This window comes from Macaca mulatta, chromosome 17 (assembly GCF_049350105.2).
Source record: "Macaca mulatta isolate MMU2019108-1 chromosome 17, T2T-MMU8v2.0, whole genome shotgun sequence".
NCBI classification, from domain to species: Eukaryota; Metazoa; Chordata; class Mammalia; order Primates; family Cercopithecidae; genus Macaca; species Macaca mulatta.
Genome location: NC_133422.1, coordinates 30,430,622 through 30,548,569, shown reverse-complemented (window position 1 = coordinate 30,548,569; position 117,948 = coordinate 30,430,622). Strand labels below are relative to the sequence as shown.

The window sequence follows — 117,948 nt, the reverse complement described above, 5'->3', positions numbered from 1 at the left end:
TGCAAACATTGCTTTAACCATTCCATGATATTCTACAGCCACAATTTGATCCAACTTTTGCTGTCAGATTTGAAGCTACAATGGAAAGACTGAGACTCCGCCACGCAGATTCAGGCTCAGTCTGGACTTTGGCAGAGAATTCTCAGAACCAGAGTGGTGGACAGTCAATGAGGAAAGAACGCCGGGCAGATTTCTCATCTGAGAGGGGCTAGGGTTTAGGAAGGATATAAGATCACTAAAGGTAATAGTTTTCCTTCCATGCAACCTACAAAATAACATATTTATTAGCCCTTCCCCTAAGCTCAGGAAAACTGAATGTAAACTGCCTCGTGACTTCAAATCTAGAATTTCTCTAGAAAGTTAAATCAGGCTGGCAGCTCTGTAAATACCCAGGGCATCCACAGTCACTTTGCCAACCAGAATTTCACCTGTATTTTTAAAATCCTAGGGATAAGAATGCTCCCATTGGCCAGGCACAGTGGCTCATGTCTGTAATCCCAGCACTTTGGGAGGCTGAGGTAGGCAGATCACTTGAGGTCAGGAGTTCCAGACCAGCCTGGCCAACATGGTGAAACCCCCTCTCTACTAAAATTACAAAAATTAGCTGGGCGTGGTTGTGCACACCTGTAGTCCCAGCTACTTGTGTAGCGGAGGCACAAGAATTGCTTGACCTCAGAAAGTGGAGGTTGCAGTGAGCCAAGATCGTACCACTTGCACTCCAGCCTGGGTGACAAAGCAAGAGTCTATCTTAAAAAAACAAAACAAAACAAAACAAAACAAAAAACTCTCATTTATGAATTGAATGAGACAATATATTTTAAAATGCCCAGCAATACCTGACAGAGTAGATGCTCCACAAATATTATTTTCTGTCTTTCTTTGCAAAAAATGATAGCATTAATTTTTTTCCCTTTTACTCACATAATTTAACAGTTCTAAGATGGCGTATCAGTTTAAGTCCTTGGAGACATATATGCTAAGATGAAGTTAGATGTGCAAGAGATTCACTGGGGGAAGTATCTGAGAAGAACAAAGGAAAGAAGGAGCAGGAGGAGGTGCAGAGAGTCATCAGACTGTAGTACTGGCCTGACACCTGGGAGAGGAGAAAGGGAAGGAGAAAAGATTGGGTAGGAAGAACTTGAGAGTTTGCAACTGTGAGAAAGTCTAGGCTAGCAATGGGGAACCCCAGAGCAAAGACTGCCTGTTAGAGGATCCTGCATTGGGCAGGAATGTCCTAGCTCTAAAATCCCACTGTGCCCAGTCATTGTCTGGGAACAGCCCAGGGAGAGCATGGCCTTGTGTGAGTTGCCTTGCATCCTGAGGGGGCAGCAGCTGACAGCCAGCTATACTCCCTGCAACAAGTTCTCTCTGCAAGGGAGAGTTGAACCATGCGTTCCCGTAGTTGCCAGGAATATAAGGGGAACTTTTTTTCTCCAAATGCAAAGAAGAAGAACAACAACCTCTACTATAATTTTTTATTTTTTTGAGACAGAGTCCCACTCTGTCACCCAGGCTGGAATGCAGTGGTGCAATCTCAGCTCACTGCAACTTCCGCCTCCCTGGTTCAAGCGATTCTCCTGTCTTAGCCTCCTGAGTAGCTGGGATTACAGGCACATGCCACCATGCCGGGCTAATTTTTGTATTTTTAGTAGAGTTGGGGTTTCACCATATTGGTCAAGCTGGTCTCAAACTCCTGACCTCAGGTGATCCACCCGCCTCAGCCTCCCAAAGTGCTGGGATTACAGGCATGAGCCACTGCACCTGGCCAACCTCTGCTATTATTGTCTGTTGAGGTTTTCTTTCTTTCTTTCTTTCTTTTTTTTTTTTATTATACTTTAAGTTCTAGGGTACATGTGCATAACGTGCAGGTTTGTTACATATGTATACTTGTGCCATGTTGGTGTGCTGCACCCATCAACTCATCAGCACCCATCAACTCGTCATTTACATCAGGTATAACTCCCAATGCAATCCCTCCCCCCTCGTCTGTTGAAGTTTTCATATAGATTTTGGCTTACAGCTAAAAACAAAACTTTCAATAACTGAACAAAAAAAGTCTTGCTAGGACAGATTGGGTTTTGCGACATAGCCAGCAGGTGGAAAAGCCTCCCATGTAATGAAACCCAAAGCAGCACAGCAGCTGTGCAGCCTGAGAATTCAGGAGCTGTGTGGCACATGCTGGGTTAATTTCAAGCCCTCCAAATGAGACTGCAAAGTGTGTCACTCAGCAGAGGTTCCATCACTGAGTGAATGAAGTCTTATAATTAATTCTCCACTTTTAAGATGTAAAATGAGAAGTTCACTGAGGCCTTGAGCATGTTGGGAGAATGACAGCACTTGAGGATTAGCAGACTGAGGCTTAGGAAGATTTTGGGGAAAAACCTATTTTTGTTTTCCATTCCCCAAAGAGACAAAGGTTTAAAAGGGAGTTAATGGGGGATTTAGAGACAGGGCTTTGTTTCCAGAGTTTTCATTAGCTCAGGTTACTGGGCTGATCTGGATGTCAGTGTCCTTAGTGTAAAAAACCCTGTATACTATAAAAATCACCCTGCTCTACTAGTTCTAATCTTTATGTGGGAGATTGACAAGTTCAAATTTTAAATTGATAGTGAATACCTGGTATGGGTCCAAGTTTTGTGGGGCCTGAAGTTTAAATAATTTGGGGTGTACTTTATAGAAAAAAGAATAGAAAATATTAAAATAAATTAGATAAGAAAATAAATACTTAGAATAAGAAAAGAAATCACAACAAATTACAGATTGGAAATATCTGACAAGTAGCATAATATACAAAATCCAGGAAAACCTATGTTAATAAGCTAAGTACCTAACACGCTTCCCTAATACTTTTAGCTTCAATTTTTTGGCTGCATACTTGTTATCCATTTTAAATTTAAATTTTATTTTCTTTCTTTTCTTTTTTTTTTTTTTTTGAGATGGAGTCTTGCTCTGTCCCCCAGGCTGAAGTGTAATGGCACGATCTCGACTACTGCAACCTCTGCATCCTGGGTTCAAGTGATTCTCCTGCCTCAGCCTCCCTGAGTAGCTGGGACTACAGGTGTGAACCACCACACCTGGCTAATTGTTTTTTGTATTTTTGGTAGAGACGGGGTTTCGCTATTGGTCTCAAACTCCTGACCTCCAGTGATCCACCCACCTTGACCTCCCAAAGTGCTGGGAATACAGGTGTGAGCCACTGCACCCAGCCGTTATCCATTTTTTGTAATGATAATTTTGTAATATCCTTTTCTGTAGAGAGATTAGAAAGATAATTCAGACTTTCCTCTAGCAAGGTTGACCAAAAAAATTTTTAATTGACAGTCAGGATGTATAAACCATGTGACTTCATCTACTGAAGTACAAACTATTTGTATTATTAGCTATAGGTTTATGTGTTACAGACAAAGGAATTCTAATGAATTATCTTCCATGTAATTCCCATAGGAAAAAAAATGCATGGTACGTTTATATTTGTATATATTTTAATACTGAGTATATTCCTAATGAGAGAACTTCTATTTTACTCGGCATCTGTGGAGAACTGTCTAAAATAAAATCAGATTAAGTTAGAAAAAGTTTTAAAGTTTATTGTCATACAAAAAGTATAGATCTTGATCCGGGAGACTTCAAACCAAGTAGTAAGAAGTTTGCCGTGGTGGGACGCGGTGGCTCATGCCTGTAATCCTGGTGCTTTGGGAGGCCGAGGCAGGCGGATCACCTGAGGTCAGGAGTTCGAGACCAGCCTGGCCAACATGGTGAAACCTATCTCTAATAAATATACAAAAATTAGCCAGGTATGGTGGCACATGCCTGTAATCTCAGCCACTCAGGAGGCTGTGGCAGGAGAATCTCTTGAACCCAAGAAGCGGAGGTTTCAGCGAGCCGACATTGTGCCACTACACTCCAGCCTGGGCAACAGGGCAAGACTCTGTCTCAAAACAAACAAACAACAACAGCAAACAACAACAAAAAAGAAGCCTGCCTTACAACAGTTACATTACAGTTTGTAAAGCATAGGGAGGATGTATTTTGACCTTTTTTAAATGATTTGCTGTTATATATTACCTTTATTTAGGGCAAACAGAGCTGTTTAAACTGATTTGTCCATAGCTGTTTAGTTTAATTTCATTGAAACATATTGACAAGGATGTAAAACTTACATGGTGTGTTTATGATTAGAATTAGCGTTTCAAGGAAATCGGAATGACTTATGTTTTGGTTGTGTGGTTATGGGCCATTGGACTCGGGGTATATCTCAAATGTGGGCTTTTATTTTTCTTTAACAGAACTGAATCTGCTCACAGTTTTACATGTGTTAGGATTGGAAGGACTTTCCCCAGACAAGCTTCTGGTCTTAGACATTTCGAACCTTCTTTCTCTTCCACCACTCAAGTGTTTGCGATGCCCGGTAATGGTGCCAGAGGATACTCCCTGATGCCAGTGTGACTCTCCTGTGCTGCATCTTAACAGGGGAGGCTGAGTGCGAGGCCTGATGGGCTCTCCTGGAAGCCATTCTTAGCACTGTGACCCCCAACCACAATTTAACTCTGCATGGAAAAGACTACAAAAGGATGCAGAAGTGTGTCTCTTAGTCTCAAATTACGAGAAGCCTCAGCTTAACTCCCGCTTAGTGGGATCCCTAAAAGGCTTGCAGACTCACTGCATTCCAGTAAGGGGAAGGGAATGAAGGGGAATTAAAAGAGACATGAGTGTTAACAACTCATGGTTAAAATATCTTACCTTTGCAAATTTACCAAAGTACCTGACCACAAGAAAAAGTCTGTGCATGTGAGAGATCTTTCTCAGTAAATCCACCTCTAGTGAAGATCCACGGGAAATCGCTCCATGTAAGGGGGAGATGTCTGTATTTTGAAAAGAGACTAACGTCTGCAACACTGATGTGCAGGCTGTTCCCTCTTCATATAAAATGTTCCTGAAAACTTGCTAAAAGGTTGAGTGTGAGAAAATGAAAGAGCAGACTTAGAACTATGGGCAGAGGAGGTGCTCTGATTTTAGAGGGCTCAAAATAGCAAAATCCCAAATAGTTATTCTCTTTTAGGCGCAATTTAAAATTTATTTTTAGAAAAGGTATTCATAAGGTTGCAAAATTTGAAAGGCAGAAAGTAACATATATTGAAAAGACTCTCTGTCAAAGCTCTGTCCTCAACACCTAGTTCGAGTACCCCAAGGCAACCAAGAGTACTGGTTTCTTGTGTTTCAGTTCTCTTCATGCAAACAACTATGGATATACATGATTATATTCATATTACATTTAAATTTTTTACTATATATGCATGTGTGTTATGGGCTTTTTTCCCTTAAAAATGCAAGAAATTGTTTTTTTTACAGCTGCATATAGCTAGTAGCCTATTAATGGACATTTGGTCCATATGTGATTTTTCTTTGTGTAAATAATGCTTAAATGCATGCATTATTTCTCCTATGTACAAGTATGCCTGTGGAGTAAATTCTTTAAATTAGAATTGATACATAAAGGGTACTTGTGACTTCTACTAGGTATTGCTAAGCTGGCATCCACGGAGGTTGTACTAGTACATTTTGACCTGCAGTGTGTGACAGTGCTTCTTTCCTTACATCCTTACCAACAAAGTCTGTCTTAGAACTTTTGATCTCACCGCAACCTCTGCCTCTTGGGTTCGAGCGATTCTCCTGCCTCAGCCTCCCGAGTAGCTGGGATTACAGGCACCTGCCACCACGCCTGGCTAATTTTTTGTATTTTTAGTAGAGACGGGATTTCACCATGTTTGCCAGGCTGGCCTTGAATTCCTGACCTCAGGTGATCCACCTGTCTTGGCCTCCCAAAGTGTTAGGATTACAGGAGTGAGCCATGCAACCTGAACGAAACTCCATCTCAAAAAAAAAAAAAAAAAAAAAAAAAGCCCTTCTGATCTTTTCCAGTCTGAAAGATAAAAAATGGCATCTAAGTGTGGTTTTTCATGGGCACTGTTTTCATTATAAATGCATCTCTCTGACTCTGCTTTTGTTGCCACATCTCTCACTCTCTTCTCCCCGCTTCTGCCACTTTTAAGGACACTTCTGATCGCTCTGGGCAATTTTACGGTGAGCCGATTAGCAACATTCATTTCATCTGCAGTTGGGCACCTTTTCATGTTTCATTGTTTTGCTTATCCATGGACTGCCTATTTTTCTTTTGCTCTATCATTTTTTGTTATTGATTTGTAGGAGTTCTTTGTATATTAGAAAAATTACTTGTTTGTTTGAGATATGAATTACATGTGCTTGGGCCTGGGGGTATAGCTCGGGGTAGAGCATTTGATTGCAGATCAAGAATTACATGTGCTCCCCCATTGCCCCTCTCCCAAAGTTGTCATGTGGATTTGACTTTGCTTGTGATGATTCTTGTCTTGAAAATACTAAAATCTTAAATTTTATATCATAGAATTAATCTGCTTTTTCTTCTTGGTTTTGGGTTTTTGTGTCATACTTGGGCCTTCCTTGCCTTGGGTGAAAAGACTTCTCCTGTGATTTCTTCTGCCTTTATGGTTTCATTTAAAATTTTACATTTACATATTTGTGCCACTTGTAGTTTATTTTGGTGTAAGATATGATGTTTGGCTCTATTTTTTTTTTTTTCAGATGACCTCTCAGTTAATCCAACATTATCTTTTCCACATTGATTTAAAATTCTATCTTTATCATTATATAATAATTTCCTACATGTATCTGGTTTTATTTCAGTTCAGTGTCTTTGGTCTGTTGTTTATGTATTAGAATCATACTGTTTAGTAGCTTTATGTTTAAATACCTGGTAGGGACAGTTCCACTTCATTATTTTCCTGGCTATTCTTATTTGTTTTTCCATAGAAACTTTAGAATCAACTTGTTCACTTAAAAAGTTCCAACTGGTGGCTGGGCGCGGTGGCTCACACCTGTAATCCCAGCACTTTGGGAGGCTGAGGCAGGTGGATCATGAGGTCAGGAGATCGAGACAATCCTGGCTAACATGGTGAAACCCGTCTCTACTAAAAATACAAAAAATTAGCCGGGCGTGGTGGGGGATGCCTGTAGTCCGACCTACTCGGGAGGCTGAGGTGGGAGAATGACGTGAACCTGGGAGATGGAGCTTCCAGTGAGCCGAGATCGTGCCACTGCACTCCAGCCTGGGCGACAGAGCTAGACTCCGTCTCAAAAAAAAAAAAAAAAAAAAGAAAAAAAAAAAGAAAAGAAAAGAAAAGAAAAAAAAGTTCCAATTGGAATTTACTTGGAACCATGTTAAATGTGTTGACTAACTGAAGGAGAACTGATGATATCTTTATGACACAGAGACTTCCTATCAAGAACATAGTAGGCTTTTCATTTTCTCCAAGTTCTTTTTCCTGTCTTGAATTTTCCTATTATAAACAAGTCTTCAATGTAGGTGTTATTTCTCATATGTGACCGTGCCTATAGGATAAATTCTTTGAATTGTTGGTGATTTAAATGGCAATTTAAACATATCTTGTAAATTTTTGGTTAAGCTTATTCCTAGGGATTTTTTATTATTGCCATTGTAAATAGGGTCATTTCTTTTGTTTTTCCTTCTAATTATTGGTTGGTTGTATACATAAAGGCTATTAATTTCTATCTGTTAAAATTGTAGCCAACTCCCTTACTGAATTCTTTTTGTTTATAATAGTTTTTCACTTGGCTCTCTTAGTTTTTTCATGTGAACCAATCTTATAATTCAAAGAATTATAATTGTATCTTCTTCTGTTCAATTTTTATTCTTCAGTTTCTTTCCACCAGTTGATTGCATTGGCTAGTATCCCAGAATGATGTTAAATAATTGAAGGGGGCGGAGGTAGACAGTCTTGACATTTTGTTTCTGACCTACATGGGAATGTTCCTAGTATTTCCTCATTAAGCTGGCCTAGGGCTGAGCAGAGAGAGCGAGTCATTACATTTTCTTAAAGAAGTATACATCGCTTTCCTTAAGAGTTTATATCAATAATAAACATTGACAAAATACACAGCCTTGCTGTATATCTGATTAAGTGTTTAAGACATCTGATTTGAAGTGAATCTTCATTCACCAGTTTTGGCATGTCACATCTTTCAAGAACATGAAACTTACAATGCATGTGCTTCCTATGGCCACAGATCCACGAGAATGTCTTTGAAGCATTACTCCTTGCTCCCTGCTTACCTCCCCATCCAGTGGGTGAGAGGCACGCACATTGCTCAGGGAGAGGGATGTTATCACAGGGGAGGAGAGGGAAAAAAAATGGCTGAATGATGGCCAAGAAAATGCCCCCAGCATCAATATTGGTGAAGATCATTTGGAAGATCATTCTGTGGAAATGATCTTCCATAGAAGACTTTTTAATTCTTACTTTCCAGTAGTTTTCTTTTCTTTTCTTTTAAATAAAGGCAGAATGCAATAACATGTCAAATAATTGCATGATCACTAATGAGCTACGGTGACACTCTGGCTGAATCAAAGGGTGGTGGTTTGGAACTGCTGGTATGAGCAGTCCCACTATCATGTAATTGCTCAATCTGGAAATTTCTTTGGCCTTCTTATTGTCCTCCTGTTACAGGAAAGGGGCCTTGATCCAGACCCCCTTAGATCTCACCCAAGAAAGAATTCAGGGTGAGTCCATAGAGTCAAGTGAAAGCAAGTTTTTAAGAAAGTAAAAGGATAAAGAACGGCTCCTCCATAGGCAGAGCAGCCCCGAGGCCTACTGATTGCCCATTTTTATGGTTATTTCTTGGTGATATATTAAACAATGGGTGGATTATTCACACCTCCCACTTTTAGACCATATAGCGTAACTTCCGGATGTTGCCAAGGCATTTGTAAACTGTCATGGCACTGATGGGAGTGTAGTAGTGAGGATGACCAGAGGTCACTCTTGTGGCCATCTTGGTCTTGGTGGGTTTTAGCTGGATTCTTTACTGCAACCTGTTTTATCAGCAAGGTCTTTATGACCTGTATTTTGTGCCGACCTCCTGTCTCATCCTGTGACTTAGAATGACTTAACCATCTGGGAATGCAGCCCAGTAGGTTTCAGCCTCATTTTACCCAGCTCCTATTCAAGATGGAGTTGCTCTGGTTCATACACCTCTGACACTCCCTGCCCCAACACCAGAAGAGCAGGACCAGGGAAGGGCATGGGGAAGGGGGCCATGTCCCTCCATGCCCTCCACACGGTGCTGTTCTACTGTTATCAGCTGGCAGGAGCTCATTGTGCCCATCTCTTCCTTCCCAAATCTGTGTTGAGTGACATCGCCTTTGGAAACTCACCGTAGGGGTAAGATTTAACCACAAGAATCAGCAAAATATACCAGTTGGTGCTTTTTCCACTTGCTACCTCTAAGTTGAGATGGGTGGTGGGGAAGCGTGTGAGTCAAATAGGATTTAGATTTAAAAATGGATAAGACAGGGGGGCGGAGCAAGATGGCCGAATAGGAACAGCTCCAGTCTCCAACTCCCAGTGCGAGCGACAGAGAAGACCGGTGATTTCTGCATTTTCAACTGAGGTACTGGGTTCATCTCACTGGGGAGTGCCGGACAATCGGTGCTGGTCAGCTGCTGCAGCCCGACCAGCGAGAGCTGAAGCAGGGCGAGGCATTGCCTCACCTGGGAAGCGCAAGGGGGAAGGGAATCCCTTTTCCTAGCCAGGGGAACTGAGACACACAACACCTGGAAAATCGGGTAACTCCCACCCCAATACTGCGCCTTAAGCAAACAGGCACACCAGGAGATCATATCCCACTCCTGGCCGGGAGGGTCCCACACCCACGGAGCCTCCCTCATTGCTAGCACAGCAGTCTGTGATCTACCGGCAAGGCAGCAACGAGGCTGGGGGAGGGGCGCCCGCCATTGCTGAGGCTTAAGTAGGTAAACAAAGCCGCTGGGAAGCTCGAACTGGGTGGAGCTCACAGCAGCTCAAGGAAACCTGCCTGTCTCTGTAGACTCCACCTCTGGGGACAGGGCACAGTAAACTATAACAAACGCAGCAGAAAACTCTGCAGACGCAAACGACTCTGTCTGACAGCTTTGAAGAGAGCAGTGGATCTCCCAACACGGAGGCTGAGATCCGAGAAGGGACAGACTCCCTGCTCAAGTGGGTCCCTGACCCCTGAGCAGCCTAACTGGGAGACATCCCCCACTAGGGGCAGTCTGACATCCCACACCTCACAGGGTGGAGTACACCCCTGAGAGGAAGCTTCCAAAGCAAGAATCAGACAGGTACACTCGCTGTTCAGAAATATTCTATCTTCTGCAGCCTCTGCTGCTGACACCCAGGCAAACAGGGTCTGGAGTGGACCTCAAGCAATCTCCAACAGACCTACAGCTGAGGGTCCTGACTGTTAGAAGGAAAACTATCAAACAGGAAGGACACCTACACCAAAACCCCATCAGTACATCACCATCATCAAAGACCAGAGGCAGATAAAACCACAAAGATGGGGAAAAAGCAGGGCAGAAAAGCTGGAAATTCAGAAAATAAGAGCGCATCTCCCCCGGCAAAGGAGCGCAGCTCATCGCCAGCAACGGATCAAAGCTGGACGGAGAATGACTTTGACGAGATGAGAGAAGAAGGCTTCAGTCCATCAAATTTCTCAGAGCTAAAGGAGGAATTACGTACCCAGCGCAAAGAAACTAAAAATCTTGAAAAAAAAGTGGAAGAATTGATGGCTAGAGTAATTAATGCAGAGAAGGTCATAAACGAAATGAAAGAGATGAAAACCATGACACGAGAAATACTTGACAAATGCACAAGCTTCAGTAACCGACTTGATCAACTGGAAGAAAGAGTATCAGCGATTGAGGATCAAATGAATGAAATGAAGCGAGAAGAGAAACCAAAAGAAAAAAGAAGAAAAAGAAATGAACAAAGCCTGCAAGAAGTATGGGATTATGTAAAAAGACCAAATCTACGTCTGATTGGGGTGCCTGAAAGTGAGGGGGAAAATGGAACCAAGTTGGAAAACACTCTTCAGGATATCATCCAGGAGAACTTCCCCAACCTAGTAGGGCAGGCCAACATTCAAATCCAGGAAATACAGAGAACGCCACAAAGATACTCCTCGAGAAGAGCAACTCCAAGACACATAATTGCCAGATTCACCAAAGTTGAAATGAAGGAAAAAATCTTAAGGGCAGCCAGAGAGAAAGGTCGGGTTACCCACAAAGGGAAGCCCATCAGACTAACAGCAGATCTCTCGGCAGAAACTCTACAAGCCAGAAGAGAGTGGGGGCCAATACTCAACATTCTTAAAGAAAAGAATTTTAAACCCAGAATTTCATATCCAGCCAAACTAAGTTTCATAAGTGAAGGAGAAATAAAATCCTTTATAGATAAGCAAATGCTTAGAGATTTTGTCACCACTAGGCCTGCCTTACAAGACATCCTGAAGGAAGCACTAAACATGGAAAGGAACAACCGGTACCAGCCATTGCAAAAACATGCCAAAATGTAAAGACCATCGAGGCAAGGAAGAAACTGCATCAACTAACGAGCAAAATAACCAGTTAATATCATAATGGCAGGATCAAGTTCACACATAACAATCTTAACCTTAAATGTAAATGGACTAAATGCTCCAATTAAAAGACACAGACTGGCAAACTGGATAAAGAGTCAAGACCCATCAGTCTGCTGTATTCAGGAGACCCATCTCACACGCAGAGACATACATAGGCTCAAAATAAAGGGATGGAGGAAGATTTACCAAGCAAATGGAGAACAAAAAAAAGCGGGGGTTGCAATACTAGTCTCTGATAAAACAGACTTTAAACCATCAAAGTTCAAAAGAGACAAAGAAGGCCATTACATAATGGTAAAGGGATCAATTCAACAGGAAGAGCTAACTATCCTAAATATCTATGCACCCAATACAGGAGCACCCAGATTCATAAAGCAAGTCCTTAGAGACTTACAAAGAGACTTAGACTCCCATACAATAATAATGGGAGACTTCAACACTCCACTGTCAACATTAGACAGATCAACAAGACAGAAAGTTAACAAGGATATCCAGGAATTGAACTCATCTCTGCAGCAAGCAGACCTAATAGACATCTATAGAACTCTCCACCCCAAATCAACAGAATATACATTCTTCTCAGCACCACATCGTACTTACTCCAAAATTGACCACGTAATTGGAAGTAAAGCACTCCTCAGCAAATGTACAAGAACAGAAATTATAACAAACTGTCTCTCAGACCACAGTGCAATCAAACTAGAACTCAGGACTAAGAAACTCAATCAAAACCGCTCAACTACATGGAAACTGAACAACCTGCTCCTAAATGACTACTGGGTACATAACGAAATGAAGGCAGAAATAAAGATGTTCTTTGAAACCAATGAGAACAAAGATACAACATACCAGAATCTCTGGGACACATTTAAAGCAGTGTGTAGAGGGAAATTTATAGCACTAAATGCCCACAAGAGAAAGCAGGAAAGATCTAAAATTGACACTCTAACATCGCAATTAAAAGAACTAGAGAAGCAAGAGCAAACACATTCGAAAGCTAGCAGAAGGCAAGAAATAACTAAGATCAGAGCAGAACTGAAGGAGATAGAGACACAAAAAACCCTCCAAAAAATCAATGAATCCAGGAGTTGGTTTTTTGAAAAGATCAACAAAATTGACAGACCACTAGCAAGACTAATAAAGAAGAAAAGAGAGAAGAATCAAATCGACGCAATTAAAAATGATAAAGGGGATATCACCACCGACCCCACAGAAATACAAACTACCATCAGAGAATACTATAAACACCTCTACGCAAATAAACTGGAAAATCTAGAAGAAATGGATAATTTCCTGGACACTTACACTCTTCCAAGAGTAAACCAGGAAGAAGTTGAATCCCTGAATAGACCAATAGCAGGCTCTGAAATTGAGGCAATAATTAATATAGCCTACCAACCAAAAAGTCCAGGACCAGATGGATTCACAGCTGAATTCTACCAGAGGTACAAGGAGGAGTTGGTACCATTCCTTCTGAAACTATTCCAATCAATAGAAAAAGAGGGAATCCTCCCTAACTCATTTTATGAGGCCAACATCATCCTGATACCAAAGCCTGGCAGAAACACAACAAAAAAAGAGAATTTTAGACCAATATCCCTGATGAACATTGATGCAAAAATCCTCAATAAAGTACTGGCAACCGGATTCAGCAACACATCAAAAAGCTTATCCACCATGATCAAGTGGGATTCATCCCTGGGATGCAAGGCTGGTTCACCATTTGCAAATCAATAAACATAATCCAGCATATAAACAGAACCAAAGACAAGAACCACATGATTATCTCAATAGATGCAGAAAAGGCTTTTGACAAAATTCAACAGCCCTTCATGCTAAAAACGCTCAATAAATTCGGTATTGATGGAACGTACCTCAAAATAATAAGAGCTATCTATGACAAACCCACAGCCAATATCATACTGAATGGGCAAAAACTGGAAAAATTTCCTTTGAAAACTGGCACAAGACAGGGATGCCCTCTCTCACCACTCCTATTCAACATAGTGTTGGAAGTTCTGGCTAGGGCAATTAGGCAAGAGAAAGAAATCAAGGGTATTCAGTTAGGAAAAGAAGAAGTCAAATTGTCCCTGTTTGCAGATGACATGATTGTATATTTAGAAAACCCCATTGTCTCAGCCCAAAATCTCCTTAAGCTGATAAGCAACTTCAGCAAAGTCTCAGGATACAAAATTAATGTGCAAAAATCACAAGCATTCTTATACACCAGTAACAGACAAACACAGAGCCAAATCAGGAATGAACTTCCATTCACAATTGCTTCAAAGAGAATAAAATACCTAGGAATCCAACTTACAAGGGATGTAAAGGACCTCTTCAAGGAGAACTACAAACCACTGCTCAGTGAAATCAAAGAGGACACAAACAAATGGAAGAACATACCATGCTCATGGATAGGAAGAATCAATATCGTGAAAATGGCCATACTGCCCAAGGTAATTTATAGATTCAATGCCATCCCCATCAAGCTACCAACGAGTTTCTTCACAGAATTGGAAAAAACTGCTTTAAAGTTCATATGGAACCAAAAAAGAGCCCACATCTCCAAGACAATCCTAAGTCAAAAGAACAAAGCTGGAGGCATCACGCTACCTGACTTCAAACTATACTATAAGGCTACAGTAACCAAAACAGCATGGTACTGGTACCAAAACAGAGATATAGACCAATGCAACAGAACAGAGTCCTCAGAAATAATACCACACATCTACAGCCATCTGATCTTTGACAAACCTGAGAGAAACAAGAAATGGGGAAAGGATTCCCTATTTAATAAATGGTGCTGGGAAAATTGGCTAGCCGTAAGTAGAAAGCTGAAACTGGATCCTTTCCTTACTCCTTATACGAAAATTAATTCAAGATGGATTAGAGACTTAAATGTTAGACCTAATATCATAAAAACCCTAGAGGAAAACCTAGGTAGTACCATTCAGGACATAGGCATGGGCAAAGACTTCATGTCTAAAACACCAAAAGCAACAGCAGCAAAAGCCAAAATTGACAAATGGGATCTCATTAAACTAAAGAGCTTCTGCACAGCAAAAGAAACTACCATCAGAGTGAACAGGCAACCTACAGAATGGGAGAAAATTTTTGCAATCTACTCATCTGACAAAGGGCTAATATCCAGAACCTACAAAGAACTCAAACAAATTTACAAGAAAAAAACAAACAACCCCATCAAAAAGTGGGCAAAGGATATGAACAGACATTTCTCAAAAGAAGACATTCATACAGCCAACAGACACATGAAAAAATGCTCATCATCACTGGCCATCAGAGAAATGCAAATCAAAACCACAATGAGATACCATCTCACACCAGTTAGAATGGCGATCATTAAAAAGTCAGGAAACAACAGGTGCTGGAGAGGATGTGGAGAAATAGGAACACTTTTACACTGTTGGTGGGATTGTAAACTAGTTCAACCATTATGGAAAACAGTATGGCGATTCCTCAAGGATCTAGAACTAGATGTACCATATGACCCAGCCATCCCATTACTGGGTATATACCCAAAGGATTATAAATTATGCTGCTATAAAGACACATGCACACGTATGTTTATTGCGGCACTATTCACAATAGCAAAGTCTTGGAATCAACTGAAATGTCCATCAGTGACAGATTGGATTAAGAAAATGTGGCACATATACACCATGGAATACTATGCAGCGATAAAAAAGGATGAGTTTGTGTCCTTTGTAGGGACATGGATGCAGCTGGAAACCATCATTCTTAGCAAACTATCACAAGAACAGAAAACCAAACACCGCATGTTCTCACTCATAGGTGGGAACTGAACAATGAGATCACTTGGACTCAGGAAGGGGAACATCTCACACCGGGGCCTATCATGGGGAGGGGGGGGGGAGGGGGGAGGGATTGCATTGGGAGTTATACCTGATGTAAATGACGAGTTGATGGGTGCAGCACACCAACAAGGCACAAGTATACATATGTAACAAACCTGCACGTTATGCACATGTACCCTACAACTTAAAGTATAATAATAATAAATAAATTTTTTAAAAAATGGATAAGACAAAGACTTAATCTCACTCTCTCACTCTCTTTTTTTTTGTTTTTTTTTTTTGTTTGTTTGTTTGTTTGTTTTTGAGATAGGGTCTCACTGCATTGCCCAGGTTGGAGTACAGTTGTACAATCACAGCTCCCTACAGCCTCAACCTCCTGACCTCAAGTGATCCTCCTGCCTCAGCCTCCTGAGTAGCTTGGACTACAGGCATATCCCACCACACCCAACTAATTCTTTTTATTTCTAGTATTCTTTTTTGTAGAGACACAGGATCTTTCTCTTTTGCCCAGACTGGTCATGAATTCTTGGGCTCAAGTGGCCCTCCCACCTTGACCTCCTAAATTGTTGGGATTACAGAAATGAGCCAGTGTGCCCAGACAGTTATTTACTATCTAAATAACAGAAAATTATTGAAAAGCTATTAAATGGGACTGAAGTCTTCTTAAGGAAGCCTGGTACCCAGCAACAAAGTTGAACGTGGCAAAGCATGATGGCATAGTGGAAGAATAATCTGTTTCATGTCTATCTTCCTAAATTGAATCTCCTCAATCAAACTGCATACCTCAACGAAACTGAAGATGTTGAAAAGGGCCCTTTTTTTTCAAGAGCTGCTGCTGCTGAACACACTATGAAGTATTGGGGGTCCCAAAGAATTGTTTCCCAACATGATCCTTGAGCCCTTTCTCACCTTTGGATTTGAGCCACTGTGACCTCTTGACCACAGAGCAGCGCTGATGGGTTAAAAGCCTTGTTGTCTCCTGCCTCCCCAGGCTCCTGAGGGTCCTCCAAATGGCCTGGCAGGGAGGGCAGATTAACACATGGTGGCTGACAGCTCTTCCCACTCTGGAGGTGTAGGGGGACCCAAGGGCTTCTGCTTTGGCAGAGAGCTGGTGTTGGCTTTGGAAGCAGATTCCGTGGAAGTGGCAGGAGCCCCTCCCTCTGGTACTTAGGCCGTTTCTAAGGATGAGCAGCTGTGCAGAGAATTAGTTCTTTTGCAGAACAAAATCCTTCAAGGAGACTAATTGTTTTTATAATAGGACTTTCACAGGAAGGAGAAAAAAAAAACCTCTCTCATAAAAGCAAATGGATTCTCTGCTCGGAATGCACATCTTCTGCCCAGCAGGTACTGAAATGCAGATGGTGCTTTTACATTCCCAACTGGGGATTTAATGAGGGAGGAAGGGGTCTAGCTCTCAAACACTGGCAACGCATTTTCTCTTTTCTTTGAGATTCACTTGGGGAAGAGGGGATGTCTATTTTAAATGAAAGGCAAAAGATTCAAGATTCAGACGAATTCAAATCGAGAATTTAAAAAAGGGGGTACCTCCACAGTCATTCCTAGGTTGACAATATTTTAAGAACCAAGCCTGTTGCCCACAAGGTGCCAATGTGAAGTGATTTTAGGAACATCAAGAGGGTTTCCATACCAGTTAGGACTAAGCTTGGATGAGACAAAAACCAAACCACAGTAGCATAACCCAAAAGGAATCTGGTTTTTGAGTGTAACAAAAAGTCTGGTGCAGACAGTTTGAGGACTGGTGCAGTTGCTCAAGGAAGCCACCGTGGACCATGTCCTCTCTGACTTCCAGTTCCTCCTTCCTTAGCTTGGGGTGCCTCTGCCTGAGGTGGCAGGATGGCTTCTCCTCCTCTGGGCATTGCCCCCGAGTTGCAGGCAGGAGGAAGGGCAATAGGCAAAATGCACAAATGATGAACCACGATTCAGCAATTGCACTCCTTGGTGCTTACCCTATGAGATGAAGACTTCCGTCCACGCGGACACCGGTCACAGATATTTATAGCAGCTTAATTCATAATTGCTGATATGGTTTGGCTGTGTCCCCACCGAAATCTTACCTTGAATTGTAATAATCCCCACATGTTAAGGGTGGGGCCAGGTGGAGAAAATTGAATCATGAGGGCAGTTTCCACCATACTGTTCTCGTGGTAGCGAATAATTCTCACGAGATCTGGTGGTTTTATAAAGGGCAGTTCCCCTGCACAAGCTCTCTTGCCCGCTGCCATGTGAGGTGTGACTTTGCTTCTCCTTTGCCTTCTGCCATGATTGAGAGGCCTCCCCGGTCATGTGGAACTGTGAGTCCATTAAACTCCTTTCCTTTATAAATTACGCAGTTTTTGGTATGTCTTTATCAGCAGTGTGAGAACAGACTAATACAATCGCCAAAAGTTGGAAGCAACCAAGATGTCTATCAGTAAGTGAGTGGATAAACTGTGCTACAACCAGACTGTGGAATATTATTCAGTGCTAAAAAGGAATGAGATGTTAAGCCATGAAAAGGTGAAGGAAACAAGTGCATATTGCTACATGAAAGAAGCCGATCTGAAAAGGCTATGATTCCAATGGTATGATGACATTCCGAAAAAGGAGTAACTGTGGAGTCAGTAGAAACATCAGTGGTTACCAGGAGTTGGGGGAGAGAGAGATGGATGAATAGGCGGAACACAGAGGATTTTTCAGGCAGTGATATGGTTGGATGTTTGTCCCCTCTAAATCTCATGTTGAAATGTGATTACCAATGTTGGAGGTGAGGCCTGGTGGGAGTGATTGAATCATGGGGGTGCATCCCCTGTGAATGGTTTAGCAGCAGCCCCTTGGTGATAAGTGAGTTCTCGCTCAGTTCACAGAGATCTAGTTGTTTAAAGGAGTATGGGACCTCTCCCTTCTCTCCCTCTTGCTCATTCTCACCATGTTAACTCCCTCGCTCCCTTTCACTGTCCATCATGAGTGGAAGTTTCCTGAGGCCCTCACCAGAAGCAGAGGCCAGCTCTGTGCTTCCTGTACAGCCTGTGGAACTGTGAACCAAAGTAAACCTGTTTTCTTTATAAATTACCCAGCTTCAGGGATTCCTTTATAGCAAGGAAAACTGACTGATATAGGCAGTGAAACTCTTCTGTAAGGTACTACTGTGGTGCATATGTGTCACACATTTGTCCAAGCCCATGGAAAAAACAACACTGTGAGTGAACCCTAATGTAAATACCGTGGAATCTGGGTGATAATGACATGTCCATGTAGGTTCATTGACTGTGACAGACGTTCCACTGTGGTAGGGGATGCTGAGAGTGGAAGAGGTTGTATGTATGTGGGGACAGGGGATATAATGGAAGTCTCTGCACCTTCTGCTCAATTTTGCTATGAATCTAAAACTGCTCTAAAAAGTATTAAGTAATGGGCCAGTTGAGTCTGCCCCTTTTCATCAACAAAATAATAGCTTCCATAGAGATCCATTCCAGTAGACTTTTGCTTATACTCCAAAAGCCAAAACTGGGTCACCTGACCACCTGGGCTGCAAGGGAGTGACTATTTTTAAACAGTACATTGCTGTTCCCCTCCTACCAAATTGGAATACTGTCAATAGTGAAGCAAGGAAGACCAGGTGTTGGGCGGGCAATCTGAGGTGTTCGCCACAGCTTCTCCTCCCACCAACTAGCAAATATTTGTTCCACTGGCTGCCTGATACCCAAAATGGGCCAATTAGTAGTAACTTATTCCTTTTACTTAAAGCATTGTTTTCTATTGAATTGCAGTACCTCTGGGAAGGTAGCCTATAAGCACTATAAGCATGGTCTTTTTTTTTTTTTTTTTTTTTTTGAGATGGAGTCTCACTCTGTTGTCCTGGCTGGAGTGCAGTGGCGTGATCTTGGCTCAATGCAACCTCCACCTCTTGGGTTCAAGTGATTCTCATGTCTCCGCCTCCTGAGTAGCTGAGACTACAGACATGCGCCACCATACCTGGCTAATTTTTGTGTTTTTAGTAGAGATGGGGTTTTGCCATGTTGGCCAGGCTGGTCTCAAACTCCCGACCTCAGGTGATCTGCCCACCTCAGCCTCCCAAAGTGCTGGGATTACAGGCGTGAGCCTCTGTGGCATTGTCAGTCATTTTCATATCTTGGGATGAGTGAACTTTTCATATTTTCAGAGATCAGTTTTTCTACAGGTTCAATTGCCCAGAAGCCCCACACCTGGGTGTCCGGGACCCTGGAGGCTCTCTGTGGCTGTAGGAGGTGCTGCTTCCTGGTCAGGGTATATGAAGCCAAATCCAATGTCACTGTTCCCTAGTCAGGCACAAGAGCCAGCTCACACTGTGCCTCTGTGGAGGACATTTATTATGAAAGTGGGTACCTGGATCCTTGAACAACCTTTTCCCACAATATTTGTCCTGCTTCCCCATGGGAGAAGGCAGAACTCATTTGGTCAGGCTTCCCTGGGAGCTGGAACATGGGCTTTGACAAAGGCACCCACAAAGAAATGTTCCCATACAGAGCGATGGGAGGAAGGACCACAGCACCTTTCAGACTCCACCTTCTGGGCTGCAAGGTTGTCTTGCAGCAGCAGCAACAGCAACAGAGGCTCGGGTTCTGGGCATGGGTCCTGGTTGCACAGACTCCAAACTGACTCTTTGGCTCTTCCAGGGATCCAAAAGTAACTCCTTTTTTTTAAAAAAAAAACAAAAAAACAAAAAAACAAATCCTTGCTGCTTAAACAGCTAGAGGGGTCTTGTTTATGATTCATAATTCTGCCTGGCACAGTCTTACAACCTGTCCTCCTTATGCCGCTGTCTGAAACACAGGCCACTTTGGGCTCCTGTCCTCTCCCACACGCTCATGGTCACAACTCTGTGTGTGTTCTCTCCCCATCCCACATCATCCCTCTCCCCTCGCTGATCCTTAAAGAAACACCACTCCATGGTAAGTACGTTCCTGCACACTCAGGCCCTCTACATGTGGCTGGAGTGGAATCCTAGACCCTACCCTGGGGTTGTGATCCTTCTTCCTGACCCCACACACCCTGAGCCAGGCTAGGGGAGGGCCACCATCTCCATCCATGTCTCCTCTGCTTTGTAGATGGCGTCTGTGCCTTTCAGGGACAAAGCATCTGGTCCTATGTCTTCATCCATCCCATCTGATGCCCCAGCTCACTGAGGTGGCACATGGCTCTGAACTGCAGTCTCATCTCTTCTCTGACTGCTTACTTGGCCCTCATAAGGGCTGCCTTGGGTGGGTAACCACTTACTTTACACAGTCAGATTTCACACGTCCAAGGACCAGGTCTCAGATCGTATTTCCTCATACGTGGAATCCGAGTCTAGTTCTATGTTCTATGCATAGCAGCCCCTCAAGAAATGCTTGATCTTACTATTTTTAGTGGATCAAAATCTCTTTAACCCCTCTTTTTTCTTTCATGGCTTCTGTATCGCAAGTCTCACCTTCCTGAGATAAACACTCCCAAACTACATCTCCCAGAATCCCTTGCAACTGGATGTGATTTAGTCAGAAGCACACATGCAAGACAGGAATGGAAACTGAACAATGGTAGGCAATGCAGGGAGACTGACCTCCTGGTAAATGTGGTGGCAGAGGCTTCTGGCTTTTCTGGGGCAATTTTAGTGGAGAATCTGATGCCCAGTTCCAGGCATAATCAGGACCAGTGTCACAGCAGCAGTGGCTTGTCTGCTAGAAACATTCCAAAGAGCAGTTTGGTTTCCTTCCTTCCTTATTCCTGCAGTGTGGCATTCAAGCTGGGTCTCTGCCCCTTCACAGACTCTGGGATCTGTCTGGCACCCTTTCACAAATTTCTTTCTACGTTCAACGAGGAGACTGGATTCTGTTGTTTACAGCTAAGAACTACTTCAAACCAAGACAGGACTGTGTCATGATTTAGAGGATGGTTTTTGCAATCTGACAGATCTGGGTTTGAAACTTGAGCCAGCTAGTAATGAGCTATATACCATTGGATATCTTACTTAATCTCACCAAGTCTCTCTTCTCTCATTGGTAAAATAAGTAACTAAAACCTATCACACTGGGTTGTTCTGAGGATTCAAAAGAAAATGCAAAGCAGTTAGCACAATGCTTGGCATATAGTTGACAATCAGTGAATAAAAGTGTAGCTATTCCAGTGAGGTGTGCATAATTCTCTTTTAATTTATCATTTTAGAATTTTTCTGTGATAAAGATGCAAAACGAAGGATTGGAAATGGCTGGAGGTAAAAGTTCCTCTTTCTGTCTCTCATAGAGGTGGTTTTCCCACCTGTCCTACTCCATGGGACATCTGGAATCCTCTGGAAGCCAACAATGTGGTGAGGCCAACCACTGTCTTTCTAGAATGTGTGGTTGGTCTTTCTGCACTGGACATTGGTTTTGTCACTGACTCTACTTAGGTTAACGCTATTAAGACCCTGCAGATAGTAATCGGGATGGATCAGGAGTAGAAGACTATAAACATTAGTATCAAGCATGACTTCAGCAAAGCTTTTGCAAATATATAATTTTATTCATTATAAGAACAGCTTCTATTAATGCATATGTCTCTGTTCCTTCATCACACACTTTTCCTCAGCTTTCATCCTAGACTCCTTCTCCATTTGGTGAATCCTCTTTGGTTATTTCTGCTTCAGCTGTTCAGAGCATGTTGGTTCCGGGGCCCTGCTAGAGCTCTGTGGTGGGAGTGAGCTGTTAAATGCCTGGGAGACATTTGCAATTTAGCAGGCCCGTCTCACCTATGGTGCCATCTTTCTGCTGTCTAGAGGTGATGCATTGCAGGAGGGATCTCAGACAGTGTAATTAAATAAACAGACAAAAATCCAATTGATCAGGGCAGCTGCTTTGAAGACCCTATGTTGGTTATAGCAAATCAAATGCTCAGATTCCCAAAGTGATTGTACTTAGAAGAGGAAAAGCTGGCCAAACTCTCGGCTTGAGGGGCTCTGTGGCAAATGCTGACCTGCGCAAAGGGCCTCTCTGCAAGAGTGAAGTCCATGTGTGGGACCAGGGGCTCATTTCACTGCGTTTTCCTGAAGCTTCATCCTCATCATTTGTTTCTTCTGACCATAGCGGGACTCAGCTTCATCCTTCCTTTCCCTCGGCTCCACTCCTACCCTTCATCCCTCCCTAATTCCAGATGAACGTTATAACTTACCAAATAGAGCAAATCGATGTGAATTTTGTTTTGAGAATTGATGACATCCTTCAACTGAGTTAGAAATGTCAAAGGTCTGATTTGATAAACTGTCTGATCTTGGCTGGATTACTATTCCTTTCTGTGCTGGATTATCCTTATTTGTGAGGAGAATTTTAAAATACCCATCTTTGGTGTCCGCCATGGGGTATTGTGGAGACATCAATCCTCCCCGCTTTAATCCAAAGTGGGTATGCAGTGCTTTAGTGATGCTAAAGGCACCGTTAAAGACCTTTCAGAAATGCAGGGGAGTCAAGACCTCTCAGAAATGCAGGGGAACCCCACCAAGCCTTCACCCCCACTCTCGGACCACAGCGGTGAGGAGGAGCAGAGAGGGGTGTGTCTCTCTGGTCCCTCTGGGGGACCATTTGATTCCTCCCATCCTTCTATCTGTCCTTCTTGTCCTCTACTTATTTCCCTCTCCTCTCTCTTTTTGCTGCAAACATCAAAGTGGTGGAAGAATTCAGCTCTTGATTGGGAGTGACAGGAAGCTAGAGACTCATTCTCATTTCTTCCTCCTCTCACCCCAAACCAGGAAGGCGAAGAGCCCCCAGAGTTCCCTTGCCCTGGCCCCCTGGATGCAGAGGGAAGAAGCTGGTCTCCCTGTCAAACCACAAGTGTGACAAGGACACTTCCAATGAGAATATGTGGCCCTAAGTGCACTAACTGACCATGGATGGGGCCTGAAATTATGTTTATATAACTTTCATAAAGCAGATCTTTCATATGTCATACATGGATATTTTCCTGCCCGCTTTTCAAAGGCAGAGTGCAGACTCAAACTCAGCACATTTCTGCTTCAGGCAGGACCTTCCCATTGAAAAGAAGACAATCCACAGCTAGTCTCGTTAATGACCATAACTAAGTCGTAAGGATAGAGTTTTGCTTAATCTGTTTAGGACTTCTGAAACCTGTGTCCCCAGTGACTACAGGCTGTTCCTGCCAGATTTTTACCATCAGGTTCAACTGCCACCTCTGAGAAGAACGGGATTGTGACTTGGGCTTACGGTTAAATATGTGAAGAAATAAGACATTAATATTTTATTAACAAAATAATAAATAGTAATAAAATAGATTATACCTTATGTGCTGGTTTTATTCTTCTTCTTCTTCTTCTTCTTCTTTTTTTTTTTTTTTTGAGACGGAGTCTTGCTCTGTCACCCAGGCTGGAGTGCAGTGGTTGGATCTCAGCTCACTGCAAGCTCCGCCTCCCGGGTTCATGCCATTCTCCTGCCTCAGCCTCCCGAGTAGCTGGGACTACAGGCACCCACCACCTCGCCCGGCTAGTTTTTTGTATTTTTTTTTTAGTAGAGACGGGGTTTCACGGTGTTAGCCAGGATGGTCTCGATCTCCTGACCTCATGATCCGTCCGTCTCGGCCTCCCAAAGTGCCGGGATTACAGGCTTGAGCCACCGCGCCCGGCCTGGTTTTATTATTCTTGTTTTAGAGGAGCTTGACTTAAGAAATATTTCTGCTTGGAAGAACTTTCTCACCGCTTATTCTAACAATTTTACCCCCTTCAAAACCTAGCTCAGTTGTTACTTGCCTTTTCAGAATTGAGTCCTCACTTCTTTATAAGCATAAAGTGCTCAATCATTTGTCACATATCTCACTCTTCTAAGTTTTACTTCACCTGCTATATCCTGAACTCCTTAGGGGAAAGTTCATGTTCTGTACAACTCATACGTTCTGATGTAATTTACAAGACTCAGTACGTTTATTTAAAGGAATGAATGAATAGATGATGATAGTCTACTCTTGGCTAGTTGTGTGATCCTGGATAATTTCTTATCCTGTCTCTGTCTGTTTGCTCATGTGTAAAATGGAGATCAACTACAATCTCCTACATTTAAGATGGAATGAGATCATGTATATGAAGTACTTGGCAAAAGGCCTGGCACACTGAGTTCTTAAAACATGTTAGCTGTTTATTCTATCATTACTAACATGGAATGTATTTTTCAGCAGTTACATTGAGGTAGGGTGGTTTCTTTGCTGACCAAGGGTGCAGTGGTAAATGATGAATAGATATGATCAACAGTATCCCATAAAAGCAAAGTAACAGCTATAAAGCGAGAGTAATTTCAACTGGTAAAATAATGCTTCAAGTTCTATATACAATAACAGGCAGTTTCCAGAAGGGTCTCATGTACTCTACATTCAGCACATAAAAATACAACTCAACCTTATCATAAATTTGATCTATAGCCCAGATAACTGTGTCCACTCTCAAGTGAACTCATATTGTGCTAGTCTCCCTGTGACACAGCGTGGCTTTGGTGGGTATTTTTGGTACTCTGCTGTTTCACAAGGACTCTCCAAGGAAGGTGAAATTGATGCCTATTTCTTTCTGCATTCATTTCCCCATACCAAGCAGAGGCCTTTGCAATCACTCTGTGACTTTCAGGTCAACACCCAAAGTAGATTTGGTCAATATCTATTGATGATGATGGGAGGCAGTTTCTCTCACTGGGCAGTCTTTTTGCAAAGTCAGAGCTGGATACAGCATTTCTCCCCTTTGTGGCCTCCAACTTTTCCAACTTCACCAAAGCTCCTCTATATTCCTCTCCTCTGGTATCCTGCATTTTCCCAGACCAAGTGCAAACAAGTGCCTCTGTCGGGAAGCTTTCCCTAGTGTCCATTAAGAGTTCCTTGCCTCCCCTCTTGCAGGATTGTTCTTATTTGCACTATTGCAACTACCTTATTAGAGAGCAGGTATATGTTTAAAGATTTGTTTTTACTGGTAGAGTGTGAACCATTAAAAGGCATGGATCTGCCTTTGAGAATTTTTCCATTTCTGTGTTGTACTAGAATTTTGGCAGCAGAGGGACAGACAGCTATGAGGCCTTCTTTGAGCCTGCTTCGGGCACAGAGCCTGTCACACACAGGACCAGGGTTCTACTCCAGTGGCCCTGATGGCTGACACGGGGGAGCAGCCAGCCCCTTCCTCGATTTCCCAGGACCTCATAAGCCCATGTTATTATGTGATCCCTGGAGAGAGTATGGGAGCCTCAGTGAGGGCTGGGATCAGATTCTTTATGGGAATGGCAGGCAGGTGCTTTGGGAGGTAACATGTGATCTCTCTCTATATGTTTATATGTTTATATTCCCATAGAAACAAAGGAATCTGATATATCATGTACCCTAACGTTGTGGCCTAAAGTTATACAAACACCTGATCAATGCTTATCATTCATGTAGTCATTCATTCATTCATTTCATTCATCCCTTCAGTGAATGTCTATTAAACATTAGCTGGATGCCTGGCCCTGAAAGACAATGGTGTGTAAGTTAGAGGTAACCTCTGCTGTCATGAAAAGTATTGTAGTCAGAGTGTCAGATAAAAAATAATGCCAGATACAAATATATACATTTATAGATTATAATCACAAAGGAAAAAAGAGTAGAGGCTGAGCTGAATAAAAAGAATGGAGGGAAGGGGCATGGTGGTTCATGGTTGTAATCCTAGCACTTTGGGAGGCCAAGGCAGGTGGATTGCCTGAGCTCAGGAGTTTGAGACCAGCCTGGACAACATGGTGAAACCCTGTCTTTACTAAGAAGATGAAAAATTAACTGGGTATTGTGGTGTGTGCCTTTAATCCCAGCTACTCGAGAGGCTGAGGCAGGAGAATCACTTTAACCTGGGAGTGGAGGTTGCAGTGAGTCAAGACTGCGCCACTGCGTGACAGAGTGAGACTGTGTCAAAAAAAAGAAAAGAAAAAAAAAAGGCCAGGTACGGTGGCTCACACCTGTAATCCCAGCACTTTGGGAAGCTGAAGCTGGTGGATCATCTGAGGTGGGGAGTTCGAGACCAGCCTGACCAATATGGAGAAACCCCATCTCTATTAAAAATACAAAATTAACCAGGTGTGGTGGTGCATGCCTGTAATCCCAGCTACTCGGGAGCCTGAGGCAGGAGAATCACTTGAATCCGGGAAGCAGAGGTTGCCTGTGAGCCAAGATCACACCACTGCACTCCAGCCTGGGCTGCAGTAGCCAAGAGCAAAACTCCCTTTCAAAAAAAAAAAAAAAAAAAGAATAGAGGGAAGGGATGCTTGTGGGTAGGCAGATGGATAGGTACGCAGATAAAGATAGATGGTCAGTGAAGGCCTTTTAGAAGAGATGGCACTGAAACAGAGACAGGAGGAGTAAGAAGTGGCTATGGGCAAAGAAAGGAGAAGGGCATCCCTGGCTGAGGGAACTGCACATGGAAAGGTCTTGCAGAGTGTTTGCTGAAATGCAAGAAGTTTAGTGATACCAGGAGATAGAGAACAAAGCAGAGGGGGCGAGAGACAAGGAGACAAGGCTGGGTGTAGATGGAATGGCTGGGTCATGTAGGGCTTTGTGGCCTCTGCACAGACATTTGTATTTTTAGTTCAAGGCCAATGGTAAGCCGCTGAAGGACTTTAAGCAGGATAGCGGCATGATCCAATTCACAGAATCTGTCACCTTCTCTCCTCCCTTTGTTTCTTTACTTATATGTTTTTCCTACTGGGCTGTGGCTGCCCGGCGAGCCCCTGCAGCAACTGTCTTGTAGGGAGGCTCTTCACTGAATACTTTCAGGTGGTCCCATGGTGCCTCTTGCCCTGGGACAGATTGGGGCATGCCTATCTCCCTGAGGTCTGACCAGCCTCCAAGGAAGGTGGCCTCAAAGCGGTGGAGGTACTGAGAAGAAAGGCCAGAGCTTTGAGCATAGAGAGGTAGCCGTGCACCTTGAACCTGGCCGGCCACCGCCCTCCGCCTCAGTTAGCCTTTGGCTCCCAAATGCTGGGCATTGCACTGTACTTCCCAGGAAACCTAGTGTGGGGGAGTCTGCTGGTTTCCATTTGATTTTAAAAGGAAGTAAACAATTGCACAGTGAGGGCACGGATATGGTGAAAATGCAAAGCAAATAACAAAGTCTGAAACTGCAGCTCCAGGGAGCAGTTCCCACTCTCAGAGAGAATCTCGGTGCACAGCCCCAGCCCCACTCCCGGAGGACCCCATTTGTTGGTTTATGTTCTACATGTGGCTTTAGAGGTACAGAAGACCGATCCTGGAAAAAAATTGGAAAGTGACAATGAAAACGATTTCCAGTCTGAGGCAAAAAAACAGGTCAAATACCTGAACTCCCAGCCCTATCTTGAAGTGCTATAATTCTCACCTTCAAACACAGAGCAAGCATGCGCAGTCAAGCAATTCTAATGCTCCTTTTCAAACCTGTGGCTCCAAGCCAGTTGGGTTTGGAATCTACTCAGTTTGTGTTTTTGCCAAGAGTTTTGTGGGTAAAAAGTTTAAAAATAACTATGTACACATAGGATGTCTGTAGGGGAATGAGGGTAAATTCTAGTTTGGGAAAAGGTTCTGTAAGCAAATGCCCTCAGTCTTTAGCCTTAATGTCAGCAAAGACAAGAAACATTTCAGAGATCAAACCTTGCCCCGCTCTTGGTCCGAACCAAGACACAACTGGATCCATACGAGAGTGTGGATAGAGTGACTCAGAAATACATCATGAGGGCATTTGAAGGCCTGGAAAAAATAATTAAAATTTAAAAAGAGGTAAGGGAGGAAGGGGGAGAGAAAATTTCCATGTGGACAGGCTTGAAAACTCAGGACTCTTCAGCCTGGAAGGATGAAGACAAATAGGATCAGGACCAAAACACAAAGCAAATGGCTGAGGTTAAGGTAGACACAAACAGGCTCAGTAATGGCCTCATGTGTTTTCCTCTGTGCGCATAATCTCTCCCTGTTGACCCTCCAGGACATTTGAATATCATGAAATAAGCAGCCTGATCAGGGCAGGGACCTTGACACAGGAATGTGATAATGGGGTTTATCATGAAAAACACATCTGCTAGGCAGCAGAGAGGCTGCCCTGTGCACATAAACCACTCACACATGCATTCCTTCAAATCGTATTTATCCAGGTCCTATTTTGGACCAAGGACTAGTTTATAATTGGCCTGGGTAGATAAGCCGTATGCCTAAATCACTACAAGTCTAAATAACCTGTGATTTGTCCTGAGTCAAGGACGACCTCATGAATTTTAGCAGGAGGACGTGTGCTCTGGCAGGGATAGCTGGGCAGGCTTTCGGAAAGAGGCAGTGTTTGCACTGGGCTTTGCTAGACAGCAGGAGTTTGATGGGCAGACTGTGAGTTACAGGAGTAACCTGAGCTTTGGTCCGAAGGTGGGAGAGCCCAAGGTATGTTTGGTGGAGAGTTAAGAGCCCGTTTGGCTGGAGCATGGAATAGTGAGTGCCGAGATAGCAAAGGTGATGGGACCAGGCAGCAAAGGCCTTGAGAGAGTATCTGGGAAAAGGGCTTTTTTACTTGGCAAGAGGGAGGCATAGGATGGTCTTGAGCAGAAGGATGTGCAAAGATCTTTTAAAAAATAATTGGTAGTTGTGTGCAGATGGACAGGAGTGGATTGATGCTGGGGCCAGGAGACAGTTGGGAGTCTATGGCCACAACCTTGGAAAGTGGTAACCCAGCTCATCATGACAATGGGTACAGGACATGACTCTCAGGCAACAAAATCAGGGGTGCAAAAAATACTTCTGCATTTTCTTTAAACCAAATTAATTCTGACTTGAAGCTATCATCCTGTGTGTCATTGAAAAATTCCATTGTAATCATAACTAGGGACCCCTTCCTCTGCATAGGGACACAGCAGACTCTATAAGGAGTATGTGGTAGGCGATGATGGGGATGGGCCTCTGGTCTCTTGTGGTGCTACTGCCAACATCCTTACCATCCCAGCCCACACTGGCCCACGAGGGCAGTTTCTGTACCACAAAGACAAATACGCCGAGATGTGGAATATTAGAGTGTCCTCACTTTACAGATGAGGAGACTGAGTCACAGAAGGTTAAGGAACTTGTTCAGGTTAAGGATTAGAGGACTCTTGCTCTAACCGCTAGTTTATCCCACCTGTGTAACTAGGGTGGAGGGGAAGGAAGGAGCAGAAACACACAACACACAAAACCTGGAGAGGATAAACAAGCTGGAGGGGACAGATGTGATGTGATGTGAAGGTACAGAATACTCAAAGGGGGCTGGGTTTCTCCAGGTTTTCGTTTTTGTTTTAGACAGGGTTTCACTCTGTCACCCAGGCTGCAGTGTAGTGGTACCATCACAGCTTACTGCAGCTTCAAACTCCTGGGCTCAAGTGATCCTCCTACCTCAGTCTCTCAAGTAGCTGGGACTACAGACGTGCATCGCCATGCCTGGCCAGTTTTTAAATAGTTTTTGTAGAGATGGGTCTCACTCTGTTGCCCAGGCTGGTCTCAAACTCCTCCTACCTCAGCCTCCCTAAGTGCTGGGATTATAGACATAAGCCACAGTGCCCAGCCCAGTTTTACTATCTTTACCTTTTAATTATAAAATTAATAAATGTTTATCATATAAAATGTCAAGTTCAAAAAGGAAAATGAAAAAGAAGAGATACCATCCATGCTTCTACCACCCAGAAGCAAAAGCCATCTTCCTTTGACATACTTCTTTACAATCTATTTTTTCTACAGTATCTTACATGGTCAAGGGCATTTTATTACATTTAACATTCTATCCTGATGTGTCAAAGCTTAAAGTTATGTCAAGCTTTCCCTTTGTTATAAAACATGCTTTGAAGCATTATTTGTCATGCTTGTATAATATTCCATTTCCTGGGCACCTCACTTACTTTTCTTTCTTATGAATGTACTGCACATTCAGGTTGATCCCCAGTGGCTTGCTCTTATAAATGTACTGTGACAAACAAGTGTACAAGTATTTACCTCTGCTTTGGATAATTTCCTTGGGATAGTCTCCCAGAAACTAAATTACCAGGCATAAGCTTTTTTTTTTTTTTTTTTTTTTTTTTTTTAAAGATAGGGTTTTACTCTGTTGCCCAGGCTGGAATGCAGTGGCATGATCAAGGCTCACTGTAGCCTGGACCTCCTGGGGCTCAGGTGATCCTCTCACCTCAGCCTTCCGAGTAGCTGGGACCACAGGTATGCACCATCACGCCTGGCTACCTTTTTTTTTTTTTTTAAATTTTTAGTAGAGATGAATTCTCACCATGTTGCCCAGGCTGGTCTCAAACTCCTGGGCTCAAGCGATTGGCTGGCCTCAGCCATCCAAAAGGCTGGGATTACAGGCGTGAGCCACCACACCCTACCTGACATAAGCATTTTTAAGGCTACTGATATATCTATTGCTACACTTCTTTCCCATGCCAAAAACCATGAATAAACATCATGGAGCATTATCTTCAAAACCTTTGCTACTATGAAGGTGGAAATGACAGCTCATTGTGCCAGGCTTTGCCTCTGGATCTCATTTATTCTTCAGAATGGCCCTATGAAGAAGGCTTCATTCCTTAAAATGTTATTATTAATAATCTCTTTTTTTAGTTTTTTATTTTTAAATTGACAAATAATTGTACATATCATAGTGTATGTAGTAATGTTTGGAACCCTATAATCTATAGTGATCAGAGTAATTAACATATCTATCATCTCAAACATTTATCATTCAATATCCCCCTCCCAGTGATTTGAAACTATGTAATATTGTTATCTGGAGTCATCCTGCAGTGATACAGGACACGAGAATTTATTCCTCCTGTCTAGTCGTAATTTTGTATCCTTTAACAAATCTCTCCCCGTCCCTCCTTTCCCCCTGCCCTTCCCAGCCTCTAGTATCCTCTGTTTTACTTCTTACTTCTATGAGCTCAAAAATAATATTAATCTTAATGAATGAGGTTTTGGGAACTGTCTTAAGTTTTGCCCCTGAGGCGAGTACCTCACTTACCTTACCTCACCCTACTCCTCCCACTTTGCAAATGGGGAACCTAAGAGTGAGAAATGGAATAGCTTGATTAGGGTCACACAGCTAGCAAGTCTCAGTGGGATTCAAAGTCCAATACGTGTGACTCCAAAGCCCTGCTTCTCTCCATTGGGCTATCTTGGTGCTTCACTCTTCATTTTCGAATGTGAATGATGAGATAGAAAAGGGAGGAGGAGTTGGAGGAGGAGAAGGAGGAGGGGGAGGAGGGAGAGAAGGAGGAGAAGGGGGAGGGGGAGGAAGAGGATGTCGACGACATCCTTATTGGTGTAGATTTGTGTGGCGGTTTGGTGTGGATTTGGCGCCACGGGAAAACCCCAAGTCACGGGTATATTGCAGGAAGCTGAAAATTCAGCTCTAGCACCCAGGAAAGTGTGGCTGAATGTGTAAGAGAGGCCAGGCCCATGCAGGATGGGAAAGGAAAGCCAGTGTCCACCAAATGGAAAGCTCCAGCGTGTACTGAATTTGGGAGCAAAGGCGAGGTTAGACTCAGAACAGAATGTGGCCATGCAGAGTTCCTTGGGAGGGCCACACGTGGTTGGGTCACAGTCCTGAGCCTGCTGCCAGATGCCCGGGTGCTCACCTCCACAGCTGCAGCCAGTTCACTGTTTCAAGCAAGGGCAAAGCTGGCCAGAGGGAACACTCCTGGGAAGCCATTGTGGGGGTGGGGGGCAGTGAGATCTGAAATGACCAAAGGACCAAAGAGGTCACTGCAGGAGTACAGAACCAGCTCGGGTGATGAACACAGGCCCAGACAGCCACGGAGCTTTATGGCCAAGGAGAATTTCAGAGGCCCTGGCATGAGGTGATTTAGCTCATATCGGGCACAAGAGGCTCATTTTGCAGGAAGTGGAACATAACTCTTGGAGTAGAAATAGGTTGAGGAGTCTCCCGCTGCGCCTCGGTTTCCTCTGTTCTAACAGACTGCATTTTCAGTCTTCAGACCACTGCTAAGAGCTATGCCCCTGGCAGTAGATCCAGCCTACTTTTTAGTCTCCTCTTGCTTCTTACTTCATTAGGATGTGACACATCTTATGTGATGAGGAAACCTGAGGAGGTAATAGACGCTTCTGGCCTTGGTTGAATAGGGGCAAGGTTAGCTTTGGAAAGCGGAACCTTATTATTGGCCCTTCTGTTTCTAAACTTGGCAGATATGGCCTCAAGAGCAATGGAGAAGCCCAGCCCTCCAGGCTTTCTGCTGAGAGAGAAATTCCCACCTTGCTGCATAGTGCGGCAGGAAGGAGAAGGATGTCTAGGGAGGCTCACCCACAAGCTGTGGGTGCGCTGTCTCCTCCAGGTGTTGCTGATTCCATTCCCCCAGCACGAAAGCCCAAGACTTGGACCAAATTATAACCCTACAGAGAAAATCCCTAATGAAAATCCCCTGGTGAGAAAGAGATTTTAGAAATCTGTGCTAAGAAAAACTTGTTTTTCTCTGAGGAACTGTGTTGAGGCAACTTAAATTACAATGAAAGAAGACAGTGTTTCTAGATTCTTTAATCGTAAATGAGAACTAGACAGCTACTCATCTTTCCCTTTTCTCTCTGGCTTCCAGGAAATTCAACTACCTACAGCAGTTACATTTTTCTTTATGGTGGACATATTTGTAGGCCCCTTTTTGGGGGCCTGCTTTTCTATTTGCATTGTCTTGTTTCATTTGGAACTTCAATTGCCTTAATCCTTTGTAGACATAAACAGCATAGAAAATTAAATGCAGGATAATAAAGTGAAGTGCTTCCCTCCCGTTCATCCAGGTGGAGGCTTCAACGAAAAGGGTACTCACTGACCCTCCTGGGCACAGCAGCCACCAGGTGGCACCAAAGCTTCCCCACAGCCACCTTCAGGGATGAGATTTGGCTTGAAAGCGTTTTGGCCATTTCTTAGACTGTGCCACACACATTCAGAGTGACTCCAATACAAAATGCTCTGACTTTAGTTTTAGAGACTGGGCAAGACTGACCTAAGGGAGTCAGGCAGCTTCTTTCAGGCGCTCAACTGGTAAGATCAATATTTCAAATGTCTCAAATGGACCACTCCCAGCCAGAACAGGGCAGTGGGGCACAGTGAAGCAGCTCCTTCTTTTCTTTTTTCTTTTCTTTTCTTTTCTTTTCTTTTCTTTCTTTCCTCTTTCTTTTTCTTTCTTTCTCTTTTTCTTTCTTTCTCTCTTTCTCTCTTTCTTTCTTTCTCTTTCTTTTTCTTTTCTCTCTCTCTCTCTCTCTCTCTCTCTCTCTTTTCTTTCTTTCTTTCTAGATGAAGTCTTGCTTTGTCACCCAGGCTGGAGTGCAGTGGCATGATCTCAGCTCACTGCAACCTTTGCCTCCTGGGTTCAAGCGATTGTCCTGCCTCAGCCTCCCAAGTAGCTAGGATTACAGGTGTACGCCACCACGCCCAGCTAATTTCTGTATTTTTAGTAGAGATGGGGTTTCACCATGTTAGCCAGGCTGAGCTTGAACTCCTGACCTCAAGTGATTCACCCACCTCGGCCTCCCAAAGTGTTGGGATTACAGGTGTGAGCCACTGTGCCTGGCCTACAGCTCCATTTTTCTACACCACCATCCCAGATAACAGGAGGCGACACCCTCATCACAAACAGAGTTTGTGGAGGTTGTCAGTGGGACCCAGAAGGGGTCTTTGTGCCTTCACCACATGTTCTAGTGACTTCAGTCTGAAATGAGCGTGTTGCTCCTCATAGTGGGAACGTCACTGGACACCAGTCCTCACCCCTCTAAGATGGAAATTGTTAAAAAGACCCAAGCCTGCCGACATTACCATTCATATTCGCCTCCATTATTCACTCAGGGAAGTCAGATCTTTTAAAGCCACTTTGTAAATAGACCTCTGCGCCCAAGACTAGAAAAAGCCTTCAGTAAAAGGTGGAAAAAGGTACTTATATATAATCTTTAAATTCAGGTTTCTGACCCTTCATGGTTCCATTTGTTATAATAATAGTGTGTCAGAAGGTGTTTCCCTTGAGAACCCAATTTATTCATGTCAGCTTCTCATGCTATTTTCTGAAGGCTCTGCGGTATCTGATCAATTGTATTTCTCAGGAATGCAAGAGAAGCAGCACCCTACAAATGATGAGCACGTGGAGCCGTGTGGCCTGGGGCGGAGGAGAGGGTGACTATTCAGCTATTCCTACAGCTCTCCTGAAATTCAGACCCCGGCACTGGTCATTACTGGTCGCTGATACCGGTCTGAGGGCATAAGGAGGGAGAAGCTGTCCACAGTTGGTTTTATTACCCTTAAAAATCTTACAGGAATTCCATGTATCTATTCAGGTGCCTCTTGGTTGACCGTTTGGAGAACTAGTTCATCTACAGAAAGTAGAAAGATAGGCTGGGCACTGTGTCTCATGCCTGTAATCCCAGAATTTTGGGAGGCTGCAGCGGGAGGATGGTTAGAGTTTAGGTGTTTGAGACCAGCCTGGGCAACATAGTGAGACTCTGTCTCTACAAAAAATAAAAAATGAGTGGGGCATAGTTGTGCATCTGTAGTCCCAGCTACTCAGAAGACTGAGGTGGGAGGATCACTTGAGCCTGGGAGGTTGAGGCTGCAGTGAGCCATGACTGTGCCACTGCACTAAGCCTGGGTGACAGTGGTACCCCGTATTAAAAAAAAAAAAAAGGAAAAGAAAATAGGGAGATGGGAAGATACCTGCATTTCTCCTGATTTATTGGTGGCCAGGAGCTCATTCTAAGTAAACATGCGGTCTCACTTGGGAATGCACTGGGTGGTGCAGTCTAATACACTCTGCTGTGACTGTCCCCCTGCCCTCAGACCCAGGGGCTCAAGGAGCAGCCAGTACTAAAACCCGATTTATTCAAGCACACGTCAACCCTTCCATGTCACAAAAGTCTCTGCAGTGGCTTCACCCACTGCTTCTACCAGTTCCTCTTATGCTCCTTTTAACCAGTTGATGTGACCCAAGGTGGATTTCTGTAGGACTTGCCAGGTCAGTGGGGACAGACAGAGACAGATTTGCTCTTTAAAGCAGACACTAGGTGGTGGTTAGTGTAGGCCAAAGTGGGACTGTGAGCAGTTATTTAGGGGTGAGGGGATCTTACTTGGAAAAGAGGCAAATGAGGGATGGGATATAACTCAACCAGAGCACTTACCAACATGCCCCCTTCCCTGGTAATGCTGGAGGAAGTGCATGGCCAAGGAAATAAGAGACAGGGTTCCATTAAGTGACAAAAAACCAGGGCTACAATCCAGACTTCTTACACTATAGAGCCTAATACATACAGAGAGGAGTAATTTAGGAGACAACCTCAGTATCTTTCAATTGAACACATTTATTGAGCACCTACAATGTGCCAGCATCTTTTACAAGGATAATACTCCAAATGAGTCAGGATCCTCCAGAGAGTATTGGGAGCCCTTCCGGACGAGAAAGATGCTATTGGAATGGCCAGAAATGGAAGGGAAGGCTTTGGTAAATGTGTTCCTGTGGGTCCCTCTCCGTGGAGGGACTGCCATTTCCATGCAGTCTGCAGTAGGTGTCCTCTCCCTGCTCACCTGATGCTGTGGGAACATTCTGCATTTCTTGCTTTCAAATGCTGTCTATGATGTCCTTTGGGGTCACTCAGTTTGGTAGACTGGACTGTGATGAGGGCGGGTCATTGGGAAAGGGTGGGGGCCAGAGTTGCACTCTAAAGCAGTCCTAGGTGAGCATGTGAGCATACTGAAATAAGGACACTGATTAGGGAGAAGGAGCTAGCCCTCGGCCGTTAGCCTTTTTTTTTTTTTTTTTGCCTCACTGACTTTTGCTACTGATGAACTTGCTTCCCTGTTCATGGGAGGCAGTATCATCACCTCTGAATTATTTTTCTCCTTCTCCCTAATGTTGTTTGCAGGTTGCTTTTCATCATCAGCTATTGACTGAATCACATTTCTGGGCAGGAGGTGGAGTGCTGGTGGCTTTCCAGGAATCAGCTCTGCAGAAAGAAGCTCTTTCCTGTTCTGAGCCCTGTGGTTCTGTAGTCATTGGTCTGACCTGAGTAGCCCATTTTCTTGGCATGACACACCACAGCAGCAGTGGGCGGGAGACTTAGAATTTTTGTTGTTGACTGGAGCTGGGAATGTTGAATCAACCTCAGGCAGCAGACTGGCTCAAGGGATAATAAGCTATGACCCTTGGGCCAAATCTGGCCCACCAGCTGTTCTTGTAAATAAAGTTTTATTGGCTGGGAACAGTGGCTCATGCCTGTAATCCCAGTACTTTGGGAGGCCAAGGTGGGCGGATCACGAAGTCAGGAGTTCGAGACCAGCCTGGCCAACATGGTGAAATTCCATCTCTACTAAAAATACAAAAAATTAGCAGGGCATGGTGGTGTGCACCTGTACTCGCAGCTACTTGGGAGGCTGAGGCAGGAGAATTGCTTGAACTCAGTAGGCAGAGGTTGCAGTGAGCTGAGATTGTGCCATTGCACTCCAGCATGGGCAACAGAGCAAGACCCCGTCTCAAAATAAATAAATAAATAATAAAACTTTATTGGAACTCAGTCACTCCCGTTCAATAACGTATTACCCATAGCTGCTTTCAAACTACAGTGGCAGAGTTGAGTAGCTTCAACAGAGACCATATGACTGGCAAAGCCTAAAATACTTATTATCTAGCCCTTTTCAGAAAAAGTTTGCTTACCCCTTGTCCTGAATTAGTAGACTATATATTTTTAAAAATTTGAATTAAAGCACAATATTACAATTCTGAGTGTTGGAGAATCCAGAATGCTTGGGGCAAGACCTAAGGCTCTCATTACAAGGATGGCAAAGACTTGAAGCTTCAGCTGAAGGCTGATGGTTGGTAACTGCTGCCTGGAGGGTTGTGTTGGAAAGGACTCTGAGGCTGTGTCTGGGCTGGCGTGGGCATTTCCAGAGAGATGAACACTGTGCCATGATTAATTCAAGGAGCACCAGCCTGGGAATTGAGCTTGGCAAACCCATGCTCTTCTTCCTCAAAGGTAAAATAGTATCCAGGGACAGCTTGGCACTGCCCCCGATGCCAGCCTTTGGCATTGCTGAGGTTGGAGCTGTAAACAAACATACCCTTACTGGGGTGAGAGGGAGGTGAGATTCAAATGCCATTCGCACTGTGACAGTAGCAGATAACAGGCAGGAAAAGCCAAGGTCGTTGGGCTCCAGCTCCAGTGTTAATTAAAGCTCCCATGCAGTCATGTGAGGCTGGCAGTGCACTGGTGTTTGTTCAGGAGAGCGTTTCATGTACAGTTTCCCGTTTGGGGGAGAACAGTATTATTAATCTGTGCAATCAAAATGCTGGCTAAAATGTTCCGAATCACTGAAAAACGAGAAACACAGGATGTGTGACCCAGCATGGTCACTGTAGAAAGCAGTAGACGGTGTGGCTCTGTCATTTGAATATAGCCCTTAGACTGTGGTTTCTGAAAGTTGAAGAATGTTAAGCCTACCTGCCCATGATGTCTAATGGCCTGTAATTCTGTAATCCCAACAAATGCTCTTCCTCAGTGATCCAAATAAATTCAGGTAGTGGAGCGGTCTTCTGAAGCCCTTCATCCATTCCAGTGAAATGTGCTGTTGAAAAGGTGTATGCAAATCTACTTTCTGGAATTCACATATTTTAAATGCACCAAGAGTCTGTTACTCATGCTAAATCTTTATAAAACACATTAGCAACTTTTGTATAAATCCAGAGTTTTAGGCGCTGCACGGCTTCAAGGTGAGGAATTACCTGTAGTCTGATATATGTTTACTTCTCAAGCTGACTTTTTCCACTATAAGCAGTGCTTAAACATCCCTAGGGCCACTGTTCTCTGGTAATGTAAATATATATGGAGAATCCAGTAAGGTGTGCGTTACGTTATTATGCAGTAATGCCTCATACAAGTCACTTAGTATCTCTCCCACATTCAATATTTTGGCCTTAATTGATTTTCCTTCATACCATGGAAAAATGGCCAAATTGGTTCTGGCTGACTAGGTTTTCTTTTCATTTCAAATAATTATATAAGCCATTTAAATTGTATAAACCCTCTAAACCATATCTCAAATGCTGAATATTCAAAAAATATATTTTATGACAAGTTTGTTGAGAATTTATTTGCATAAAAATGCCAGTATTTTTCTGCTGTGTCCCTAGAGATACACCACCCCCCCAGATAAAAGTGGGTGGTAGGCAAATGTGCTACAGCTCCTGGGAAATGGATCATGAAGAATGCGGTGCGCTCAGCAGCCAGAGGGGCAGTGTGGCCTGAGTCTGTGTGTCTGAGTTTGTGTGTTTTGAGAACAAGAGCAGAGCGCATTCAGATGTAGAATTCCTCCATGTCATTATCCCCGGGGCCAGCCGACCCTGGGGGTGGTGGCACATCTCCATCAGTCTGCTTGACTTTGGGGGTATCGCATGGGAGCTGTGGGGAGGAGTCTGTGAGGGTGGAAGTGCTGGGAGCTGGGGGAGCAGCACCAGCTGACGCTGAGGAGCTGGAAGACCTTTTGGTGAAGAAAGGGAGGGAAGCCCAGGAGGTCTCTGTGGTCACCTTGCTGACAGCGGGCAGTGGTCCCTCCCTGGAATCCTTGTGAGCTGCCCAGTGGCTGCTGCATCTTTCGGAGGGGAGGGGTGTCTCCACTGTGCTGCAGAATCTACTGGGTGCAGAATATGCAGAGACCACAGACAGGTCCGAGGAGGAGAGCCGCAGGCCTGTGTCCACATCTGTCTCCTGGGCCCCCTCTAGGTCATCGATGGAGAGGAGGTGGCCATGCCTCCACTCTGATGCCCTGTGCCCTGGGGCACCTGTGTTTGAAAACCACTGTGGTTCAGCTGAGGAGGCCGGGGAGGGGCCTCCCGTGGGCAAACAAAACAAGGACTTGCTTCTCTGGAAAGACCAGGGAGGGTTGGGGGTGCTGTTGGCTCGTCCGGCAAATTCCTGCTGGTGCCCAGGAGGCAGGCCTGTCCGGATGGGCCCTGGGTGAGGACTGTTGAGCGGGGATTGCTGGCTGCTGCCAGGTGTATGGGTTGGTACAGCAGTGCTCGGCAAAGGAGTGGAATGACGTTTCTTCTGGGAGGAATGATGCACTCTGCCAGGTTTAGGAAACTTCTTATGCACCCTGTGTGCCTGTGTGGGGAAGGCAGATCACATTAGCGCAGGATGGGAATTGTTAAATGCATCAGGAAACACAGTTACCAGTCATTGGAAGCTCCTGGCAATGTCATGGCAATAAAGCATTACCAGCATTACCAGCTCTGCAATCTCCAGAGCAAAGACAGAGGTAGCAGAGCTTTGAGGAGCACCAGACAGACTTTTCAGTCTGAGGAGCCATCTCCGAGGCTAGGAGGAGATTCAGCTCCTTATCACAATACGGAATACTTTTTAAAGCACACATGCCCATTGCGCTCAACAAATTGGCAAAAAGAACACGGGCCTGGCTGAGCAGGATAACAGAGATAAGAATTATCACAAAATGCAAAAAGAATGCCTGCAAGGTTTGCTTCCTTCCAACCAAAGAATCACAATGTGCCCACCTGATTGATAGACACTGTTTGGAAATAGAGGACAGAAGTGATCAGGATGGGCTATGCACAGACAATTTCAGACCAGATCCACATGGGATGTGATTCTAGTACATGCATGACAGAGAGCCAGGACACAATCTTAGGGTAGGGTGGTCCATGGTTCCAGACAGTAAATCCTCCATGAGTGAGGGGCTATTGGGGTTAGCATTTATCTACTTGTTGCTGTAACTACTGATTTCTCTATATACGATGCCTTTCAGGAACCATGTACACGAAAGGGAGCTGCCACCTGCTGAGTGATCCTGCGGATCCTGCAGGGGTTGGATGAGAAGCTTTGCCCTGTCATATCCTAGCCTTCCTTCTGGTCCAGCAGCCCTCCCCAGCCCTCACTGCAGCTCACCAGTAACCCGTTTCTCTTGCGCAGAACTGGAGACCTCTCTTCCAATGCGCATTTGCACCAGGGTCTACTTCTCTCAGGTTCTCTCTCTGGTCATGTCCAGGCCTACAGGCCAGAACCCAAGGCCAGCCTTACTATGTATCCAAGATTTCAATTAAATAATGGGTTTCAGGACAGTCGGTCTGGCTTGACTTAGTATATATTAATAGTATCTGATTTACAAATCCCTGAAATAAGAAAAGAGTTCTAACTGGGGTTTACTACAAGGGCTCTCTCCTGGCATCCAGCAGGAATGAAGAGTCACCCCTTTGGGATGGGGTAAGGAGCAGCCCCAAAAGGCCTGAGAGGTGTCACAGCTTGGTGGCAGCTGGGGAAACAAACCTATTTTCTTAATCATTTGAATTGGCTGAATAAAAGAGAAAATAAGTCATGAGGCTAGGGAAAGAAGTCCTTAAGTACAGAGGTTGTTTCCGGGGGATGGGGGATAATGTTAATTCAAATGTCTATCTTATTTTTTCCAAAAGCCAATTCCCTTGGGTGCCCTGATGTCATTTTCTTTCTTGATAAGTATGCATCACCTTGTAACTTCTGTCTTCAAAGTCTTATTTGAGAACATGCACTTGGTGAAAAATTTTGCAGTCTGAATCTGCCTGAGAAAGGAAGCCTTTGTGGTTATTGCTTTATGAGGAGCAAAAGGTCAAGGTTCCCATGCAAGGAATGCCAGGGGACGTCTAAATCTTCCCACTGTCAGGGAATAGGGTACTGTTCAATTTGGCTTAAAATCAGGCACAAGTGATGGAGGATGAACATTGTGCAGTTTTGCAGAGATTTTCATGACTGTGCTTGTTTAACAGAAATCTATCTGTACTCTCTTATTTTTACCACATGGTGAAGGTAGGAATCCAGACAAACCTTACATTCTGCTGCTTTGAAGAGAGATGGTACCTGGTCTTTTTCACTGGAGGGTGCCCACGTGCGCAGTGGAGCTGCCTGCTGGGTGGGCGGAATTTGAGGCTGGCATGGCACTGTGGATAACGGCAGGACTCCTGGGCGGCAGCAGGAGGCAGGTGGCTGAGGAGCCTCCACATCCCTCCTGAGGCCTGGAGCTAATGTGCCTGCACGGTTTGCTGGGCAGATCTGGTGGTATTCCCTGGCTCTGTCCAGTGGCAGAGGGGTCAGTTTCTAAAAGTGGGGTCTTGTTGGATTTAAAGAGAACTTGCACCTGTGAAGGTTGGAGCTCCTTTAAGTGCGGTTCCCCTGATGGTGGTTCCATCTCTGGCCTCTCTTGTGTGCTTGCCTGCTGACCAGAAGCACCAGAGGCTAAGAGGGAGTTACTTTAGATGTTTCCAGAGACTCCTCCTCAGTGGACCTTTTTAGAGTGAAACAGGAACCTGAATCCTCCTCACACAGAATCCTCCCCTGGCTTTCAGCTCTTAGGGGCTGCCCTCCTGAGCTGCTCCAAGTGACAGCAGCGATGTACTGGTTCCTTTCTTTCTCTTCGAAGCAGTACAGGCTAGCTGCCTCCCTGGAATTCAGAAGCTCCCTTCTTTCTATTTAAGGAAATTTAAGGAACAGAATAGTGTCACATAAATTAATGTGCTGAAGGCAACCAGCCCGGGAAATTTGGTTATGTCCCTAAAGTCACCAAAAAATTGGAATTCAGTAACTGATCCAAAATTTTTCTTGCACCTTTGGGTGCAGTTTGCAGTTGGGGAAGCAAAGGGGTCTGCAGTGGACCACTGAGCCAAAGCATCCTTTTCAAGGATCTGGGTGTCAAGAGGCTCATTCCCTGCCACATGGATAGAATCCTTTCTCTCTTTCTCTTTTTTTTTTTTTTTTTTTTTTTTTTGAGACGGAGTCTTGCTCTGTCGCCCAGGCTGGAGTGCAGTGGCACAATCTCGGCTCACTGCAACCTCCGCCTCCTGGGTTCAAGTGATTCTCCTGCCTCAGCCTCCTGAGTAGCTGGGACTACAGGTGCCCGCTACCATGCCTGTCTAATTTTTTGTGTTTTTAGTAGAAACTGGGTTTCACCGTGTTAGCCAGGATGGTCTCCATCTCCTGATCTCATGATCTGCCTGCCTCGGCCTCCCAAAGTGCTGGGATTACAGGTGTGAGCCACCATACCTGGCCAATTCTTTCTCTTTGTTTACTTTTTTAGATTTAGTACAAGTGCAGATTTCTAATGTGCAAATACTGCATAGTGATGAGGTCTGGGCTTTTAGAGTACCCATCACCCAAATAGTGAACAGCGCACCCAATAGGTAATTTTCAGCCCTCACCCCCGCTTACCCTCCCACCATCCCACCCTGTGGAGGCTCCAGTGTCTCTTACTCTACTCTGTATGTCCATGTGTACCCATTGTTTAGGTCTCACTTCTAAATGAGAACATGTGGTATTTGACTTTCTGTTTCTGAGTTATTTCACTTAAGATAATGACCTCCAGTTCTAACCATATGGCTGTAAAAGATGTGATTTCATTCCTTTTTATAGTTAAGGAGTATTCCATGCTATATATACCACTTTTTTTTTTCCAGTCATCCACTGATGGATACTTAGGTTGATTCCATATCTTTCCTACTGTGGATAGTGCTGTGATAAACATATGAGTGCAGGTATCTTTTTGATAAGAATCTTTTCTTCTTAAATCACTAGTAAAGGTGATTCTGCCCCTCCCCCAGGAACCCTGGCAGAGTCTCATGATTTGTTCACGGTCAGGGACTTTACCCTCAGCCTTGCACCTCCTCTTTCCCAGTAAGATCATTTTCTCTTGTTTTTCCCTTGGCAGAAACATGAGCAGTGTGACAATGTCTGCTGTGTAATGAGCCCACAATGGTCATTTTAACACAGGGACTAACACAAATTTGGGGCTGTCTCAAGAAAATTGGGCAATGGGTTCACATTGAGAAATCAGAGTCTTGCTCTAAAGAAAAACACCGTGTTTTGCTTTTCCTTTCCTTCTCCTTTGGGTGGTTTTCATATACTCACTAAGGATGCTGGCCATGGGCAAAGCCTGTGTTTTCTTTTTGGAATGGTCGGTACAGGAAGAGGATTTGGATGAAAAGGGCAAAGTTCACTCTAAGAATGGACAAAGCCTGCACATGTTTTGTAAAATCAGTGATGTTTTAGGCAGAAAGTTTGAAAGTTGTCAAAGAGATGCTCAGCTAGACAGGATGGCGGTTGAGCAAATGCTTGCTGGACTGTCATCTGTCTACCTTCCTTTTCCTGTCGCCATTATGGAAATAGAAGGCTTTCTGGAAAATCATCAGTTACAGCAACATACCAACCCCATTCTCCGCACAGAATGGCAGGTAGTATAATTTTGGGTAAAGTGAAAGTACGTATTCCCTGAAATCAGTAAAATGGCAGCAAAGTGATACTTAGCACCCCCAAAGGCTTCCTGCCAAGAGTTACTTAGCCTCCCTGACTTCACCCCGCACACCTCTTGAGTGATCTTTCTGAAAGCCAAACCTGAACAAGCCCCTTGGCAAAACCCACTCCTTGGCAAATTCTACAAGACCCAGCCTACCCCTTCAGCCTTGTGTCTTTCTAGAATCCTAACCCATGTGCTCCAGCAGTTTACAATTACCATGTTCCCAAACACCTCATGCTCGTCTATATCTCCACAACTTTACATGGTGCTCCCAGTGTCTGTGCACTTAGAGAACATCTGCCATCTTCAGAGACAAAATTCAAGGTGCTGCTGTGAAGCCTCATGTAGCCACCTGCCCTCATTTGGTGAATAACATGCACTCATTTCTCTTTTGGCATATTCCTAGGAGTGGAAATACTGGGCCACAGAGCATGTTTGCAGCTTTAGTAGATACTGTTAGTTTTCCAAATTGGTTGCATCGATATAGAATTCTACCAGGAATGTATAAGAATTCCAGTTGCTCCACATCCTCACCAGCATTTGGCATTGTAATTCTTTTTAATTTTAGGCATTCTGGTGGGTAATGGCATTTCATCATGTTGTTAATTTGCACTTCCCTGATGAGTGATGATATTGAGCATCTTATGAGATGTTTATGGGCTATTTAGGCATTCTGTTTTGAGACATGCCTGCTCTTTATGCATATTCTGGATTTAACACCTTTCTTAGATATATGCATTGCAAAAAAATATCAGCCAGTTTATGGCTTACCTTTTTGTTCTTATTGCTGTCTTTTCATGAACAGAAGTTCTTTTTAAAGTCATTTATCTTTTTTCCTTTAAGGCTGGTACTTATTGTGCTCTGGTTTATTTCTTTATTTCTTTAGAGATAGGGCCTCCTTCTGTTACCCAGGCTGGAGTGCAGTGGCACGATCATAGCTTATTGCAGCCTCAAACTCCTGGGCTCATGTGATCCTCCTGCCACAGCTGCCTGAGTAGCTAGAGCTAAAGGCATGTGATACTATGCTCAGCCAATTTTTTTTTTTTTTTTTTTTTCTGGTAGATACAGGGTCTGGCTATGTTCCCCAGACTGGTGTTGAATTCCTGGCCTCAGGTGATCCTCCTGCCTTGGCCTCCCAAAGCACTGGGATTTCAGGCATGAGCCATCATGCCTGGCCCCTTGCTCTATTTTAAAAACTTTTTGCTACTGCATCCAGTAGCCAATGTGAACCAGGATTCCTGAGTACTGTGGATGACCACAAGTAGGAGAGAAAATAAGCCACTCTTGATTAAGCCACGATTCTTTAGGTCCCTGTCATTCTCAGCTGAACCTGAGCTTACAAATTACCTCAACAAATAAAAGACATTGATATATCTAGAGGAACTGGGTTAATTGTTATATCTTCACTTAGTTCTGTGAGGCTTTTAGAAACTGGGTTGCTTGATGTCTGACCCTGCAATTATGTGTTTAAACAAATGTTCAGTTTTGTACATAGCAAGCACTCAATACATTCCTGAATGAATAAATACAAAAACACATGTGAGATACAAATACATATCTTCTAAAATAACTTAAGGTAATTTTAAGGTACTTATACATGTGTAAGCATATACCTATATATCATAAGTCATAAATACCAATAAATATTATTTGATTTTAACAGAAAAAAGTTGAGGACTCTGATATTTTCGGGAAAAGCAGTAGCCACATCTAATGATAAAGAGCAACTTTTCAAATAAAAAAATCTGAGTAGTTGCCTCAGGAACTAGCTTTGTTTAATACTGGTTGAGTATTCCTAATCCAAAATCCGAAATCCAAAATGCTTCAAAATCTGAAGCCTTTTGAGTGCTGACGTGATGCTCAAAGGAATGCTCACTGAAGCATTTTGGATTTTGGATTTCCAGTGCTCAAGTGATAAGTATAATGTAAATACTCCAAAATCCAAAAAAATCTGAAATCTTAATCACTTCTGATCCCAAGCATTTCAGAGAAGGGACACTCAACCTGTGTCAGCAGCGACTCTGGGGAAAATGTGGCAAGGATCACAGGAGATACTATTAATAAACAGAAAAGGGCTGGGCACCTAGAAGTTCTAGGAAACAACCTGGATATTGATCTGATGTATATTAAAAAGCTATTCACTTAAGGAGGAACAACAGAGAAAATCAAAGTGACAGCTGAGGACCCGGAGCTGGTACCAACAAATCTAATGATAGAATCTGTAAAACTTGAAAGAATATCATGCCCGGGTGCAAGCTTTCTCTTTGTATAAGTTCTGCATCTTTCCCCAAATAATTTATTTTTGGTGTAATTTGTGAATTACCCTGCCCATTGGCTGTAAAACACAGGAGTAGACAGAACTGATTTTTATATTAACAAAGGATCATCAGAGTTTCATTAAGCATCATTGATTTTAAGAAATTGCAAGAGAGAAATATCCTGTGATATAGTTCAATGACCAGGAGGAGTTGACAGAAATGATTAACAATAACTTAGGTTAAAAATCCCATTCTTACTTTATTTGAACAACAAGAGATAGAGTATTTTGTTTTTGAATTATCCAGATAATTTGTTCAATTCTCCAATTTAATTTTCGATTGCACTGAGGGTATAATGCTAGCTTGTGGGACTGAAGTTTAGCTAATTACTGCATTCTAGCCCAAAGGATTCAAGTTTAAAAGAAAAAAAAAATTAAGCCAATGCAGTGTTACATGCCTGTAGTCCCAGCTACTCAGGAGGCTGAGGTGGAAGGATCGCTCAAGCTCAGGAGTTTGAGACCAGCCTGGGCAACATAGTAAGCCCCTGTCTCATTAAAAGAAAAATTACATGCATACATATCTATTTGGGAGCCTGCCTGGAATCTTGGAGATTCAGTTTAATCCCAGTTTTCTCTAGCTCAGCACAATTGACATTTTTGGCTAGATAGCTCCTTGTTGGGAGAGCTGTCCTGTGAGGACGTTTAACGGCATCCCTGACCTCTATCCACTAGATACCAATAGCACCCTCACTACCTCCCAGTTGTGACAATCAAAACTGCCTCGGGACACTGCCAAATGTCCCCTGGTGGAGAAGAGATGCCAAGTGCCCCCAGGTGAGAGTTGCTGCTAAGCTTTTGTATTATGAAAATATAATGCCCTTGCATAAACCTGGGGGTCTAAGTTCTGCGGGAAGGCCTCCCTATCATTTTTTGAATTAAATTTTTATTTTTATAAACTGATATGTAAACAGAATTTTAAAAACAAAGTATACATTCATTCTACAAAGCTTATAATGGGGGAAAAAAAGAGATTTACCCTTATCCAGGTCTTATTTCTTAGAGCAGTGCTGTCTATAGAACTCTGTGCAATGATGTAAATGTTCAATATCTGTGCTGTCTGATTTGGCAGCCACTAGCCTGCCAGTTCTCCCCAGAGGGGACTCCCTCAGCCTCCTGCCTGGGCAGCTGTTAGGAACCTGGCAATCCCAGAAGTGCAATACAGAATTGCACTTCTTCCTCCCGGGCCCAGTATGGCACTCCCACCCTTGACTGTGCTTGGTGTCCTGTGGTCTAGGTCCCTGGTCCATCTTTCCAGAGTGTAAGCTTTGGCTTTCTGATGGGAAGGGGAAGAGGTAGCTGATCTGGGGGTTCAACTGGTGTGTGTGTGTGTGTGTGTGTATAAAGCTTTATTTACAAAAATAGGTGCTGGGCCAGATTTGGCCTGTGGTCTTTAATTTGTTGACTCCTGTCAATTGCTTTCTGTACAAACTTCTAAACCAATTTTCCCACTCTTTCATCTAGGCATAGACACTATTTCCCATTTAGCCCGGCCATCTCCCTCCTGCTGCTTTCTTAGGGCCCAGGCCTGCAGCATCAAGTTTTGGCCATTCAGTGGCTCTGAATGATAAAGACAAGAGACAATCAGGGCAGGAGGGGAATGTGGTTTGGGGACTCTTGATTTGGTAGGGAGCAGAGGGGAGGTGTGCCCCCAAAGCCAACCTACTGACCTCATGTGACCCCAACTTCCTTGTAAGAAGGTAGGGGAAAAGGATATTCTGGTTTTGCTGAACTGGGCCACCCAGCCTGCTTTGAAGAGGGAAGTGGCTGGTCTCACAGCTGGAATTCTCTGAACTTTAAGTGTGAGATACTTATCACTGTTTTTGCTTTTTGGCCTGGACTCCAATCACTAATTCAGAGAAAAGTGAGCCCCCACTACTTGACATAATAAAAATGGATTACGAAAACTCAAAAGCAGTGCTACGGCAAGGCTGAGCTAGCTGACCACGTCAGAAAAGGATCCACGCCTAAACTGTGGTAACACCAGTGAGTCAGGTCTCCTCAACACTCTCAAGACCTTCCACTGGACTTGGCGAGGTTATATTACTGCCCAGACTGCAGCTGGGCGTCACAGTCCCCACCTAACCATTCTCCACTCTGGCCACCCACACCATCACTAGAATCAGTGAATACACATATTTGCCAGGAACGATACTGGCAGCATCCTCAAGACTGAGATTGTCATGAAATCATGCCAAGAGGAACAGAAATGAGAGCAGAATTTATTGTATTATGTGGGTCAGTACTATGCAATCCCGGTTGCACATAAGAATCACCCAGGAAGCTTTAAAAGACAACAACAACAAAAAACGCTCCACAGCAACTAAAACAGAATCTCGGGGGTGGGTCCCAGGCATCAGTTGAAAGGCTCCCCAGGTGATCTGAATGAATGTGCAGCCAGACAAGGGCCAACTTTCTGATTTTCCCTTCTGCCTAGCTGGCTTTACTTCTCTTGCTCTGGGGCCCGTATCTACTTTTATGGCTACTGAAATTATTTTATTCTGAATGACCTTATATTTTCATGACTATATACTCTTCAAAACTTAAAAATGCCCTTTGTTACTCTCTGTGAACTAAACTCTTGCAACCTCCCAAATCCAAAAATCTGTGATTGTGGAAATCTGTAAAAATGGAGACCTAGAAGAACCGTGGCCTGTCTAATGTGCAGTGAGAAAGCTAGTGGGAGAGGCGGCCCAGCACACAGGAGCGTTCTGTCCCCTTCTGTCTTATCCCTACTATCTTAATTCCTTTAGCATTCACATTTTCCCTCTTTGTATGCAATTATCTTGGCTAAAGTAGGCTGAACTTGTCCTTTCAATTAACCTCTGTCTGGAAAATGATATGGATAATGGAAATTCCAGAGAATGAATTTCCACTGCCACATTTCCCTCTCAATAAATTTTTATTTTGTTCTTATCTGCAGATCTGTTTAAATAACAAAACTTGCTTTTTAGCCTTGAATCCTCATCAGTTCCACCCATCTCTATGGCTTACATAAGTTTGCTTTTGCAGTATTATCTGTTAGCTCACTTAAAACAGAGAACTATTGGATATATTTGTAATGCTTATGCCAAAAACACAGGCTGCCTACATCAGAAGAGATCAACTAACCACCCACAGGACAAAGACTCAGGCTGAACAAACGGCCCATCCAGCCTTCCTCAGAATACATGGACGTCATGGCCATTGTAGATTTTAAAGAGTAACTATAGATCCAATCTTTTCCATAAATCTGCCTAAGGGGGGAAAATGTTGATTGCTGAGATTAGCCTTGTACTAACAATGCCTCTTCTCAGTAAATAGAATTTAGGACACCTCAAAGTTTTGTGGGTTAGTAAGATTCATGCCAAGAATAGGTCAAAAACTCACTGTGGCTGTTCTATTATCTGCAAAGCAGCAGTCCTTAGGTGCTCTCCCAGCCAGAATTCTGTGTGGGCTTTCTTGAGTGGTAAAAAGCAAGTAAGAACATTATAAATTTAAAAAAGTTCCCATCTTTGAAGTGCATAGTATTTGAGACACAAATGCAGAAACAAAAGGACCTAAAGACAGGACAACTTGATAGATGTTCAAAGAATATATCAAGTAACTAAGCATCTTCTCCAGAGACAAGATGGGATGCAAGTACATTGTAAGTAATGAGTTATCTCAAGTTTGCATTTTCAGATACGGCAGCAACCTTGTACGTAGTCAGTGGGCTATTTGCCTGAAGAAGTACCAGCCTCTTAACCTGCTGGGGACCCTTAAGGGCTAGAGGATGATCTGGGTCTGGGGTCTCTGATTCAGGCTGGGCCCACCCTAGAGTTGCAAAGGGCCTTCAAAGAGACAGGCCGGAACCCCATGTCCACAGGATCTGGAAGAGCCCAGAGTAAACAGGACATCTCCAGGAGCACTGTGGGTGAGAAGTGGCCCCCAGAACTGTCTCACTGATTCTAAACTCACCCAGGACAGTAGTTGGGTCCTGGGATCCTGGCTGTACCTGAAGTAGTCCTGGCTGGGATTAAACTAACCCTCCACAAGTTACCTAGGGTGGGGGTTTACATAATCAGATAAAATTCTGGAATATCAAGGTAGGTTTTCTGATCTGCTTTTGGGTACAGAAAAAGAATCAAAAAAATACTTTAAAAAATTAACATTCAATTAATTAAAGCTACCAATTTCAAACTCAATTTTCCCTTAAACTGAGTTCAACTCACAAATCTTATTATATTACTAAGTCTAGCAAATGTTAACAATTGTTTTTAAAAGTCTAGCAAATGTTAACAATTAACAATTATTTTTAAAAGGGCTATGTAGCTTAATTTCCTTTAACATCTTAAACTTCATTTATACATTCAATGTTTTGATTTTCTTTTTAAGTAGTTCAGTGGTCTCATTAATAAACAAAATCTTTAAAGTACTTAAGTAACTCTTGTAAATCTAATCAATTCAACATACAAACATGGTGACAGTTAGATCCTCTTAACTGTTCCAATGTTACAAATTTACTAAAACTTTGCTCTCATATCCCTTAACTTAAAAGTACAAATCTAAATCAATTCTAAACTACATTTTAAATTGGAATCACAAGGTTGACCTCTTGTCTTAATAGGTCAAATTCTCTAAAACACAACAAATTCTTAAAATACCAAACATGACCAAATTGTTTCTCAGCTACCACAAAATATGTTAATATAATGTATTTTTACTGTATTATTTCTATTCTAAATTTTTCTGGGATTAAGTGTCCATTAAGGAGGTAATTATATCATTTCCAACAGTTTGGTGTTGCTTTTCTAGCTGACTGAGGTTGCACACAGACAGCAATTCTGGCCAGGGGGTGTCCCAACAAGGAGGGACACACAGCAGCCTCTTTTGTGGTTTCTGTAACAGATTCAGAACTGACCAAGTTCTGGAAACTTCCTCCTTGGTCCTGTTATTTCTTCAGCCGTTCTCATTGCTCCTTTCCATTGCCCTTTCAAAGGAAAGATGTCAGAACTGAATTTGTCCCCTAAGACTGTTTTATTCTTTTGTTTGTCAAGGACAGAAACCCAACTCACACTATTAAGAAAAGAGATTTAATGAACTGGGGCGATGTCCACAACTGCAAGAATGCAGCTGGGCGACAGGATAAGTGGAGCTAAGGGTTCAGATGCAACAAGTCCTGTTCTTTCTCTTCTTTGGCCTTCTCTCTGCAGGTCAGCACCCTTCCTCTCACTCAAGGCGGGGTGGCTTTCTCTCCCTGGTGGGAAACACAGCTGCTGACCACTCCCCAAACTTTACATGGAAAAGCCAACTTTTCTTTCCCAATTCCAATCCCCAATGCCTCGTGACATCTGGTGCACAGATAGTCTTGACACACTGACTACAGCTAGGGAGGCGGGACTGGGTTATTCTGACATGGCACTTCTGTGTGAATAGGGTAGGAGGCTCTCAGTAAAAGAGTACTGAAAACTAGCCGGGCGTGGTGGCGGGCGCCTGTAGTTCCAGCTACTTGGGAGGCTGAGGCAGGAGAATGGCGTAAAACCGGGAGGCGGAGCTTGCAGTGAGCCAAGATCACACCACTGCACTCCAGCCTGGGAGACACAGCGAGACTCCGTCTCAAAAAAAAAAAAAAAAAAAAAAAAAAAAGGACTGAAAAGGAACACTTTGGTTGGCCACAATCTGGAGCTGACCGGTGCTGAATATTAGAGGGGCAGCTGAACCCTTACACTCAGATCATCGCTTAGGTGGTTCAGTAGTAGCTGTTTCTCTTAAAACAGCTAGATTACATTTCTCATTTACATTGTTCGAAATGAATCAGAAAAGGAGAACGCTTTTAGAAAAAAATCTTATTTACATGAAAACTATGTGACAAGAAATCTATAAAACCGAATTCCTTGGAAATTTATAGGAAATGAGCAGACAGCCATAGCCTAAAGATTTAGGTCTGACTTCAACCCAGCAGTTCTAGGCATTTTCTTTGCTTCTCAATTTCAGGAAGTTATTCTTCTCTTTTGAGGTCCAGAAAAATCTATTTGCAATTTCCTACAAGTATTTCAGATAAGCAATTAGATACTAGGATCAAACTAAAATGACATACATTTAAAAAATTTCAAAATCCTATATATTTTGTAAAATATATATTATGTAAACACAAGGGAATATATTTGAAAACAAATGTGGTCATTTCTTTCACAGGAGGTTTATCTGCATGCTTCCAGAAGTTTTTGGTTTGGATTACTAGTGGATCTTAGCATGTGTGAGGACAATAATGGCTTGATTCAAGTAACTAAAAATCCTTATGCTTTGGAGGTTTAGTGAACAGTGATTTGAGAAACAGAATCAGCCTCCTATTACAAGTTTTAAAAAGCAGGTTGAACCCATTTCCCCCATCAACTTTCCTAATACAGTACATAATTTTTATTATAGCTACTGTTTATTATCTGCCTGCCTCTGCTAGAATATAACTTCACTAGGGCAGGGACTTCTGTCTGTGTTGTTTACTGATGTATTCTGAGCTCACAGAGCCTGGTACAGAGCAGGCACTCTATAAACTGGCTGAATGGACAACTGGTTAAATTTAGGCATGACATAAATTCCTCCTGACCTAAAGATTACAGGTCTGTGTTGATGCCAACAACTGCCATAAGGATTAACTACAGTAGCAAATGCTGTGGCAGGACTTTTCTTTTTCCCGAGTGTCACTATGAGGGCAGCGGTGCATGGTGGAAGCCTATGGGCTCTGTGTGAGCAGAGGCCAAGGAATGTGGCTATGCAGGAAGCAGGCCCCCCCTTCTCAAGTAGGTGGCCTTGTCTTTCAGGGTGATAGTACTCAAGCTTTCCTGCCCTTGTCACTTCCATTCTGACTTACAGACATTTTTACAATTGCTATAAACTTGCATTGTTACTGGCAAGTCATCAGTCTCCATGGCTCATAATGGGCCCCATCACCTTCTAAAATCTAGTTGTCAAGTTCTGCCATAAACAAACACCTGCAGATGCATCCTCAGAGCATTACTGAGTCCCTGCTAACTGAACCGGCTTTGGGGTTGGACGGGTAGATTCCTGGTCACTAATGCACATTAAAAGTACAATTTTATTTTACAAAGGTGGTTTCAAAGAAAAAAACAAAAAGGAAAAGAGTACAACTTAGATACCTCCTCTAGGAGGACAGAGACGCTGTGTCTGTCTTATGTTTTACCTAGCAGATGACAGCTTTTATATATTCTAAATAAAAATCTGGCAATGTTTATTCAGTGGCCTCCACTGGTGAAAGGCCCCCAAAACTATCCCCTAAAAATGGCTGCAAATATGTGCACTTTTCTCCAATGTTTATTATAAAACTTTCAAACATCCAAAAGTGTTAAAGAACAACACCCCTATACCCACCACTTAGATGAAGTTGTCTTATTTTAAAAATCTACATATGTACATATATTATCTATATATGGATACATATATGTATGAGTATATATGTAATATAATCTGTATAGTTTTTTGGTGAGCCACTTGAAAGTAATTTGTGGCATCTTCTAGAATAATTTATATAAATCCCACAAATGTGACTGAGCTGGGCACATATTCCCATCGACCAATCAAGCATCTTGAATTCCTATCTCAGTCAGGAAGGTGATATATTTTGTGGTCTGAAAAGAGGCCCTTGCTGTTGGGAAGGCCCTGGGCAGCCATCAAATTCAGCTAATGGTGGAGCCACCTCTGTGCATTTCAATCCTTAGTGTTTTATGGGCTCTGATGATGATGGTGGTGGTGGCGGTGATAATGGTAATAACAGCAGCTAATTCTTAATAGTCCTTACCGTGTGCCAGGATTTACCATGCTAAATTCTTTCCCTATATTTTGTTCATTTCATCCCATAACCATGTGGCCTTGACTGTGTTGACTTAGGCACACAAGAACCACCCAGAAGTCCCTTCCCTGCCACATTGTATAGGGTTGGGTGTGAGGTGGAAATGCAGAAATGGCCATTTCTTCATGCTCTGAAGGTTAGAGTAGGGCTGTCCCCAGTCAGCTGGCTCAGTGCTCCCAGGCCTGCAGCTCCCCAGTTCTCACTAGATCTCCATTTTCAGCTTCACCTGGCCCTGGGCAGGTGTGTTTTAGGACCATGGCAAAGGGTACCAGCTCCTCCTCAGGTCACCATGTCACAGAATTTGAGGTGGTGAGAGACAGATGTGGGTTCCAGCACATCCCGGATCTCCCCGACTTCCCCCCAGCCTTCTTTCCCATCTGGTGGCCAAGCTGACCTGGGAAGATCTGAGCCCCAACACCAGGAGTCTCCTTCTCCACCAGCTCCCCTGACTGTGTGCCATCCTTAGGCTAGATCACTCCTAAGCCTCTGAGTGCGCCCTGACTGGTACAGTCCTCCTATGAGGTGCTTACTCATAATACCCCCTTTTTACAGATAAAGAAATAGAGGCACAGAGAAGGAAAGTAACTTGCCCAGGGTTGTAGAGCTAGCATTTGGAAGAAATAGGATATAAACGCAAACCCTGGCTCAGAGACCAGTCTTCGGATCATTGTTTTACTAATGCACAAAACAGGAAAAATGATCCTTAGTATCAAGGCTTGAAGATGATATATACACAATGTCTGAACCATGACAGGTGCAAATATACACTTAATAAATGTGATGGACATCTCAGCTACTCTGATTTGGTTATATGAGTGTATCAGATGGCCACAAGTACTGTGAAAATATGTACAGCTATTATGAATCCATAAAATGCATGAACTAAAATTTCAAATAAATAAATGGAAGGCACTGCTGTGGAAGATAAACAGTGTATGCAATTTTTGTTTTTTTTTTTAAAGAGACAGGGTCATGCCATGTTGTCCAGGCTGGAGTGCAGTGGCTATTCACAGACGTGATCATAGAGCACTGCAGCCTGGAACTCTGGGGTGCGAGTGATCTTCCTGCCTCAGCCTCCCAAGTTACTGGGACTACAGGCATATGCCACTACATCTGGCAGGTGTATGCAACTTTGAAGCTGTCTTAAGTTTCAGTTAAGAGATATCTCAAAGCACAGGCCACTGAGGAGGGACTGATGCAGAGGGGCTGACATACAGGCAGGGCTTGAGTTTCTGAGGATGTAGAAGGTGAAGGGTCAGGTTTTGAGGAATCCTATAGGATAATGGAAACATGGACAACTGGCAGGGAGAGGGGGTGCCTTGGGGGTCAACCCAAGTGGCTGCTTTCATCCAGTGACTATAAGGTTTTATTTAAAGCCAATTCTTATTTCCTTTTCCAAAGTTGGACAAATAGCAATTGTGGGCATTAAAACCATTCCAGAGCAAGCAAGACAGCACCACTGGCCCAGAGTACCAATGGGTATAGCTACTAAAGGCATCAGTCACCCTTGACTTTGTTCTTGGCCACCTGAAAAACATTTATGCACCTTCAAAAAGTCATAATGGAAGGCCATTTACTGTTACTTTGAATGATTCTCCTAAAAGGACCTAATGAGATTCAGCACCCAGAAAAATTTGTTTTCAGATCTGGATTTTCGTTTTAATCAACTAATGAAAGTTTCATTTTTCTTTCTGATTTGGCTTCCAGGAAGCTGAGCACTTAATCCTCAATTCCTTTCTCTGCCTTTGCTATATTTACTTTCTGATCTCGTAGGACAACTATTCTGCTATGTATATATTTACTGAAATTTTTTAAGATGGCAGTATATAATTTATAAATACCAGACACTAAGAAGTACTGAAGAAATAAAAACTCAAACTAAACAGGATTATAGGAAATTCCCAATAAGCAGAAGCACCGTGAAGAGACACCGTTGACTTGCTTCCTTCTCAGAGGGGATTGGAGGGCTTCATGTGCCCAGGTGGGGTGCTGTGCTTGTTTCAGCCAGGTTTTCCACCTACTTACAAAGCCCTGAGTCTGAAGCTCATGTAGCCAGAGCTCGGCCAAGTGAGGGTCCCCCTGAGAGGCATGTGGGGGCTTCATCTCTCGTGAATCCCATCACTCTCCAGCCAGGGCTGTGCAATGCTCTTGTCCCTGGAAGGGTGAGGATGCAGGGGGAGAAGAGGCGTCTTCAGGGATGTGGTGAGGTCCAGGGGAACAGAAAGGTTGGCAAAGGGACAAGGACCATTCAGGCCCTTTTTCCATCCCATGCTGGGAAATGCACAGAGAGCAGGCTCTCTGCCTGGCCAAGAGTAACCCAGTCTCTTGGGGCAGGGCTGGCATTATGGCAGGCAGGCCAGCGTGGGCTTTTCAGGAGCAGATGGACGAAGCCCCTGTGGGCTGGGCCTGGAGGTCTTCACTCCTTACCACCTCCCTTTAGGGCCAGCGTGTCTCCCTCCCACCCTTGGTCCAAACACCACAGGAGATGTCAGAGTGAGAGGCCCCCTAGTGGGAAAGGCTGTGGCTCCCCACTAAGGACCCGCAGCCTTCCAGCTACACTGACCCAGCAGGGGCTACAGTGGGCCCAGGAGCCCTCTGCCTGACCCTGTGGCTTGGATGGGTGCTTGCAGACGTCTGAGGCCAGTTGATGCTGGTCATGTGACACTAACTTTTTAAAGCTTACTGAGAGCCTGCTGTGAGCAGGTGCTGAGCTAGTCGCCTGGGTAAAGAGTAACTGGATTCTCACACATGTCTGCTTCCAGACCACCTTGGGAAGAAAGTGACTTCTTTGAGATAACAAAAATCCAAACTAGTAGAACCTAGATTCTTTGGTAGCAAAGCAGGGATTCCTTTCACATAAAGTCCCAGGGCCCAGGGGCTCAATCTCTCAGCATGAAGCCAAGAACCAGGAGGAAAGTTCCTTAAAGTGAACGTAATGTTTGACCTTCGGTTTGAATGGGAAAGAGGTTGGGAGCAGAAAAGAGACAACTAACCCAAAGGTCTGAAACCCATTTAGGAAAAGGTTCTTCTACATTTTGGGGGATAAGTGAGGAAGAAAAAGAAAAAAAAAATTAACGAATTTAAAGAAAAATATTGACATGTAGCTCACATGACAAAAATGATGTGGATGAAAATGTACCAAAATGCTCTGTGATGGTGGCTGTATCATGAGTGATTTTTAAAAATATTGTGCAACTTCCAAAACTTTTTTTGGGTGATTTAGTTTTACTACTTTCTAATAAAATTATAATTAAAAGTATGAAAACATCAAAAGAAGGATAAATAGAAGCTAACAAAAAAATAACTACTAACACGAGGGAAAATTCAGTGGAGATTAAAGTAGGTTTTTGGTCTCGTGTTTGAAGAACAGGCCAACCTGACGAAGCTGGCGGGTCGCAGGACAGACAGGATTTGGTCTCTGCTTTGTGAGATCTAGAGCCTGGACTTCTAACTGCTGCCTCCCAGCAGGCATTGGCCATGCCTTCCTGTTTTCCTGGCCCAGGAGGGTGTCCCTCCAAAGCCACACCCCACTTCCCTGTGCCATGGCTCTCATGAGCCACGCCACAGAACAATCGGAACCAGCTGTGAACTTGGGGCACAGGGACCCTCTGGTTCATCTTTGTCCCCCTGCAGTACTGTACTTGGCTGAAAGGAGCTGTTCAAAGAGTTTGCTGACCCGAGCAGCTCCTGGAAGTGCTGGACTGGCCATTTTTGGTGCGGTTTACTCACAGGCACAGAGCAGTTGGCTTGCAGTCTTGTGTTCCCGGGGAGGGGCCCTGCCTGCTGGGCACCACTTGCTACATGTAGAAGCAGCAGCACTTTCTTCAGATCTCCTATCAAACCTCCCTTAGGAAACGGAACCCTGAACACACCAGACTAAATAAGCTAAGTGAGAAAGGAAGGCCAAGAGGGAAAGCTGTTCCAAACTGAGGGTAGAAAACATTGCTGAAAACTCCTCATTTCCTTCCTCCACCTCAAAGATCTGCCTGTAATCATAGTTTGCTTCTTCTTTCCTACAAGAAAATTACTCTTCCTCTCAGGGCTGAAAAGGCGATGATGTCACTCATACCTGCCGCAGGAATATCAAACCCAGACAATGCTCTGAGAAATGATTTTCTAGGGTGACTTTCAAGCACTCTGGGTAGCCGGCACAGATAAAATGGCCCTGTGCAGGCAATGCAGTTGGCTGAAATAGCGATTTCCTTCAAAGTCTCGGCCTAGGGGCAAGCCCACTGTTGGCACATGAGTATCACTTCCCCAGGTCCGGGGACCCTCTGCGCTAGCCCCGTGCCCCATAGGTTGCTGTTCGGAGGTGTCTTCCTGCCCCCACATGTGGATCTCCTGCCCCTCAGGTCACTGCACCCCTGCCCAGAAAATACCAGAGCCCAGGCAGGGGTAATAAGGCAAGCTACTGCTTACTGAGTAGCTGCTGTGTATCAGACATCAGGTGCTAATGGGATAAAATCAGTTTGAGGGAGGTTTGTTCACTCTCCAGATACCTCGTGAGACTTGTATTCTTGATGGTCTTACTGAGCCTGTTATTAATTAAAACTACAAATATTTCAAAAAGTGGCCGTGTCTTAGGTGGCGGTAATCAAACCCGAAGCAGCAGCTGGGCTATCCTGCCCCGGAGTATGCTGTGCCTGGCAAATGTCTAGGAGAGCGCTACTGGCCAGTTTCTGGAGCTGGTCAGAGAGACAGAACTTCAGCCTCAGCCCACATCTGCTGGACCAGACCCTCTGGAGGTGGAGGCCAAAAGTCTGTCTGACAAGCCTTCCAGGCTTTTATGCCTTCTAAAGTTGGAGATGATGCCAGCACTGGAAATGCCAGGTCTCTACTGGGTCCATGAGTCGGCTGTGCCTCCATCCACTCCAGTCCTACCACTTACTATCTGTAGTACTGGAAAGTAGGCAGTTTCCTGACCTAAGTATCAGTGTGTGCATCTGCAAAATGGAGATAAGAATGGTCTCCGGCTGGTAGAAATGCTGAGGGTTAAGTAAGATATTAGATCACACTTAGCCCAAAGTGTGGAACCTATTAAGTGTGCAATTAACATTAGTTATCACATTATTATCTCTAGGGTAAAGGCCTTCCTGCATGAGCTCATTCCCAGGCAAGACCAGTTGGGGATAGTCTGTCACCACTTCTGGCAGCAAGAAGCAGAGGTGTCATGCCAGGAGCGGGGACCGTGGCAGTGTGTGTCTCTGGCCTTCCCAGGGACACTGGCTGAGCCCTCCCCTGGGAGAAGGGGGGCTCTCTCACAGCTACATGGCTGGCCTGGGGACGGAGGACTCCATCAGCACAGCCACCATTTTTTGTGTGTGGAAGGGAAGCTGGCCCACAGGCCTCAGGCTTGGCATGAGGGGCAGGGACAGGGCCCAGGATGGCTACCTCATAGCTTGCGTTACTCTCTGTCCCTGCTTTCAGTGGCTGGAGGTTCTTGCTCACAGCCAGCCAGCAGACACCATGGCCCCAGGAGCCCTCCTCCCAGACACCTCCTTACACAGCTTCCTCCTGTGTCCTATTGTGGGGTCCTCCTCACTCTGCACACACCCAGGACCGCCTCTGAACCGCCCCCTCTGCTGAGGCTCTCCGCTGCTCCCTCAGCCTCCTGCACACACCCCCACCAGCCCAAGGTCGCCATCCTCACCACCTTTCCTCCCTTTCCTTCTTTTATTCATTCCACAAACACTGGGTGTCTAACGCGTGCCAGACACTGTTAGAGGCGCTAGGGTGACAGCAGTGGGCAAACAAGACCAAGTCCCTGCCCTCAAGCTGCTTGTCCCTGGTGGGGAGGTGGCCAAGCCTGTGATGTGGGCAGCTGCCATGCACTGGCAGCTGACAGTGCTACGGGGAGGAACACAGCGAGGTGAGCGGGACGGGCTGGGGCATCTGTGCCTGAGAACGAGAGAGGGGCAACTGCCTTTCACAGCGGGAAGACCGACCATTCTTCCCACAGACCTCAGTGAGCCTCCGGGGAGGAGAGACCTGCGGGGGCGAGGCAGCCAGTGTGTGTTTATCTGGGGAGGGGATCAGGCGGTGGGCGCAGGGGAGGCGAGCATGGGAGGTAACCTGCGTTCTGAAGGACCCCAAGTGACACAGGGTCACGGGGAGATGAAAGGAGAGGCAGGAAGTCAGGGGGAGGCGAAGGCAGGAGGCCCTGGGAGGGACTGGGCTTTACTCTGTGGATGCGCAGCCGCTGGAGGGGTCTGAGCAGGAGTCACATGATCTGATTTGCATTGTGAAAGGATCCCTCGGCCTTCCAGTGGAGAAGTGGCTGTGGGAGCCCAGGGCAGAAACAAGAGGAAATGCCAGTGGCATTTAGAGAGGGAGGCAGCAGAAGTGGAGGAAGTGGCCGGGTTCTGCAAGCGTCCTGAGGTAGAGCAAGTGGTTTCCTGAGAAAGGACTCAGGGATGACTCCGCTGGTTTGGGCTTTGGAACTGGAGCATGGTTTGCCTGTTCCTGAGTTAGTTTCTTACCAGACGTCTCTGGCCCAGGGAATATGTAGCTCGGAACCCTGACGGCTGCCCCGGCCCCATCCTGCCCAGGCCATTGTGCCTTCTGCTCCCTGGGGCTCCCCAGTCTCCCCGGAACAACATCTGCCCCAGCTCTGCTCAGGCATAGGTTCTTCTGAGCAGCCTCTCGTGGCATCTTCCTACCCTGGCCATGCGAACCCATCTACCCTCTGTGTGGTAACAGCTGCCATTCCCGGGTCATGGGTGCTGACCCAGGGCACGCCAGAGGCATTCTTCCCACAGGCCTCAGTGACCCTGCTAGGGAAGAATTACCATCCTGCGCTTTCAGATTTGGAAATGAAGGTTCCCACCACAGTGGAACATGCCCCTAGCCACTCCACAGGAGTACAGGAGTTGAGACTCTGAAGCCCATGCCACGTGCTGCCCTAGATGAGTTTTGAAGCCACAGCACTGGAATGCTTTGCTAGCTTTCTTGGTTTGCATGTCTGCTATCTCCATTGCTCTGAAAGGTGAAGCCTGGCATAAGGGGCTGCCCAATAACCCAGACATTAGAGTCTAAAGAGGGTTCGGGGACCCATGAGAGATCCCAGACGGCCCTCACTCCTCTATCCCCAGCTCACACTCATTCATTTTTTGATAATATAATAACTGAGACAGATAAGATACAAGTAAACATATATACAAGATAGTTGTTATGGGTTGAACTGTGTCCCCTCAAAATTCATATGTTGAAGTCCCATCTCCTAGTAACGTCAGAATATGACCTTATTTGGAAATAATGAGTTGTTGGAGATGGAATGAACTTAATTTGGATGAGGTTATGCTGGAGAAAGGTGAGCTCCTAATCCAATAGAACTGGTGTCCTTACATAAAGGGAGAATTTGGAGATGACACACACAGGGAGAATGCCGTGTGAACGTGAAAACAGAGACCAAGCTGGTGCTTCCACACACCAACGAAGGCCAAGAAGGCCAGTGCAACAGCAGGCTGGGGAGAGGCATGGAACAGATTCTTTCTCACAGCCTTTGGAGGAACCAACCCTGCTGATGCCTTGATTTTGGACTTCTAGCCTCCAGAACTCTGAAACAATACATTTATGTTGTTTAAGCCACCCAGTTTGTGGTACTATGTTAAAACCAAGAGAGTAACTTGGAAAAGTGATGAAGTGTGTGAGAAGAAAAACCAAACAGAGTGCTGAGGGTTGGGGAAAGGGAACTACTCTAGGTGAGGGAGGCAGAGAAGGCCCCTCTGAAACTTGGACAATGGGAAGGAAATCATGGAGGAGATCATTCCAGGGAGAGAGAACAGCAGGTTTAAAGGTCCTGAGGCAGAAATGAGTTTGCTGCATCTGAGGAGAGTGAGCAAGAAGGAAGGGAAATGAGAGATAAATAAAGCCAGAGAGGTAAGCGGCGACCAGCTGTTGGAAAGCCATAGGCCTTGGTGAAGATCTGAAGGGATTGCAAGGGCCATGGGAAGCCCTTGGAAACTCTGAATCTTGAAAGAGACATGATCTGATGCATCTTTTATGATGACGCACATAAGCACATGCACACAAATGGTCTAGATCTGGAGTGTGCAGGGTGAAGACAAAACAAGGCCCATCTCAGGGTCAGCTCCAGTTTTTCCATCCACTGTCACTTTCGGCACCTCCTAGTGCAGAAAATCATGTGCTTCACCCCACAAAGAGCAGGCTTTTCTCTGCTTCCCTGAAAAACAAGTTTCTGCCTGGTGCAGTCTTGCTGGGAATGTAAAATGACACAGCTGCTATGGAAAACAGTGTCGTGGTTCCTTTCCTCAAAAAATTACACACAATTACTGTATAATCCAGCAATTCCACTTCTGGGTATACACACAAAAGAACTGAAAGCAGGGTCTTGAAGAGGTATTTATACACCCACATTCATAGCAGTGTTATTCACAATAGCCAAAAGATGGAGGCAACTCAGGTGTCCATCCTGAATGGACATGCAAAATCTATCATATTCCTGCAGTGGAATATTATTCAGCTTTAAAGGGAAGGGAGTTCTGATACATTCTACAACATGGATGAACCTTGAGGACATTATGCCAAGTGAAATAAGCCAATAACAGAAAGACAAATACTATACGATCCCACTTATATGAGGTACTTACGGCAGTCAGACTCACAGAAACAGATAGCAGAATGGAGGTTGCCAGGGCCTCGGGGAGGAGGGATGGGAAGTGGTCAGCAGGTACAGACTTTCAGTTTGGCAGGATGAAAAAGTTATAGAGATGGATGGTGGTGATGGTTGCACAAGAATGTGAATGTATAAAGCCACTGAACTGTATGCTTAAAATGGCCAAAATGGTAAATTTTATGTGTATTTTACCACAATTAACAATTAAAAAATAATTCTCTAGAGCCCACATCAGTCCCTCATCACATCCTCAGTGGCATCTGTCTCTCTGTCCTCACAAAACCAGTGTCCCCAGTATTCCAGAAATGATGGCCCAGTCAATCTCCTTGTTGCATGAAGAAGATAAGCAATACCAGCTGGTGTGGATGAGATCTGAAAAGCTCTCTGGTGACGACAATCCCAGGCCTCTGCCTGGCAACTCATTTCAACTGGTAATAATTCTCTATGTCAGGTTTTCCTGCCTTTTAAGTCTTATTAAAAACCTTTAGCTGAAGCTCTTTTCTCTTTCTACCTTCTAAGGACCCAAGGGATAGTGGTGAGCATCTTCTACAGAAGAACTTTTCCATAGACTTGGAGACCATTGTTAAATTATCTTGCCACTCTGAAGACACGGAACTACCTGCTCTCACCATTTTCCAGCCCAAAAGTACAGCCACAATCCCACTGTAGAATTGAGCTTTGGGTCCTCGGACTGTGCTTCTGTCTGTGTATTTTAGGGGGCCCCAAGTCACTTCTTAAGGAGAACTCTGGCCCTGCTCACAGCACTCCTGTAGCAGGCCTCCAAAAGAGGCAGGTGGCCTTCCATTCAGGCCTGTGTTCCTACCAGGCTGCTTGGAGCTCCCTGAGAAAGGAATAGTGCACAACCCCGCATGGCCGAGTTGCAGGACACATGAGCCTATCCTTTACCCATCACATAGAGAACAGGCTCCAGGAACCTGGCTGGGAATAAAAAAGGCAAACTCACTGACACTAGCTACTGAAAGCCTGGCTGAGAGAAACAAATGGTGGGAGAGTATCTGAAGGTGCATTCTTCCCTCTGAGATTAAGCAAAGCCACCAGGAGGTGTGAGTGGGGGCTACTCTGCTTGCCCAGCCTCCCCCTGTACAGCAGCTTTTCTGAACTACATCTGGCTGGGCATACCTGGCCTCACTGCAGGCATCAGGTAAGAAAGCCTTGTGAGTCCCCTGCTGTGTTATTCGAGAGGTATGGTTGAGCACAGGCTGTTGCCACCACTGAGCATGTGAGATGCTGGGGGATCTCTGCTTCCAGGATTCTGAACTGGGACTACTTGTGCATCTAAAGCATGGTTGATTTTTCCTTCGTGAACTCTGAATCATATCATTGATGATTTTCCATTTTGCTTTTGCTGCTACAAGAACTCAAAGTCAACTTTGGGGCTTATTTCTGGAACAGTGCTGGCTGATAGAACTTTCTGCGATAAGGAAAATTTTGCAACAGTGCTATCCAGTACAGTAGCCACTAGCCACATGTGTCTAGTGCCAATGAGGAATGAAATTTAAATTTAAATTTTAATGGTGACATTAACTATGTAGTAGTGGCTATCATTGAACAGTATGGCTCTAGAAAGTATATAGGAAATGACATGCATTTTGAATGTCACACTCGGTTTATCTAATTTTTCTATCAGTATTTGCCTTCTACTTGAAATCCCTTTGTATCTAATTGTTATCACTAATCTTCTTTCATGGTATATATATCTTTGCCAGCCATCTTAAACATAGTTTTTAAAATGTGAGATCCACTTATAAATATTAAAAAAAGGATAACAGAGCCATATGCCCAATTTTTTGGACTAGAAATTTCTTCTCCCTCCCCCTTTCATGTAATATAGAGTAGTTAAGATGTTCATTTAAGTGGAGGGAGTCCCAGGGTGGCGGAGGAAAATCTTTTCTTTGGTTTCTGTCTCTGTTCTTTTTTTTCATCTGTGCTGCTTATACAAACGTTAAATTTGTGAAAATTTACTGAGCTGTATATTTACAATGCGAACTTTTTGGTATATACATAATTAATAATATTCTTCAATGGAAAGTAAACAAAAACATATAAGGAGAACCTACTGTGTTCAAAGTGGAATGTCGGTTTAGTTCTATGGGGGGTCCGGAAAGATTCATAAAGCAGTCCTTGACTCCACAAAGCCACAGTTTAGTATCATCAGGCATCAGTGCAAATTTCTACAAAATTCTTCCAGGGGGCACCAGGAAGAACTGGGAGCATGTTTGCTGACAGTGAAGTGAAAATAACCAATGGGAAGACTCTTTCATGCCCCCCTATGCATTTTCCAGAGGAATCTTCAGCCATACCTGATGCTAGTAACTCCCCATCTACCTCCCTGCCCTCCCACTATGAATCAGGCAATGCCAAGAATGAGGGGAAGATACGTTTCAGGAGGAGGACAGCTTTCTTTGCATTTTATCTGATCTCAGTAAAAAAAAAATTTCCAAATTCTTACAAGGGGCTGAGTTGATCACAGAAAAGAAAAAACTCTCAACTTTTCTTCTCTGGAGGAATTAAAATGGGAGGAGGAAGTCCCCGAAATATGGAACATTAAGTCAGTGGTGTAGGATGAGGAAATAAATGCAATCTTTCTGAACAAAAAACTATATTTTAAGAAAGCAACTAAAAACTACCCAATCGAGATTTTCTTCAATACATAGCTCCATTCAACTAAACAAAAAAATGTATCTTAAACATTACAGTTCAAAATGGCACTCAGGGAAGATACATTGCTAAAGAGAATGTGGATAGAAAGGTTCACTCTCAACTGCTCCTCCCGCCAAGACCTAACTACCTTAATTTTGCTGAAGACTGAAATACAAATTTTTACTTTGGAAAGTAACTGACAGAGATGGGCAGGTGTGGATCTCATGCTAGCTATCTGCACTGATGCAGATGAACAGGAACCTGCCTGACATTACCAAGAATCTTGGGGGAGGAGGTTATGTGTCCTTTCTGCCCACATTAATTTAATTCCTCAACATATTACTATTTGAACAAGGGCCTGCATTCCGGAGTCACAAGATACAAATCTTTTTTCTACTCTTTCATACTCTATTGCTCTAACTTCAAAAGCCTGCACCTATATGGATTTTATAGCCATTTAAATGTGTGGATCTTCTTTGAAATATTCTTTCCATGGTTCCTTTGAGTAGAGTCCAGGCCAAGCTTTCATACTGCATTCTCTTATTTATCTTATTAGAAGGATCAGGAGAAAAAAGTGCTCTAATTACTGCAAAAAGGAAGAAGTCACTTCAGAAACAGTCACGTTCTTTTTGGTCTTTTAGTATAAACAATATCCTTTGCATTTCATTAACTTTTACTTGGTGCGACTGTATTATATTTTGCATAAAGATTTGGCATTCTTCAAACACAGAAGACAATTTTTCTCACATTTCGAAAGGGATTATAGAGTAAATGCTAGCATATTGAATAATAAAACATTACTTAGTTCCTTATCTGCATAGTTCAAAAGACTGAAAATTATCTAGTTCCTATAAATAGTAAGTATCTCAAGGTGACCTTTCTGATGAGACATGAGGTCTGGCTGTAGTCTGAACCAGTTGTCTGACATGTGCCAAATTCTGACTTCATTTCATGATATGTGGATTACAGTTCTGGTGCTTAAAGCCAAAACCAACAAAAACGATGAAACTTTACCTGCGATTCAAGTAACCACAATCCCTGCCTCGTAAGGCAATGTCCCCCAATTCACTATCAACTTTCCCTTTTCGGGTAGCCAAGTGTGAAAATTGAGACATCAGAGGTAGAGGCTTTTCAGAAAAATAAAGCCCTATTCTCCTGGAACTAATTTGCTTGTTAAATCAAGAAAGCCTGGGTCTGGAAAGCATTTATCAGGTAGGACCAGATGTAGGATGTTCTGTAATATACATGCTGAATTTTGAATTGAGTATAACTAATTATCTCTAATGAGTCAACCACTGGAAGGATGAGAGGAGAAAGGGGGCTGGTAATGAAGCTAAAGAGTTCACCGCAGAAGGACTAGGGCAGCCTACTTAAAATGAATTCGCTCACCCCTTCCAAGCTTAGTGAAACCAGAAGCTCCCAACGCATCGCTTTCTCCTTAAAATGTTTAACGGAACATCCTTTTCCAAGTGATCACAGGATTTCAACAACCTGCTGCCCAGCAGTAGAAGGGTGCAACAGTAGAAGATGGAGGAGGCACCCGAAGGAAGAGAACAGCTATCTCCTCTATGAACATCAATATATATTTTAAAATTTCCAGATAGATGGGCTTTCCTGAAGTTCCTTTGTGGGAGGGAAGAATCCAGTGGTAAAACTTCTAAGTACATGGGCATAGATTCAGGAATCTTTAATCGCAAACTCCCCAGCTAGCTCATTTGAAATCCCCAGGAGTCATGGGTGTTCAGGGGATGCCCAATAGGGGAGGACAGAATGGGAACCTGGAAGAACTGGGAACACGTTTGCTGACACTGAAATGAAAAGAACCAATGGGAAGAGTCTTTCATGCCCTTTTGTTGGGATCCAGTATGGCCACTTTGACTTCGACTAGGAGCTGGGCAGAGGGTCACTGATCTCTCCTTCCTTGACCATTGCTCTGTGACTGGTACTATAGGGTTTGAGGCAGAGCTAACTGTTTCTTGGGTCCCCTAAACAGACAGACAGGTGTCCCCCCAGTACCTGTAGGAGGATCTTGTTCCCATCGTGGTCCTCTGTCTGCCAGCGCCCCTCGCTGATGGGGCTGCAAGGGTTGGGCAGGAGAGGCACGAGCTCGCCGATGTCCCTCACTCGGAACTCCAGCACGGACGAGTCGGTGGGCACCGGGCTCTGGTCACAGGGCAGTCTTTTCAGGGAGAACTGGATGTCCACATCCAGATTGGAGAAAATAGGGAAGATGCAGAAGTCCGCTTTCTTCTGGCTGGGGCTCCTCCGGAGAATCAGCTCGTAGAACCTGAGGCTGTCGGCGTAGTTGTCGTGGCGACAGTAGACAGTGAAGCGCACGATTTCCTTGCCGTAGTGCACTGGCCGGATGGCCCACAGCGGCGTCCCAGGGGCCAGTGTGAAGAAGTCCTGGCTGCAGGGCAGGTAGGGCAGGAACCGGCCGTGCACACGCTCGGTATGGTGGTGGCGCCAGGGCGGCTGCTGCAGTGTGCGGTGCAGCTGCAGGATCTGCTCTTCGCCGTACTCCTCCTGCAGGAACAGCACCACCGCCAGCGCCGGCTGAGCGCCCTTGGGGGGCTTCCGCCGCCGCCTGCATGCCCGCCTCTCGGACACCCTGAACAGCGGGAGGTCCGGGTGGATCCACGCCAGGACCTTGTCGATGGCCTCCTGCAGGGGCTGGGACTCCCCTGGGTCTGCGATTATGTGGATGCTGACCAGGAAAGGGTCCTGCGCCTCTTCAACGGAAAGCTCACCTAGGGGCACGCAAAAAACGAATGGATGAATGAATACAATTATGATTATTTCATTAAAGTGTCCAGTGATGACGTGTACAGGCTTGGCAGGAAGAGAAGTCAAATTCTAACTGAACTGACTCCATAACCTGTGATGTTCTGATCCCAAGTTTACCTACAAAAACTACTATGTCAGCACCCTAGCAGCCAAAGATGAAAGGGGTGTTGCTACCTGAAGAGTTTCCAAGCTGGACAGGGTGAGGAGAACCTTGGTCCTGTATTTCATCAGGTTGATCGGTATAGGGAACATTTGACTTTATATTTATGTATCAGACAAATGGAAAGTCAAGTCTGGTGTCTTAGAAGGAACAACAGGCCCATTAGAAAAGATGCCATAGCATCTTGTGGACACCATTTAGTATTTCCTGAAATAACTGCAGGGCCTTGCCCCGTACATGTTCCCTACACAAATGCACTCCTCTGGTTTGCTTATTTCATTTGTTTATTTTGTTAACACACACTCACGAGCTCCTTCCTACCTGCCTCACTGGGAGTGAGGCACAAGGCAAACGATGGAGGACAAGAGAGACCTGTGCTTGCCCCCTGGGGCTTACTCTACAGACAGGTCATGCCCTGGCTGGTGACGAGTCCTGCCCACAGTGTCCCCTGTTGTGCACAGTGTCATGTTGCTGCTGGAAACACAGGGAAGGATGACCCTTGGAGCCAAGCGCAGTGTTTGCTTGCTGTTGGAGCTTACTGGGGCGGAGGTTAGGGTGGAAGGAAAGCAGGGTGAGACCATGATTGCCCATGAAATGACACCTTTTGTGCCCCTTGCTGGGCCACGTCCACCCAGAAGCCCACACATCTTGAATGGGTCGGTTACCCTCCCTGTGATCTCTGGCAAAACACCTGAGTATTGAATTCCAAGCATGAAGTTGACTGTTTAACTTGGCAACACTTTCCCATGGGGTGACAGTTTTTTTGGCCAGACTTGGCATATTTCTAAATCATATATCTGATAAAAGGCTTGCTCTTTTAAAAGATGGTTCTATTTGCATTTATATAAGTTTTCGGTCTCATTTAAGGGAATTGAGACATCTTTAGGCCAATTGTGATTTAGGGGGCTAGATTCACCCAGAATCTAGATCTGCCTTTACAACACACATGCCTCACAGTATCCACTAGGGGTGTCAGGCATAGAGTGATCATGTGGTCAATTGTGTTCTACCAATGTGGTGTGCTTTTCAGAATCATAACCTTGATCAAGTCACAGGATGAAAATTTTTTTGTGGTAGGTAGACATTGCAAGTGGGCTTACAAGTTCATTTCACTATGTGCAGCTGCAATAACATGGTTTTAATTTAATCGGATCAAAACCTGTCTGAATTTTCATCCCAACTCTATTAAGTGTCTCACTTGAAAACAGTCCAGCTTGTGGTCTTCTCTCTCATTCATGCATTCATTTGCACATCTGTTAAGCAATCAGTTTGTACCAGGCACTGGGGACACAAAGAAGCTGGCACTAATTATGTATGCCCAGGCACTATCAGGTACATTTACACATACTCTGGCATGATATGCTCCCTGAGAATTGTGCAGTGCACAACCTGCACAACCATAGGCGGCAGCCCTCTGAAGACCCATAAGCCCATAAGATGAGAACTTTGTGATTGAGTTGGGAAACACAAACATCAAAAATTAAAATTAAATCTGATAAAATTAAATCAGATATATGCCTAAAAGGAATACAATGGAATAGTAACTTGGGGTGGGGGCTAGATTCTAAAGTCACTGTGAAGAAAAGGTTATCTATAGACACTATTAACACTGAAAGTCTCCCAAATTTCCAATAAAGCACTAACTTGTAACAAGACAAGATGGCCAGACAGATGTTTCTTTAGTTGAACACCACATAAAATGACCATTTTGCTGCAGGGTCATGTACAAGAGAATAGTCTGTTTCTTTAAACACTAAACCCTTACTCATCAAACCCTGCCCTTCACTCTACAAGAGGCTTCTGGCAACCTGAGAGGCTCCTGGAACTTAAGGATGACTCAGGTAAGAGCAGAGTCAAGTTTCAACTCTCCACAATCATGGAGTAGAATGGCAAGTGGAATCCTTTCAATTGTCTTCCCTCTCTTTCCTTCCTGCTGGCTGGGCATGTTTTCCCAAATTTGTATGAATTAAATATGAGCATAAAGCAATTCCAACTTACTAGACTTGACAAAGGAAGGAGGGCTCTACAGAAGAAGGCTTCCTCGAAGAGGTACCATATGAACTGGGTCTTGAAGGGTAAAGGCAGAGAGCACATCCTCTTGCTCATGATGCCTTTAGATGCTGAGGAGATTCGGAAGTGTTTATGAAGGTATAGAACTGTGCAAAAAACAAGCACATTTGGAAGGGGGCCATGGGTAATTCTGAGACACGGCAACAGATGCAGCTGGAAAAATGGATTAGAACCAAGCTGTATGGGGCCTCAGCTCAATTCAGTAGTTGATAAGGGGCAAAGGAAGGTTTAATGAAGGGGTATTGGGATCAAGTTGGGGGAAAGTTGGCTATAGGCAAAATAAGGAGTTAGAAGACTAGTGAGGAGTCCAGACAAGAGATGACAAGGACTTGGCAGTATAGGAGATTACATTAGTGGCCTCAGTTCCTTATCCTACTGTGTACCCTTACTTTCTGCCATGTGACTGTGTAGTTCCTCCCACTAAATGGGTGGTGTATTTCCCCACCCTTTGATTTAGGATGAGACCATATGCCTAGCTTTGGCCAGGAGACAAAGACAGCAGTGGCATGTGTTTTGGCTTGCCTCCCTGTGCTCCCAACATTTCCATGAGAAGAACATGCTTGGGTAAGCCCACCGGTCCTGGTAAGGGGATGAGACACATGGAACAGACGCACTCTAGCTGAGCCTGCCCTAGATCAGCCAACCTTCACACCCAAAGACACAGGGCAAGAGCCACTCAGGTGAGCATGGTCTAGATCAGCTGACCCAAGACAAATGGGAAATAATAATGACTGTTGTTTCAAGCCACTGAGACTGGAGGTGGCTGTTACCCAGCAGTACTTACAGATCCAGGACAGACAGTCAAGTGGGTGAATAGAAGAGGCATGGATTTACAGGTTATAAGGATGCAAATGGCAGGCCAGGGAGTCCACAGGCCTGGTGAGTGGGGTGTAGGAAAAGTTGGAGAGGAGAATACCTTAATGTTTCCAGCTTGAACAAGTGATCTGATGTGGTTTAGCTGAAATAGGAAATAGAGGAAGAAGGGCAGATTTGTGGGAAAAGACAGAAAGTTGCACCTTGGCTACTTGGCTTGAGATATCCAAATGACTTCGAGGAGAGATGTCCTTTGGCAACTGGAATTTTGTGTTGTGTAGGTGAAGGGCTGAATTTAAGGATGGGCCAGTTACTTTCAGATCATATTCTCATTTTTATGCAGTTATCTGATAAGTGTGTGCCTCCATATAGATTTGAATCATGAAAACTCATCATGATGGCTAGGAAAACAATCAGAATTCAGAGACGATTCTGGCCCTTTTCTTTGCTTGCCCTTTCTGCCTGCCTGGTTTATTTCCGTTTGGTTGAACATTCATGACGCTATCGGCAGAAGTACAGTTGACGCAAAAGTAGTAACGCTGCAATGAGATTTCCTGCCAGTCACTAACTCCAGTAAAATTAGGAGAAAACACCACTTCATCTAAATGGATTTCACTTTTCTCTGTGGCCTTGAACTCCCAACAGTGGAGACATGCGACTTTGCTAAACATCAGTGAATGCTCCATGTAAATGGAAAAGGACAGAAAGGCTTTGAACAATCTGGGGATCAAGAATTTTACCTGAAAAAATTACAGATGATTTCAATGACGGGGGGAAAACACCATGCAAAGTAAAGGAACATCTGGGAAAAGAAGCTGCCAGGGCCACCAGGCAGTCCCTTCAAGGTCCTGATCCCACCCCCAGGTGTGCATGTGGCCAGGTACACAGAGTGACATGTTAGCTAACATGGGTGCTTTCTCCATGTTCTACATGTATGAACTCGTTTAATCCTTACAACCACTATAGAAAGGGGAGGTGCTATGATTGTCCCCATTTTAGAGAACAGGAAATGGAGGCACAGGAGGTGAAGTAGTCTGCCAAGGTCACACAGAGTAGGAGCACTAACTCCAGCTTCCGAGTTCCGTGTACACCATCAGCCCAGGCTCTGCAGAGAAGTGTGCTCGCCTCTCCACTGTATCCGTTTCACAGCAGAGTGGCCAGCTGCCATTCTCCATCCATGTGTGGCCACAGTGGCTCCCGTCTGGCCCCTCTGCACGGCTCTCCCACCTCATTCTCACTGGCTTCATTCCTGGCCACCAGCCAACAGCTCCATTTCTTGGACACCCACTTACGTTTCTTTCCTCTGGCCCCAGGACTTGGAGGAAGAATAAGCTAGAAACTGCCCTCCCTGTTGGCACATGCCCAGGTCTTCACATCTCAGCAGTGCCCTCAAGGGCAACTCAAACAGGCCAGCACCACAGGTGGGTGCACAAGTGAAAGGAATGCACAACAGTGACTCAAGAAAGCCTAAAGCATGGCGTGAGCGGCTTGGGTGTGAAGAGGCCCAGGAGAAGGTGGCTTCTGAGACTCCCCAGTGGAGTTGTCAGGGCGCGCAGCCCTGTGCCATCTCTATCAGTTACACAAAGGTTTCCCTGAGAGCAGTAACAAAGACCACGCTGAAGTCTGCATGGATGAGTGAATGTTTACAGCTCTGCAGTAGGGCGAAATGCCCGGCCTCAGAGCAGGGGGGTGAGCTGAAAGGCATTCCACCAAGTACCAGCTCGCCTGGCAGTTTGGGAGGCAGCCAAGAGTGGGCGAGCCAGGATGATGAAGACCCAACCCCCAGAGCCCCCTCTGCACTGCGTGAACCAGGGACATGTAAGTGGCTAAGACTCTGCCCCAGAGGAGCTAAGGAGAATGAGCAGCAGCATTAGCATGCTCCGGCCATCACTAGCATGTACCCGCTGCACGTGACCTGAAAACACACAGCAAAGAACACAGAACGCAGCTTCAAGCTGTCATCAGGTGTTAGAGTTACACACCCCCCAGAGAAATGTGCCTCTGTGGAGCTGGAGAGGAAACCAAGTATTTGAGGGGAAGGACAGAAAATGTGAATAATTAATTGCCACGAAAAGTCTCTGTGCCTCCCTGGAAAAGCACAGACGACATGACTGTGGGATGGGCTCTGACTTTATCATATCTATTACACGTCTTCTCAAAGGACCTAGCGAGCACCTGTTGAATTAGGGTAAAACACAGACCAGAACCAAACAGAGCAGTGGCACAGACTGCCCCAAGGCTGGTGGGAGGATGGGAGCTGCTAGCACACCATTAACAAGGCTTTCAAATTAGTTTGTGTTTCCCTAAGGAGAAGGGAGATTCTTTTTCATTTGATTATAGACAATTAGGCTTTCCTTTGATAACATAAAATGAAAACAGTGTTAAAGAAAGCAGTGCACAAGCTCAGGCCTTCTATGATGCAGAAAGTGTACTATTAGCCTGGGCATTTGTTATATATATATTTTCCAACATTTTACCTCTCCTGTGTATCCTGTTTTTGGCCATTTAAATTTAACAGAAAATTAATTTAGACAATAGCAACCATTTATTATGCTCTTATTATTTGCCAGACATTGTCCTACAAGCTTTATGTATACTATCTCATTTAATCTTTAAAGCAACACTATGATAGATGAACCACTAACTGACCTGCTCAAGACCATTTGGCTTGGATCTGTGCTCCTCACCAGTACATCCTCTCACCTCTCAAGGGCACAATCCCTGTGATACAGGAGATGGAAAGAAATTATTTAGGCATATAGTGAGTGTAAAAGAGCCCTTGGCAGAATTTTACTTTAACAAAAAAGCAGCCCCCAAATCATTTCTTTTCTAACAAAGAGCAGCCTGAAAATTCGAGCTGTAGACATAGATAAGCAAGCTGGAAGCTTGCAGGGATGAATGCCAGCAGCTGCGCCAATAGAAAAGGGCTACCTGAAGGCCAGGTATGTTCAACATGGAGGCTCCGACTTCCCTGTTCTTTGTCCCCCATGTGTACAGTAAAGGAATAGGCAACATGGCGCCTGCCAGGTAGAGAACCCATCTGCATAATAAAAGATTACAGTGGGGGACGGCCAGATTTTCGCAAGCTGTGCAAATGGCACACCTAGTCCTAACCAGTTTTTTGCATCTTATGCAAATAGCACACCTGCTCCGACCAATCTTTTGTGCCCTATGTAAATCAGACACCACCTCCTCAAGCTCATCTATACAACCCTGTGCATTTCGTGGCAGACCAGAAACCCGCTTGCGAGCCCTCTCTTGGCAGGAGATAGCCTTTCTCTTTCTTTCGCTTATTAAAGCTCTGCTCTTAATCTCAATCCTTGTGTGTCCACATCCTTGATTTCCTTGGCGGGAGACAACAAATCTCAGGTATTATTCCAGACGAATGATGCCACTTCACTTGGAATCATCGTGTTGGTTTTTCTGCCCCAAATTGGCTGGGGCTCTGAAATCATGGCTTAGCTCCTTCACCCACCTTAGGTGGGAGAGCCTGCTGTGAATGGGCTGGCCGTTTCGCCTGGGTGGGCATCCTCAGCCGGAGTCTTCGGAAGAAGAGGGCAGGAGACTCAAGTCCTGCCTGTTGACAGACTTCCGGGTGCTGGACCTACCTCAATGCTGCCTGTGCCAGGGCCCCTCACAACCACTCTCTGCAGTCCTGGGCTTTAGATCAGCCGTGCCTGCACTGCCTCTTGCTGCCTGGTGCCTGCCAGACTAGCCCTCCTCCCAGAACTGGCCAACGGGTGTGTCCCCAGAGCACCCCTCCCTAGCAGTGGGCATGTCTAGTTGAAGGTATCTCTCATTCCAAAGGAAATTCCTGGACAACTCTCAGGATATGACAAGCTCAGGTATCCCTTTCTAGAATTTTTGGGCAACAATTAATATGATTGTCACTTTAGACACAATTTGTCACTCACAATTTGCAATTTAGTTGCATCATTTATTTAATCAAAGAATGTTTACTGAGCACCCATCATGTGCCAGGCACTAGAGGACACAGTGGTGAATAAAACAGTCTCTGCCTTCAGAGAGCTTATAATCTAGTGAAGGAGACAGACAATAAACAAATATATAAGATGAAGCCGGGAAGCTAAGTCCTACAGACACTTCACTGAACACACACATGCTCAATGTGGTTTCCAAGGCAGCGGCTGTAACCGTTTACCATTGACTGAATAAACTGCCGTGCACCATTCCAGTGCCAAAATTACTGCCAACTCCCCAGTGCCCAGTAATCCCCCACGAGGCCAACAGACTGTGAACGAGGGCACCTCCAGCTGTTGCAGGCTGTTTGGTTTAGGAATCTGGCCCTGGAGCCTGGCTTGAGACCTGTATAAGGTTGAATAAACACCTTATTTGCATTTCTAAAGCCCCCATCAATGGCACTGAGTGGCTGGGGAGCTGGGATACTGGTCTGCCAACCAGACCCACGTGATCCAGTGGCAGAAAACTCAGGTGAGACGGTGCATCACACACACAACAAAGACACATCCCGGGCACCGGCTGACACTGTGAATAAGGACCAGATCTGGGCTGGGCACGGTGGCTCATGCCTGTAATCCCAGCATTTTGGGAGGTTGAGGCAGGTGGATCACCTGAGGTCAGGAGTTCAAGACCAGCCTGGTCAACATGGTGAAACCCTGCCTCTAATAAAAATACAAAAAAATTAGCCAGGTGTGGTGGCAGGCACCTGTAATCCCAGACACTCAGGAGGCTGTGGCAGGAGAATCGCTTGAACCCCAGAGGTAGAGTTGCAGTGAGCCGAGATCATGCAATTGCACTCCAGCCTGGGCAACAAGGGCAAAACTCCATCTCAAAAACAAACAACAACAACGACCACAACAAAAACAGATCTGAAACCAGGAGGGAAAAAGGCTCTGGGCGACGACGAACACAAAACTCGCAGAGGGCTGGCCTCCCCACATTGAGGCATTCCCCAGAACGCCAGAAACAAATGCCTTCAGAAATGGGCCTCCAAATTCCTTCCTGGGAGACGCTATTCATCCGGAATGTAATGAATAACCTGCCTTCATCTCTTGTTTTCATAGTTTCAGAAGCCAGTTCTTTGAAACTCTGAACTGATTAAAAATACGTAAGCAACTCCTTTACTCCACCAATATTTAAGACAAAATCTCAGACTTCGTTAATTCTTAGTAATTTTATAATTTTGACAAGGCCTGTTGGCCTGCAATTTTGGGCTGTGAAAGTGGCAAGGCTGGTCGCAGTGCTGGAAATAATGACCTGTGGTGGCAGTGAAGTGACATATAGGATTTTTAACATGGAGATCCAAACTGCATTTATAATATAGATCATAAGGTTCTTCCTCAGCCTGATTTCACAGAAATGTCCTGTAATTGAAGAATTGAACTTAGGCTGAAATGATTAAGCTAAAGCTTATATTTTCATTTGGCAGAGGAGTACAATAAGGGATCTTTCTGGTCTATAGGCCCTCTCACACTTTTATAAGAAGGGTGGTTTTGCTATAACAGTTATTCGAATGCCCTCTCATTTTTTTTTATGATTTGCTGCAGAAACAATGTCAGTGATGTGGATGTCTAATTCATATTCCTGAGCTCATTCTAAAACCAGGACACTATTAAGAAAAAAAAATATAGAAAGTAAGGCAGATACTTTAGACACCCTGCTGTTGTTTTTTCCCCCCACTCGGAAATGGGACATCCATCTTACTTTAAATGTATTTCTAAGCTTCATTCAGGTCCATCATTCTGAAACATACTCTCCTGATGGGAAAAGGAGGGGGAGCAAAAGCCAGACACTAACCAGAGGAATGACAGACACTTTAAATTCTGACACAGCTTGACAGAGATTCTGGGAGAAGACCAGGAGGTTGATATGTAATTAGTCTGAGGAGGTGTAACTGCAGCTAGAAACACTTAAACATATCTAGCACACGTGTGTAAGTCCTTGGTACTGCAAGAACTTTGAAAGTTTATGAGACGGTAATGCAGGCCTGACACACAGCAATGTACCATGCTTAATGATGTAGTAAGACTCCTCTTGCATAAAAATTTGACAGTTCAAAATGCCTGAAGAGACTATATAGCATTCTACACAGAGTCCTTTCTTCTACTCAGTAATTTTAATTCTCTGTAAACCACATTATGTGCTTGTCATTTTCATTTGTAGCAAAGTCTTCCTGAGAAAGTCAAGATCTCAATGAATATTGGAGATCCGGAGATGACAGAGCAGGGCTTAGAAACAAGAGGAACAGAATTAGTATTCATCTTGTATTAGGAAATGAAAGAAATCTTCCAAAAAGAACAAAACAAAAAAGACAAAAGAGAAAGTTAGCCTAAGCCTATCTCAAGGATTTGTTCATCAGGAAACTCCAGGCCTCTCAGTCTTACACTAGAGCTCGTGGGAGGAATCCTTACAATTACATTAGTTAAGATTTATTTTAAAAAGGGATTTATTCTGGCAGGATGTTGAGAAATCAGATGGACAATGATTAGCTGTTGCAGCTCTTCTAAGAAAAGCCACTGTATATGTGCTTATAAAACACATCCTGAACGCAGTAGACGCAGCAGTGATGAAATCCAGCATTGGCTTTGCTCATGATCAAACGAGCAATGTAGGAAGTGCATGGAGCCTGGCGACTCATTTTTTTTTTTTTTTTTTTTTTGCCTAAAATTCAGTGGAATAGTCAAATATTTTGAAAATTTTGATATAACACTGACAAGTCTCCAGTCCTTGTTCCTAAGTCTCCTTAGAAAATGTGTACATTGGGCCCATTTGGAGAACAAACTTACTGGACATGACTAGAAAATTAAGGATGGGTAGGACAGTCAGTCCAGCCCCCTGATTTTACAATTGAGGTCAGGCCACTTGTCAATGGTGGGTCTAGAAAGAGAACAAACATCTCCCAACTCCCAGTTCAGGGCTTTCTCCTTTATATCTCAGCTGCACCTAGTCCTGAAGTGCCTGCTCTCATTGAAGGCCCCAAGGACTCCAAGTAAGAGGAGACATAGCTTGTCCTTGCCTTTGGGCTGCTTACAATCTAATTGAGAAGCCAAGACCTGCACATGTGACAAACATAACAAAAATACAAGATACATTCTAAATGATGTGGAGAATGAAATGCAGAAATAATAACCAAGTTTCCCTCTCCCACAGTTTTCTTAATTGCCTTGGGGCCCTCCAGCTACAGAGTCCTGGCTATTCACTGCTTCCGGGAGGATGGTAGCAGATAAACTTAGTAATTGAATTTCTGAAAATTTTGTTTTAACTCATAGCAGAGGAAATGGTCTTGAAGGGCAAGTCTCTCTATTGCAAGAGCCAGGCTTTTGGAGACAGAAAAGGCTTTCTGAGCCAGAAAAGGCTGAAAACCTAGAGCAGAGGGTTCACACTGTGAACCGGAAGACGGAAGAACATGTGGGGCTGCAAGGGCAGCTTTTCCAGCTCAGATGCCAAGTCTGGCCTTCTGGTGGGAGGAAGACAACTGGAAGGAACCTGACAAAAATCTGTATGCCAGAAGGGTTCTGAGAAAGGATCATGGATAGAACCTCCCCTGGGCTGAGCCCTGCAGGCATTGGGATCCCTGAGAAGAGCAGGACTGTGTCTTCACTTATTAGGGGGTGAGGGCGGCAGCTCAAGATGAAGTTTAGCTCAATTACAGAGAAATAAAGCAGTACTGCTTTTATATCTGAGTTGGTGATGGAAAATTCATACTCTTTATAATAGGAGCTTCTTATAGGAGTTCTCAATGAAGAGCAGAAAGTGTTATAATCTAACAGATGGCGAGCCCTTCATCACACTGTCTAATAGAGAGACCTCCAACTTCCCAGTTCAGGCTATCTGTGGCCCTACATGTTTGAGCCTCACTCTCCTTGAGTCTGGGGCAATGAAATATTAAATATGGACTTGTAGAGAAAGCCCAGTTATCACCATAATTGACAAAGGAAAGACTTCTTGTAACTATTCTTGTTACGAAAAGGAAAATCCTTCTAAGCACAGGCTGAACTGCTCAGTTTCGCTTCCTTTGTGTGCCAATAACAACGTCAGAAGATGTCAGGGTCAGGTCAAAATAAAAAGGGGAGTGAGAGCATGTGGAACATTCCTTCCCTTCCTGAATCAGGTGATGTACAAAATAGAAGTTTCACAAATGTGGAAGAAGGAGAGAAGGTTTCGAAAGAAGGAAGAATGATGGGATCATCTTATTTTGTAACCTTGAAAAGATATGACTTGACTTTTTACATCATATTTTTCAGCTACTTCCAACTTGTTATTCTATCAGGGGTTAAAGGCAGCAGTATGGATGTTGAATAAAGATAGAAACTCTACTGGAGTGGAACATATTTTCCATAAAGACAATTTTTATGACACTCTCATCCATGTCTGTGGGAGAGTGAAATGGCACCTTTGGAGAATACCCTAGCAATAGGGATCAAAAGCTTTAAAGAGTACACTTTTTACCCCAGCAATTCTGATTGTAGGAGTGTCTTCTAATAAGGAAGGATATGCACAAAGACCTATTACAAAGATGTTTTTTGGCAATGCTGTTTATAGTAGTGAAAAAGCAAATAAAACCTATAGGACCAACAATAGGGTACTGGTGAATAAAGTGCAGTGCAAAAATATAAGGGAATACTGTATGAATAATCAAACTACTATAGAAATGAGTTTCCTGGCATATAAAGATGTTTGCACTATAGTTAGAAAATTAGTCTATAAAACTAAATATACAATGCCATTTTCTAGCAAATTATTACCCCAAATTTTATATATCTACAGAAATATATGGATACTCAAAAAAAAAATCCTATAAAGGCAGACACCAAATTATGTATAATGGTTGTTTCTGGATGGTAGGATTCTGGGTCGTCTTCTTTTTGCTAATCTGTATTCTCTGATTTTTCTGCAATGACTGTGTATTATTTGGGTAGCAAAACATTATTTTGAAATTAAGAAAAGCACCAGGCACATCAAGGTAAGGAGTAGTGGCAGTTATTCACTTTTGTTTCCTCTCTTGGGGGAAATCCTGACAATTCTGGTAGACCAGATATCCCTGAGGTACCACTTCAGCTTTTCAGGGACGTAAAAAAAAGTAGTAATGAGAAGTCTCCCTCCATTTTTCTTTCATATCCTGGACAGAAACCAACACTCTCTTTGGAGGTGAAGTCACACAACTAAAACTTACCTTTGAATCCAGAAGACGACACCGTATTTTTTTGGAAATGGATACCAGCATAGCAAAGCATCAAAGGAGTTATCTGGGTCATGTATTGTCCTTACCCTGTGATTTTCTGATGCTTATCTTTGGTTATTGCTCTTTTCTTATCAACTGTCAGATAATTAACACTGCCTAGCTTTTCAGGTCCCCATTCAGAGGACTCTGAATATACAGGCCCCACACCATGAAATAACAATCTAATGGACTCACACGTTCAGCTTCAGTAGTTCCTTCATCTCAGAAGTTTCATTTGCCACTTTCATGGTCCAACAGGTAAGGCTGCTACCTGAAACCCCAAACACACACCTCTACCCTCTTCATAAGGGATATATCCTGTGTTTTAGAATAAACCACTCTCAGTGGGTAAACATGATCTTTTCTTTTCAATTATCAACTTAAAAATGCAAATATCAAGTGAAAAACTTTTTCATCCAGATATTAGGTGGATCCTAGAGCCTATAGGTTTTAAAAATTAGAACCCGAAAGTAAGAGATTCGGATAAGCCATGTGTATCGGGGATGATTTCAGAGCGAGCTTGCGTAACGAAGACATGGGCTAGCTCGGTGCTCCTCAAACTTCTGGTACATACAACTTACTGGCCTCGGGAGGCCTGGGATTCTGCATTTCTAACAAGCTCCTGGTGATCCCTGGACCACACTCTAAGCAGCAAGTTTTCCAATTTGGTGATTCTATATGCTCTACCAGGCCATTAACACCTTCCCCTGGGCAGCTGACAAAATGCGAAGCAAGTAGTATGCCCTGACCCACAACAGCTGGCATTCTGTGGCTCTGAGGCTATGGCTGAGCCACCACCTGAGTGGCTGCAAAACCCAGACCTGCCATAAATGACACACCCAGGCCTGTGGCCTATTAGTGTCACCTACCAGCTACATGCCAAATGGCCCCAGCCCTAGGAGGAGGGCCCAGGGACCTGACAAGTATCCCAAAGCCCCTCCACAGAAAACTTCAATGCCTGGGGTTGTGGGAAGAGCCACCAGCAGCAGGGCCCTCTCTCCACAGTTAGGGAAAGCTGGAGTGAGGGAAAAGAAACCTTAAGGGTGCTCTCCCATACACCTACAGAGACAGTAGCTATAAGCATACCGGATGCCCCATTCCTGGAATGCAATAGACACTACTGAGTAAAAGCTTTAATTCTGCAGTCACTTTGAAGGAAAAGCCACAAAAGAAGACAGACTGGATAAGGAAATCAGATTGATCTGTCCAGATGTACAGCATTTCAGTGGTTCCTCACTTGTTTCTACAGCCATGACCACACACTAAGATGGAACATGTTATCACTGACACCATCGACCAACACTCAGCCCCTCATGGAGAACCCGATCCAGGGCTGCAGACTCATTCCAGCTGTGCCACAGCTCACCCTGAATCTCCTTTGAGAACAGTTTTGTGAATAAACTTGACTGTTGTGCCAGGACATGGTCTTAAATGTAATAAAAATGGAAATAGTTCTTATTTGGGGTTCGTTGGCTGAAAGTTGCACACTCAAGTGCTTCCAGCTCTGTGGATGGTAGAGTAGAAATTCAAAACCCTATGATTTTCCCCCACTTGGAAATATGTATACCATCTCCCCAGTGCTTTCAGTTGTTTTATGTCAACTGCTGGGTTTATTACAGTATATCAAACAATCATTAGTATTACTAATAAGCCTTTTGGAAGCTAAGGAAGTAAAAAACTAATGAAAGTAGGGGCAGACCTGAACTGAGACACTCAAGATATACAACTAACTCTAAGTGACTACATTCTAATTCAGAGAATACTGGTGACTTTTCTTTATGACACTTTTACTGCAGTAGGGTGTGAAGCTGGGGATGGAAGAGGTGGATGTTTGAGTCTTTTCACAGACCTGTGAACACTGCCAACTTCATGCTAATCACAAAATAAAGCAAGTTCAATAGCTAAAATTGTTCTTTATGAGAATTAAACAGATTTGAGTTTTGCTTAGATCTTATGGAATAAGACTCTGAAAGAATATTTGTTTTGAGAATTATAGGGAAAGTATTTTACACAGAAGAAAAAATGAAGACTAACATTTACAAATGGATAAAAGTTAAATTGGCTACTAGCATCTCTTCTGACACATTGATCTTCCTTTTCTGGAGATGTGATTAAAAAAAACTGGCTCTAAAATGAGCAAAATCTGTCAATAAGTGATCATCTTCTCTAATGAAAACAGAAAGAAAATAATAAATACTTCATTATCCCAAGTCTGAATTTAGCTCTTGGATATGGAGACACAGATCATACGTATTCACGTATTCCCCATTGGTGAGGAGTTCTACAGTATGTAATCATATCTTTTCCACGTGTTGCTTTCAAAGCTCCTACATTGGCTTATCACAAATATAATTGCTTAATTATATCACAATGAGCTCATCTTTCCCTCCAAAATGCTGAGGGGTTGCAAAAACGTGGCCAAGGCCAAAATCAAAACATTTATTGCATCAGTATCCTGAACTTGTAAGAAAATGTTGAAATGACTGAGAAACTAGAGGGAGAAGGCAGCATTTATGTGGAAAGAGACAGCTGTGAGAAAAGACAGTCTCAGGAAGGGATGAGATGTCTTCCCAGACAGAGCAGCGAAGCAGAACTGACAAGCCCCGGTGGTGATTCTAGACCAGCTACAGTGGCTTGTAATTAACCAAGACACCTGGACTTGCCTATTTGAAAAGCACCTGTGATCCACCTGACCCCTTTTCCCTCAATAAGAGTGTATCCAGGGGCCCCGAGCAGCAGCTGCGCCTAGTTGAGGCTGCTTTGGGGGCAGTTCAGACACGGCAACCCCAGGAAAGCAGCAGGGAGGATGTCAGCAGGGAGAGAGGCTATCTGAGTTACTGGAGGGACAGAGCAAGAAGCTGGAAAAAGAAGGTAGGGCCAAAATGGAAGTGGGCAGGAATCTGAGGCCCCAGTAGGTTGAAAAACAGTTTCAGTGCCTCACAGCCACCCATCATGCGTGCCTTTTTGCACAGCTTGGTACATGTTCCCAGGCTCAGATCAGCAGAGCACACTGTTCGTGGCCTTTTCTCCCTGACTTCCACAGTCACAGAGAATTCCTCAGGGAATTGTCAAGGGGCTAGGAGAAGCCCTCTATCACTTCACCCAATCTTTTACCATTTGTGCTTTCTGCTGTCTACAAGGCATTCCTGCCATCGCTGGCACTTCCTGAAGGTGCCAGATAAAGAGTTCATGACTATCCTGAGTTTTGAGGAGGAACAGTTTTAGAGGTAAAATTAGGAGGGAAAATAGAGAAGGTTCCTTCAGAACAGCCTCAAATAGGACTAGTTAGTTCTTTGACTATTTCCTATCGGCTTATTCTGGGGCTAGATATCCTCAAAAAATGTCATAGTTTCCTAAAAATATAATTTTTAAGTTCCTAATATCTTCTAAGAGTAATTCTCTAAGTATGATTATAATCTTAATTTGAATGGAAATATTCAATCACACATGATACAGATTTCATTAGCATTACGTGGCAGAGTTGATTTTTTTTTTCCTGGCATAATTATTGTTTTTCTTTTCTCTCATTTATAAATAATTTCCTCCCTTTTATTTACCCTGCATAAGAATGTAAATTGTACATAGTGGCTTGATGGTCTCACCAGGTTTCTGGAAAAACAGGATTCTGGAAGTAAAAAGTAATCTTCCATAGCAAGTATTATGAGTTTTTGAGATCTCCTGAGTGCCGACAGTGTGTTTAGCCTTTCGGAAAACATTGAAAAAAATAAAATAAAATAAAATAAAAATCCTGCCTTCCTTGTCAGTCTGAAAAAGGTAGATGATACAGTTGCAACTGGAAAATATTCACCCAGACAAAACCAAACCATCCATTAAAGAAGCCCCTCGGTCACGCCCCCCAGATCTGGACAGGGATAGAGGACAAGTCGGCGAAGTGCAGTTCCATGATCTGTGAGGTAGAGGAAAAGAGGGCGATGCCCAGCAGTCCCCATGCCTGCCCCTACCCTAGACCTGTGCAGTTCTGTGAGGGGAGGGAGGCAAAAAGCAGCTGCTGCCTTTTACCACAGTCTCTCTCCTGTGACCAACTTACAGGCAGCTCACAGTTCAGAGAAGCTCGGGTTGATTCTGGCCGTCCCTTGTTTTAGGATTTACACTACAGGCCACGAGACAGGATGCCCAGGCCTCCAGATTTTTATTCTGGGTCAAAAAGAGAGCAAAGAGAAAAGGTGTAAGTGCCTCAGTACTTCCCTGCTTCTTTCTTTCCTCCTCCTTCCTTCCATCTCTTTGTAGAGGAGTTTCTTGGAAATTCATATTTCAGCCTCCTAGAGCTTCTGGAAGGGCCCTTAAAGGCTTTCCAGCCCAATCATCTTATTTACAGAGGAGGAAACGAAGGCCCAGAGAGGGCGAATGACCCAAGAGCCCGTGGCTAATTCATGGTGGAACTGGGACTAGAACTCAGGACACCTAACCACGCCACCACTCTTAGACCTTACACTTAGTGATAACTTTTCTTTTTCTCCCATGCGGCAGCTGGCATGAGGAAGCAGCCCCCTGCATTTTGAGGAAAAAGACAACAACTAAATAAAACGGTGCTCTCTGGAGGGAGGTCTCATTACAATCCCTAGTAATGAAAACTCAGCTGTGGACAAACAGGCCACAAGGTCGATGCTCCTGCTAGCTCACCCCAAGGAAGCATTTCCGCGCCTGTGAACTCAGGAACAAACGGGTAAAAAAGCATCATGTGAATGTTGAGTAAGAACCACTTGCAGACGCAGAAAAATCCACTTTGTAATAGTGAATGATTAGAATTAACTCTCAATTCCCAACAGGAATCAGGAATCATTCAAAAGCCACTGAGTCGAGAGAGGCTGACAGCTGTGGCAGAGTGACAGTGAGATGCAGGAGCTGCTCCCAGGATGTCACACTGGGACTGGGACGATGCAGCTGTAGGGCAGGGGCAGCCCGGGACCCTTCTGGACACAGAAAGTGCCACCCCAAGTCTCGACTGTGACTGGGAGAGGCCCTGCAACTAAATCATTCAGGATAAATAACAAAGTCACTACCCTTCTCTCCACTCAGACCCCTGTGATTATGTAGTTTGTGGGGAAACATTATTTTAAAAATCTACTTAGAAAATATATTTTTTTCTTATTGTAGCATTGTCAAATTGATACTTTAAAGGATTTAAGACTTTAGGTTTTAAAATTGTTTCCAAATCTTTTCAGAAAGTCAACTATGTTACTCTTCACTGACTGCTCCAGGAGCCTTCCCCTGAAAGTGGGTGGGGCCAGGATTTATGCTCCTGGCTGGGAGGAGGGGCAGGCCAGGCACCCTGCTGGTGCTGAGGCAGGGACAGTCAACCCTCCCCGCTTCCCCCAACCCGCCCCGCCCCGGTATCCACTCTCCCTTTCTTCCTTATTAATGGAACCATAGCATGTGACAATGTAAACAAAGAAAACATAACATTTTTCAGACTCCCTTGTAACTAGGGATAAACATGTGACCAAGATCTGGCCAATAGAGATAAAAATTACTGGGTATAGTCTCTGAAAAAATTCCTTAAAAAGTGGGGATGGTTCAGCTGGCAGGTACCTTCTCCTTTCCCCTTTCCTTTTTCCTGCCCAGAACAAGGATGTGATGGCTGGGGTGGAGGCAGCCATGTTATAACATGACAAGCCTGAGGAAGGAAGCCAAAAGCTGAGAACCGTGTAGCCAGATGACGGAAGGAGCTTCTGCACCAGACCTACACTGCCTCCTTGGACTTTTTTTTTTTCCTTTTTCTTAAGTATTAGAGGAAAACTAATCCCTACTTGTTTAACCATCATTTCCCACCATTATTTGTAGTCAAATACATTTCCTAACTGAAACACATATACACACTTACTCACGAAGAGGCCCCAACACTGAAGAGTGAGGCAGGAACCACCAAACATTTAAAGTAGAAAAGAAGAGCAATAGCAGGGTATTGATCCCAGCTGAACTAATAGAAATTCCAACTCAGAGACTGCAATTAAAATAATGGAGAGGAAAACATCTCAAACCAAATTACCAGTTTTGATAACTACAGAGGTGTTGTGGTGTGACCCAGAGGACTGATTTGTGAGTAACAATTTGAGCTAAGGCTTAACACAAGTATTTTAGAAAAATCATTCTGAAAACAAATGTAGCCTCTGGGCAAAACTGAGTGGAATGAAAATGGTGGCACAGAGAGAGAGGGTTCAACTGAGCTTTCTCTGGTTTTACAAATGCAGGAGCTTTGGGGAATGAGTGCAAATCTCTGAAGCATTATTCTCATTATTACTAATGGTTCTTAATAACTAAGGGGCAACATTCAGTCTCCAATTGGCTGAACTGACCAGAAATTGCTCATTGCAGTTATAGTAATAATGAAATATAATTTGACACTAAATTACAAATCCAGATATAAAACTATCTGCTCAGTCTGTTATTGCAAAGGAAAACTAAGCCAGAACATCAATAAATAGAATAATCCAATTAAGTGTCTCTCCATTTGGGAACTATTTAGAATTGAGAGTTTAACAGGCTAGTGAGATAGGGCAAAACAATTTAGTATTTACTGATTTAAACAATCAGGGCTTTTATTATAAGACAATTACTTTTGTTAATTTAAAATAAGTATTCAATCAATCTGAATGGCTTTGGTCATTTATGTAGCAATCTTAATCACTCTCAATTCCTTCTAGTTATGAGGCATAATTTCTCACAGCACATTTACCTGGACTTTAATATTAAATATAAGCACCTTTTAAATAACTAGAGTGTCTTTGTAAACATATTCCTGATCATTTTGTGCCGCATATAATAACCACCTATAAGCCAGGAATTACAAATACAGGATGATGGATTAATAAAAATGTCCGTATTCCTTTTAGCCACATTTAAGTAGAAAAGTGATAGCTAAATTCCCTAATTATAACCTACATCGGTTACACACACTGATATATATGTATATCGATGTACATATGTATTGGCATGTAAAACTAATGTAGGTTATAATTAGGGAATTTAGCTATCACTTTTCCACTTTAGCTATAACTGTTCCAACTGTTAACACACTTTGCAGGATTTTGCCAGAGATAGATGTTCCCTCCATTGGAGAGGGAAGGGTATTTGCCTGCAGATGCAGACATGCAAGGGAAGAGATTTTGCAAGAGATGAGCTGGAGCAACCGCAGGGATCCAGGAATTGTGCTCTGAGCTTTCTGTTTGCCTGAGGGTAGCAGGTATCTGATAGATGTTTGTTCAATGAAAGTGCTACCTCAGATTCTTCAGAGATGATGTTCCTAGAAGCATCCACAAGTAGCTGATAAAGCCCAGGTTACATCCTCAAGGCTGAATTTCTGTATGATCAGATTCTCCGGGAAAAGCCTCCGCTTCCAGAGTTACAGCATTCTGTACCACATTCTTTGGCAAGGATGCCTTTGGTTATTCATACCTACTATAAAACCATGTACACACATGGCCTCTATGGTACTGACCTCTCCGGGGACTGTTAGACAATGCTGAAGGATGTTTAAACGATACTTACTGCTGGTGGAGGACAGGTGGCTGTAGTCGGACCTGAAACACAAGACCTCAGTGTTAGTAGAATTCTTTATCCAAATGATTTATTCAAGCCAGAATTTTAAACAGTCAGTGGTAAGTAGCATTTAACTGGTAAAGAAATGTCACCAATTAAGAACTGTAGTGCCAAGGCTCATTTTATGCAAAACAAACTTATGTCTGAATTTGAAAGCAACACTTTAAAGGAACTTTAGAATTTTGGGGGCCCTCATATGAGTTCTGCCAATTCCTCTGATGGGGTTTGGAAGAAGCCATTTAAAGGTTTAGCAAAAATTTTGAATGGTTATTTTTCTGGGGAGAAGTCCCAAAGTTTTCAACAGACTCATCACTCGCAGATTCCCTCAAAAGGTTACTGCAAATGAGCACCCTTCAAATGTTCGCACCACACCATGGGGAAATGTTCTTAGTTGACTTAAGCAGAGGATCCCAGTGCGAGGAGAGAGGGAACCTCAGCTTTGAAGGTTTCCGCATTCAAGGTGGGGCTGACCACCAGGAAACAAAGGCACAATGATATTTCCACTGATTTCAGTTCCATCTGAGAAGAAAGCCTGCTGGATATTAGAGTAACAGGATGTGAACTGTGATAGGGAAAGGGAAAAGGCAGGCTAAGGCTGGAGTGAAATCGCCCTTTCAGTTTCTACGCTGAGGAATCAGCTGCTGGCATTCAGCCTCTGTAACAGTGAGGCTGTAGCCAAGGATCTGCTTAATCTCTAGTAAGTTTCTGCCCTACTTCTGTAGCTGTTAAGACTTTCCTCTCTGGCAACAAGTTTGATATGGAAGCTATTTATTTTTTTCCCCTAGTGTCCCAAAGTCATTCTCAGTAGGAAATTAATCACTTTAGCACGTAGGGATTTATTCTGCCATGGAAGTTATGGGATGTAGTTATGCAAATAAACTGCTTAATTATGTTTAATTTTATAGATATACATTTCTTTTATCTCCTTAGTCTCCTGTTGCCTTTCTTAAATCATCCAATTTTCACTCCACTGAACTTCTTGCCACATTTAAAAAAGTACATGCAAAACTTTTTTTAAAAATCATAAGCAGCATGCCTCTTACTGGTTAAAATAACCTACATCACTCAAAATGCTGCATTGATTTATTGGTTGAGGAACAAAATGGAAGAAAACAACATGTGGTTTTCACTTTTGCAAATGAAATACTTTAGTAGTCATGGAATCAATGAATTTTAAAACTGGAAAGAATAACAACTACCAACATTTTGCATATCCCTTTATATATTGTAAACTGCATTCATATATATATATAGAGAGATATATATATAAAATTCAATTTTTTATTTTATTGACTAGGAAATTAAAGTGATACTATCTGTACAGAGACCAAGAGGTGAGCAATGATTAGTGACTGAAGTGAGTGTGCAGGGTGGGTGGAAAGGAAGGAGTCCAAAGGCAGAATGGATTGACTGGCTAGCACATGGTGACATACTGGCTAAGGGAGACAACAGAGAGGGGAGGGTCAAGGATTAGTAACGTTCTGAAGCCCAGGATTTGTAACCCAGTACTGGTGCATTAAATTCTTTCTGGAACCACTCAGGACATAAACTTTTGAACAATACTTGGAAATGTAATTATATATAAACTGAGTGACTGTTCAGCAAACATCCACTGTGGTAGATGCAACAGGAAAGCAACTCGATTACAATAAAATCATCTTGAGATGGACAGACTTTAAAGAAATGTCATGACTATTCAAATACAACACACAATAAGAATGCGCGATATTTCTATTTCTTTTATTCTTTAAAATGTGTATTTTCAGCTAGGATTTTCCAAATTCTCTTGAAGCAGATGGGATTCACATATGCATACATTTTAAAGATCTGCATACAGATGGATATGTATGTAGAATGAAATTTACACTTGAAACATAGTTCAAGAATCTTAAAGTGCAACAGTATTTTAGTGTCTTAGGACAGGTGCTGGCATAACTGATGCCCCTCTATGAGTCCCTCCATATTTCTAGACTAAGGGCACCACCGGGTTGGGCCTGCCAAATGGTCAGCCTTCTGACAATCACACTGATCCTGCTCCAGTTCCCTCCACATACAGCAGCCAATCTTTGCCAAGGATAAATCTGATCATGTCTCTCTCTGGATGAAATTCAAGCTCACTAGTGTAAAACACAAACCCCTCTCTCTGTGATGGATGGCCCGGCTCTGCAGTCCAACTTTCACCCCAGTCCACTGTCACAACAGAAACACACAGAGAGTCACCTACAGCCTCCCACTGCTCTCCAGCCTCTGATCCTCAGTATATGCAATTTGTACACAGTTGCCATAATGACAGAGACACAATTTTGAATTGCTCTTTTCACTTGATACCATCATAACATGCTGCTACACATTTCCTGTAATTATCATCTTAAATTGAGTAATATACTATAATTTATTCAACCCTTTTGTTGGCTAAATGATCGTTCCTGGTTGTTCACCTTTACAAAACATACAGTAATGAGGTATTTATGAATATAGCTTTATATTTATTTTCTTTTCCTTAGAAAAATTATCATGGGTGGAAATATAGACTGAGTTGAGGTAAAAATACTTTTATAGCTCTTAAAATATATTCCAAATAACCTCAAAAGCTTATTTACTAGAAATACTGCCAGGAAAGACAAACTACAAAGCTTGAAACAATTTTGCACAAAATAAATAGGTTCAAACCATTTCAGAGAATAACCAGGTATTTGATTAGGGTTCTCTGGACGAGTCTGTACTCCCCCAGTGTTTTTTAGGCACGAAGGAACAGCAGTAGGGTACCTGCCTTGAGATTTCTGTTTATTGGTCTCACATCAGAAGAATTTAGTTAGCTGGCTATGCACAAGACATTCAACCCTGCCAGAATGAAGCATGAAAGGTGAATTTAGAATGAAAAATTTATACACGATATAGAGCAGACTAATACAAGAATTATGTACATTCACACACCTGACAAATATAGACACATTTCCAAATGTTATTTAGTATTTGTGCCAATAATGAACAGAAAGTTAGATGCAGTCCCTTGACTATATTAATTACATTATTACATGTAGGGATTATATAGAGGTTCTGTACTTAAAACAGTTTACCCTATCAGACAGTAGCCTAGCTACCAAATGATATACTACATACATATAGAATACCTTCCTAAATTATTTTCCAGGAAAATCATGGCATCAGAATTGATCTTGGCATTCCTGTAAAATTGATCTTGATGTTTCTGTAAAACATCAGTTCAATGCATCATGGACCTCATCTGTTAACCCTCGTTGCACTGAATTAAATTTAGTGTTAACTAGCTCTACCTTAAATACAAAGATAACAAAGTACTAACAAATGATCTGGTCTTCTATACAGCATTTCCTCTTTCATCTTTTTAAAAGACCTGTCCCATTTAAAAATTCACCCCACCTATTCTTTTCCACCCACCTATTCTTTTCCACCCACCTATTTAAAGTCTAGACCCCTGATCTTTTGTTACGTCTTAAGTCACAGCGAAGTATCAGTTGGAGGTCCTCCAAAGAAACAGGGCATGGTATGGCCCTACATGTTCAGAAGCTCAGCAACAGCTGAGATGGAAGTGGAAGTTCATTAATGCCAGACCAAACTATTGAATGAAAATAATCCATCACATGCAAAAGAGTGGCTTACATGCCAAATCTTGAAGGCATCACTAATGAAACAGTCATTATAAAGCATTGGCTTTTATTTGGGTTTATAAGGAACTGGCTGTCCTTCTATTTAAGGGATTCTGTTTCTTAAGATAGTTTACCACCATCAGCAGTCGACTTGCCAATTTTTGCTATAACGAAAAGTACATAAGAGCACAAGGCTTCTTTCAAGTGGATTTGGAAAATGGGAGTTTCAAAATGACATCAATTGCTACAGAAGAATACTAGTTTGCTTTTAGTCTTGGCTTGTATTAAGTAGGTGAGACAGCAACAGCAGCATTTCAAGCAAAAGAAAATGTCTGAGCAGTAAACAAGAATTAATTACAGATCAAACAGCTCCTGGAGAGGCAACTTCACTAGGTGGGAAGCACACTGGAGATCCAGACTTCAATTCATGCCTCTAACGAGCCATGTGCCCTCTGAGTCTCCATTTCCTCATCTGTAAAATATAATTATTAGAATACCGAGGCATGCCCTGTAGTCTCTCAGATGTTCTGAATGATCAAATTACTTAAGGTATTTAAAAGCAACAGAGGATCTATTGTGATGAGTTTGAAAAACATATGGACTTGAGTTCACCATTTTTATTATATAAAACTCTATAACAATAATAATACAGTATGATGAGAAATAATCATGTCCTAAGGGTTCTAGACACTGAACAGGCACTAGGATTCTAGGCACTGAACAGGCACTGTTCTAGGGGCTTTAAATATATACGCTCATTTAATCCTCACACCAACCCTAGGAGGTAGGTACTACTGTCATCATCCCCATTGTACAGAAGAGGAAACTGAGAGCAGAGAGAGGTTAAGTCACTGGATCAAGGTTTCACAGTCCCTAAGTAGAGGGGCCAGAATTTGAAAGAGCAGGCTGGCTCTTGGGACTAACTTTCAAAGTGGCCAACACAGCCACCGGCAGTGGGATGCATGAAGTTTCTCAGAACTGTTTCTTCCATCATGCCGCTGAAACGATGGATAATCAGCTTAAGCAATACCCTGACAGCTCTTGTTTCTGTGTTTTGTTCCCACCCCCTTACCCCAAATTTTGATGATCCTAACTATCCACTATCTCTCTCTGCCTGACCCTAGGTAGTTGAGCATTGCTGCGAGAAAATAAATAACTAGGGGAACCTGTACCTCTATAAATACGTAATTGCAAATTTCAACTGGGCACCCGCTCAACATTGCCCCAAACAACTATTCAAATCTCCTTTCTCCTCAGATGGTGGAGGGCTGTATTTACACCAAAGAGAAACCCCATCTTGCCTGCCCTTTTAATTGCAGGAGGGGATGTCCTGCCTCCTACCTAAAGCCATCCATTCCCGTGAGGTCTGAAGTCCATCTGCCTCCACTTTTTCAGAATGCTGACACTACAGGACCAGAAGCAGTGGCTCACATCTATAATCTTAGTGCTTTGGGAGGCCAAGGTGGAAGGATTGCTTGAGGCCAGGAGTTTAAGACAGTTTCTGAGCAACATAGCAGGACCTTGTGTTTATAAAAATTAAAAAAAAAAAAAATTAGCTGGGCATGGTGTCAGTGGTGCAGGCCTGTAATCCCAGCTACTCAGGAGGCAGAGGCGGGAGGATCACTTGAGCCTTGGAGTTTGAGGTTGCAGTGAGCCATGATTCCACCAATGCATGCCAGCCTGGTGACAGAGAGACCCTGTGTGTTTTTAAAAAAAAAAAAAAAAAAAAAAAAAAAGCAAGCAAGCAAGCCAACATTACAGATGATCATCTTTTCTCCTCCTTCTCCTTTCCCTTTCTATAGAATCCTTTCTATCACACTGATTGCTCAATTAGCGCCTATGTTTAGGAAATCTTTCTTCACCCCAGTCTCCCTTTTAGATACTGCCTCTTTTTGCTTCTCCTTTTTCCAGACAAAGGAATTCACCTGCCTCCTCTTCTTCACCTTCTACTGCCTTCTAGAGCCACTCTAATCTGGCTCCTATCTCCACCACCCCACTGTGAAATACCACTCTTCCTTCACTTCATCATCTCCATTTAAAAAAGACATTTAGCTTTCCTCATCTTCATCCGTTTCTCAGTAGCAGAGTTGATCTCTCCTTCCTTTCTCAAAAACTCAAACCTCCCTTGGCTTCAATGATTCATATTCTTCCTTCTTTGACCTCCTGTCTACTCTTTCTCAGGCTCCTTTATCAGCTCGTTCTCATTGACTGGGCATTTAAATGTAGTTTCTCAAGGCTGGTCTTAAAGAGGAGCTGCTGCACAGAGTTGTTGAAGGATTCGAGGAGTCCATGAAATACATAAAGGCTTAGAACTGCAGGTGGCACATACTAAATGCTAAGAAAGTGCTTGCTGTTACCTTCAGTTGATTTCGTCTCTCCCAGGGCTTCCATTGCCATTTTTAGGTAAATAGTTCCCAACTGCAACGTCATCATGCGGACCTCCCTACTGAGTTCCAGACACATATACCCAACTGCTGATTCATCATCTTTACTTGGATGTCTCGCAACACTTCAGACACAGTGTGTTGAAAATGAAATGTCTCAGACCTTGCCCAAACTTGGTTTGGAAGAGATCACCAGCTACTTTGAGAATCTGATTAAAAAAAATAAGTTTCTTCTCATACAAATTCATGAAGCACATCATTTGCATACAACGTGAAGCAATTCATGGACCCCAAATTAAGGATCACTGCCTTAGCTGATGTGTCACTTGAGCTGATTCCTGAAAGAAGAGTAGAGTTTCACCTGGCAGACAGGCATGTCAGGTGGGGAGGGCAGAGCTGGCAAAGAGGGCAGCCTGACAAAGGCGAGGAAACAGAAAAACCTGTCAGATGTGGCTAGATACAAGGCGCATAGAAGGACCTGCTGAGAAACAAGGCCAGGGAGGGAAGAAGGGACTCCATAGCAGGAGCCAGGGCATATAAACCACGTTAAATTCCTTGCATTTGTAGATAACTGAGCCATAAAAGTTTGAAAAGGAGAGACATGATCAGATTTGCATTTTAAAAATACTAATGATAGCAAACTTATTGTTTTCTATGTGCTTTCTACACAATCTCTGTGAAAACTGGATAGGGTCAGGGGTGGGGGCAAGCTCCAGAAAAGTAGGGAAACGATGAACAGCTTTTTGATAACTGAAATTCAAGGGCTCTATGAATATACGGAAAACACAAAACTAATGAGCATACATTGAAACGCATGCTATTTTACCTTTAGTTTAAGGATGCTAGTGATACAGTAAGAATTTCTGTTTCTTTTGAGATGGAGTTTCGTTCTTGTTGCCCAAGCTGGAGTGCAATGGTGTGATCTCGGCTCATGGCAACCTCTGCCTCCTGGGTTCAAGCGATTCTCCTGCCTCAGCCTCCCGAATAGCTGGAATTACAGGCATGTGCCACCACGCCCGACTAATTCTGTATTTTTTTTTAGTAGAGACGAGAGTTCTCCATGTTGGCCAGGCTGGTCTCGAACTCCCGACCTCAGGTGATCTGCCCACCTCAGCCTTCCAATGTGCTGGGATTACAGGCGTGAGCCATGGCGCCCCGCCAAGAATTCTTTAAACAATTCTGTCCTGTTACAACTACACATTTTAGTGACAGAGGCTGAGAACAGAAGCTCTGGTGTCAGCAGGAGTGGCGAGCCCCTCCCAGGAGGCCTGGCAGCTGTCATGCTGATGTCTAGATCCTGGGGCGATATCACCCCCTGGGTCAGGACTTCCTCTCCCTTCTCTAAGACAGAGCCCTTGAAAACAACATCAGTTTTAGGTGAGCTCTGCAAATTGAAAATGAATAGACTAGTGAACGCTTTATTTAACGCAGCTACAAATAAGCTGGTTAATTTTGCTTTGTTTCTTCTATTCATAGTCCAGCTAACTAGTGGCAGAAAAAAAAAAGCCAATAATCTTCAATTAAAGTTGATACATGCCACTTATACAAAGAGTGGGAAGAAGAAAGGGAGTTTAGCATTTAGCATCAGGTTACTCCACCAGATTATAATTGGGTGCTGTAGAGAGCTATGAATGAGTTTAGATAACAGAGAAAGCCCATTGCTGGGTGAATGCCCTAGGGAGTAAAGTCCCACATTTGGGCTAGGAGTGGTGGGGCAGGAGGGGCTGTGTCGGGAGCTTTGCCGGGGTTGGGTTAGAACTCTGGGTCGATTGTGGGCCTAGATTCTCTACCTGCCCTCACAGGGTTGCCAAATCCTGAGATTAGTCTAAAACCTCTCCGACCTTTCAGGAATGAGGCTTTCTGCAGTCTGGGCAGCTCCCGCCCTCCCCCAGGATTACTCCAGATAGGAAAAGACATCCTTTCCTCCTGGGTCAGTACCCGTGGCCTGGATGTGGTGCTGACTCTGCACAGGAAAGTCTTTTAGATATAGGGGCTGCCTGGAAGCCTTTATAATGACATTCATCTCCTAAAAGGCATTTTGTCTTTTGTTCCGCTCAGGAAAACAGTGTTTGGAGACTAACTAATTAGTCTCCAAAGGTTTGAGCTCATTGTTTGAGTCCGCTGAAGCGAAGAGAATATTTAAAAAAAAAAAAAAAAGAAAAGAAAAAAAAGGCAGGGCTAGATCCTAATCTTAACACCATCTCCATCCCGCCGGTACAACAGGCCAACGGTTCCGGCTGGGACAGGTGCACTTAGAGGTGACGAAGTTCGGCGGGACTGGAGGAGTCGAGGAAGGGGACTCGGCAGCACAGATTAAAGTCCCACGATGAAGCCATATAACGAGAAATGCCATCCTCCTAGCCGACTTCGGAAAGACTTTAGGTGCGGGTGTCCCACCCTGCTTTTCCTCCTCTCCCCATCTCCAGGGCCGGACTCCAGGGTGCTCCGGAGCTACAGGAGGAAAGTCCCCGAGGAAGGAGGAAACAAGTGCAAGAGCATCTCCTGTCTCTAGCGATGCTGACAAGGGCTCTTTGCATCCGCCTGGCGCTCTGCATCGCCTCACCGGATGGGTGGGCTTGCACTGAACCTTGAGCCCTTCCACTTTCCTTCCCCCGGGTGGGGCCCGCCCTGCCGAGGGCAGCCACGGATCGCTCGGCCCGCCTGGGAGGCAGCGGAGGATCCGGCAGGAGAAGCCCCGCGCCCCTGTCCCATTGCGGGGATCAGGAGGGTCCCCAGCCAGGGAGAAGCCGCCGCGCAACTCGGAGAGCGCCCCCCGCCCGCGGTCCGGCCCGGCGCGGCTCACCCTCCGGTCTCGGCGCCCGAGTCCACGCAGTCGTCCTCCTCGCCGCCGCCGCTCGCCTTCGGGTCCATGATGCGCGTCCCGGCCGCGCTCGGCTCGCGGGCGCCGTCGTGACCCGGGACGCGCTCCTTCCCGGCCGCTCCCTCCAGTCCGAGCCGGCCGGGCTCCCCGCGAGCGTCTGGCCGCCCTGGAGCCGGCAAACAACTCGAGCGCCAGCCGCGAACCCCGCGCCGCGCCCTCTCCCGGCCGCTCCCGGCGGGGCACCCGCGGCCGCGCCCGCCCCGCCCCTCGCCGTCCGGCGGGACCCGCGTGTGCGCGCGGCGGTGCGCGGGGAGTGCGCGCGAGCGAGTGCGTGAGCGCGTGGGGGGCGTGTGCGCGTGAGTGGCCGAGGCGTGTGAGGTCCCGTGCGTCTGTGGATGCGGTGTGAAATGGGTGCGGTGTGCACTCCTGGTTGCACGCGACTGTGGCTGTGCTGAGCGCGTGTGCCCATCTGTGGTGCGTGACCGCGTATGTGTTGTGGGGGCGGGGTGAGTGTGCACAGAAGAGCCGCCCCTCCCAGGCCCACAGTCCGGGAATCCCGAGCCCTAGGGCTTGCCACGAGGTTCCCCAGCTCCTGATCCGGGAGGAGCACTGAGAAAACCAACCTCAGCGCATCGTGAAAGCTGAGAAGGATTTGTTTCCCTTTTGGGAACAATGCGAATACCTGGGTGTTTTCTTATAGTTTCTGAAGAATTGCTGACGCCAAATTCATTATCACCTTTCTCAGTACACATCTGAGTGGCATCCCACCCCCCAACTTGCCAGTTTACAATAGGTGTCATGCATTCTTTTGCTACTTAAAAAAAAAAAAGCCTTTAAAAATAATTTAGAGCATTGAATGAACCTGCAATTCACGGATTGTTGCAGCAAGGGGATAACCTCAGGGTGAGTTAATGATCACTATTGGAGGGGCTCACCTCCTATTAGGAGGGTGAAGAGGGAGGCAAGTTGGCAGGGCGGTCGGAAGGAGAATCTGAACAACCTGAATTTAGTTCTGACAGTCCTATCCAAACCATTGGGAGGAATTGTCCTTACTGAGCCTAAAATTCCTTGCACCCCGAGCAGCAACGGACATATTGGTGCTCATTAGCTGAAAGAAAGGAGCGTGCCAGTTCTTCAGGGGAGATTCGCCTGCCTGTGCACTGATCTCTAAAAGAAAATTCTCAAGTAGGGTGAGAAACATTGTGAGTGATGCATTGCACAATGTCATTAATGATCATTTTTAATGTACTGATTCATTCAATAACTAAATGCCAAATAGGAGGGTGAACTCTGCATATACAAATGAGAGAAAATAGCAACAGGTATGATCCTTGCCTTCACTGCACTTACAATCCAGAGGGGAGACAGTTAAACAAATTCTGTGTGTATGTGTGTGTGTATATATATTATTATTATATATGTGTAACAAAATGGAGATAAACCACTATGAAGGAAAAGAATAGTGTGCCCAAGAAAGAGAGAACATAATTCAAATTGTGAGAGAGCAGGGAAAGCTCTCTCAGGGAGGGATACCCGAGCCCTCTTCTGCCTCAGGGCGTTTGCACTTTCTGTTCCTTCTTTTTGAGATATTTTCTCCCAGATTTTCTGCAAGACTCCCCCCACATTTCCTTCTGTTCTGGGTTCACATGGCCCCTCATAACGGAGGCCTCACTGACTAATCCTACATCACAGTATCCCCTTACCCAACTCTATTTCTTAGCACTGTACTAGGAGCTGGCAGATGATAGATTTATTTACTGGCCACCTGCTCTTTCCTCCCTACCCATACCCCTAAGGTCAGCTCCATGAGAGCAGGGACACAGTGTTTTTTGTTCTTGGTGTGTCCCCAGCACCTGGAGCAGCCCCTGGAGCAATGCGTGTGTGTCGAGTGAATGACAGGGAAGCAGCCCAGTGCAGGTTGTGAGGTGAGGAGGTGCTCCAGGAAGAGAGACCTCCAAGTGTGAGGCAGGTTGTGGCACTGAGCGTTTAGTTAGAGGGGAAGTGATGGCAAGTTGGGTGACTGGAGCTATGTGAAATTGCAAAGACGGTAGGTAGCAAGACATTTGACCTAAGTGTGACACCTCCGGGAAGTCACCAGTAGATCATTACGTGTATTTGGAAAATAGAAAAAGACTGTCAATGAATCCAAACTAAAAGGAGTGATACAAGTGGCCAAGTAGGTAAGTATAATGAACATTCTGCCATTTTTTTTCTTGCAGCCACAAGGGAACCTACCTTTGTTTACTCTGTGTGGGAACAATTCAAACTGTACCTCATTTGATCCTCAGGGAAGTGCTGTGAAATAGGCTTACTTTTCTATTTTACTGTCAAGGAAACTAAACCCTACTGAGTTCCAGTGCCTTGTCCCAGGACACCCTATCAGTGAGCAGGGAAGCCAGGTAGTCCACTTAAGGTGGCTGGAGCCCGTGCCACTTACCTAGAAGGCTGATGAGTGGGCCAGTTGTATCTTCAGGAAGATGGTACTAAGAAAAAGGCCAGGGAAGAAAGGGTGAAATCAGCATGACTTTTAGAAGATGGGCTTTGGAAAATGAGATGCTATTTAAATGATTTCTGCCTTAAATATCCAGAGAAAGGGCACGCCAGACCAAAACCTCGAGCCACATCTCAAAATGATGCATTGATTCAGGTTCCCCTTGCCCACAGGGGATACAGTGTTATCATTCATCATTGGCATAGCAGTCTAATGGCAACTCAGTGATGCATTTATTATATGGAAGAGAAGCTTGAACAGTATCACTGTATTCCAGTGATGCATGGCTTTCTGCTTCAGTTCCCAGGTTTTAATAGCCTCACTTCATTTTTTGCTTGTTTGTTTTGAGACAGGGTCTTGCTCTGTTGACCAGGCTAGAGTGCAGTGGCACAATCACAGCTCACTATAGCCTCAACCTCCCTGATTCAAGTGATCCTCCCAGCCTCCTGAATAGCTGGGACTACAGGCATACCACCATGCCCAGCTGATTTTTAATTTTTTTGTAGAGAAAAATATGTTGCCCAGGCTGGTCTCAAACTCCTGGCCTCAAGTGATCCTCCTGCCTCGGCCTCTCAAAGTGCTGGAATTATAGGCATGAGCCATTGCACCTGGCCCATTTTTTTTGCAGGGGGGAGAGTGGGTATAAGAGTTGTTGGCAGGTAACCAGCACAAGAACCTTGAAGTGAACACTGCAGGGTATGTAACCCCTAAAATTACATGGTTCCCACACTCCACAGTCCAGCTTTTTAATGTCAGTCTCTCTAATTGTGAGGGTACAATGCTCTCGTTCTTCACCCCTTTAAGATGGGTTCAGAAAAGTGTCACTGGTCTGCTTAGGGTATCTTGAATGCTTAGGGTATCTTGAATGCTGCCCTAAAGATACTCCTATCAGAGCCTGAGAACAGCGTTGGGGGAATACTGAGGTATTGCAGGAAGTATAACAGGCCAGGAAACATGAAACCTGACTTCTGGATCGGAATCCTTCATGTACTAGTGGTTTAAACTCTTGATAGAGAAAAAGGGTAGCCCATCAACTGTTTCTAAAGTTTCTACTACATGTCAGGCATTGTGATAAGGATTTACATACATGATTTATTTAATTCTCACAAAAACCTTGTGAGGTTTCCTTTGTCCTTAAAATGGGGTTGTTGATATAAATCTCACAGGAGATTCAAAGCCCCTTAGAAACTATGAAGTATATGAATAAAATATATTGCTGATGTTTTAATCACTTTTTCTCAGAGAGGTCTGAACATCAATCTTATGTTGTATTTCACCTATAAAGCATGTTTTAGTCTCTGTTTATATTATTGCATGTGTTGGTGTGTTAGAAAACAAGGCAGTTCATTCATTTATTTATTGAACACTCAGTGTGTACTAGGCAGTGGCTGGTGCTGAGAATACGTTGAGGAATAGGCCAGAGCTATTTTCTGGCCTAATGGAGCTTTTTGGGTCAAGAGAGGGCAGTTTATCATGTTCCATGGCCAATGGGCATGGCTGGCCTTCCCACCAGGCACCTGAGAGGTATGTAGTGCCATCAGCCATTAGAATAGGACTGGAATGCCAAAGCCCTGTCTTGGAGGAAAAAACTTAAGCTAATCGGATGGTAAATAGAGTCCATCAACTATGCTGATGAAAGAGCTGGATTTGTGATTAAGAAGGCCAAGAGTAATTGGGAGGGGGCCAAAAAAAGAGCTAAGTAGCTTTAAGATAAGAACTTTAAAGCAAGAGACTGAAAACAGATAAAAATAAAAATCTCCAGAACATAGGATTTGCCCAGATGTGGGTTTCGATTTAGAGGGAAGCTAGGCCACTTTCATTGCATGTGCACCATTTGCTATTAGGCGAGCTTGATCTAGTCCCTTAAGTAAAATATTTGTTTGGGTTATACAGTAGCAAACAGAACCAGAAAATACATTGGTCTGGAAACTTTTGCTCATTCACTTTAATTAATTAATTTTCGAAAACACATTTCCCAGAAACAAAAATTACAGGTTAAGGAATGACATTAAAATTTAAAAAAAGAAATCTCTTTCTTCCAAGTCTCCAGAAGAGTCTGTCTAATGTGAAAAATAAATATTATGATCATGAGAAGAAAATTTATAAACTATTGACAAATCTACTTAGACAAAGGAAGCCACTAGCCCTACATGCAAGCATAAGGGGACCAGATGGCAAAGGGATAAATGAAACGAAAGATAAACTGTTGTGTTGGGAAATAATCTCATTAAAATATAAATGACTCCGCTTTGATAAGGGAGAGCACAGATAGTGGTCCTGCCTTGGAGGCTTCCCAAGAATTCTCAGCCTGCAGTTTATACCCGGACAGGATCTGGAGTCCAAGCCAGACATCAGACCACCCACCCACTGTGACTCCCAACAACTGGTGGGTGGGTGGGCGTAAAATGAGATGGGAATGTGAAAGGCTGGCTTCTGGAAACGTGCTGTGGAAATTTAAGAATCAAAGGGAACCCTAGACTCAGGGCATTGCCTTCCAGTTCCCCGTAAGGATAGACACGCCTCCTGGAAACTGTGGCTAAGTCACTCATTTATGGTCCTACTAATAACCTAGGCTTGGAAAACTTTGGCCTTCCATCTGCTTTCATCCTGACACTTTTCTTCAGGGACTCAGTCCTCCCCAGCTCCAAGGACCTGTTGGTCGGCTTGGGTTGCCATTACAAAGTACCACAGACAGCGTGGCTTCAACAATAGAAGTTGATTTCCTCACAGTTCTGGAGGCTGGAAGTGAAAGATCATGGTGTCAGTGGGATGGGTTTCTTTGGAGGCCTCTCCTTGGCTGGCAGATGGCCACCTTCTCACTGTATCTTTCTTCTATCTGTGTGCATCCTTGGGTCTCTTTGTGTGTCCAAATTTCCTCTTCTTGTAAAGAAAACAATCAGATTAGATGAAGGCCAACTCTAATGGCCTCTTAGTAACTGAAGCTCTTTCTTTCTTTCCTTCTTTCCTTTCTTCTTTCCTTCCTTCTTTCCTTCCTTTTCTCTCTCTTTCTTTCTTTCTTTCTTTCTTTCTTTCTTTCTTTCTTTCTTTCTTTCTTTCTTTCTTTCTTTCTTTCTTTCTTTCTCTCTCTCTCTCTTTCTCTCTCTCTCTCTCTCTCTCTCTCTTTCCTTATTTCCTTCTTTCCTTCTTTCTTTCTTCTCACCCTGTCACCAGGGTGGAGTGCAGTGGCGCAATCTCAGCTCACTGCAACCTCCACCTTCCAGATTCAAGTAATTCTCCTATGTCAGCCTCCCGAGTAGCCGGGACTACAGGTGCACACCACCACACCCAGATAATTTTTGTGTTTTTAGTAGAGACGGGGTTTCACCATGTTGGCCAGGATGGTCATGATCTCTTGACTTTGTGATCTGCCCATCTTGGTCTCCCAAAGTGCTGGGATTACAGGCATGAGCCACCACGCCCGACCCTGAATCACTTCTTTAAAGATCCTGTCTCCAAATACAGTCGCCTTCTGAGGTACTGGGGATTAGGATATTACCACATGAATTTTGGGGGACACAATTCGACTCATAACACTGCCTTCGAAGCCGTATCATGTGGGAGGCAGGATCTTATCATGGGTAAGACTGAGTTTCTCTCCAGCCGCAGTGCACAAGCCCAAGTCTTCCCTCTCCCTCTATCACCTGCTAGGCTTGTGAACTGGTGCGAGTTACTTAACCTTGCCGGGACTCAGTTGTTTGTATCACAGGCTACTAAGGTCTTTATGAGGACTGAGATGTTGTCACACAGAGAGTGCTGAGATAATGCCTGGTACATAGGAAGTATTTGGTATTATCATTTTACTCTGCGGTCAGCTTCCATATCTAAATCTTTCTTCATGACCTCTTTCTGGTTCTGCTTCTGACTGTCCCAGTGCTGTTGTCCCTGTCCACAGGAATGTCATGCATTCGTGCACTCACTCTTCCAGATTATACTAACCCGACGATACTGTTGGATCTGGTCCAAATAAGATAGAGATCCCGCCCTTAGACCCTGACAATCATTAGTGGGAGATCCAAGCAAGTAAATCTCAAATCTCAATACAATGTAATTAATGCTATGACAGTGGCATATGCAATTCAGTTCAGAAAGCTGTGCAATGGTGAAATGCCATCTCTACTTAAAAAAAAAAAAATTAGGCGGGGCACGATGGCATGCCTGTAATCCCAGCACTTTGGGAGGCCGAGACGGGCGGATCACGAGGTCAGGAGATCAAGATCATCCTGGCTAACACGGTGAAACCTCGTCTCTACTAAAAATACAAAAAATTAGCCGGCCTGATGGCAGGTGCCTGTAGTCCCAGCTACTCGGAAGGCTGAGGCAGGAGAATGGGCATGAACCCGGGAGGCGGAGCTTGCAGTGAGCCGAGATCATGCCACTGCACTCCAGCCTGGGCGACAGAGCGAGACTCCGTCTCAGAAAAAAAAAAAAAAAAAAAATTAGCTGGATGTGGTGGCAGTCGCCTGTAATTCCAGCTACTTGGGGGGCTGAGGCAAGAGAATTGTTTGAACCTGGAGGCGGAGGTTTCAGTGAGCTGAGATTGCACCACTGCACTCCAGCCTGGGCGACAGAGGGAGACCCTGTCTCAAAAAAAAAAAAAAAAAAAAAAAGGAAAGAAAGCTGTGCAAGATGCTGTTAGAGCCCATGGAAGGGAGAAAATGACACATCCTCAGGAGAATGGGAAGGGAGGGGGTCAGGGAAAAGAGGAAAAGGGGAGGAAGTGATAAGCACAGGTTTCAGAGAATAGATCATGTAAGTTGAGTTTTAAAGAGTAGAATTCAGCAGAGACGAAGAGGGGAAGGGCAGAAACCATTCCTCCAGCCCCACTCCTCGTGGCTGCTGGTGTTGTTATTACAGACATCCTGGCATCTCCCCCTGGCCCAGTGAGGACCTTGGCATTTGGCTCAGAATCATCCTGTCTACCTAAATTTTTATCTTTGTTTTGTACCAGCTCTAACCTTGCAATTTGAAACTGCAAGATACAAATTTATGACCACTTGTTCTAGTCCTTCCTACCCTCATTTCTGTCTTCCTACCTATTCCTTAGCCTCATAAAAACTCCTAATTAGTTATCTCAATTGAGCTACCCTAAAGGTCTTTGGACATACCTACTGCTTTGAGTTGTTGGCCTACAGCACAGCTTTAAGAACTTTCATTGTGACTGGGCACAGTGGCTCACACCTATAATCCCAGCACCACGGTAAACTGAGGAGGGAGGATCACTTGATCCCAGGAGTTCAAAACCAGCCTGGGCAGCATTTCAAGACCCTGTCTCTACAAAAAATTTTTAAAAAATTGGCTGGGCATAGTGGTACATGCCTGTAGTCTCAGCTACTCAGGAGGCTGAGGTGGGAGGATTGCTTGAGCCCAGGAGTTGGAGACTGCAGTGAGCTAGAATCACACCATTGCATTCCAGCCTGGGCAGCAGAATATAAACCTGTCTCAAAAAAAAAAAAAAAAAAAAAGAAAAGAAAAGAAAAGAAAAGAAAAAGCACTTTCATTGCTACCATCTCACAGAATACCAAATACAGGCATACACCTTGGTTCATCTTTCAGCCCCATTTCTCTCTACCTTCCTTGTGATGGACCCTGTCCTCCTGGCTCATCGATTACTCTGTTTCAGGGACCACATGAGGCACTGGGGACACAGATAAAAAGGGCACAATCCTTGCCCCTAGCAGCTGCCAGCTATATTCCAGGGGTGAAAAGTAGCTAGACAGTTTGAAAACAATGTGATAATTTTTCTCAAATTCCAAGTTAGGCTGAGGGAATCCTCTTTACCCCCCATAATAGGTCCCTGGACCTTTTATCATAACTTTTATCACAACATCCGTTGGTGCACTCGGCTCATTTGCTTGCTTTTTGGCAGTACCGGGCCTGTGGGTCCAGAGCCCTTTTTCTGAGTTGTAGCTTCATAAGTATCATGGGCCACTGAATGAAGAAAGAGGTTGCCGCACTGGATGGGCTTGAACAAAGTCTCAGGCACAGACAACCATTCTGGGGGTCGACCAGTAGGCAGCTGCCTGACTAGCTTGGCTGTCCTCAGGGTGGCAACAAGAAACACAACTGACAGTTTCTTTGGGGTTCCCTGGTGCTGGCAATGATGCTGCTTGCTTCTGCAGTTAGTTGTGTGGTTGTTTTTAATACAGTCTGAGAACCTGACCTGGTCATCCCTTTCACAATGACTACTTTACAAATAGTCAATCCACCAAGATCCTCTCCACCCCTCTCAGAAATGTTACCCTATTCCTTGCTCCTTCTCTCTGTAGCATCTTCAGCCTTCTATGCAGTCTCTCCCGTTAGCATTACATACACTTAACTTTTTCATGTTATAAAAGAAAAAAATATTAACTCCGCATCCCCTTTCAGCAGGTGCTACTCCTTCACACAGCAGATTGTCTGAAACCATTGTCCATATTTGTTATCTCCATTTCCCTTCCATTACAGGTAGGTTGCAGTGTTCTTAGACACGTCGATCCCTCCTTCCTTCTTGAAATGATCTCTTCTCCTGTTTCCTAAGGTACAAGGGCCCCTGGTTTTCATCCTGCCCCTCTGGTCCTGTCTGGTTTGCCTCCTATGCCACCTCGTCTACTCAGTCTTTATGGACTGTAGTCCCCAAAGCTTGTTCTTCAGCTCTCTGCTTTTATTAGCACTTTCTCCCTGGGCCCATAATTTCATCTGATGTGCATATGACTCCAAATGTGAATCTTTAGCTCCAGCATCTCCTCTGTGCCTCAGCCTTGTTGATCCCACTATGTCCTTGACATCTTTCCTTGCATGTCTTGAGGGTGCTTCCAATTATGGTTATGTAAAACTAAACTCATAATTACCACCCATAGTCCCTCACCCACACAGTCGCCCCTGCCATGATTCCCTGTTCCTTATCTCAGTGTGTGGTACCATCATCTCTCTACTATACAAGCCTTTTTCTAGCTGTCATCCTTGAAAATTCCCTCTGCCTTAACTACTTATCAGTTCACTGCTGAGTCTAGTCATTTCTGCTTGCTAGAAGTGCCCTGAAATTTCTTCCTCGTCTTCAATTCCATTGCTACCATCTTAATTCCATTCTTCCTTTCTCTCTAGCCTAGCTTATCACATTAGTCTTTCAAATGGCTTCCCATGTCCATTCCTGCTCCCTTATATCCTATTGCCATATATCCCACATCCACTCCTGCCCCCTTATATCCAATTGCCATATATCCCACATCCACTCCTGCCCCCTTATATCCATCCAATTGCCATATATCCCACATCCACTCCTGCCCCCTTATATCCAGTTGCCATACTGCAGCCAGAGTGTTCTTCCTGGAGGACAAATCTGGCCATATTGTCCCGTCCATAACTGAAAGACTGCAATAGCTTCCTGTTGCACTTAGGATGGAGACAAGCCTTCCATGTGTCGTCATAGTCTTCCCCCTACTTTATTTGCATTCTCTGAACTCCAAGTACACTGGCTTTCTTTAGTTCCTCACAGGACAGCCTTCCTCTCCAGGCACAGAGTCTTTGCGTATGCCAGGTACTCTACCTGGAATACTCTTCTTGGCCCATCTTCATCTGGTTAACTCCTATTTAGTCATTAGATGACCTTTCAGTCATTATTTCCTTCCTGACTAGATTGGCACCCCTCTTTTACGCATTCAGAGGACCTTAACAAAATCATTTTGTATTTCTTCTTGTGATTCTTTGATTATTTCCTCTTTCCCACCTCTAAATTATAAGCTCCATGAAGACCAGACTATCCTGCTTATCACTGTACCTTCACTGTCTAACATAGTGCCTGCCACGTGGTAAGTGTTATTACAAGAAACGCTTCCAGGCCTAGCACTGAACGCCCAGCCTAGCACACAGTAGGCATTCTGCAAATGTCGCCAAAAAGTGACTGAGCACACGGGCTGGGAATGTTCTGATGCCTCTTCTAATCCCATAGAGGAAACTAGAGGAATTTCCAAAGATGTTCCCTCTCTTTCTAAAAAAGACTTCAAATTTTATTCAAGTGTTCATCATGGGCAAAGCAGAATATGTGGGAGAGCTGACACAGTTCACATAACTAGGTTTCCTCCCACTGGGAGATTTACTTACTGGAAGAGGCATGAAAACAGAGTACACTGAGTGACAATGGTTAATTCCCACAACCCCTCAAGAAGCAACCCAAGTGAATGGTTGGTGACCTCTGGACGTTTCCAAGCTGAGTAATCTAATCTGAAAAACATTATACCAAACTGGCTGTGCTTTGATGCTTTTGCTTCTTCATAATGTTTTCCAAAATTAAAAGTACTCTATGTGAATCATCTCTAGGTACAGTAGGTCATTTTCTTCCCAGTCTATCTTTGACTGGCAATCCCCAACTGTGATAGCTGTGGATGCTGTGCTACCTCAGGGTACTCACAGGGTAGAGGCTGCTAAGCACTAGGAATTGTTTGTTGCAGGTTGTAGAATCTTTGCCTTTGGAGGATAAAGGGGCTATCTTTTAAATAGGAGGGTCCTCAGTTCCTTGGAGTTAGGTTAAACATCCACCTGCTGAGGGGAGGAGATTGAGTCCATGAGTTCCCCAGGTCTCCCTCTGCCTTATGATTCCATGATTCTATTAATGTTTGACAGAAGGGCAAGTCTAAATGTGCAATTCCATATAACCCCTGAGTTTTCTCCTGGGGGTGAAATTGAATAGAAAATGGAATATAGCGTAGTGATGGGAATCTGGCTGTGTGCTTTGGAATAGTAACTAGCTGCAGGGTTTCGTCACCTTGGAAACAAGCAAAGCCCTATATGGGGATCTCAGAGGGCTTATGCTACTGAATCAAAATTTATCTGGATTTGACTTCATGGTGGGAGGGAATGCATGTAATATTTTATCTGTGAATCTGAGAATACTGACAAATGGTGTTCTAAGTGAGTTAAGAAGCCAGTAGTGCATAAACCAAAGAGATCAAGGTGCAGCCACTGGATTTTAGTGAGATAGGTGGGAATGTGGGGTCAGCTAGCTGTGGGAAGTTTTGGGTTGTTTTATACATGGTGCTGAATATCAGGATGATTCATGGGGAGAAAAAAGACTGCCGAACATCTGCCCGTTTGGTTTACAAGATGCCAAACACTGAGATATTTGAAAACATTCAAATGTCTGGCATTGCAACGACAACTTTCTGGATGAACAATTATATATTTTCTAAAATTCTTTAATTTGGTGCTACATAAATAATTTTTGAAAAGTTGTTTTATTAAACGGAACTGGGATTTACATTGCATATGCAGAGGGTTTTTTTTAAAATAAACATTTTCTGATACTATTACAGGATTTTTCCTAGGAGAAAGATTGTAGAAACTTCAATTTGATGTCTCAGCCACAGCCCACACAGGCGGCCATTGCCCGTTCCCTGGAGCACTTCCTCTCCTTGGCATCCAAGCCATCACTCTTTCTCGTTTATCTCCCACCTCTCTGGACACTGCTTCTCTGATTCCTTTGCTAGGTCCTAGAGATCAGTCTGGCTTCTAGTACTGGAGCATTGGAATCTCTATTCCAGTCCATTGCACCCCGCTTTGTCTTCTCATTCTCCACTCATTTCCTTGGAGATCCTGTGCATTCTCATGAATATAAGCACTATTAATATGCAGATGACTTCTAAGTTTATGTCTTTGGCCCATTTCCCCCAGCTGAGCTTCAACCCTAAGTCTAATCCTCTACATAGCATTTTTACTTGGATGGCTCAGAGAGATACCAGATTCAGCACGTCCAAAACAGTGACTATGGTTTTCCTCCCCAAACCTGCTGCTTTTCCTCCATGTTTCTGAGTAAATGACCCACCTGATATCAGGGAGCCATCTTTGATACCTCTATCTCTTCGACCTTTTTTTTTTTCTATTTGAGATGGAGTCTCGCTCTGTCCCCCACGGTGGAGTGCAGTGGCACCACTTCGGCTCACTGCAACCTCCATCTCTCAGGTTCAAGCGATTCTCCTGCCTCAGTCTCCCCAGTAACTGGGATTACAGGCACCCACCACCACACCTGGCTAATTTTTGTATTTTTAGTAGAGACAGGATTTCGTTGTGTTGGCCAAGCTGGTCTTGAACTTCTTACCTCAGGTGATCTGCCTGTCTCGGCCTCCCAAAGTGCTGGGATTACAGGCATGAGCTACCACACCCTGCCTCTGCCACCTTTCATATCCACCCATCACAGATACACCTCATAAATGTCTCTTGAATTGTCCAATTCTTTTCATCTCCTGTGTCACCTCCTCAGTCCAGGTCAATGTCATTGTAGACATAGATAACTTGCAGTATCCTACTTGGCCATCTTGTATCCACTCCTGCCCTCCGACAATCTATTTTCTATACTAGGTAGAGAACTCTTACAGAAATGCAAACCAGATCTTGTTTCTACTCTGCTTAAGGCCTTTCTTTCTTTGGTCTCCTGACACCTCTAGAAGTAGCAGGAAGAATGGGCTTGCAGGGCAATACTACAAATTATGTTTTAGAAATGTTGAGCTTCAGGTAGACATTAAGTTAAAGTCCACTGGGCATTTGCATATAGAGGTTATCATAGGATATATAAATGCAGTAGTTGTAGTAACTAAGAACCAACTAGAGATGTTGTAAAGGTAAGCTAGGAGGTCCCCAAGTCATAACCTCATATTGGCAATCATACCTGGCTGTAGTTACAGTATTACAGAGACTTTAGAGAATAGGACACTCACTTTCTAGAGCTTCCAGAATTAACCAGTCTTTAGGGTCTGTTCATAACAGACAAAACTCACAAAAGATTGATGTACAATTAACATGTCAATTTATTAATTCATAGTAAGAAATACAACTACCGAAGACAAACAGTGGCTCAATATATTTGCTGCCTAAAGACAAATTATTGTAAGACAAATTATAATCAGAAGGCTTCTTGGTGAGCATAGACTCCAAGCTAGGGAAGTGAGAGAAGTTATTCTTATTGAATTATGGGTCCAGCATATTTATGTACATGTTCTAGCCCCTGTCAAGACTGTGTCTTAAAGTTGTTTGTGCTTAGCAAAATTTGAGATTGAGACAAAAACTGTAAAGCATCCCATCTCTACTAAAAATACAAAAATTAGCTGCGTGTGGTGGTGGATGCCTGTAATCCCGGCTACTTTGGAGGTTGAAGCAGGAGAATTGCTTGAACCTGGGAGGTGGAGGTTGCAGTGAGCTGAGATTGTGCCATCGCATTCCAGCGTGGGCGATGGAGTCAGACTCCGTATCAAACAACAAAAAACAGAAAACAAAAACAAAAACCAGCACACACACACAAAAACAAAACTGTAAAGCAGTTTTTACAAATATATGATAAATTTCTTTTCTACAATGGTTTTTGTCCCTTATAAAAACAGAACAAAACAGCAAACAATTAACAAAAGAAAAACACAAAGGTATGAAAATGTTTAGTATTTAGAAATACTAGTTTTGTGGTATTCCTCCTGTCCTCATTTTGGTTCCAAATATATCATAAGTCAAAGGGTAACTTTGCACTCTCAACAGGAACCAGCTGGAAGAATGTTTTAATTTATTAAACTTTTTGCCTTGAGGCTGATAGAGCAGTTTAGCAAATAGTCATTTGATTTCTTTCTTCTGCTTAGGTCTTAGGAAAAAATCACTAAAGAAGGATAAGCACCATGCTTCTGATATAATTGCCTTGGGGGAAAGAATCAGTGAGACACAAGCTCTGCTCTGATGAGCAGAAGTTGGGAGAAGCGCAATAAAAGTTCTAAGCTCACAACTGCTGAGTTTTGTGGTATTCCTCCTGCCCTCATTAGCATAATATTGAGAATTTGACTCTGAGCCAGACACTATTCTTCACCCTTTAAATATATTAACTCTTTGCATTCTCCAAGCCCTGTGAGTTAGATGGTATATTTACCCAGTTTGCAGATAAGAAAATGGACACAATGAGGCAAGTAACTTGCTAAAGCATACAGTCAAGAAATTCAACCCAGGTGATTCGATTCCTGAGTTCACCATCTCAAGAACATGATCTCTTCCTTTTGCTCTCCCTGGAAATGACCCAAGTCAATGGTCAATAGTCCCGGAGGAGATAATAACACAATGTCTGTGGTAAGCCACAGTCGCTTGAGGAGATATATGTCTGCACCCATGGAAGGGTACAGAAGACCTGGGTTGGGGATTGGGCTGGGACATTGGTGCTTTTTCTGTTTTTTTCTTCCTTACTCACATAATCCCCCCAAATGCCTCGCTTTCTTAAGTGCCCTGGCTCCAGACTGCTTACTTCAGGCAAACCACGGGGGAAACGAGCTCTCGGGTCAGTCCACAGGGACTCCCTCTCCTCTGATCTGTGCAATAGACACTTGGACAGAGTTGCACTGTCTTGTGGCTCTTTCCCTAGCTACCTGCTGACCACAATCTTCCATTCAAATCTTTCTTCTAAAAGATCAAAATACAATTGCTCAGATTTCAGCTTTCTTAATTAAAAATTCCACTCTAATTGTGCCTCTCGATGATGAAGCTACCAGCAAGCTAGCTTGACTGGCTTTGGGCTAACACGAATTGCATGTTTTGTATTTATGCACACTCTCTTTGCTTCCTTCTATATATGATTCACATTATCTACCATGTCATTGTGTTTCTGTTGAGAACTCAGCAGGTGACATTATTTATAAGCTACAATGGTGATAGATGGTATGGGGTAAAGGTGGAAATGGTCTCGCTTCTCCTTGTGGGTCAGCACAGACAGGGTGTTATAAGCATGCAAGTGGGAGCCAGTGCCAGAGGGAGAGAGAGAAAAAAAGTCAAAACAGACCTTGGGTACATCACCATTTAAGAAGTCAGTGAGAGTCAGAAAGGCTTGCTGGAAAAGTGAAACAAGATGTCATCACAATGACTGGGGATGCTGTGGCTCCTAGTTAGAGATGCTGAGAACTGGGTGACAGAGAGGTTTATTGATTCCAGTCAAGGTGGTTGCAGATTCAAATCAGATCTGAGGATTAGTCAACATGAACCTGAATCCAGGTATACCGGCTAAAAGGCAACTCCACTGGGCAGAAGTGCACGGGGCGTCCTTATTGGGATGATGTCTACAGAAGGAAGCTCACATCTTCTTGCTCAGGGTCATTGGCAAAATTGCCCCAAATAACTAGTTAATAAGCAACTTTGATTCTTAGACGAATCACCCTGGCTTTCTTGGAGAGTCACCTCTGTTTTCTTGGGCTAGTAGCTGCAGCCTGTTGGCTGCAGTTAGAGCAGTAATCCCCATTTGCTTGAGATAGTAAAATGGTTTACTTGGTTAATGTCTTTAACCCTAGGAATAAAATAAATGATGAAGTAGACCAAATCTACTGTATTAATGTCTCACTGTAAGTTCACAAGTGATCTGTATGTATTTGAAATGTAAAGTTTAAAAGAATTCAGCTTACTGTTTGATCAAGCATATCCCACCTTAGGGCCTTTGCACTTGGTACTCTTTTGCCCGAAATTTCTTCCACCTGATAGCCTTGTGCCTTGCTTTACGAAATTCTTTAAGTTTTTACTCAATTATCAACTTACCAAGGAAACTTTCCCTGATCAGCTTTTAAAAATTATACCTCACCCTTCCCGGCTCTGCTTTATTTTCTTCATCGCACTAGCCACCATCTGACATGCTATGTATTTTAATGATTTGCTCCTACTGTGCACCAGGTGCTGTTCTAGGTGCTGGAGATACAGTGATAAACGAAACAGACAATGTATTTGCAGACAAATGCCTCTGTGAGCTGCTTGAGGTAGCAGCAAATTTCCAAGGTTGTGTCCATGTAACCAAAGATGAAAACTGAGGGGTCTCAGACACAATAGAAATGAAGAGGAAAAAATTGTCTAAAAGGATTTTATCTCAGTCCGCTTCCTTTTGCTATAACTGAGTACTTGAGACTGGGAATTTTACAAAGAAAATAACTGATATCTTTTAGTTCTGGAGGCTGGGACATCCAAGATTTAGGGGCCGTATCTGGTGAGGGCCTTTTTGCTGGTGGGGACGCTCTGCAGAGTGTTGAGGTGGCGTAGGTCATCACGTGGTGAGGGGGCTCATGAGAGTTGGCCCAACTGGCTTTTATAACAGGCCCACTCTTGTGATAACTAACCCACTCCCTCGATAATCCATTAATTCATGAGTGGATTAGCTCATTCATGAGGACAGAACCTTTAAGACCCAAACAGCTCCCAAATGTTCCAACTCTCAATACTACTGCATTGGGAACAAAATTTTCAGCCAACACATGAACTTTTGGGAAATACATTCAAACCATAGAATATTTCGAGTATCTTAACAACAATTACTCTATTAAATACTAAGTCATTATTGATTTAGGGATGTGATTTCTTAAGCTTAAAAATATGTGCAAATGGTAAAAATTTCAAACAGTATAAAGCCTAACACAGTGAAAAACAAGGTATTTTCTACCCAAAATGTCTTGTCCCATTTACCTAATTCTCTCCAAGTTTTTCCTGCTTCCTTCCAGACATTTTCCATGCATGTACTCACATATATGAATGTATTATCTTTCACCAACTTGCAATATTACAAACAGACTATGCTTTGACTTTATTTTTTCACTTAATATATTTTAGAGATGTTCCTATATGAATACATACACATCTACCTCCTTTTGAAAAAGTTTTTCCTTTTATATTTTATTGCATAGAGTATCATGTTTTAAACTAGTAAGTTACTATGAATTCAAACAATGCCTTGATCAACATCCTTATAATACCTCTTTGTTAACTTGTCCATGTGTAAATACATTTGTAAGATAAATTGTTAATGGAAATGCTTAAAATAGTTTAAAGTATTTCTTCCTCAAACTGTAGTTTGAATAAATGGAAAACTTGGTTTTCACTCTTAGTATTCCCACTGTGTTAGACTAACACAGGGCTTGATACTTCATCTCTTGCTGCCCAATTTCCTATTCTAATAATGAAGATATTTAATAGCTATGCAAATAATACACTGGAGATGTAATTTATTAAAGTGGCAGCGGAAAGTACCACTTATGCACTGGGAGATTGACTTAATAATTCAATTCCTTAAGCCTTTATTAAAGGCTCAACTTGTGGGCCTGATTCTTTCTTTCTTTTTTCTTTTTCTTTTTTTTTTTTTTTTTTTTTGAGATGGAGTTTCACTTTTGTTGCCCAGGCTGGAGTGCAATGGCACCATCTCTACTCACTGCAACCTCCACCTCCTGGGTTCAGGCAATTCTCCTGCCTCAGCCTCCCGAGTAGCTGGGACTACAGGTGCCTGCCACATGCCTGGCTAATTCTTTTGTATTTTTAGTAGAGACTGGGTTTCACCATGTTGGCCAGGCTGGTTTCAAACTCCTGACCTCAGGTGATCCTCCCGTCTCAGCCTCCCAAGGTGCTGGGATTACAGGCTTGAGCTACTGTGCCCTGCCGGCCTGATTCATTTTTTTGTGCACATCTCAGTCCCATATGTGGTCCTCAGCCACAACAGAGAGGAGTATGGAAGTTGCCTGCTATGCCTCACCATCTAAAACTGCAGTTGTGCTGAGCCTGCTGGCCAAGCCTTTGGTAGCCTAGCTGTGGCCAGCAGGAGAGCTTTTCATGGACGCATACTATGTGAAGAGAGGAAAATCCCTCGTTTCTAGGGAATCATGGGGCCATTTGGCCCATTCCAGAACATTCGAGCCTGCTCTACCTCTGCCTATCACTGTATGTCAAGGATGCTGCAGGGATGGGACAGCCCATGTGGAAGCACTTACAGAGAACACTAGAACACAGGAAGCCAACCTACAAGTCTTAGGCTCATGAGCAGCTCTTGGAACACCACAGACCAGCCTTAAAGCAGCCTTAGTGGAAAAACTGGCAACAAAGCCAATATTTTTTCTTTTTGTTTTGTTTCGCAATAAGGCAGAAATTCAATAATAGATCAAGAAGTGAAGCTGCAATTTCCAGTGGTATGCTGGTAAACCAATTCACTAGGAAAAAAATAAAGCCCTGAATGCCAGTTTTCAAGGTGTAAATACTCCCACCATGACCAGCTGGGGAGAGTTGCACACAACTGGCTCTCACATGCCAGTCTGGGCTATCTCTAGTGCACCACTGCACGTTACTTTTATATAGATCTGAAAGAACTGTTCATCTCTCCAAACACAGTCCCTGCTTGCAAATTTTCAATGCTGTCCAGTTGATATTGGGAGGTTAGACATTTTTCTATAACTAATAACAAAGTATACTGGTATTTACTGCTGCAACAAACCCCAAAACAAAATGGCCCCCAAAAACTGTCTTATGCTCATGGATTTTGTGGGTCAGGAATTTGGACAGTGGACGTCTAAGGATGGCTTATTTCTGCTACATGTTAGAGTCTCCAACCAGGACACTCAAAGGCTGGGGTTACTTGCTAACTGGGGGACTGGGATCATCTAGAAGGTTTCCTCACTCACATATCTGGTATTGATACTGGCTTTCATCTGTAACCACAGCTGAGGCTATTGTCCAGAACACCTAAACATGGCCTCTGCATGTAGCAGCTTGGACATTCTCCTGGGGTGGTAGCTAGGTTTCAAGAGAAAGCATCCCTAGAGGACCAGGTGGAGGCTGTATTGCCTTTTATGATGTAGCCTTGTTTCTTGTTTGTTTGTTTCTTTGCTCAAGCTCAAGGGAAATTGAAAGACACAGTATCATTTCTGCTAAAGTTATAAACTTGCCTAGATTCCATATAGGAATATAGACCCTACCAATCAACAGGAGGAATGTCAAAGTCATATTTTAAAGAAGATTATGTGGGCTGGGAGGCATGTTTGTGGCCATCTTAGGAAAATATAATGTCCCAGAATTGGCATTTAGGGAACTCTTCATAGAAGTAGACCAGGAATTGTCTGTCATCCACCTCTTCCTCAAACCTTTTGTGTTAGTCTGTTTTGCATTGCTATAAAGAAATACCTGAGGCTGGGTAATTTGTAAAGAAAAGAGGTGTATTTTGCTCATGGTTTTGCAGGCTGTACAAGAAGCATGGCACATGGTGAGAGAGGGAGCTAAAGAGAGAGGGGGAGGCAGGTTTTTGTTTTTTGTTTTTTGTTTTTTTTCCCTGAGACGGAGTCTTGCTCTTGTCACTCAGGCTGGAGTGCAATGGCACGATCTTGGCTCACTGCAACCTCCACCTCCCAGGTTCAAGCAATTCTCCTGCCTCAGCCTCCTGAGTAGCTGGGATTACAGACACCTGCCACCATGCCCTGCTAATTTTTGTATTTTTAGTAGAGACAGGGTTTCGCCATATTGGCCAGGCTGGTCTTGAACTCCTGACCTCATGATCCACCCACCTCGGCCTACCAAAGTCCTGGGATTACAGGCGTGAGCCACCACGCCTGGCCTAGAGGCTCTTTTTTAAACAACCAGCTCTCACTGTAAGTAGTAGAGTGAGAAGTCACTCATTACTGCAGCAAAAAAGGCACCAAGTCATTCATGAGGTATCCACCCCATGACCCAAATGCCTCCTACTAGGCCCTATCTCCAACACTGAGGATCGATTTTCCACATGAGGTTTGGACGGGACAAGTATCCAAACTATATCACCTCCCTTGAAGCTTTGATACTTTGGAGAGATATCTAAGCGCTCTGTTTTAGGCTGTATACCTAGATCACCAGAAAACAGCATGAGGAGGACTCTGTTAGCTTAAGAAATCAGAAGAACCATATTCATTTAGTTATTCAACAAAAATTTATCAGGGACCTACAATGCATCTGGCAGTGTGCTAGGCACTTGGGAAAACAGACATAGTTCAGCACTCTTGGAACCTGTTCGACAAGTAATCAAAAAAGTCACAAATAAACAAAGCATTGATAGCTTGAACAAATGTTAAAAAGAAAACAAATAGGATATGTGATGGAGAATGATTGGCAGAGTGCTTATGTTAGATAAGGAAAACTCAGAGATAAAGCCTTTCTGAAAAAGTGACATTTAAGATGACAAAAGAAGAAACAGGAAAAGCCACAAGCTGAGTGTCTCAGGAACAGGAGACAGCATCTGAAGCCCCAACACAGAAAACTGTAATGCGTCTTCTAGGGGCATAGTGAGAAAGGGGGAACAAAATATGACAAAGAGGGTTGGGCTGGAGACCAAATTGTGGAACTGTAAGCACAAATATGGCATTTAACATTGCAGGGAAGGAAAAGATGACCCAGAGGAAAGGTGTAGATAGATAAGGCAGAAATGAGAAGACCCGGCACACGGAGGAACAGCCCTACTTTGAAGTCTGGCCAAACAGACTTCAAAGAGGAGGCTGGGAAGGAGGGCAGTGATGGAAGAGGAAACAAAGTACAGCCAGACAAATGCCAAGAGAAGAGACTGCTTCTAGAATGTAGGAGCAGCCATCAGTTGAATTCAGCTAGTGGGCTGTGGAAGGTGGTTTAGGCACGAGCCTATGGGATTGAGAGCATGAGGGTTTTCATTGACATTATTCAGAGTCATTTCACCAGAGTGGAAAAACCGAAAGCTCCATTGGAGTGGGAGAGGAAGAGCTTGAGGCAACATTCCTGGTCAAATCTCTTGAACATTTTTGCTGGAAGCAAGTAAAGAGAAATGGAACGTTAACATTTTCTAAAGTGAGTTCTTCAGAATGTGAGCTGTATTAGGTATTAAATTGGTTTAATGCAAATGAAGTTTTGAGAAACCTTGGGTTTAAAAAAGTCTTTCCTACCTATCTTTATGCACCTTGATAAGCTAATACTCATTGTGAATTTTGCTCCTTATTTTCATTTAAAATTTTCAAATTGTGTCTCGCAGTACCAATGGAACAAACTTTAGGAAGCACTGAGCTCATCTATATTTTTTGTCCTCAAGTTTTAAAAGGGAAGATACAAGAAAATCTTTCTAAATGTGCAGTTCTGTATTCTTTGCAAAACTAGTGAGCACATTGTTAGTTGGGTGATTCAGTGCACCTGATATCAAGAACTCTTGTGACACATTTCCCCTACAAATTAATACCAGGAAAAATAAATTGCTTCTCAGAATGAACTGGGACATTTAAAAATATTGACC

General features: G+C 43.9%; 1 protein-coding gene and 1 long non-coding RNA gene across 2 annotated transcripts; one reads left to right on the top strand and one right to left on the bottom strand.

Annotated features, from left to right (window-relative positions):
• Window positions 1–35,636: 35,636 nt before the first annotated feature.
• On the bottom strand, window positions 35,637–96,652 carry FAM124A (family with sequence similarity 124 member A). The gene is made up of 4 exons (XM_001105422.5): window positions 96,449–96,652; window positions 87,585–87,616; window positions 67,063–67,796; window positions 35,637–39,446 (listed from the first exon to the last, which is right to left on the bottom strand). The coding sequence occupies exons 1-4, from the start codon at window positions 96,514–96,516 to the stop codon at window positions 38,640–38,642; spliced, it is 1,641 nt and encodes a 546-aa protein (XP_001105422.3). The 5' UTR covers window positions 96,517–96,652; the 3' UTR covers window positions 35,637–38,639.
• LOC106994268 (uncharacterized) lies at window positions 62,131–64,447 on the top strand. Its single transcript, XR_001440795.3, has 2 exons — window positions 62,131–62,816; window positions 62,905–64,447. It is a non-coding gene; the product is annotated as an uncharacterized LOC106994268 (long non-coding RNA).
• Window positions 96,653–117,948: the final 21,296 nt, after the last annotated feature.

What these genes read in the sequence shown, in the direction of transcription:
- FAM124A (XM_001105422.5), bottom strand. Translation starts at nt 96,516, where the DNA reads ATGGACCCGAAGGCGAGCGGCGGCGGCGAGGAGGACGACTGCGTGGAC. An exon ending in TCGGGCGCCGAGACCGGAGG is followed by an intron (nt 87,617 to 96,448) that starts GTGAGCCGCGCC and finishes CTTGTGTTTCAG; the next exon opens with GTCCGACTACAGCCACCTGT. An exon ending in GGAACAAGATCCTCCTACAG is followed by an intron (nt 39,447 to 67,062) that starts GTACTGGGGGGA and finishes TTCCCCACACAG; the next exon opens with GCACACAGGGTGCATAAGAA.